Genomic DNA, 135,773 nt, shown 5'->3' with positions numbered 1-135,773 from the left:
TTTTACATGGAACCCTAAACGGTTCTAGCTGGAACCAAAAAGGGTTCTTCAAATGGTTCTCCCATGGGGACAGACAAAGAACCCGTATTGGTTCTAGATAGCACCTTTTTTCTAAGTGTACGAGTCTGGGAGGATATGACTTCACACTGGTATAGGAAATACTGTCCCTGAAAACCATATAAAATCAAAAACATAGAGAATTGTGTCACAAAACCACTAATTAGAAAAACAGCCTGGGCCCTAAACCACAAGGCCATCTCTCTTCCTCGTGTTTAGAGCCTAGTCCTCTATCTCTAACTCCCTTTTTTCACTTTCCTCCACAACATCAAACTAAAATAATTTGCCACACGAATGGTTGTCATTAACCTTATAGGCTAGGCTCTCTTTCAGAAGAGAGAAAAGTGAGAAGGCATAACCTCAGGGTAGAGCGAGTGCCTCTTCACACCCACGTTAAGGTCACAGATGATGTTGTGGCTTGATATTCTGCATGCTCCTGCAATGGATATAAGGACAGCAAAGGTGTGAAACTACCTTCAATACAGCCTCATAACAGCTTTGCACTTTTAAACAGGAAATGTTGATCTATAGAAGGTAATTAGCACGATAAAGAGAGAGTTCAGTGAGTTAAGACTTATAGCAGTGTACCTCAATGCTGCCATCCACTGTTCAAAACAGTGCCTGTGTACTGGGGAAGCACATCTGTTTGATCATGCTGTTGATATACATTCATGAATGTAACACACATTGTTATTCATTATTTCTCTATATCCAGTGGCACACAGTGTGGCAATTCACATCCAGTAACCATTACATGAATAAATATATACTTTAGGTATTATTAGGCTCAAAATAACAATAGGATAATCAGGCGATGGTAGAGGGCACTAGTGCTCTCCTAAAGGCTTTGTCTGGATACATCCCTGATGGAAAGAGAAAGTATTGTTCTTGACTCATAGTTAGTGATCTAGATCACAGTTCATATGTCCGCAAGGCAATCAAACAAGCTAAGCGTCAGTATAGAGACAAAGTAGAGTCGCAATTCAAAGGCTCAGACACAAGACATATGTGGCAGGGTCTACAGACAATCACGGACTACAAAAGGAAAACCAGCCCCGTCACGGACCACGACGTCTTGCTCCCAGATAAACTAAACAACTTCTTTGCTCGCTTTGAGGACAACACAGCGCCACTGACACGGCCCGCTAACAAAACCTGCGGGCTCTCCTTCACTGCAGCCAACGTGAGTAAAACATTTAAACATGTTAACCCTCGCAAAGGCTGCCGGCCCAGACGGCATCCCCAGCCGCATCCTCAGAGTATGCGCAGACCAGCTGGTTGGTGTGTTTACGGACATATTCAATCAATCCTTATCCCAGTCTGCTGTTCCCACATGCTTCAAGAGGGCCACCATTGTTCCTGTTCTCAAGAAAGCAAAGGTAACTGAGCTAAATGACTATCGCCCTGGGTCTCGACCATGCCTTGTGCAACTGGGTCCTGGACTTTCTGACGGGCCGCCCCCAGGTGGTGAGGGTAGGGAACAACATCTCCACCCCGCTGATCCTCGACACTGGGGCCCCACAAGGGTGCGTTCTCAGCCCTTTCCTGTACTCCCTGTTCAACCATGACTGCGTGGCCATGCACACCTACAACTCAATCATCAAGTTTGCAGACGACACTACAGTGGTAGGCTTGATTACTAACAACGGCCTACAAGGAGGAGGTGAGGGCCCTCGGAGTGTGGTGTCAGGAAAATAACCTCACACTCAATGTCAACAAAACAAAGGAGATGATCGTGGACTTCAGGAAACAGCAGAAGGAGCAGCCCACTATCCACATCGACGGGACAGTAGTGGAGAAGGTAGAAAGTTTTAAGTTCCTCGGTGTACACATCACGGACAAACTGAAATGGTCCACCCACACAGACAGTGTGGTGAAGAAGGCGCAGCAGCGCCTCTTCAACCTCAGGAGGCTGAAGAAATACGGCATGTCACCGAAAACACTCACAAACTTTTACAGATGCACAATCGAGAGCATCCTGTCGGGCTGCATCACCGCCTGGCACGGCAACTGCTCCGCCCACAACCGCAAGGCTCTCCAGAGGGTAGTGAGGTCTGCACAACGCATCACCGGGGGCAAACTACCTGCCCTCCAGGACACCTACACCACCTGATGTCACAGGAAGGCCAAAAAGATCATCAAGGACAACAACCACCCGAGCCAATGCCTGTTCACCCCGCTACCATCCAGAAGGCGAGGTCAGTACAGGTGCATCAAAGCAGGGACGAGAGACTGAAAAATAGCTTCTATCTCAAGGCTATCAGACTGTTAAACAGCCATCACTAACATTGAGTGGCTGCTGCCAACATACTGACTCATCTCTAGCCACATTAATCATTACAAATTGATGTAATAAATGTATCACTAGCCACTTTAAACAATGCCACACATAATGTTTACATACCCTACATTACTCATCTCATATGTACATACTGTACTCTACACCATCTACTGCATCTTGCCTATGCCGTTCGGACAACGCTCATTCATATATTTTTATGTACATTTTCTTATTCATTACTTTACACTTGTGTGTATAAGGTAGTTGTTGTGAAATTGTTAGGTTAGATTACTTGTTCGATATTACTGCATGGTCGGAACTAGAAGCACAAGCATTTCACTACGCTCGCATTAAAATCTGCTAACCATGTGAATGTGAACAAATACAATTTGATTTGATTTGATTTGATAAGGATTATGATGACCATAACAGCCATACATCCATGAAATAAATATTTATTTTCAGCACCCTCAGTATCAAATGGTACCCCATTCCCTATATAGTTTGCTACTTTCATCTATAGCCCTTAGGGTCCACTGTAAAGGGAATAGGGTGCCATTTAGGACTCAGGCACAGACTTGGATGTGAAGGATGAATATCATCAGCTCCACTGAGGTTGGAGAGACTTGCTCTTCATGCATTGTGATAAGAATACCCTGGTCTTACTGCAAGCTCATCGGTGCAGAGATGGGTGTGTAGAGTAGAGAGAGAGGAAGAGAGAAAGAGAGAAAGAAGAGAAAGGAATGGAGCTAGATGAAGAGAGAGAGAGGCAAGGTGAGAGAGCGAGAGAGAGAGGGAGGGGGGGGTGGTCTGAGAGTTATTAGAGTAGGCCCGGGTGAAAGTCTGCGCCACGGCAGCATATCTTACACAGACAGCGGAGGGGATTGCATCGTATTTCACAACCAGGCGGCTATCGAGGGAGAGCAGCATGCCATGTAAACCTAACATAAGTTCGTCAAATGGAACATCCTCTTCCCCGCTGGGCACACACTGGTTGACTTAACGTTGTTTCCAAGTCATTTCAACTAAATTACATTGAACCAGCGTGGAATAGATATTGAATTGACGTCTGTGCCCAGTTGAACTCTTCTTGTCATGAAAACTGTTTTGACATGCTTTCAAAGCTGACTGTAAATTCATTTTGTAGAAACTTTCATTTCTAGACAACATGGCATCCTGATACTGGTATCTTTGTTGTAGTTGCGCTCTAGTCTCATTCAAGTCATCCTGACACACTCTGCAGTGTACATCCCCTGTGAGACAACACCTCAGATCAAACCATAAGTCTCTCTCACCAATCTGTATATGATTGTTTTTTACCCAATGTATGGGCAGAACAGGGTTGGGTAGGTCACTTTCGAAATGTAATCCATTACAGTTACTTGTCACCTGTCCCAAATTTTCATCAGTAACGTAACGTAATTACCCAAACTCAGTAACGTAATGTGATTATTTTCAATTACTTTTGGAACACTTTCCCCTTAAGAGGCATTAGAAGAAGACTAAAAGGATCCACCAATCATATTTGTGGTGTCATCATAGTTGTCTCTAAGTTGTGGGAATACTCAAAGAACAAATTTAAACTTGTGTCTTTTTTCAATGTCACGCCCTGACCTTTGTTTTCTTTATCATTTTGGTTAGGTCAGGGTGTGACGAGGGTGGTTTGTGTAGTTTTTGTATTGTCTAGGTTTTGTTTGTATGTCTAGCGGTTGTTGTATATCTAGGTGTTTATATGTCTATGGTTGCCTGGATTGGTTCCCAATCAGAGGCAGCTTTTTATCGTTGTCTCTGATTGGGCACCATATTTAGGTAGCCATGTTCCTTGGGTATTTCGTGGGTTATTGTCTATGTGTATTTGCCTGTCAGTACTCGTGTCGCATAGCTTGTTCAGGGTTAATTCTTCATTAAAAGAAGTATGTATTCTTATCACGCTGCGCCTTGGTCTCCTCGTTATGACGAACGTGACATTCAATGCAAAATCAAATGTTACTGAGAAAACAGAAAGGTGTCAAGGTATATATTTTTTCTCTCTCAAACATCCTTTCTACAATTAAAAGTAATCTAAGTAATCATCCAGTTTTTAAAAAAAGTATATGGAATCTGATTACAATATTGTTGCAGGTCATGTAAATTATTACAATTAATAATCAGATTACAAGTAATCAGTTACTCCCCAACCCTGGGGTAGAAGATAGTGCCGTCTGACAAATGTTCTCATGTTAGTATCTGAAGATTCACAGAAACCTATCCGTGATCCACTTTGATAAGTTATTTGTGAGATGCACATTTGCTATTTGCAAGATATTGAACATGTTGGCTTGATCTATGTTGTAAATTCCTAGTCAGTTGCATAACTGAATGGATTCAACCGCAATGTGTCTTCCACATTTAACCCAACCCCTCTGAATCAGAGAGGTGCGGGGGGGCTGCCTTAATCGACATCATTGGTGCCCAGGGAGAAGTTGTTGTAGGGGTTAACTGGTCTCAACTTGCTCAAAAGCAGAACAGCACTTGCCGGCTTGGGGATTCATTCAAGCAACCTTTTGGTTACTGTCCCAACACTCAAACTGCTAGGCTACCTGGGTTGGCTGACTGAATGGTCCCATTTACCTGAATCCCAATACACACACACACACACACACGCTGATCTCTGCGCTGTCTGATCCACTCAGGCTTGTCTAACACACACTGTGGAGCCACAGCGAATCACAGCATGTCACTCAAAGCCTGACTGGGTTTCCTTTCAAATATATTTCTGAGAAACGAGACGAAACAAGATATCAATAGAATGTCCAACAGAGCAGGAACACACTATGGGCCCTGGTCAAAAGTAGTGCACTATGTTGGGCAGGGGTCTCCAACCCTGTTACTGGAGAGCTATCCTCCTGTAGGTTTTTGCTCCAAACCCAGTGGTAACTAACCTGATTCAGTTTATCAACCAACCAATTACTAGAATTAGGTGAACTAGATTAAGGTTGGAGCGAAAACCTACAGGACGGTAGCTCACCAGGAAGAGGGTTGATGAGCGCTGATGTAGGGAATAGGTACTAATTGGGAAGCAGTCATAGCCGCGGGAAGTAGTCAAGGCCGCACCCCCCTGAAAAATCGTTATAAAAAATGAAAACAAAAGTAGTGCACTGGGCCTTTAATAGTCCCGTATTAGCGGGACTGTAACGCTCGTCGTCGGTGGAAGGAAGAGTGGACCAAAGCGCAGCGTGGAAAGTGTTCATGATATTTATTTACAAGAAACACTCAAACAAAAATAACAAATTCAAAAAACGAAAGCGAACAGTTCCGTCAGGCACAGACACTAAACAGAAAATAACACCCCACACAACCCAAACGGAAAATCACAATTTATAGCTGATCCCCCCCTATTTGATCCCCCCCCGTTCCTCTGATTGGGAACCACACTCGGCCAAACAACAAAATAGAAAACAGCTTTCCCCACCCTAACCAAACATAGAGAATAAATAAGGATCTCTAAGGTCAGGGCGTGACAGGGACTATTAAAAGTAATCAAAATAATCATCTAGTTTTTCAAAAGTATACTCAATCTGATTACAATATTCTTAGCAGGTAATGTAACTGATTACAATTAATAACCAGATTACCAGTAATCAGTTACTCCCCAATCCTGGAGCAAAAGTGCTGTCTGACAAAGGTTCCCATGTAAGTATCTGAAGATTCACAGAAACCTATCCGTGATCCACTTTGATAAGTTATTTGTGAGATGTACATTTGCTGTTTGAAAGATATTGAACATGTTGGCTTGATCTATGTTGTAAATGCCTTTAACAGTCCCGTATTAGTAGACCGATATTTCCGTCTGCAGCGCAGGCAAAAAAAAACATCTACCACCCCCCACCCCTCCACCCCCCAAACGACTTCCCTCGGCTCGGGAAGCAGTCAATGACAACTCCAACTAAATTCTATTTTTACCAACATACTGCATCTTTATTATGATAGAGATTTGTGTTCCTTATTATATCTGATTTAGCTGGAGTTAGATAACCAACCGGTCAGGCTTTTAACCCTGAAGTAAACACATTAGTCGTCTTCTATTGCAGCGGGTCAGCAGTATGTCCAATGATCGGGTTCATTAATTATTAATAGAAAAAACCTGCAGCTAAAGATAAAGCTTTGTTACTAGCATCTGACATTCAGTAGAGCTGGAGAGAGCTCTTGTTGTTTTCAAGTAATTTATCATTTAAACGTAATAAGCTTCTTACGATAGAGTTAATCTATGTCTGCTCTTTCCAAAGCTGGTTCAAAATACTTTATTACAATTGGTTTATAACTTAGTTCAAAGTTGGTAACATTTGGTTCATTTTCATTTAGTTAAAGTGATTTTCAGATATGCAGACAAAGAGAGTGTCATTCCCTGGCCTATAGGCTTTTATTCTCTATTTAGGCCATGGTGTGACTAGGGTGGGCATTCTAGTTTCTTTATTTCTATGTTTTCTATTTCTTTGTGTTTGGCCGAGTGTGGTTCTCAATCAGAGGCAGCTGTCTATCGCTGTCTCTGATTGAGAATCATACTTAGCAAGCCTTTTTCCCACCTGGGTTTGTGGGTAGTTGTTTTCTGTCTGCACTAGACAGAACTGTTTCGTTTTGTTCCACTTTGTTATTTTGTGTCAGTGTTCAGTTTGAATAAATGATCATGAACACGTACCACGCTGCACTTTGGTCCTCTTCTTCAGATGAGCGTTACAGAGAAACCCATGACTGTTTAATTCATTCTCATTTGTGTCTAAAGACATTGGGCTGTGAAATTGCGGAACAGCATTTTAAGAAAATAAAGAGATTATAAACAATCAGACATTCATTTCTCCACCCACACAGAGCAAAGACAAAGTCTCTGTCTCTTCCTAACAAGAACCTCCCTGTCATTTGTGTGTGTATTCGCACATGTCCATGGGTGTGTTTGTGTGTATGCGCGTCTGTGAGTGTCTACATTCTGTCTAGTAAAGTAAACCCCAATCCACCATTCCTGACCTTGGTCACTAACATTGAACAGATTATTGAGAGAAATGTTGCATAGACAACATGACATATCGTCTCATTTTGTACTACATCACAGTGCAATCACAGAGCAGCACTGCCATCGCTCCAACCAATCATTTCCTTCATTCTCTATGGTTCTTTGATGTCTTCTGTTAACTGATGTTTAGATAATCATTCCTATATGTGATGTGTCCTGTGAGGGCTGTGAAAACATAGATGTATTCAGAAAGCAAACTAACTAAGGCAGGGTCACAAATACACTATACAAAGTATGTGGACACACCTTCAAATTAGTGGATTTGGTTATTTCAGCCACACCTGTTGCTGATAGGCGTAGAAAATCGAGCACACAGCCATGCAATCTCCATAGACAAGCATTGACAGTAGAATGACCTTACTGAAGAGCTCAGTGACTTTCAACGTGGCACAGTCATAGGATGTCACCTTTCCAACAAGTCAGTTCGTCAAATGTCTGCCCTGCTACAGCTGCACGGTCACCTGTGCTGTTATTATGAAGTGGAAACATTTAAGATCAACAACGGCTCAGCCGTGAAGTGGTAGGTAACTTAAAGTCACCAAACAGGACAGGCGAGTGCCAAAGTATGCAGCGCGTAAAAATTGATGCTAGGCCCCTTAGTTCCAGTGAAGAAAAATCTTCATGCTACAGCATACAATGACATTCAAGACAATGGTGTGCTTCCAACTTTGTGGCAACAGAAATGGTTTGTCGGGATCAGTGTGGAATAACTTGACTGGCCTGCACAGAGCCCTGACCTCAACCCCATCAAACACCTTTGGGATGATTTGGAATGCCGACTGCGTTCTAGGCTAATCAGTCACCCGACCTCACTAACGATCTTGTGGCTGAATGGAAGTCCCCTAAGCAATGTTCCAACATATAGTGGACAGCCTTCCCAGAACAGTGGAGGTTGATATAGCAGCAAAGGGGGGACAAACTCCATATTATGGGTTTTGGAATGAGATGTTTGATGAGGTGGTGTACACATACTTTTGGTCAAGTAGTTTAACACCGTATTCCTTATATAATGTACTACTTTTGACCAGAGTCTTATCGGCCCTGGTCAAAAGTAGTGAACTATGTCAGCTTGGGGAAAGGCTGATATTTGGGATGCAGATCAAATCACCATGTGTCTGAGATATTTTGTCTGACTAAATTTAGTCTTCCTATAAAGTCGTTCATTGAAAACAGGAGACATAACTTTCTCTCTCTGGCTGTCCCTCTGGCCTCCAGGGCTTAAGTAACCATAAAATAAACATGGTCAAGTGCTTCAATCAATACTGGAAAAGAAGAGACACTGTCAGTGGTTTGTACCTTCACATTTGTTGTAATGACTGTTTTCAAACTGCATGTAACCCATGAGGCTCAGTCCTGGTGGACTAGCTCATCGTGTGTGTGTGTGTGTGTGTGTGTGTGTGTGTGTGTGTGTGTGCATGCCACAAAGGTTTTGAAGTTTGGTAATGGTGGACTAGCTCATCTCATCACCTCCGTGTCCAGTGTGTTTGGGTGTCTGGTAGCAGCAGTGTAGCTCCTACAGAGCTGTTCATTTGACCATCCTCTAGATCTATTTCTAGGTGACTGGGTGGCCATTTTGTTTTGGTTGTGTTGATCACTAGTTGTTTCACTTCAGGGAGTTGGGGTTAGGGGTGTGATTGCTCTTGAGCCTGCAAAATCACAGGGGATCAACTCAACTGTATTGCTTTCCACTGATGGCTATCTATATTTATAGGAAACTGGAACTGCTGTCTGTTACAATGCCACAATTCAAGGAAATCGGAAAACAGTAAGCGAATGATTGAGACTTTTGGGATGTTACAGTATATGTTTACTGTAATTAAAACAATATCAAGGAAACAAACAGCAGATCTTAATTTAGGTAAATGCAAAGTGAAACTGCATTTGCAGAGTTCTGAATGAAATCCCATTTGCTATGCCAAGCTGACAATAAAAGCAAACCAGTTCCAAGGACATTGGATGAACTATGCATAGCCAATCATATTGGTCACAGCTTGTGTGTTGTAAAGTGACTTCAACATTCTCTACATGCTTATACTAGGTAGGAGGACATCAATCCATTCTCCTCTATAGCCTTAGAGAGAATAGCTGGCATAACTCTATTGGACATGCTAGGAAGGTTTTTATCATAGGGGTATTTTGTTGTCACGACAACCAGTGGAACATTTCTAGTTGTTACATATTCTGTTTTTCATGTTGACCAGATGTGTCATACTTACTCTTTCCTTTCTGAACTCTGGGTGAAGTTTAGTTGGGTATGAAAGAACAGTTTGTAGCCAGCTTACTGGAAATACTCAAAACAAGATGGACAAAGGTCTATGAATGCAAATCTTTTCAGAGAAGCCAACAGAATTATAGTAACTTTGGTTCTTAGTGGGTGAGCCACAATATATCTCCAGTGGTCTCTACCTACAGTAGCATGGATACTACAGTAACATGGAGACTGTGGGCTGGGTAGACTGTTTAGTGGTTTGGGATTGAGTCATCTGCCTCCTACACACTCTCTGAGTAAGTCTGGCTTAAACTCTCTCAACCTGGAGTAATTCCATTTTACTGCAATCCATTCACTGTTACACAGCTGCACGTAGTAATTTTGATTTACGTAAACATGGGTTGCAGTAATTCTGAAAGATGTTTTATTTTTATTAAATAAATCATCTGTCAAATAAAGTAAATTGTCTGGAATTGTATGGCTCCATAAAGCCCCAACATTTATTTGCTGTAGAGACAACATTTAATAGGTTCATGATTGTGTGAAGGAGTTAAAATGGAATATGTGTTGGCTTTGAGGTAGAAAGACAGTCACATAAAAGCATTTGGTCGAAAGATGTTAGAGGAAAGTGTTGGTTGAGGTTACCAGGTAAAGTGACTTGCGAAATTATTCACCCCCTTGGCATTTTTCCTATTTTGTTGCCTTACAACCTGTAATTAATATTTATTTTGAGGGGGTTTGTATCATTTGATGTATATAACATGCCTACCACGTTGAAGATGCAAAATATGTTTTATTGTGAAACAAACAAGAAATAAGACTAAAAAAACGGAAAACTTGAACATGCATAACTATTCACCCCCCCCCCCAAAGTCAATACTTTGTAGAGCCACCTTTTGCAGCAATTACAGCTGCAAGTCTCTTGGGGTATGTCTTTATAAGCTTGGCACATCTAGCCACTGATTTTTGCCCATTCTTCAAGGCAAAACTGCTCCAGCTCCTTCAAGTTGGATGGGTTCCGCTGGTGTACAGCAATCTTTAAGTCATACCACAGATTCTCAATTGGATTGAGGTCTGGGCTTTGACTAGGCCATTCCAAGACATTTAAATGTTTCCCCTTAAACCACTTGAGTGTTGCTTTAGCAGTATGCTTAGGGTCTTTGTTCTGCCGTAAGGTGAACCTCTGTCCCAGTCTCAAATCTCTGGAAGACTGAAACCGGTTTCCCTCAAGAATTTCCCTGTATTTAGCACCATCCATCATTCCTTCAATTCTGACCAGTTTCTCAGTCCCTGCAGATGAAAAACATCACACAGCATGATGCTGCCACCATCACGCTTCACTGTGGGGATGATGTTGATGATGAGGGGTGTTGGTTTTGCACCAGACATAGCGTTTTCCTTGATGGCCAAAAAGCTACATTTTAGTCTCATCTGACCAGAGTACCTTCTTCCATATGTTTGGGGAGTCTCCCACATGCCCTTTGGACAGATACTCCAATCTCCGCTGTGGAGCTTTTCATTTTTTAATTTTTAATTTTATTTTGGTGGGCAGCCCTCTCTTGGCAGGTTTTCTGTGGTGCCATATTCTTTAAAAAAATAAATAAACGGATTCTATGGTGCTCCGTGGGATGTTCAAAGGTTTGGATATTTTTTTAGAACCCAACCCTGATCTGTACTTCTCCACAACTTGATATGGTATGCAGCTTAAAACCATTTTGTTATTGTATGCTCATTATTATGCCAGTGAGGCAGAAGCCAGGTGTGAATGTTATGATGCAGAGCCTCTAGCATAGGTAAAGGTCAATGTTTTCTGCCCACACTTTTTCCTATAACCACATCTTACAGCATCTTACTGTGTAACTGACTCCAATCAGGTGGGTGGGGGAGGATCTCTCCATCTCTCCACTGGAAACCGTTGAGTTGAGGGAGGGAAGAGATCACACTAGAGAGGAAGGTATGGTGTAGCTAGCTACTAGAACCACAGAATAACTGGAGTAATATAGAGCTATGAAAAGGAAGATGCATAATATAGAGCTGAGAAGGATTATTACCACAGCAAGCAAGGTATTTGGAGTCAAACAGACAGGCCTGGATGAGATCTCTAAGGTCTGTAAGGCTCACAAAATAATTTTAGACCCAAGTCACCCTTCAAAGTACCTGGACTTTGAATTCCTCCCCTCTGGGTGCAGGTATAGGGCACCCCTCAGCAGGAAAAACAGAACGAGACAATAATTTGTGCCAGGTGTGATATCCCTCCTAAATAGCTCGGGCGAATGTTCTCATTGACTCCGTAAGGCCAGCAGGCTAGTCTTTTCTTATTTTTTATTTCATGTTTTATTGCTTATTTCTTACTATTATTATTTTCATTGCTGCGTAACTGTTATGAAAGTTGTATTGTCAATTTTGTTTTGTGTTTAAATGCCACTTTAAATGTGCACATGACACTGCAACAAAATTTCCCCATGGGGACAATAAAGTCAGTAAGTAAGTAAGAGCTATGAAAAGGAAGATGCATAAGTCCACTTAGGTCTCTGACTTTCTTCAAGTCTGAACAAGATTCATGTGAAATGCAGGATATTAACCAGCCAGTTACCCGCCACAATGACACACAGGTAGCAAAGGCAGAGAGGAAATGACATGTTTACTGTCAGGGTGGCACATTTGTGCATTCTGATGTGGTCTGCAGCGTGCACCAGCTCCAACCAGACCACCTCAGCCATTCTGAGCAGTGTAGTGTGGTACCCATAACTCTTACTGTAACTACTTTTCCTGCATATGTGTCTTCCTTCACAGGATCGAAGACTCTGATTCAATGATGAACTTACCAACCTCACCACAATATGCAAAACAGAAGCTTTTGGAAGGAAACCGCTGGGTTTGGCAGTTAGTTTGAGGAAATCGTGATAATATCGCATTCGTCTGAATTTGTGAGAGAGTGAAATGTATGGGTCTTTTATGGTTAGACTTGAATCACATGTTTTACTCAGATGCTCTGAATAAAGCACTTGGTGGATGGTGCACTTAGAGGAAGCAACTTTAAAACATGTATTGGCCTGCTGTACAGGCAATGAAAGTAGTTTTATGACGGCTCTCTTACAGCTGGGGCCACAGTACCATCTGCCGTCTGCGATCCGTTAAAACAGACAGCGGTTTGGTTTTAGGTCAGCAGTGGTGGAAAAAGTGCCCAATTGTCATACTTGAGTAAAAGTAAAGATACCCTAATAGAAAATGACTCAAGTAAAAGTGAGTAAAATACAGTAAAATACTACTTGATTAAAAGTCAAAGTATTTGGTTTAAAATATACTTAGGTATCAAAAGTAAATGTACTTGCTAAAATATACTTAAGTATGTACAATGTCAAATTCCTTACATTAAGCAAAACAGATGGCTTCATTTTCGTTTAAAACATTTTTTATGGATAGCCAGGGGCATGCACCAACCCTCAGACATCATTTACAAACAAACCATGTGTTTAGTGAGTCTGCCAGATCAGAGGCAGTAGGGATGACCAGGGATGTTCTCTTGATAAGTGTGTGAATTAGACAACTTTCCTGTCCTGCTAAGCATTCAAAATGTAACTAGTACTTTTGGTTGTTAGGAAAAATGTATGTAGTAAAAAGTACATAGTTATCTTTAGGAATGTAGTGAAGTAGAAGTTGACAAACATACAAACAGTAAAGTACAGATGCCCCCAAAAAAGACATAAGACAACCGTCTGACCATCCTGTTGAGACTAGTCGGTGACAGGTCACCTGGCAGCAGGTGTGTGTGTGTGTGTGTGCTACAGATTAAATATTTTAATTTGAGACTGTTTGCTATAGCAGGAAAATAATCCTGCATTGAAAGGAAGTGTGAATGATTATGTAGTCAACATTTTTGCAGTGGTTTTGTCTCCCGAACTTTCCTGTCTCAGCCTCCAGTATTTATGCTGCAGTAGTTTATGTGTCGGGGGGCTAGGGTCAGTCTGTTATATCTGGAGTATTTCTCCTGTCTTATCCGGTGTCCTGTGTGAATTTAAATATGCTCTCTCTCTCTCTCTCTCTCTCGACCACCTGGTGACTCCTTGCTGTCCACCTGGCGACTCCTTGCTGTCCACCTGGCTGTGCTGCTGCTCCAGTTTCAACTGTTCTGCCTACGGCTATGGAACCCTGACCTGTTCACTGGACGGACGTGCTACCTGTCCCAAACCTGCTGTTTTCAACTCTCTAGAGACAGCAGGAGTGGTAGAGATGCTCTGAATGATCGGCTATGAAAAGCCAACTGACATTTACTCCTGAGGTGTTGACCTGTTGCACCCTCGATAACCACTGTGAACATTTGAACATCTTGGCCATGTTCTGTTATAATCTCCACCCGGCAAAGCCAGATGAGGACTGGCCACCCCTCATAGCCTGGTTCCTCTCTAGGTTTCTTCCTAGGTTCTGGCCTTTCTATGGAGTTTTTCCTAGCCACCGTGCTTCTACACCTGCATTTCTTGCTGTTTGAGGTTTTAGGCTGGATTTCTGTACAGCACTTTGTGACATCAGCTGATGTATGAAGTTCTTTATAAATACATTTGATTGATTGACACATGTTGTATAATGGAAAATCACATCTGAAATTTCAATATGGAAATGACAAACTTCAGATACCTTTTTAAACCTAAAAACCACTACAAGTTTTACATTTCCTGCATTGAGGGAAAGTTCTCCTGCAACTGGGTGATCAAATGAAGATCCTATATCTGTATCTACAGATGATCTTCACCTGGGCCAGATGGGGATGACGGGGGACACAGGGCTCAGCATTGTTTAATCATTTACATTCAGCCTACAGCTTCTATCCCCTTAACCCTGATTCATCAAATCATCTTTGAGAATAATAGAAATAATACAAAATTACTTATAGCCTATGTTTTATTTTGATTACCACCATAGCAACACCTCAATGATCTAGTAAATAGTATAAAACACTTATACACTTTCTGGAAAGCTATCGTGAAAGCTATTGAGAATAATGAGGCCAATCCTTGAGTTTTCTATCCACCTTTTTGTTTGGATGGATACCTCCTCTCCTCTGGTGATCACGTTGCTATCTGCATTGTAGAAGGAGGAAGTTGAATAATTACTTATAGGTGAATCTGGCATGGAACCTAGTCTGGGTAGAAAGAAAGGCCAATATTCATGTGGTGAATGCTAATGAGTGCATTTGTAAGCAGAGCGACGTTCCTGAAAAATTGCTTTAATATGGAAGATGCAAAATTTTTGCGCTGGTTCACCTCTCCAATCGGAATGAATGAATATGCTCAATGAGTTCCCCTCGTTCTGTCTGAACATTAGGTTCGCGTCCCAAATGGCACCCTATTCCCTTTATAGTGCACTACTCTTGATGAGGGCCCATAGGGCTCTATGTAGGGAATATGGTGCCAATTGGAACGCAACAGCAGGCCCTATTACCGTAAGGACTGACTGACTGGAGTTCATTATGTCTCTGAATTAGCAGTAGATTTAGTATCTGTAGGTCAGTGTGAGAGCAGTCTTGCATCTGCTCATTTCAATGGACGCATTTGAGAGGATCATTTTCGATGGTCGCCGCCTTTCAAAGTGTTTTGCTTTTATGGAGATAAAAATTGTCCGACATGCGACTGACTGTATGTTGACTGCATAAACTTTACAAAAATAATGATGTCATCAATTTCTGACAGCAGTCAACTGCAACTGTTCTTCATTACCTTTGTCTTGAAGCCTTCGCCTGCATTATGGGAGGCTGTATTATCAACCAGTCATTAGGGTGTTATTGTTTGACCAATTTGCTGTGATTTATGAAATATTATATTTTTGGCTCTGTCACTAAGTGATTGTACAATGTGTATATGCAACAATTGGGATATGAACCCGGGTGTACCGTGGGAGAAACCATCGTCTTGACCATTAGACCAAAAGGAAATTCCCTTTCGGCCCGAAGGCCAACACTGACTTTGTAGTCGCAGGCAGGGCTACCCATCACATGACCATGACGACTCATGTCTGCTACATACAGTACACACATAACATTATATTATGATTTCAGTTTGTGAGTGTGTGATATGGGGGTTAGATACATGTTTATTTCAACATTTTAAAGAAAACCTTTTATTAACCTCTTAGAGCTCTAGGGGCGCTATTTCATTTTTGGATAAAAAACGTTCCCGTTTTAAGCGCGATATTTTGTCACGAAAAGATGCTCGACTATGCATATTCTTGACAGTTTTGGAAAGAAAACACTCTGAAGTTTCAGAATCTGCAAAGATTTTGTCTGTAAGTGCCCCAGAACTCATTCTACAGGCGAAACCAAGATGATGCATCACCCAGGAATTAGCAGAATTTCTGAAGCTCTGTTTTCCATTCTCTCCTTATATGGCTGTGATTGCGCAAGGAATGAGCCTACACTTTCTGTCGTTCGCCCAAGGTCTTAGCAGCATTGTGACGTATTTGTAGGCATATCATTGGAAGATTGGCCATAAGAGACTACATTTTCCAGAGGTCCGCCCGGTGTCCTTTGTCTAAATTTGTGCGTAATCTTCAGGTGCGGTCATTTTCTCCTGGGATTCAGGAGAGAAAGCATGTGTCCAAGAACGATGTATCAATGAAGAGATATGTGAAAAACACCTTGAGGATTGATTCTAAACAACGTTTGCCATGTTTTCAGTCGATATTATGGAGTTAATTTGGAAAAAAGTTTGCGTTTTGAGGACTGAATTTATGGATTTTTTTTGGTAGCCAAATGTGATGTATAAAACGGAGCTATTTCTAATACACAAGGAATCTTTTTGGAAAAACTGAGCATCTGCTATCTAACTGAGAGTATCCTCATTGAAAACATCAGAAGTTCTTCAAAGGTAAATGATTTTATTTGAAGGCTTTTATGTTTTTGTTAATGTTGCGTGCTGGATGCTAACGCTAATGCTAACGCTAAATGCTAACGCGAAATGCTAACTCTAGCTAGCTACTTTTACACAAATTATTGTTTTCCTATGGTTGAGAAGCATATTTTGAAAATCTGAGATGACAGTGTTGTTTACAAAAGGCTAAGCTTGAGAGATGGCATATTTATTTCATTTCATTTGCGATTTTCATAAATAGTTAACGTTGTGTTATGCTAATGAGCTTGCTGATAGATTTACACAATCCTGGATACAGGGGTTTTTTCATAGCTAAACGTGACGCAGAAAACGGAGCGATTTGTCCTAAACAAATAATCTTTCAGGAAAAACTGAACATTTGCTATCTGAGAGTCTCCTCATTGAAAACATCTGAAGTTCTTCAAAGGTAAATGATTTTTTTGAATGCTTTTCTGTTTTTTTGTGTAAATGTTGCCAGCTGAATGCTAATGCTAAATGCTACGTTAGCCATCAATACTGTTACACAAATGCTTGTTTTGCAATGGTTGAGAAGCATATTTTGAAAATCTGAGATGACAGTGTTGTTAACAAAAGGCTAAGCTTGAGAGATGGCATATTTATTTCATTTCATTTGCGATTTTCATGAATAGTTAACGTTGCGTTATGGTAATGAGCTTGAGTCTGTATTCACGAACCCGGATCCGGGATGGGGAGATCAGAAAGGTTAACAGCACTGCCATGTTTATCTGAGCCTTGCTGTTGGAAAACCACATTAGTGTCTGACTTTCGGCTGTTGCAGATGCACCTCCCCTGACTTCAATCTTTGACTTTTATCTACAGTCGATTGCTTTTGCCTTACCACTCAAACGTGCCCAATATCTGCGGTGCTGCTCTTGGCAAAGTAATCTCACTGACTCTTACAAAGTCTCACTCATTGTGACCTGCCAAATTCAGAAGCTTAAAAATACACATGAGAAAAAATGCTTCAAAACCCAATTGAAAACCCCATTCGATTTTTGCACAAAATATGTTTTTTACTTAACATAATTCATAATGGTTGTGTTTTATTTTATTTTGTTTTGGAGTCAAAGATATTCGTTTTCATTTTAGTTTCAGGTTTAGTTTACTGTACTAACCTAGGAGCTCTATGCACGGTGACATTGGTCTCCCTAATTGAACCCTCCTCTTTTCCTCTCCTCCCTGACTGGTTGACACAGATAGCATCGTCCCGTCAACTCCACCCTCCATCGCTCTTTTCCTCCCTCCTCACCTCCCCTTGCCTCCCCTCCTGTCCCCTTCTCTCCCGGTGCCTCCTCCCCCCTCTTCCCTGAGTGTCTGACACAGATAGCATCACCTCGTCACTCTCCTCCCCTACTCATATCCTTCCTTCCCCCTGTATCCTTCCTTGCCTCCTCACCCTCATATCCCTCCCCCTCCTCCTCCTCCTCCTCCTCCTACATCCCTCCCAAAGTGTGTGACACAGATAGCATTATCCCGTCTCACCTCCCCCCTCCACATCCCCTCCACTCTATTCTCCCTGCATCCCTTTTCGTCGTCTCAGGAAGACACTGAAGTTAGCCTCTGACAGGACAGGTGAAGATAAGGGTGTGGTCGGCTGCCTGGCCATCCCCAGACTGGCACACACGCACACACACACACACAATCTCAGAGGTCAGAGAGGTTAACTGGGATGTTCACGTTTGTGCACGAATAAATGTCCCTCTCCTTGCAGGTACATCAAAGATAAATGAAGAAGGATCAGGGTTCATCAGTTACAGTATACAGTATGCTTGCGTAACCTTCCTTCTACAAGTGGATTCAACTGACAAAAGACAGCAGTGTCTCCTCGCTTGCTTTGATGATTTGCTACAGAAGTAATCCTGAGTGTTGTCTGTGTCAATGTTGTAGCACGTGAACCAAATGAATTAGTTAACAGCTGCAACTGGGCGTGGAATTGGTGTGTGTGCATGTGCGTGTGTGTGCTCGTGCGCCTGAACTGAAGCCACTGGGGAGCTGCAGCTGGTAATTGCATGTGGTTGCAGCCAGTCTGTGTCCAAAATGGCACCATAATACCTTGACCAGGGCCCATAGGTCTCTGGTCAAAAATAGTGCACTAGGGAAATAGGGTGTCATTTAGGGCACAACCCTAGACTCTGGTAGGGAGACGGAGTGGAACAGAACACCACGATAGCGTCAGTAAGACTCAATTACCAGACCTGACAGTGCTGCTGGGTGCTGGGGAGAGAGGTACACTCTCAAGGGATGTCTGTACAAAATACAGGGAGATCGTTTCTAGGGGGAAAAAAGAAGAGAGGTATTGTTAGCACTGAAAGGAACTTGCTACACGTGTCACCTCACAGAAACAAGGAAAGGACTGACAGGGTAAGAAAAGAAGGAGAAAGTGTTGATGTTGTCTTAATGGTCAATTCAGGGCCTAGACAGTCTCTCTGCAACATGACTAGTCCCTTCTTAAAGTCACCCTATCTTCACCATGGTTGGACCATGCAGAGCGCTATGAGTCTCTGGTGAGAAAGAGACTACAAAGACTATCTCTCTTAACCCTAGTTCAAACAGCGCTCTATCGGCTGACCAAACAAAAAAAACATCACTTTCTCTTTGGAAGAGCGGGATAGATGTGATAAAGAGGTCAATGGAACTCGACCAAAACAATGTCAATGCCAGGGAACCGAATGGGGGAAAGATGCCATGGGGGAAAGATGCCATGGGGGAAAGATCCCAAATATTCTCATTGCCCCCCCAGCAAAATTAGCCTACACTTATGCTATTGTTTGTATGTGTATTTCACACAATGTTAAGGTAAAATGCTTGTATGGATGTCATTCCCCAGTACAGGTTAATGTCATCGTCACCAATCAACTGCATTACAGTTAAAAATGACTTTGACCCCCACTGATTTCTCTATGCTAGCTATGCTATTAGCTTATACAAACGGGAGTTAGCATTTAGCAGTCACTTCTTTGAAAACTGAAAATGGACTACATCTAAATATTATGCAGTGAAAACGTAATGTTTTTTTCAAAAGTCTCATGGAATGTAGGCCTACATTGAACACCACACATTGGCTGCTATTGCAGGCTGAATGATAGAACAGCTATTTTCATGTTCAAAAGTTATTGGATATATTTCCTCCAATGTTTTTGATGGTAGGCCCTTCTGGTAGGCCTACATTATGATCAAATAAGTAGTAGCCTACATGGCCACTGTTTAAATCTGTACAACCTCATTTTTCACAGTAAACGCTAGCTGGAAGTTTTCACAAAGTTCTAGACCTAAAATTTGTTAACTGCGGAAAACAATTTGAAGGAACATTGGTAGGAACACCTTCCTAATATTGAGTTTCTCCCCTTCCCCCTTTTGGTCTCAGGACAGCCTCAATTCGTTGGGGCATGGACTCTACAAGGTGGCGAAGCATTCCAGAGGGACGCTGGCCCATGTTGACTCCAATGCTTTGCACAGTTGTGTCAAGTTGGCTGGATTTCCTTTGAGCATGAAAAACCCACCAGCGTTGCAGTTCTTGACACAAACCGGTGCGCCCGGCACCTGCTACCATACACCGTTCAAAGGCACTTAACTCTTTAGTCTTGCTCATTCACCCTCTGAATGGCACACATGCACAATCCATTTCTCAATTGTCTCAAGGCTTAAACATCCTTCTTTAACCTGTCTCCTCTCCTTCATCTAAACTGATTGAAGTGGATTCATCCTGTTGATTTGATGTAAATATGGTTTGGGACTGACTTTAAATGTCCTGTATGTAGTATGCTTGATTACTTACTTTATTAATTAGTTCATATTTCCTTTTCTTATATCTTGAAATAGTTTTCTATTGGGTTTTGAGTTTGCAAGAAAGGTATTTCACTTTAGTTGTGCATGTGACATTAAAACTATAAACTTGACATCAATAAGGGATCATAGCTTTCACCTGGGTTCATTTGGTCAGTCTGCAGTGTGTCATGGATAAAGCAGATGTTCTTGATGTTTTGTACACTCAGTGTATGTTAATTGCATGCAAATAAAGGTTGCTTCTCTACCACACCCACAACGGAAGCACAATCATGGCCTCAGATTCGCAGGTGGAACACTTCTGTGAGAGGTTGTTGTTATGCTTGAATTCTACCCAAAGTCTGCTGCGGGGTTGAGAGCAGTTGTATGAAACCAATCAGTATATCAAGCAAAGCTCTTAACCTTGCCAGCCCCACTCTTAATTTCTACTCAGCTCTTAACCGTGCCAGCCCGCTCTTAATTTCTATTCTGTTCAACTCACCATAAATTCTGCATCTGAACTGTGTGTAAGTCAATCATGAACTTGCAGAACTACATTTCTAATGTTGAGCCAAATCACAGAGATACTGTGAGATGATTTAGAGAGAGCTAAAGTAGCGTTTTCCAGGCAGTGCTTAGGTAGTAGGGCATGTTGAATATAAATATTGTCATGAGCTTGAATCATGTCGGGCAGCCACGACTTTCTGAAAAAATTAGAAACGTATAATATCTGAAAATGTAGCTAACTAAACTCTCGTAACCGTATACATGGATGAACGCTCTCTCTGTCATGGATATCATGGTTGCCCTTAGTTTGAAGATGTAATCCGGAGGCAGGTGTTTTATATAACAGCATGTGTTCTCTTTGACTCCCTCCACATTTTTTGCAAACAAATGCCAGAATTTTCTCCTTCTTCTTAGCTATCATGCTCTGTTTCCACCGATTTCAAAACTCGGTCCTCCAGAAAGTGGAGAGCTTTAGCAACACTTTTGCAGTTCTTTCAAAAAAAATCAGCATTAGAAAGGATTATTATCTACACATACAGAGCAGTTCATGTTACAGAGAAGCGTGCTACATGGCAGACCAATCTTAACTCATCTCTTGGTATGTCCAGGCCGTCCATTATCTCAGCCAATCAATCATGGCTAGCGGGAAGGTTCCTGACTTTTTACGTGGCTTAACCAACTAGGCTTGTAATTTAACAATTGTATTTGTATTTACAGAAGGCATGCACATTTGTTGTTAAGGCACATGAAAGTTCACATTTTTCAAAAACGCATTTTGATAAAAAAAAGAAAATACGTTCAAATGCCTCTCCTATGTTTACCTCTAGTAAACATAAACCACTGACTTCCATGTGCACAAACAAACAAAGCCTTGTCCTTCCAATATACTTTTTTTTGCATAACATCCTGTTCTCTTCCCAACAGAAGAAATATGAGAAAAATATAACAATATAGAACAATTATTTGACCATGTAAATTCCTAATTCAGTCTACGCAGATATTGCACAATACATTTGCAATACAAACAGACACGCCAGCTGGTGTCGCAAAGTAGTATTGGTTGCATCACTCGGTCACGTCATTGCCATTATTTCAACGTTCCACAAACGCCACAGCCACATTGATGTCCAAAAGTCAAATGGGGGCTAATGACTTTGAACGGGAGCTAATGACTGTTTTGCCTAGTGATGTAATCGATTCACTAAACCTCAAGTCTGTATCGAGTCCCAAGTCCCCTGTGCTCGAGTCCGAGTCCAAGTCAGAGTCACCAATGCTCAAGTCACGAGTTGAGTTACGTGTCCCTATGACTGAAGTCCCCATGCTCAAGTCTCAGTCACTGGGTCCACATTAACTAAAAATAAAGATATACTGTAGTGGCAAGAGAGATTTAGTCAATAAACTGTTTGCTATCCATTTTACATTCTTTCTGTGCCACAAAATGTTTGCATATAGGCTATGAAAGCGGTGGGGAATGTGTGAGGGTTGATAGAGACTACAAATTCAAAAACGTTTCTACACTCGAGGGAGAGAAAAATAACTAGACTGTTGTTTTACTATTACACTTAATGCGGCTAGTGTTTTTAATTTTGTAAAGCAGCTCGTGTTTCTTAACCAGGCAACTGGTGACTCGTTAGCTACTGGAAGGCAAGAGCGTCGCCTTCTCGATGTGTATAATTAGAGATGGAGCCTGTCTGCTTACTCTCATCGCTTGCTCCCCCGCAGCTCACCAGCTGATGTAGGCTAGGTTGTGTGTGCCGGGTGTGGGGTGTCCTTCCCACTGCTGAACACAACTGTGTTGCTCATCTGTGCTGCTAATGTTAATTGTGCTTATAACTGAAAAGCTCTCAATCTCTCTAAAAACTCTTGTCCAGTCCACTCAGTAGTCAGATTTTAGTCTCTGAGATAATTTAGTCTCCTCCAGTTTTAGAACACTGAAAGGAAAAACAATTTCTGTTAGGTTATAGGTTTTTCTGGGCCTATTTAGTCAGTTATAGTCTTGTCAATTGCCACTGAAAAAAAATATTTTTGACAAATATTTGAGTCACTATTTTTTTTAACACTGCCCATAGACCTCGGCGTAGCCATATGACACACCATCCTCCTGGGCATGGGGCTGCCAGACAACACTGAGAGAGAAGGGAAAAAAGCACTAGTTACAAAAATAAAGGTACATGCACTGAACACATATATGGACAAACACTAGACATTTTAAACACACACAACAGCTGGAAAACTCCAGCAGAGAAGAGGTTGGGGAGAGGTAGTGGGTAGGCTTGGAGAAAGGCAAAAGAGAGAAAGATAGGTTGAAGATGGAGGAGAGGAGAAAGAGAGGGGATGAATGTGGAATAAGGGAAAGGTAGAGGGTACTGTAGGATGTGAGAGAAAGAGAGATTTAGACAGTCGAGTGGTGGAGAGGAGGGTCGATGATGGGATGGGAGTGCGGCCTCCTGTGCTATTTTGTGTTTTTTTTTTGCGTTGATTTTAACTTTTTTTGTCCGTAATGTTTCCACAATCATATCCTATGACGGAAAATAACTTCTAGACATCAGATCAGTGAGTACTCACCTTGATCTGGATGAGGATTTATTCTTCAATGAGTCGGATGTGAAGGACATAATGCTCTTCCCGGACCAGACCCAAATCCCCTTCATTTGTAGGAAGAGGCCGGCGAGTGGGATACCTGACAAGTGGATAATTCGCCTTTACCCTCCGTTCTACTGGCAAACATGTCATCACTGGAGAATATACTGGATGAGCTCCATTCAAAACTATCCTATAAACCGGACAACAAATCTAATATTCTATGTTTCAATGAGTCGTGTCTGAAAAATAACATGGATAATATATAGTTATCTGGGTTTACCGTGCATGGGTAAAACAGAATAGCAGCCTCTGGTAAGACCAGGGGGCTTGGGGTGTGTCTCTTTGTCAACAACAGCTGGTGGGTGATCTCTAATACTAAGGAAGGTTTTGCTCGCCTGAGATAGAGTACCTCATGATAAGCTGTAGACCACGCTATTTGACCGGATTTTTACCAGCGTGCGAATAAAGAAAAAAAAACTCTAGATCACCTTTACATAGAGAATCATACAAAGATCTATTTGGCACATCTGACAATATCTCTATCCTCCTAATTCCTGCTGACAAGAAAAAACTCAAACAGGAAGTACCAGTGACACACTCAATACAGAAGAGGTCAGATGAAGTGGATACTAAGCTACAGGACTGTTTTGCTAGCACAGACTGGAACACACGGGATTCACCCGATGGCATTGAGGAGTTTAACACATCAGTCACAGCTTCATTAATAAGTGCATCAACGACGTCATCCTCACAGTGACCGTACGTATGTATATATTCCAAACAGAAGTCCAGCCACACAAGCAACATCTGCACTGAGCTAAAGGCTAGAGCTACTGCTTTCAAGGAGCGGGACACTAATCAGGATGCTTAACCTAACCTATGACCTGACCCATCACCTTATGCATCACTGGCAAGAAGTGACATCCCAGAAATACAAAACCTATACAACACATGAAAGGCTCTTAGCCTTAGGCTTTTTTCAGTCTCTAACACTAAAACTGAAACGAAAATGGCATTCTGAGATAACCTTACTACACACAGACCAGAAGCATAATGTTAGCTAGCGAGCCAGCCGCCTAACGTCAGCTTGCTAGCTAACAGTAAGCTTTAACTTGGGGTCTTTTGTTTGGACATGTGGCTAGCTAACTAAACAATTCACTATATCCATAGAGTACTAGCAATACAAACTGATTGTCATATCTATCTAAATAGGTTTAATGTTTGCTAGTTAGCTAGCTAACATTAGGCTATAACTAGCAATGCAAAATGGCATTCTGAGAAAACATTACTACACACAGATCATAAATGCACTGTTAGCTAGCGAGCCAGCCATCTGCTACCCCTTAAATTAAATAAGATGTCCTGTGTCAGTTTTGTTTTGTTTGTAGAGCTTGCTTGGCCCATTGTGTCAAGTCACTCTGGTTCACACTGACCGTGTGTGTGCAATGCCATAAGAATCATCTTCAGCTCTAGCCACCACCCAAACTCTGACCATTTCACTTAACTGGCTGTTTTCATGTTATCCAGAGCGTTGATGACTGTAACTGTGCTCCTGGCAACAATTTAATTATGCTTTTTTTGCCCACGTTTACTGACACTGGCCATATTCAACAGGTGTTGAGCGTTGGTAAATTCATCAGTTATTCTGCGCTCTGGCACACTCCGACGAGAGTGCTCTGAAACAGTTGTTGCAGTGACATTCTATTGAAATGTATACTTGCATATTCGAGTCTTCGGTAAAGTTTTACTGGACATGATTACTAGACATGATTACGTTAGACATGATTACCTACACATACTGACCAGCTCAAATAGGCAAAAGCATCCTATATGGCAGACCAATCCAAACACATCACTTGGCATGTCCAGCCCACTCATTATCTCAGCCAATCATGGCTAACGGGAAGGTTGTCACTTTTACGGTGGCTAAACCAACTAGGCTTATAATTGAATTTGTATTTACAAATGGCATACACGTTTGTTATTAAGGAACATGAAAGTTCACATGTTTGATAAGACATTTCTGAAAATAAACTGAAACTAAACAGATTTTCAAATACAAAATCTTAAAATAAAAACAAATATAAAAACACAAAACTATAATAACATTGCTCCTAGACCTAGGGTTGAGGGCCGTTACAGATGAAGATTTTATCCACAATCCCCTATTTTAGGAGACAGAGAATCAAGTATGTTCAGTGTATTACATGTGTTAAATTTGTGAATGGTTAAGAATGGGGAGAGGAACAGGTAAGAGTTAAGTTTAGGTAAGGTTAGGCATGATGTTAGAGAATCACCATCCAGAACCATTGAAAATCTGCCCGCTGTATTATACACGGCATTATGCACTGTCTAATAAAAACTCTAGTCTGCCACCTCAGATTTTTCATACTGAGTGATGTCTGCTGGGAGACATGGAAGAAATGAGAAAGAGAAAATAGAGAGACTGAACGACAGAGAGAGAGAGACAGACTGGTGTCATCGGCATCTGAAAGAAAAAAACATTTTAATATTCATTCCATCGTGACAGACAGACTATGAAACATATTCAGTAAACGAAGTCATGGTGAAACTGTAATTTGATGTTTTTTCTGGATTTGATGCCCCTTCCCAAAGAAAGCCCCGCAGTACTTAGTCTTTAGAAAGGCCTATAGTCTACTCTGCTTGGGTGTTGGAGAAGAGGATTTGATTCAGTGACATTCAGTGCGGTTTCCCTGTGTGTCCTAAGTGTCCCTGTAGCCAAAGACAGACATTGCCGTGGTTCACATCTCCAACACCAGGGCTGCAGGCTTGGCTGTGCCTTACTAACCTATCCCATGTCATCCACACTAACATTTGATTTTGTCACTACATTGCAGATAGGTTGTGAGAAGGTTGGTCATGACATAATGTATGCAAGACACCTTCCTGTAAAAGGCCAAATAAATTAACTGACCTGTGGTCTGCAATGAATATGCACATATATGTAAGATGCTGACGGTCCCTCTCCCTTCTCTCTTCTTTTTACTACCATGTTACCTTGGATCAGGGGTTATTCCTTGATCATGGATGTTGTCGAGGGATGAGGGTGGCTGGGTGCTTGCCATAGATCAGGGTTCCCCAACTGGTGGCCCTTGGGCCGAATTTGGCCTGCAGGTGGTTTTATTTGGCCCCCCAAGTTTTCATTGTTGGACATAAGACTGTAAACACCAAGTGATTTTAATTTAAGAAATCTGTTCCCAAGTATTCCCATGCATAATAGAGAGACACGTGATCGTATACAAATGCAAGCAAGGTTCGAAATGAACCTAGTCAAACATTATATCTGTTTTGGCTTCTTGCAGTCAATTTGCAGTCTAAAAATTATTTGTAATTATCTTCCCCCTCAACCACACGCTCCAGAAAAAATTAAAATAAATAAATTAAAATCGCTGAATCTACTTGATGATCCCTGCCATAGATCATTATTTGAGCAGCCTTGTCAAAATGGCTTTTCCTCTGTCCATGTGTGTGTGTGTGTGTGTGTGTGTGTGTGTCAGACTTCTCTATCACAGCGTGATGATTACTGTTGTCATCTTCTCACTGGTTCCAACATGGCAAACATAGCCTACGTGTCTTCATGGCTTTGACCTATGAACAGACAGGACCGACAAACATCACCAGTCCACAGCCTTGTCATAGAGGTGGATCAAGGTGATTCCTTGATCCACCTCTGCGCAGACGACAACATTCTGTAGACATCTGGCCCTTCTTTGGACACTGTGTTAACAAACCTCCAAACGAGCTTCAATGCCATACAACACTCCTTCTGTGGCCTCCAACTGCTCTTAAATGCCAGTAAAACTAAATTCATGCTCTTCAACCAATCCCTGCCCGCACCCGCCTGCCCAACTAGCATCACTACTCTGGACGGTTCTGACTTAGAATATGTGGATAACTACAAATATCTAAGTGTCTGGCTAGACTGTAAACTCTCCTTCCAGACTCACATGAAGCATCTCCAATCCAAAATTAAATCTAGAATCGGGTTCATATTTCACAACAAAGCATCCTTCACTCACGCTGCCAAACATATCTTCGTAAAACTGACTATCCTACCGATCCTCGACTTCGGCGATGTCATTTACAAAATAGCATTCAACACTCTACTCAGCAAACTGGTTGCAGTCTATCACAGTGCCATCCATTTTTTCACCAAAGCCCCATATACCACCCACCACAGCGACCTGTATGCTCTCGTTGGCTGGCCCTCGCTTCATATTCGTCGCCCACTGGCTCCATCATCTATAAGTATTTTCTAGGTAAAGCTCTGCCTTATCTTAGCTCTCTGGTCACCATAATAACATCCACCTGTAGCACGCGCTCCTGCAGGTACAGTGGGGAGAACAAGGATTTGATACACTGCCGATTTTGCAGGTTTTCCTACTTACAAAGCATGTAGAGGTCTGTCATTTTTATCATAGGTACACTTCAACTGCGAGAGACGGAATCTAAAACAAAAATCCAGAAAATCACAATGTATGATTTTTAAGTAATTTATTTGCATTATATTGCATCACATAAGTATTTGATACATCAGAAAAGCAGAACTTAATATCTGGTACAGAAACCTTTGTTTGCAATTACAGAGATCATACGTTTTCTGTAGTTCTTGACCAGGTTTGCACACACTGTGTCGCGGTAGGGGATTTTGCTATAGTACCCCCATCGAGAGTGATACAAGTCGTCTCACTCAAGTTCTTATGTCACCCGGCTAACAGGTGACTCACAGGCCCGCCGGACTGGCCTGGTTATGTAGCCTGCCTTTTTATTCGGAGATTAGCCTTTGTGGTGCCGTTAGGCGTGTTTCGGGATCTTAGATAATATCAATCAGACTTAGAGTACCTTTACCAGACATCTTTAGTTCCCAAAGAGTAGACTCTTCAACTCGCCATTGCTCAATAGGATTCCCAAAGACTCTTGTATCTAGACATAAACCATACAATCGGTGGCCAGCCAATTCACGATTTAATGCCTATTTACCGTTTATAGAGTAGACTCTTCAACTCCCCGTTGCTCTATAGGGTTCCCAAAGAGTAGACTCTTCAACCCGCCATTGCTCTTATAGGGTTCTCACTCTAGTATCTAGACAAACGATTTACGATTTAATGCCTACACCCATCGGTTAATACTGTTTGAATATTAATACAGAGTAACTTCGCTTTTTACAATATAAATGAGTTGGCTGTCCAATCCTTTAAATTGTCTTTTGTGTAGAAACTAGACTTGTTCCCCTAGAACGGGAGTGTCAGAGGCGTTTTCTCCCCTAGGGTTTTGGGTCTAGTTTCTACTTTTTATTCAACGTTTGCAACTCACACAGTTGTACACGTTATTACAGTTTCCTCTTTGTCCTTAATCTATAACATCAACAATCATCAAAACACTTACAACTATTAATGCCTTATATTTGTAGTTGTCTCAGTATGTCTCGTTCAGAAATCAGAAGTCAAGAGATACACTTGTTCTAGAGTATGAAAGTCAGATATGACCTTTTAGGTTGATGATAGTTGAAGTATCAAGTAGCACTATCATGCCCTCTTAAGGAAGGCACTTTCCTTATATACTCTTTTCGGGGCCAGGTCAGTTTTAGCGCTGAGTCAAATTCTAACCTTGTGGCAAGCTATTTCTGTAAAGGACTAGTTTGACATGTTACTGTGAAACATTACTAATGACAGGTGCATCCTCTATCCCCAACTCTTGCATCAATTCAACCCATTCAACTTCTACTGCTAGTCTAGCTCTTCCTCGTTCCTTCGATGGCCCGCTCTCTCCCCCTTCTGGGTGCGGTGCCCGAATGCAAGGCATCTCTTCAGGCCAGCTCTCCGGCCCCCACTCAAGATGCGGAACCGGTGGTGATGGTGTGTGCTGATCCAGTGAAGGAGGTGTCCTCAGAGACCCTTTTTGTGCTACCGCATTCACTGCAGCATGGCTTTTGGCCCACTCCTCCATACAGACCTTCTCCAGATCCTTCAGGTTTCGGGGCTGTCGCTGGGCAATACGGACTTTCAGCTCCCTCCAAAGATTTTCTATTGGGTTCAGGTCTGGAGACTGGCTAGGCCACTCCAGGACCTTGAGATGCTTCTTACGGAGCCACTCCTTAGTTGCCCTGGCTGTGTGTTTCGGGTTGTTGTCATGCTGGAAGGCCCAGCCACGGCCCATCTTCAATGCTCTTACTGAGGGAAGGAGGTTGTTGGCCAAGATCTCGCGATACATGGCCCCATCCATCCTCCCCTCAATACGGTGCAGTCGTCCTGTCCCCTTTGCAGAAAAGCATCCCCAAAGAATGATGTTTCCACCTCCATGCTTCACAGTTGGGATGGTGTTCTTGGGGTTGTACTCATCCTTCTTCTTCCTCCAAACACGGCAAGTGGAGTTTAGACCAAAAAGCTATATTTTTGTCTCATCAGACCACATGACCTTCTCCCATTCCTCCTCTGGATCATCCAGATGGTCATTGGCAAACTTCAGACAGGCCTGGACATGCGCTGGCTTGAGCAGGGTGACGTTGCGTGCGCTGCAGAATTTTAATCCATGACGGCATAGTGTGTTACTAATGTTTTTTTTTAAGACTGTGGTCCCAGCTCTCTTCAGGTCATTGACCAGGTCCTGCCGTGTAGTTCTGGGCTGATCCCTCACCTTCCTCATGATCATTGATGCCCCACGAGGTGAGATCTTGCATGGAGCCCCAGACCGAGGGTGATTGACTTCTTCCATTTTCTAATAATTGCGGCAACAGTTGTTGCCTTCTCACCAAGCTGCTTGCCTATTGTCCTGTAGCCCATCCCAGCCTTGTGCAGGTCTACAATTTTAACCCTGATGTCCTTACACAGCTCTCTGGTCTTGGCCATTGTGGAGAGGTTGGAGTCTGTTTGATTGAGTGTGTGGACAGGTGTCTTTTATACAGGTAAACGAGTTCAAACAGGTGCAGTTAATACAGGTAATGAGTGGAGAACCGCAGGGCTTCTTAAAGAAAAACTATCAGGTCTGTGAGAGCCGGAATTCTTACTGGTTGGTAGGTAATCAAATACTTATGACATGCAATAAAATGCTAATGAATTACTTAAAAATCGTACAATGTGATTTTCTGAATTTTTGTTTTAGATTCCGTCTCTCACAGTTGAAGTGTACCTATGATAAAAAATTACAGACCTCTACATGCTTTGTAAGTAGGAAAACCTGCAAAATCGGCAGTGTATCAAATCCTTGTTCTCCCCACCATCTCATTGGTCATCCCCAAAGCCAACACCAACATCTGAGCAGCTTACCGATCACTGCAGCTGTACATAGCCCATCTGTAGATAGCCCATCCAACTACCTACCTCATCCCTATTTTGTTTTTATTTACTTTTTTGCTCTTTTGCACACCAGTATTTCTACTTGCACATCTATCACTCCAGTGTTAAGTTGCTAATTGTAATTACTTCGCTACTACGGCCTATTTATTGCCTTACCTCCTTACTCCATTTGCACACACTGTATATAGATTTTTCTATTGTTATTGATTGTACTTTTGTTTATCCCATGTGTAACTCCGTGTTGTTGTTTTTTGTCGCCTGCTTTGCTTTATCTTGGCCAGGTCGCAGTTGTAAATGAGAACCTGTTCTTAACTGGCCTACCTGGTTATATTAAGGTGAAATAAAAAAATAGAAAAACACTAAATGCAGAGCAATTACACACCAAGGACAAATTACACAGGAGAAAGGGTAGTAGCTTTTTCATTATGTACTGTAGGACATTCAATGGTTGGGCTATCTTGGGTTATGAACACCTGTCTATGTTATACCATATATGTATACTGTCATGGTGAATAGAATAGAAGTGGGGGAGTGAAAATTTCTTGATAGATACTAATGAAATAAAAATATATATTTTTTGCTTCAAAGGAAAAGTGCCTACTCTGTAGCCCCTCAAGAAATGTTTCAGTTCAGTTTGGAATACACACGTTTCCATGGAGATGGGGTCACACCACCTGACGACCATTAAGCCAGATAAGAACGGTTCTGCCTGACAGAGACAATGGACCATCTCTTCATGTCAGACAGATAGGGGCATAGAGGGAATAGCAGAGAGGTGGAGGAGAGTATTACTTTAGATTTGGATGTTCTTCAAGGTCATTAGCAACCAACGTATGCACCTGCAAACGGATCACATGCACGCACGCAAACACATATACACACACACACGTACACCCTTATAAACAGATATACATCAATGTAGCTTAAATGAGGATGAGTCAACATTTTACAGGGTGTGTAAGTGGTTACGTGTGACCCGGGGTTATGGTTAGAGCGAGAAGTGAGAAAGTGCATGCATGTTCTTAAAGTCACCACCAGGGGGCAGAGTTACTCCAGCATTTTACAATTGATTCTTTTGACATCATCAACCATGGTGCATCTCAGGAGGATATTACGTTGAAGTCACTCTATGACTTCATACAGTACTCTTATTGCTAGAAATTCCAAATGACTTTCCAGTCTCCACATGGCGTATTACCTGTGATGTTTATACAGACCTCATGTCAAATGATCTTGTGTTAGAGTGGGTCTTTCTTTGACTTCTGTATCTCACTCTCTGCCCAATCATTGTTTCTTTGTTGCTATGATACAACAGGGTCTGGAGAGAATGCATTCCTGGTCTCTGTACACAATAGGTTGTATCCAACATCACAGAACAGAACCAAAGAATGTATGGCCCCATGCTGTGGTCATAAATAGTGCCATCTCAACAAAGCAGTGAGCTGTCAACATCACAACAGGCTAACACAACCATTGCCATCTTCTTGGTAGACTAACAAACATACAAACTGAGTGGGGAGCCTAGAGAGAAGAAGGGAAGATGAGAGAGAAGAGTCAACTGGGAAGGGACAGGTGCCATAGTAGCCCACTCCCCAAACCTAGAGAGAGAAGGACTTGCATAAAACATGGAGTGGGGAGCCTAGAGAGAAAGGAGATGAAGAGGATAGAGTGAGAGGGATAGTGATAGGGACAGGTACAGTAGTAATATTCTTCTCTACCCTTGAAAGACAAGGACGCGTGGCAGCCTGTGGAGAGCTGACCTAAGCGCCCTGTGATTAACCTTTGCTCCTTCTATCCACAGTATAGTGTTGCGTCTGCCAGCTTCAGTATGGTGGTTTGTTTAGCCTCTGTGGGGGCCGCTTTGTGTGATTTGTTGACTGTCAGATGGAAAGACATTGTACAAACTGAAGGCACCTGCCTTGACGGGGTGTTTTTATAAAGATTCTGTCTTTGTCAGAACATAAGAGGAAATATGGATTCCCTGCTGCTCCAAAGTAATAGTTGTATCTTGTTCTTGATACCACATCTTGTTTTGACTAATGTCTATGCTAATATGGCAAAAAAATTGCTAGCTAGCTAACCAACAACTAATGATGTATTTGAGACAAGTACTCGCGCAAATGTATTCGTTTTCAACAAACATTGCCGACGAAATATACTTAAAATGTTGTCAACAATCTAAGCCAACCCCATCTGTTTTGCCCCATAGTTGTGCAAGCGGTGGTTTTGTTTCTGAACAACAAACCCGTCTATATGCAGCATGCTTCTCCCTAAGCACTAGTAATGGTTCATGCTTGGAGATGCCTCGGCGCGGCCCTTTTCCATCCTTCATGATTTGAGAAAGTGCCCTTTGAGATTATATTGAAGTAGAACTGTCACTTAATCATGTATATTATGCTGCCTGAACTTATGTTATATATTCATGCCAATCCTATACTAACACCCCTTGGTTACGTTTAGTCCTGGCAGCCTCCTTAGTTTGTAGTTATGCGTTAAACCCGTTCCCTGCAATAATCCCCTAGCACTACTTTGTCATGTCATCTTGACATGACATGTTGATTTTTTCTTAATGTTTCCTTTTTGTATCTCCCTTCCAAACCACCACATCCTTGTTATCACCAGACCACCACATCCTTGTTATCACCAGACCACCACATCCTTGTTATCACCAGACCACCACATCCTTGTTATCACCAGACCACCAGACCCTTGTTATCACCAGACCACCACATCCTTGTTATCACCAGACCACCAGACCCTTGTTATCACCAGACCACCAGACCCTTGTTATCACCATCCAATCCTAAAGCCCCCCTAAAGTTGTGTCAAGTTGGCTGGATGTCCTTTGGGTGGTGGACCATTCTTGATACACACAGGAAACTGTTGAGCGAGAAAAATCCACCAGTGATGCAGTTCTTGACACAAACCGGTGTTCCTGGCACCTACTACCATGCCCACGTTCAAAGGCACTTACATCTTTTGTCTTGCCCATTCCCCCTCTGAATGGCACACATACACAATCCATGCTCAATTGCCTCAAGGCTTAAAATTATTATTTAACATGTCTCCTCCACTTCATCTACACTGATTGAAGTGGATTTAACAAGTGACATCAATAAAGGATCATAGCTTTCCCCTGGATTCACCTGGTCAGTCTATGTCATGGAAAGAGCAGGTTAAATAATAAATACCCATAATCCTGGATTCCTTGTCTCCGTCTCCTCATTGCATTCTGATCGATCTGCCACGGTGACAGCAACAGTCCTTAACCTAGCTTACAGTCCACCCTTGCCCTTTCTTCAGTACTGTTATGAGGATGTGAGTGTCCGATCCTCATTCTATAGTTAAACACTTTGAGGCAGACCAAATCAATAGCCATCTGTCTGGGAAAACATGAAAGTAATGGATGCAGGAATCAAGATGAAATGATGCAAGATAGATCTCTGATCATTTGGAATGAATAGGCACTCAGCCCTTTTCTTATTGTTTAATTATCAGCTGTCAGAGCAGTTTACCGATCACTGTACCTGTACACAGCCAATCTGTAAATAGCACACCCCCATATTATTACTTACCCTCTTGCTCTTTTGCACCCCAGTATCTCTACTTTATCATCATCATCTGCACATCTATCACTCCAGTATTAATGTTAAATTGTAAATATTTTCACCTCTATGGCCTATTTATTGCCTACCGCCATACTCTTCTGCATTTGCACACACTGTACATACAGTGGGGCAAAAAAAGTATTTAGTCAGCCACCAATTGTGCAAGTTCTCCCACTTAAAAAGGTGAGAGAGGCCTGGAATTTCCATCATAGGTACACTTCAAATATGACAGTCAAAATAAGCAAAAACTCCAGGACCTTGAAATGCTTCTTACGAAGCCATTCCTTCTTTTGCCCGGGCGGTATGTTTGGGATCATTGTCATGCTGAAAGACCCAGCCACGTTTAATCTTCAAAGCCCTTGCTGATGGAAGGAGGTTTTCACTCAAAATCTCACGATACTTGTTCTCAACTGGCCTACATGGTTAAGTAAAGGTGAAATAAAAACATATTTTTTTAACATTTCTGAGCTTGCGACGAGTCTTCGACCACCCAGTAGGCGGACGAGAAGTGGCCAGTCGACTGTTCAATATCCGCAAAGGGGGCAGATCAGTGGCTGACTTCGCCATTGAGTTCCGCACCCTTGCCACCTAGAGTGGTTGAAATTCGGAGGCCCTGGTCATCGCTTTCCACCAGAGTTTGTCTGACTCCATCAGGGATGAAATGGCCTCTCAGTAACTGGGAGAGGACCTCGAGTCCCTGATAATGCTTGCAATCGGGATCAACAACCGCCTCCGAGAACGTGTGAGACAGCGCCTTTTTGACACCACCCCAGCACCCCAAGCCCACCAACCCAACATTGAGGATCCCATGTAGCTGGGATGCACAAGTCTGAGCCCACAGGTGCGTGAAAGGCGCAAAGGCTGCTGCCTCTACTGTGGAGGTCTCGGACTTCTCCATGCTACATGCCCAGAGCTGACTGGAAACGCCAGGGCTCGCCAGGACAGGGGAAGACCATAACGAGCTGTGCAGTTACCTCCCGGCTACTCAGTCACTGTCTGTTACTACCCACAACCCTCCACTGGGACAACCATCAGCACCAGATTCAAGCACTCGTGGACTCTGGGTCCACAAATAATTTCATTGTTCAGGACTTTGCTAGAGAATTACAAATCCCCTGCGTAAAGTGTCCCATTCCACTGCATTTTCAAGCCCCCATTGGCTCTGGTCAGGTAAAATATCAGACCAAGTCCATTCGACTGCAGGTTGGGGTGAACCACTCAGAGACTCTTAGTTGCCTTTTGATCACTGCTCCTGAGAACCACCTTATCATAGGGTACCCCTGGCTAGCGCTACATAACCCACTATTCTCCTGGTCCACGGGACACCTGCTAGACTGGGGTAAGGACTGACAGACTAAATGTCTAAGACCCACAACAAGAACCTCGCCATGTCCTCCTGCATCCATTGAACACCAACATATCTCTGCTCTCCCTCCCGAATACCTCAACCTCCGGAAAGCCTTCAGTATGAGGCAAGCCGCTACCCCTCCCCCCATAGAACTCCTACCTGGCTCCACTCCTCCCCGGGCCTGTCTCTACTCCCACTCGACTCCTGAAGCAGCAGTCATGGACAATTACTGTGGCTGGAGGCAGGTTTCAGTCGCCCCTCTACATCCCCAGCTGGTGCTGGCTTCTTCTTCCTGGGTAAGAAGAATGGAGGCCTGCGTCTTTGCATCGATTACAGAGGGCTCTACTGGATTACGATCAAGAATCGTTATGCTCTACCCTTGATGTCAGCCATCTTGTAGTTGGCCCGAGGGGCCCAATTTTTCACCAAACTGGACCTCCGCAACGCTTACAAGATGAATGGAAAACTGCCTTTAACACCCTTAGGAGTCACTATGAGTATTTAGTCATGCCCTTTGGATTATCAAGCTCACCGACAGTCTTTCAAGCATTGGTCAATGACACTTAGGGATATGTTGAATTGGTTCGTCTTTGTTACCTCGACAACATCCTGATTTTCTCCAAAACCCTTCTGGAACATATACTGCATGTCCACCAAGTCCTGAGACACCTCCTGCAAAGCCAACTGTATGTCAAGATAGAGAAGTGTGAGTTCCATGTATCCCAAGTTTCTCAGATACTCTAAAATGTAATCAAGCTATATTTCATACGGAAAGAAATATGTTCAATAGGAAAACGATATTAGCAGGTGCGTCTTGTCTTCATCGCACGCGCATACACACATTTCCAATAGTGTGTCCCAGTACTAAAACTCATTATTCTTACTAGTTTTGGAAGAAATAAGCCTGAAACCTTGAACATAGAATGCTGACACCCTGTGGAAGCCATATGAATTGCATACTGGGAGCTAGATGTAATTATTTCCCTATACTTTCCATTGTAAGAGCAAGGGCTCTCAAAAATAAAACTATTTCCGGTTGATTATTCTCCTACCATATCTATTGTGTTATAGTCTCCTACATTATTTTAACATTTCTACAAACGTCAAAGTGTCTTCTTTCCAATGGTACCAATTATATGCATATCCTGGCTTTAGGGCCTGAGCAACAGTCAGTTTCCTTTGTGCATGTCAGTCATGCGGAAATTGAGAAAAAGGGCCCTTGCCCGAAGAAGATCTATAGCATCTCAAATGACTTCATGAGGACAGAAGTGAGTGCTAATGGGTGATAGTTTCTGTACGTTTTCATAATCACACCATGAGCAGTTAATCATGAAACATTCACCACCGCATTTCTTCTTCCCGGAGAGTTCTTTATTCCTGTCTGTGCAATGTACTGAGAACCCAGCTGGCTGTATGGATGGGGACAGTATATCCTGAGAGAGCCATGATTCCGTGAAACAGAATATGTCTCTCTGGAAGGAGATCCTCGCCCTGAGCTCGTCTACTTTATTGTCCAGAGAATGAATATTAGCGAGTAATATACTCTGAAGCGGTGGATGGTGTGCACGTCTTCTGAGTCGGACTAGAAGTCCACTCCAACTACCTCTTCTCTGCCGGTGGAGTTTTGGAGTAGCCTCTGGGATAAGTTAAATTGCCCTGGGGGAGGGGGGGGGGGGGGGCACGAACAAAGAATCTAATTCGGGAAAGTCGTATTTCTGGTAGTAATGCTGGTGAGTTACCACCGCCGTATGTAATGACCCAAAAAACGTTCTGGGCTAATAATGGACCAAATAACACACAAAAAAAACAAAATACTGCAAAGTTGCTTAGGAGCTAGAAGCAGACCTGTAATGTCTGTCGGCACCAACTTGCACTCAGCAAAATAACTGGATACTAAATAAAACATTGCACAATTTTATTGTACTAGAGTAGTGTAACGTAGCTTAGCTCCATGTCAACGTTACAGTAAATATGTGCCTGCGTAAAGCCTTTTAAAAAGTTCATGAAGGCAGACATCTGGGCAGATGCCAGATACTTTGCTAATGTTGATGAGGACTGGAAACAGACCATGCTGATGAGGGCAGGAAACAGACCATGAGGAGAGGCAAGAAGTGATGGCCTTCATCAGTAAAGGCAGGTCCACAAAGGATTGTAATTCAGCCCAGACCAGATGAGAAGAGATTTAGGCAGTACTGTAACATACATAATAATTACTAGAATCAAGCTGTGAATTTGAATACCTGTGTTATTATTCGTTCTTACCAATCACAATATTCACACTGCTGAACTATTCCCCCGGTAACAACGTTAGAAAGGCTTCACAATTACCTTCAAAGCAACCCTATTAAACATGACCCACTGTGATCTTAATTGAGAAAAGGAGAAAGGGATGAAAACCACAATAGTGCAATCTCATTTTTCACTACAGACAGCTGCAAATAACTGAGACATTTTTAGACAAGTGTGTGCAAAACACTCTTGATTTCCTGCTGCCTCTGTGTGTTAAAGTTAGAGAGGGAGATATAAAACTCCAGATTTTTTTGCAATTCCTTCCAGTCATTGACAGCAGAGAACTGGAAGGAATGGCGGCAAAAGATAGTGTTGGCTTGCAATATGTGCAATATACCTGCTGGAGGCTAATTTATAGGCTAATAATGCAGGCTAATATGGAGCTGCAGGATGGTGGTTGCTGTTCCCACACCGCCGTTGCCCACGCCAGTGCCTTACCCGAGAGTAGAGAGATGTAGGAGATCATGGCCCGATCTGTGTGGAACGAGCAGGACTGTAGGTCGAACACCAGAGAACACTGAGCGAGGAACCCCTTGCATCCTCCCGGTTGGCATCCTCCCACTGCAGGCTCCCTGGAGGAACTACGGAGACGCCTGTAGCACTGGGCGATGAGACTTGGACATTGGCTCCACCTGGGTTGGACTGTGGTTGGAGGGAGTTGGTAAGTGCCCGGAGGGTCTTTGATATTTGTGAGAGTTGTTCTTGCTGCCGCCCCAGCAGTGCTCCTTAGAAGATTCTTGATCTGGGTGATAACTGCTTGGTCCATGTTTAGGCAGAAGCTTGCTGTGGCATGGTAAGGTTGGACCCAGGTGCAGAGAAGAGACCAGACTAGGAATCAGTGGTTAAGGATAAACATAATACCTTACTGAGAAAGGGTAGCTGCACAATCCCATTACAGTTGATAAAAGAACCATCACTAAGTCTCAAAAACTCACTCAGGAAACGAACTAACACTGTAAACATTCAAGCTTCTGCAAAGGACAACAGAAAACACACCTCTTAAAACAGGGAAACCATAACGAGTAAATTGGACACACCTGAGCGTCGTTAGTGTCTCTAGGACGGTCTTTGCCGTCGTCTGGTGACAGGTGGAACCATGACAAATCCTGTCGGGCTGTATCACCGCATGGTATGGCAACTGCACTGGCGCAAATGCAGGGCTCTCCAGAGGGTGGTGCGGTCTGCCCAACGCATCACCGGGGGCACACTGCCTACCCTCCAGGACACCTGTCAAAGGAAGGCCAAATAGGTTATCAAAGACATCAACCACACAAGCCATGACCTGTTCACCCCGCTACCATCCAGAAGGCGGGGTCAGTACAGGTGCATCAAAGCTGGGACTGAAAGACTGAAAAACAGCATCTCAAGGAAATTAGGCTGTTAAATAGTAAGCACTACCTGGCTACCACCCGGTTACTCAACCCTGCCCCTTAGAGGCTGCTGTCCTATATAAATAGACATGGAATCATTGGTCACTTTAATATCGGAACACTAGTCACTTGAATAATGTTTACATACTGCTTTACTCATTTCACATCTATATACTGTATTCTATTCTACTCTATTTTAGTCAATGCCACTCCGACATTGCTCGTCCTAATATTTGTATATTTCTTAATTCCATTATTTTACTTTTAGATTTGTGTGTGTTGTTGTGAATTGTTAGATACTACTTCACTGTTGGTTAGGAACCCAAGCGTTTCGCTACACCAGGCAATAACATCTGCTAAATATGTGTATGTGACCAATACAATTTGATTTGATTTGATCATCACATTAATTAATGACTGGATGTTATCTCCACCATATGTCACTAACACACTGTCATTTGTTACATGGAGCTTGGAGGTTACGTCCATATTTGTAAAGTGGTCACTGTCCAGGAAGAGAAATTAGATCTGGGTGTATTCATATGTGCTGGAATTGTCGCTGAAATATTCACTTAAACTATATTTCCCAAATACCGGAGCCTGTGAGTTCAAATAGACTTACAAATAGACTTACAAAGTAACTCAAGCCGAGTTGGTTCATGAAGCAACTCCCTTTCCAGCCTTGGCACACACTTTTTATACAGTTTTCATCCTTACATCACACACATAGTAACTCCTCTTTATTTTAATGATTCATCCCCTCTGGCATTTAGCCACCATTATCTTTTTGCCTTGCACTAATTTTAGCTCGGTTTCACATTAGGGCATAGATTCTATTGGTGGCGTAACCATAGCAATGGTAAACATTAGGCCATAGCAATGGTACAAAAATAAACAGACATGCACACTCACAAGGCAGGTGCATGTCTAATGGTGCCTAATGACCTAGACACACATAGAGTGCACTTATTCTGCTTACTACTGTAAGATGTATAATGTGCACACATGTACTGGAAAATTCCCAATATAATACATCAATTAACCCACCCCTCCCCTAAATGGAGTAAGCTTCTACTTCCAGCTTATACATATTACATATATTTTACGGACACATTATATTTACATTAGTTATCTTTTGTTTGTTTTTAGTCCCATCCTTCAGCTACCCTCAACCCCTCCCATCTATCTCTGAACACCATGCAGTTTTAATTTCTATTTGTCATATATTTTTCAACTGTGCTGTGATGTTTCACAAAAGTTATGAACATTTCTATTCTCGTAGTTTCTACTAGGGGCACAACTTTCACTGGGGACGGGGACGGGGCTCATGTTTTTGTTCTCCCCAGTTTTATCATTGCAATGTGATACAAAGAGTGTCAACAGTGTGCTTTAGGACCATCTGAGCAGTCCTGTAGGCTGTTTGGAGTGTTCAGCTGGCTTGATTTAGGATGCGATGTGAGTTTTTATTAGTCCGTATGGCAATGTAACATTATTGATCTGTTTCCCTAGGTAATTGTCTACTTCAAGTTTTTGGTCCTGAAATTAAACTGGTATGCATTTTTATTTATCAGAATTTTCTTTAACTAATTTTGGTCTTTAATGCCAGACAAGTTCCAAGTTCCTTAGTTTCTCCCCCTTCCACTTGCCTTTTTTTGTGGTAATGCTGCAATTAGTTGGTTGTAATTTTGGATAGAGTAGATATTTCCATATATTTTTGTTAGCTGCACATGTGACATAACTCTACCTGTCCTATTTATTATATCTATGGCTTGCTTTAAAAATAGTGATATTTTGGAGATTATTTATTTTTCAAATAATTGAATGTGAGAGGTTTGTAAATCTTACTAAAGGGAAAAATGCCATTCTCGAACACGGGGTGAGCCATTCTTACTAATCTGCTAGAGGACCAGTTTGGATTTAAGTATAGCTTTTTTTTTTTTACTGAAGCCTTTAGTGAGCAGTCTAACGCTTTAATATTTAATCATTTCTGCCTTCCGAATTCATACAAATTTTATAAAAAGGGCATTGTAATTTTGTCTGGCTTATCATTCCAAATAAAATTGAATATATTCGCTCATTTAATTTAAAAAAACAAGTCGTTAGGTGTAGGCAAGGCCATAAGCAAACTGGGTAAACTGGGATATGACTAAAGAGTTAATCAAGGTGGTTTTTCCACAAATAGACAGGGAATTTTTCTTTCCATAGTAGCAAGAGCTTATCTATTTTAGCTAACTTTCTTTTAAAATATATTGTAGTGAGCATTTCTTTCTTTTGGGATATGAAGACAGAAGGAAATCAGGCATCGTCAGACAATTTTAATGGTAAACTACACAGTAATGTAAAAGTTAGATTTATTAGTGATCCAATAAGTAATAAAATATGCACACTAGATCCAAATTGTGGATTTAAAAGAAAACATGAATCATCGTCGTGCAATGACACCTTTATTTGTAAGCCCTGAATTTCTAGCCCCTTGATAGTATTGTTGGATCAGATTTGAATAGCTAACATTTCGATGGTCATAATAAATACAGTGCCATGCGAAAGTATTCGGCCCCCTTGAACTTTGCGACCTTTTGCCACATTTCAGGCTTCAAACATAAAGATATAAAACTGTATTTTTTTGTGAAGAATCAACAACAAGTGGGACACAATCATGAAGTGGAACGACATTTATTGGATATTTCAAACTTTTTTAACAAATCAAAAACTGAAAAATTGGGCGTGCAAAATTATTCAGCCCCCTTAAGTTAATACTTTGTAGCGCCACCTTTTGCTGCGATTACAGCTGTAAGTCGCTTGGGGTATGTCTCTATCAGTTTTGCACATCGAGAGACTGAAATGTTTTCCCATTCCTCCTTGCAAAACAGCTCGAGCTCAGTGAGGTTGGATGGAGAGCATTTGTGAACAGCAGTTTTCAGTTCTTTCCACAGATTCTCGATTGGATTCAGGTCTGGACTTTGACTTGGCCATTCTAACACCTGGATATGTTTATTTTTGAACCATTCCATTGTAGATTTTGCTTTATGTTTTGGATCATTGTCTTGTTGGAAGACAAATCTCCGTCCCAGTCTCAGGTCTTTTGCAGACTCCATCAGGTTTTCTTCCAGAATGGTCCTGTATTTGGCTCCATCCATCTTCCCATCAATTTTAACCATCTTCCCTGTCCCTGCTGAAGAAAAGCATGCCCAAACCATGATGCTGCCACCACCATGTTTGACAGTGGGGATGGTGTGTTCAGCTGTGTTGCTTTTACGCCAAACATAACGTTTTGCATTGTTGCCAAAAAGTTCAATTTTGGTTTCATATGACCAGAGCACCTTCTTCCACATGTTTGGTGTGTCTCCCAGGTGGCTTGTGGCAAACTTTAAACAACACTTTTTATGGATATCTTTAAGAAATGGCTTTCTTCTTGCCACTCTTCCATAAAGGCCAGATTTGTGCAATATACGACTGATTGTTGTCCTATGGACAGAGTCTCCCACCTCAGCTGTAGATCTCTGCAGTTCATCCAGAGTGATCATGGGCCTCTTGGCTGCATCTCTGATCAGTCTTCTCCTTGTATGAGCTGAAAGTTTAGAGGGACGGCCAGGTCTTGGTAGATTTGCAGTGGTCTGAAACTCCTTCCATTTCAATATTATCGCTTGCACAGTGCTCCTTGGGATGTTTAAAGCTTGGGAAATCTTTTTGTATCCAAATCCGGCTTTAAACTTCTTCACAACAGTATCTCGGACCTGCCCGGTGTGTTCCTTGTTCTTCATGATGCTCTCTGCGCTTTTAACGGACCTCTGAGACTATCACAGTGCAGGTGCATTTATACGGAGACTTGATTACACACAGGTGGATTGTATTTATCATCATTAGTCATTTAGGTCAACATTGGATCATTCAGAGATCCTCACTGAACTTCTGGAGAAGGTTTTCTGCACTGAAAGTAAAGGGGCTGAATAATTTTGCACGCCCAATTTTTCAGTTTTTGATTTGTTAAAAAAGTTTGAAATATCCAATAAATGTCGTTCCACTTCATGATCGTGTCCCACTTGTTGTTGATTCTTCACAAAAAAATACAGTTTTATATCTTTATGTTTGAAGCCTGAAATGTGGCAGAAGGTCGCTAAGTTCAAGGGGGCCGAATACTTTCGCAAGGCACTGTAGATGTAACGACGTGTGGAACCCTCTTTAATGCCTCTTGACAGTTTAATACTTGCTGAGAAGTAGATCTTTTTGACAATTTTACACCTACGGTTACTCTACACTTTAACCCATTGTATAAGAGATTCTCCAAAATTGAAATATTCCAGGCATTTATATATAAATTCCAGTCATACTTTTCACAGTCAGCTATGATTACCATGCCTGTTTTTCTAGATTGTTCCCAGTGTTCTATCTCCAATGTATCATCCATGTAAAAAACCTGTCTGATTAGGATGAATAATACCTAATTTTTGCATCACAACACTGAAGTGAAAGGGGTGTCCAATTTATTTTACCACCTGGGTCCTATTTCAGTAATAGTTTAATCAGACCTTCTTGTTGAGTATCTGATAATCTACATGTTTATATAGAAGTGGTTAAAACATGCCAATAACGGCGCTCTGAGTACATCAAAAAATGTTTGATATACCCCAACTGGTATGCCATCCAGCCCTGGAGGACTTAAAGGCTTTAATTGAATCAAGAAGTTCCTCCTCTGTAATTTGGCCTTCACATGAATATTTTTGTGCAGCTGTTAATCATTTTACATTATTAACTTTGGTTAGTAGAGATGGAGGAAACTGAAATGAAAACATACGCTTAAAGTACTTAGCTTCATCTTTCAAGTTTTTTGGGGCGAATCTTGGATGACTCGGTCATTAGTGACAAGTTTCAGTAAATTATTTTTGATAGCATTTCTATGTTAAATTTTAAAACATTATTTGGTGTATTTCCCCAATATTGCATCCAGTTCGCTTTATTTTTATAATATATTACACTTGATCTTTCTTGAATAAGTTATTTTTGTTTTTCCTCTAACTTATTCTGTATCTCTATGTTACTGTTTTTATTTATATCTATCTGTACTGTTAGTCCCTCTGTTTTCTTTGTTAATATAAACTTGTTTGACCTAAATTGCTTTTGTTTTAAATTATTGAATTGCATGGCTTCTAAAGGCACATTTAAAAGTGTAAATTGTAAAATAACTGTTGTACAGTGCAGCAGAAAGAAGAGCAAGTCAATAAGGAATAAACACACATTTATTTATTCCTTATTGACCTGCTCTTCTTTCTGCTGCACTGTACAACAGTTGTTGCTTGTCACTGTATTGGCCTCCCAAATCAAGACATCAGCTGGGATTTATAGTGTTGTGCTCATCACATCAATTAAAGGTAGGTTGACATTCTTCATGCTAATGCTTGCTATTAGGCTAATGATATGGCCTGGATTCTGAACATCTGGTTGTTGCTGGTTTGACTGATAATCAATTAGAGTGTGTTAGTGGTGCACATGGCCTTCCCACGCTGCATTCTGACAGATAGAGACTACAACTTTTTGCTCATTGCTAAAACGCTGTATATAGTTGATAACATATCACTAATATAACACGCAATATTTACTTGTTAAATTCGGAAAGTTTTTGTTGATGTTTTGAGTCTTCTCACTTTTGTTTATTATTTATTTAATTTCCTATGGCAATGTAAACACCTGTTTCCCATGCCAATACAGCCCCTTTGAGAGACAGAGAGATTCATGCACAGATTCTTATTATATATTTTACAATGTTGATATTTATTACTGCACTGTTGAGTAGAGCTGGCAAGCTAAGCATTTCACTGTACTTGTGCATGTGACAATAAAACTTGAACTACGACCAAAGTGTTTGCAAGTGTTTTATTTTGTATTTCCTCATGAGTGAACAAGTGTTTGCTCACAACAAGCCCTTGCTATCATGTTTCCACACATTGGGATACAACCCCAAACAAACCAGAACTGGGGTAGGTGAAAAGCTAGAGAGGAATAGTTGTTGCATCAATTATATATAAAATGAATGTCTAGTAATCAATGACAATACGCCTCTAGCTAATTTGACCGGCACCATTACATGGCATTATGTTTTAATTGGAGAAGGTCCTGGACAGATGAATATTAACTTAGTTAAGAACATACTGTTGGATATACAGTATTTGTCTGGCTTCCAAATGGCTCCTAATATGTTTTTTCCCCGCATTATAGCACCAGTGTTTCGCCAGTGATTATGCTAATGTGGCTCTAGTGTTATTTTTGTGAAACTGTGTGTCCATATAGCTGGAGCTGATACTGAAGACTTGTGGAGAGCAGAATCAACATCCTCTGCATCATCAAGACACTTCCTTGTGAGAAGGTGTTAACCGAGGAAAGTGTTAACCCATGTTCACAGTTAGCCATTGTTATGTAAATGCTAGGTGAAAAGAGCCAGTGGCCAGGGCGTTGGCTCCAAGTCAGGGCCGGGGCCAGGCCACGGAAGGTAAAAACTGGAAACACAAAGGTCTGAGCCTTTTGGGTAAAACACTAGGGTAAGTCCTTATTTGTTAATATGCCAATAGTGCACTGCTTTTGACCACAGCACTTATGGAATAGGGTGCCATTTGGGACACAGATTCTCTGAACTGAGGTGTTGGTTTTGCCCAATGGTTTTCTAAGGTTGACTCGCTCAAGACTCACTTAAGACTTTGACTTTACAGTATTGTATAAACATTCTACATTATTTGATGGACATACCTGTGAGCTCATCTACTTTGCTGTGCAGTTCCACACTGCTCCCGCTGTTCTTTTTTGTTTGACTTTTTACTCCATTCACCATTCAGTTCCTATTGGGGAAATCATGATCTGAAACAGAACCAAAACAAATTGCAAATGTATCCAACAAGCACAGCCGCACGTTGCCCGGTGACACGAGCCTACCAGACAAGCAAAATTACTTCTATGCTTGCTTCGAGGCAAGTAACACTGAAACACGCATGAGAGCATCAGCTGTTCTGGACAACTGTGTGATCACGCTTAGCCATAGCCGATGTGAGAAAGACCTTTAAACAGGTCAGCATTCACAAGGCCGCAGGGCCGATGGATTGCCAGGACGTGTACTCCGAGCATGCGCTGACCAACTGGCAAGTGTCATCACTGATATTTTCAACCTCTCCCTGACTGAGTCTGTAATACAAACATATTTCAAACATATTTCAAGTCCCTGTGCCTAAGAACACTAAGGTAACCTGCCTAAATGGCTATTGACCCGTAGCACTCACATCTGTAGTCATAAAGTGCTTTGAAAGGCTGGTCATGGCTCACATCAACATCATTATCCCAGAAAACCTAGAACCACTCCAATTTGCATACCGCCCCAAGAGATCCACAGATGATGCAATCTCTATTGCACTCAACACTGCCCTTTCCCACCTGGACAAAAGGAACACCTATGTGAGAATGCTATTCATTGACTACAGCTCAGCATTCAACACCATAGTGCCCTCAAAGCTCATCACTAAACTAAGGACCCTGGGACTAAACACTTCCCTCTGCAACTGGATCCGGGACTTCCTGACGAGCCGTCTCCCAGGTGGTAAGGTTAGGTAACAACACATCTGCCACGCTGATCCTCAACACAGGGGCCCCACAGTCCCCTCCAGTACTCCCTGTTCACTCATGACTGCACGGCCAAGCAAGACCCCAACACCATCATCAAGTTTGCAGAGGATACAACAGTGGTAGGCCTGATCACCGACAACGATGAAACAGCCTACAGGGAGGAGGTCAGAGATCTGTCCGTGTGGTGCCAGGACAACAACCTCTCCCTCAACCTGATTAAACCAAAGGAGATGATCATGGACTACAGGAAAAGGAGAACCAAGCACTCCCCCCAACCTCATCAACGGGGCTGTAGTGGAGCAGGTTGAGAGCTTCAAATTTCTTGGTGTCCACATAACCAACAAACGATCATGGTCCAAACAGTCGTGATGAGGGCACGACAAAGTCTATTCCCCCCCAAGAGACTGAAAATAGTTGGCATGGGTCCTCAGATCCTCAAAAGGTTCTACAGCTGCACCATCGAGAGCATCCTGACGGGTTGCATCACTACCTGGTTTGGCAATTGCTCGGCCTCCGACCGCAAGGCACTACAGTGGGTAGTGTGTATGGCCCGGTACATCACTGGGGCCAAGCTACCTGCCATCCAGGACCTCTATACGAGGCGGTGTCAGAGGAAGGCCCAAAGGCTCCAGCCACCCTAGTCAAAGACTGTTCTCTCTGGTACCAGAGCACCATGTCTAGGTCCTAAAGGCTTCTTAAGTAAAACATACATAAGTAAAAAATAGAAAATACAAGTAACAAATAATTAAACAGCAGCAGTAAAATAACCATAGCGAGGCTATGTACAGGGGGTACCGGTACAGAGTCAATGTGCGCGGGTACCGGTTGGTCGAAGCATTTGGGGTAATATATATAGGTAGAGTTAAAGTGTCAATGCCTAGATAATAAACAGAGAGTAGCATTACGTAAAAGAGGGGTCTGGGTAGCTCTTTGATTAGCTGTTCAGGAGTCTTATGGCTTGGGGGTGGAAGGTGTTAACATCTTGGGACAAGGGGGCAGTGTTTTGATGTTTGGATGAAAAATGTACCCAAATGAAACTGCCTATTTCTCAGGCCCAGAAGCCAGAATATGCATATAATTGGCAGATTAGGACAGAAAATACTCGAAAGTTTCCAAAACTGTCAAAATATTGTCTGTGAGTATAACAGAACTGATATTGCAGGCGAAAACCTGAGGAAAATCCAACCAGGAAGTGCTGTTTTTCTGAAACCCCTCTTGCATTGCATGCCTTCCCTCCATTGAAAGGGATGTCAACCTATTTCCTTTCCCTATGGCTTCCACATGGTGTGAACAGTCTTTAGACATTGTTTCAGGGTTTTATTCTGAAAAATGAGTGAGAATGATCACATCGCATCAGTGGATAGCTGGGTGTCCTTAGATTTTTGCATGCGCAACAGCTTGGAGCAGACCTTTTCTCTCTCTCTCCTATTGAAAAAGCTACCGTCCGGTTGAAATATGATTTATTTTTTATTGTAAAAACAACCTGAGGATTGATTAAAAAAACTTTTGACATGTTTCTACGAACTTTACGGATACTATTTGGAATTTTCGTCTCCCCGTCGTGACCTGCATGAGCCTGTGGATTATTGAACAAAACGCGGCAACCAAATTGAGTTTTTTGGATATAAAAATAATCTTCATGGAACAAAATGAACATTTATTGTGTAACTGGGAGTCTCGTGAGTGCCAACATCCGAAGAACATAAAAGGTAAGCAATTCATTTTATTGCTTTTCTGACTTTCGTGACCAATCTACTTTGCTGCTTGCTGTTTGTAATGTTTTGTCTGCTGAGAGAGCTGTCCTAACATAAACGCTTGGATAGCTTTCGCTGTAAAGCTTTTTTGAAATCTGACACGCCAGGTGGATTAACAACAAGCTAAACTGTGTTTTTGTATATTGCACTTGTGATTTCATGAAAATTAAATATTTTTAGTAATTTAATTTGAATTTGGCTCTCTGCAATTCAGCGGATGTTGACGAAAATGATCCCGCTAAAGGGATCGGTGCGCCAAGAATTAATATAATATAAGTGAATTTGTCCAAATACTTATGACTTCTTCAAATGAGGGGAATAGATAAATTAAGTGCATTCATTTCTAAACTGTAAAACAGATATACAGTACATTTGGAAAGTATTCAGACCTTTGACTTTTTCCACATTTTGTTACTTTACAGCCTTATTCTGAAATGCATATAAAATAATAATAATCTGTAATCTACACACAATACCCAATAATGACAAAGTAAAAACAGGTTTTTCTAAATGTTTGCAAATGTATAAAAACGTATCCCAGAAACACTTGAGTTACACAAGTATTCAGACTGTTTGCTATGAGACTTGAAATTAAGCTCAGGTGCATCCTGTTTCCATTGATCATCATTGAGATGTTACTACAACTTGATTGGAGCCGACCTGTGGTAAATTCAATATATTGGACATGATTTGGAAAAGCATGCACCTGTTTATTTAAGATCCCACAGTTGACAGTGCATTTCAGAGCAAAAAGAAAGCAGAGGTTGAAGGAATTGTCCGTAGAGCTCAGAGACGGGATTGTGTCGAGGCACAGACACCAAAAAATTTCTGCAGCAGTGAAGGTCCCCAAGAACACAATGGCCTCCATCTTTCTTGAATGGAAGAAGTTTGGAACCACCAAGATTCTTCCTAGTGCTGGCCTCCCGGCCAGACTGAGCAATCGGGGGAGAAGGGCCTTAGTCAGGGAGGTGACCAAGAACCCGCTGGTCACTCTGACAAAGCTCTAGGGTTTCTCTGTGGAGATGGGAGAACCTATCAGAAGGACAACCGTCTCTGCAGCACTCCACCAATCAGGCCTATGTGGTAGAGTGGCCAGACGGCAGCCATTCCTCAGTAAAAGGCACATGAAAGCCCACTTGGAGTTTAACAAAAGGCACTTAAAGGACTTAAAAACAAGATTCGCTGGTCTGATGAAACCAAGATTGGTTTTGGCCTGAATGCCAAGCGTCTTTGGCCTGAATGCCAAGTCTTTGGCCTGAATGCCAAGCGTCACGTCTAAAAGAAACCTGGCACAATCCCTACGGTGAAGCATGTTGTTAGCAGCATCATGATGTGGCAATGTTTTTCAGCGGTAGGGACTGGGAGACTAGTCAGGATCGAGGGAAAGATGAACGGAGCAAAGTACAGAGAGGTCCTTGATGAAAACCTGCTCCAGAGCAATCAGGACCTCAGACTGAGGCAAAGTTTCACCTTCCAACAAGACAACAACCTTAAGCACACAGCCAAGACAACGCAGGAGTGGCTACGGGACGAGTCTCTGAATGTCCTTGAGTGTCCCAGCCAAAGCCGGGACTTGAAACCGATCGAACAACAGTTTTTGCTCCGTCATTATGGAGTATTGTGTGTAGATTGATGAGGGGAAAAAAATAAGCCTGTAACATAACATAATGTGGAAAAGGTTAAGGGGTCTCAATACTTTCCAAATGCACTTTATATGAAAATATCCTAAAATATCCTGTATTGTTGCCTCATTTGAAACATTTGATCTTAAATCCAAAATGCTGGAGTATAGAGCCATATTTAAAACCTCTCTAGGGTATGTGGGATGCTAGCGTCCCACCTGGCCAACATCCAGTGAGATTGCAGAGCGCCAAATTCAAATACTCATTATAAAAATTCTGAAAATAACTATTTTACATAGGTTTAAAGATTAACTTCTTGTGAATCCAACCACGGTGTCAGATTTTAAAAATTCTTTACGGCGAAAGCATACCTTACAATTATTTGAGAACTTAGCCCAGCAGACAAATGATTACAAAATGGTAACTAGCAAAGTAGAAGAGTTACACAAGTCAGAAATAGAGATAAAATTAATCACTTACCTATGATGATCTTCATATGTTTGAACTCAGAAGAGTTTTGTTCGATAAAGTTTGTCTTTATATCCGAAAACCTCCGTTTTGGTTGCACGTTTTCTTCAGTAATCCACAGGCTCAAACGCTGTCACAACAGGCAGACAAAAAAAAAATCAAAATTGTATCCGTAAAGTTCATAGAAACATGTCAAACGATGTTTATGTTCAATCCTTAGGTTGTTTTTAGCCTAAAAAATAGATAATATTTCAACCGGACAACAACATTGTCAATATAAAAGATAAACAAGAAAGGCATTCTCTCGTTCGCGCGCATGAAAAAACTCTGTGACACGTCAGGGTCCACTCAGTCAGACTGCTCTTACTCCCTCATTTTTCAGAATACAAGCCTGAAACAATTTCTAAAGACCGTTGACATCTAGTGGAAGGCATAGGAACTGCAATTTGAGTCCTAAGTCAATGGATACTGTAATGGCATTGAATAGAAAACTACAAACCAACAAAACATTCCTACTTCCTGAATGGATTTTTCTCAGGTTTTCACCTGCCAACTGATGTGCAGTAGTGGTGCTTGAGTAAAATCACCAGGGAAGCCAAGTCCCCTCTCCTCCAGAAAGCCATATTACAGCCTACAGTACCTGTCAAAAGTTTGGACACACCTACTCATTCAAGGGTTTTTCTTTACTTTTACTATTTTCTACATTGTAGAATAATAGTGAAGACATCAAAACTATGAAATAACACAGGGAATCGTGTAGGAACCAAAAATGTGTAAAACAAATCATATTTTAGATGTTAGATTCTTCAAATTAGTCACCCTTTGCTTTGATGACAGCTTTGCACTCTTGGAATTTTCTCAACCAGCTTCACCTGGAATCCTTTTCCAACAGTCTTGAAGGAATTTCCACATATGCTGAGCAGTTGTTGGCTGCTTTTGCCTTCACTCTGTGGTCCAACTCATCCCAAACCATCTCAATTGTGTTGAAAACGGGTGATTGTGGAGACCAGCTCATTTGATGCAGCACTCTATCACTCTCTTTCTTGGTCAAATAGACCTTAGACAGCCTGGAGGTGTGTTGGGTCATTGTCCTGTTGAAAAACAAATGATAGTCCCAATGAGCACAAACCAGATGGGATGGCGTATTGCTGAAGAATGCTTTGGTAGCCATGCTGGTTAAGTGTGCTTTGAATTCTAAATAAATCACAGACAGTGTCACCAGCAAAGACTCCCCACACCATCACACCTCCTCCTCCATGCTTCACAGTGGGAACTACACATGCAAAGATCATCCGTTCACATACTCTGCATCTCACAAAGACACGGCGGTTTGAACCAAAAATCTCAAATTTGGAATCATCAAAACAAAGGACAGTTTTCCACCGGTCTAATGTCACTTACTCGTGTTCCTTCTTCTTACTGGTGTCATTTAGTGGTTGTTTCTTTGCATCAATTCGACCATGAAGGCCTGATTCACGCAGAGTCCTCTGAAGAGTTGATGTTGAGATGTGTCTGTGACTTGAACTCTGTGAAACATTTATTTGGGCTGCAATTTCTGAGGCTGTTAAATCAGTTCTGTTATACTCATAGACATTATTTTAACAGTTTTGGAAACCTTAGAGTGTTTTTTTTTAATCAAAATCCACTAATTATATGCATATCCTATCTTCTGGGCCTGAGTAGAAGGCAGTTTAATTTGCGCATGCTTTTCATCCAAAATTCCAAATGCTGCCCCCTACCCAAGAGAAGTTTAAATGAATTTGCTTCTCTGTAAATAAATAAACACGGAGGGGAGTGTACATGTATATCTCTCCTCCTTGAGGTATATCCACATTATTCACAGGCAATGTCTTTTGTAGAATGTTGAATCCCAGGCGGTTAGGTTAATTCCACATGGACACACGATCCTCACAGTCTATTTGTTCAATGCCAGGATTGTGTTCCCTCTCAAGTCTCTCCATCATTTAAAGCTGCTTCATTGTCCATGAAACAATATCTACCTCTACTCTCGAGACTGCCTGTTTCCTTCCTCTCTACCCTCCCCCCTTTTCACCCCCTGTCCCTCTCCCCCTCCTCTCTCCCTCTCTCACTCTCTCTGTCTTTCTGTCTCTCAATACTCTTGTTGGATATGTATGGAATGTTATGCTAAACCTAGCAGGTCGGATGGTAACACACTGAGTTACAAAATAGGTGTTCACTAGACTATGAGATGGAATCAGATAAAGTGGCTACCCTGCAATTACTGTGTGATAATTGTACATGTTGAATCATACATGTATTACTGGTCCCAGGGGACTGGTGTTTAAAGACTGTCAAATGCGCTCTACATTGAGGGATTTAATAATTGAAGCCTTTGTTTTTGAGAAAAGTTGAAGCCTGCATCATGTTGTGCCCTTTAGACTTGTACATCTGGCATACTGTCGTAAAAAATAAACTAATTTTGTCATTTAGTTTTGAAACTATTATCTATTATCTTATCTGAAATTGATCAGGGCAAAACCAAATCGGGTCAACTGATGTGCAGTAGCGGTGCTTGGGTAAAATCACCAGGGAAGCCAAGTCCCCTCTCCTCCAGAAAGCCATATTACAGCCTACAGTACCTGTCAAAAGTTTGGACACACCTACTCATTCAAGGGTTTTTCTTTACTTTTACTATTTTCTACATTGTAGAATAATAGTGAAGACATCAAAACTATGAAATAACACATGGAATCGTGTAGGAACCAAAAATGTGTAAAACAAATAATATTTTAGATTTTAGATTCTTCAAATTAGCCACCCTTTGCCTTGATGACAGCTTTGCACTCTTGGCATTTTCTCAACCAGCTTCACCTGGAATCCTGGATTGCCTGATTCACACAGAGTCCTCTGAAGAGTTGATGTTGAGATGTGTCTGTGACTTGAACTCTGTGAAACATTTATTTGGGCTCCAATTTCTGAGGCTGTTAACTCCAATAAACTTATCCACAGTAGAAGAGGTAACTCTGTGTCTTCCTTTTCTTTGGCTGTCCTCATGAGAGCCAGTTTCATCATAGCGCTTGATGGTTTTTGCGACTGCACTTGAAGAAACTTCCAAAGTTCTTGAAATTCTCCAGATTGACTAACCTTCATGTCTTAAAGTAATGATGGACTGTCTTTTCTCTTTGCTTATTTGAATTGTTTTTGCCATAATATGGACTTGGTATTTTACCAAATAGGGCTATCTTCCGTATTTCACCCCTACCTTGTCACAACCCAACTGATTGTCTCAAATGCATTAAGAAGGAAAGAAATTCCTTACAAATGAACTTTTAACAAGGCACACCTGTTAATTGAAGTTCATTCCAGGTGACTAGCTCATGAAGCTGGTTGAGAGAATGCCAAAAGTATGCAAAGCTGTCATGAAGGCAAAGGGTGGCTACTTTGAAGAATCTTAAATATAAAGTAGATTTTGATTTGTTTAAGACTGTTGTTTCATCACAAATTAGTTTCATCACAAAACCGGAGAACATCTGTCCGGTGAAGTCCACAAAACATATTGCATGTAACAAACAATTGTTTGTCCTACAGCATGGTCAAACAAGTGAATGTGTCCGACCTTATCGGACTACTAAACAACTATTGATTTAGAACCACGGAGAGTTACCGAAAGTTACAAAGAAAACAGGAGCTGCCTCCACTATTCCAGCACCATTTCAACATCATCTAATCACCTATGCTTAGTCTAATACTGTGGTAACTCAAATATACAAAAAACGATTTAGTCCAAACATTGTAAGCTAAATATGATGTGGCTGTCCATGGCATTGATTTATGTGTGTTTGTGTGTATGGTTTGTGTGTGAAGTAGATAAAACATGTTGACTCACCCTACTTGTAGAGAAACGACAACATCCATGAATACACGTTACTTCTGATGTGAAAGTGTAGAGGTAATGAAGACTTGATGTGCGTACAGAAAGAAAAACTATCCCCTTGATATATAGCTCAGTCATTTTGACCAGATCTCCAAAGTAGTGCACTACAGTATATACTGTAAGCTGCCATTTGGAATGCAAACTTGATGTGCTTTACATCCTACCCTCTCTGAAATTAACACAAAACTCATTTCCTGTCATCATCACTTCATTATTCCAATGGTATTAGTCTCATAGAGACTACAATCTAATTAAGCAAAGAGAAAATGTAATGAAATTCAATTCGACAATCCGACCAGAAACAACCAGCTAGAGCTCAGTCTAATGATCCATCTCCTTTCCAATAAACCAACGCGGGGAATCAGGGATTAGAGAGGACCATGTACAGCCTCCTCATTGCATCAGACACCTCTTAATTCTCCACTGACACCGACCAGCCATCTCTGGGTTATTAGTCAGATCTCTTTTAATCAGATCTAACTATTCCACAGTGGTCATTACATTGTAGAGCCGCAGCAGCACAGGGCTCTATCTGTCCTCCACTATGAACCCACAAAGATCTAAATAATGTTTGTGAGTGTCTGTGTGTGTGTGCGTGTGCCTGTGCCTGTGTGTGTGCGTGTGTGTGTCCATGCGTGTGTCTGTGGAGATGTGCACCATTGTAAAATAACCTATTTATTCAAATCCTAAAGATTAATCTCCATATGCAGTATCATAGATATCAGGGAGGAATAACATCTGCAATTTACATGAGCTTCTATAGTCACAAAATCAACAATTCCATCATGCACAGTGTTCGAGCACATACATTGCATAGCATGTCGATGAGTGAGTAATGACATGAACAAAGATAACGCCACAAAGGACATTATCTTCATTTAGTTGGTGGCTTGTGTTTTATAGTTCTTTTTAGCTGCTGTATCTATTCAAGGGTTGGCCACCCGGCCAAACTGAGCAATCGGGGGAGAAGGGCCTTGGTCAGGGAGGTGACTAAGAACCTGATGGTCTCTCTGACAGAGTTCTAGAGTTCCTCTGTGGAGATGGGAGAACCTTCCAAAAGGACAACCATGCCTGCAGCACTCCACCAATCAGGCCTTTATGGTAGAGTGCCCAGACGGAAGCCACTCCTCAGTAAAAGGCACATGACAGCCCGCTTGGAGTTTGGCAAAAGGCACCTCAAGACTCTCAGACCATGAGAAACAAGATTCTCTGGTCTGACGAAACCAAGATTGAACTCTTTGGCCTGACTGCCAGGCGTGACGTCTGGAGGAAACCCGGCACCATCCCTATGGAAAGCATGGTGGTGGCAACATTGCTGTGGGGACTGGGAGACTACTCAGGGTCGAGGCAAAGATGAACGGAGCAATGTACAGATTCCTTGATGAAAACCTGCTCCAGAGCGCTCAGGACCTCAGACGAAGATTCAACCTTCCAACATGACAATGACCCTAAGCCCACAGCCAAGACAATGCAGGAGTGGCTTCAGGACAAGTCTCTGAATGTCCTTGAGTGGCCCAGCCAGAGCCTGGGCTTGAACCCAATCAAACATCTCTGAAGAGACCTGAAAATAGCTGTGCAGCAACACTCCCCATCCAACCTGACAGAGCTTGAGAGGATCTGCAGAGAAGAATGAGAGAAACTCCCCAAATACAGGCCTGCCAAGCTTGTAGCGTCATACCCAAGACCACTCGAGGCTGTAATCGCTGTCAAAGGTGCTTCAACAAAGTACCGAGTAAAGGGTCTGAATACTTCTGTAAAAAACAGTTTTTGCTTTGTCATTATGGGGTACACAGAGACACAGACAAAGCTCTCCTTCACCCTCCATTTGGAAAATATGACCAAATTATATCCTGCTGATTCCTGCTTACAAGCAAATATTATAGCAGGAAGCACCAGTGACCCGGTCAATTAAAACGTGTTCAGATGAAGCAGTTACTAAGCTACAGGACTGTTTTGCTAGCACAGACTGGAATATATTTTGGGATTCTTCCGATGGCATTGAGGAGTTCACCACATCAGTCATTGGCTTCATCAATGCATCGATGACGTTGTCCACACAGTGACCGTACGTACATATCCCAACCAGAAGGCATACAACTCCTGAACATCTAATCAAATGGCTACCCAGACTATTTGCATTGCCCCCTCTTTGGGTGCGTCCCTTTTATGCCGCTGCTACTCTCTGTTATTATCTATGCATAGTCACTAATAACTCTACCTACATGTACATATTACCTCAATAACCTCGACTAACCGGTGTCCCCGCACATTGACTCTGTACCGGTACCCCCTTTTTATAGTCTCGCTATTGTTATTTTACTGCTGTTGTTTATTTACTTGTTTCTTTTATTTCTTATTCATATTTTTTTTAACTGCTTTGTTGGTTAGGGACCTGTAAGTAAGCATTTCACTGTAAGGTCTACCTACACCTGTTGTTTTTGGCGCATGTGACTAATACAATTTGATTTAATTTGATTTATTGTGTATAGGTTGATGACGGGAAAAACAATTTAATCACGTTTAGAATAAGGCTGTAACCTAACAAAATGTGGAGAAAGTCAAGGGGTCTTAATACTATCTGAAATCACTGTAGGCCTGACCTGCACATACTGATACTGAGTTGTGTGTCGATTTCTACTTCTTAGTATGGACTTTCAATTCTAGGATACCGTTGCAGTCAGGACACCATTCATGGTCATTGTTACACACCCAGTCAGTTAGCCATTTGTTTTGGAGCCCACTACCTAGACACATCAACCACTTATATCTATCTATTCCCCATTGCTTTAATGCACAAGGTTCAGCTGTCACTGGCAGCGTGTGTGTGTGTGCATGCGTGCAGTCTGTGTATGCAGTGTGTTCTATCACGGCCATACGTAGACCAGGCATCCTGCTGTTAGACGTATAGTAACTAATGATCCCTTGGTAGCGTCCCAAATGGCACCCTATTCCCTATGTAGTGCTCCATAGGGCTCCCGTTCAAAAGTAGTGCACTATGTAGGGAATGGGATGCCATTTGGGACACAAATCTTGCGCCTAGAGGCACTTACTTTACAAAGCAATTCCCCACCACTGTGGCAACCCTTCATTTAGAGATCTCCACCAGAGCAGCAGATCTTTTTATACTCTTTTGTTTTGTCAGAGAAACATGTTTTCACCACAATGTGCCTGCATGTCATGTTTGGGTGCAATGGAGAGTCCTACTGCTCTCTTGGCAGGCTGTTTTAAAATAGGCCAAAGGCAAAACAAGAGATCAACAAAGCAATGAGTTATATTTGAGCCTGCAGGGCCAGTGTTAAATAAATATGCATGTTGTCTTGACTTTATAGTATGCGTGTTTGTTTGTTGGATTGTTTGTTTGTGCTTTGCCTCAGGCTACTGTCGTACATGACAACACCCAACATCCTCTCTCTGTACACAGCTACAAGGAGAGGGACAGATCTGGACATACAAACTGTGTAGACGGGTTGGTTGTTTAGCAACAAAACCGGCGCATGCGCAACTATGGTGCAAAACAGACACAGTTGGCCTGGATTGTTGACAACATCTAAACTATTATTTGTCTCCAAATGTTTATTGAAAACATAAATAAATTTGCACAATGAGCACTTGTAGACTCGCAAATACATTGTTACCGTTGTTGGTTAGCTAGCTAGCAAATCTGAGCCATAGTAGTATAAACATGACATGAGACAAAACACCTCAAATCAAGAAATGGTATCAATAACAAGACACAATGAGCTGAAGCGAGCCACCTACAATTCCCCACATGGTAACTTCTTGTCATTGTTTCCATCTGTCTGGCCATCTGCCTCATCAATGTGTGCTCATCATTTTTGGTGAAGTTGTATACCTTAATTTCCTGATATATGTTTCTGTGCATCTGTCCAGGATTGTAAAATGTTGTGAAATATTTTATGAACGATTTACATTGCATGAGTGCATAGTTACAGTACACTACATAAAGTAGCATGCCGCTGTTAGCCTGCATCCCTAACAGCACCCTGTTGCCTATATACAGTTCATTCGGAAAGTGTTCAGACATTTTGTTATGTTACAGCCTTGTTCTAAAACCTCATAATGACAATGCAAAAACTGTTTTTTTATTTAATTTAAATTTTTGCTAATTTATCACAAATAAAAAACTTAAATATCACATTTACATAAGTATTCAGAACCTTTACTCAGTACTTTGTTGAAGCACCTTTGGCAGAGACTACAACCTCAAGTCTACTTGGGTATGACGCTACAAGCTTGGCACACCTGTATTTGGGGAGTTTCTCCCATTCTTCTCGGCAGATCATCTCAAGCTCTGTCAGGTTGGATGAGGAGCATCGCTGCACAGCTATTTTGGGTCTCTCCAGAGATGTTTGATCGGGTTCAAGTCCAGATTGTTTCTAGGTCACTCAATGACATTCCTTCGCCCCAGTCTGAGGTCCTGAGCGCTCTGGAGCAGGTTTTCATCAAGGATCTCTCTGTACTTTGCTCCGTTCAGCTTTCCCTCAATCCTGACTAGTCTCCCAGTCCCTGCCGCTGAAAAACATCCCCACATCATGATGCTGCCACCTCCATTCCTCACTGTAGGGATGGTGCCAGGTTTCCTCCAGTCGTAATGCTTGGCATTCATGCCAAAGAGTTCAATCTTGTTTTCATCAGACCAGAGAATCTTGTTTCTCATGATCTTAGAGTCCTTTAGGTGTATTTGGCAAACTCCAAGCGGGATGACATCTGCCTTTTACTGAGGAGTGACTTCCATCTAGCCAATCTATCATAAAGGCCTGATTGGTGGACTGTTGCCAAGATGGCTGTCCTTCTGGAAGGTTCTCCCATCTCCACAGAAGAACTCTGGAGCTCTGTCAGAGTGACCATCGGGTTCTTGGTCACCTCCCTGACCAAGGCCCTGCTCCTCTGATTGCTCAGTTTGGCCGGAAGAGTCTTGGTGGTTCCAAACTTCTTCCATTTAAGAATGATGGAGGCCACTGTGTTCTTGGGGACCTTCAATGCTGCACAAATTATTTTGGTACCCTTTCTTCAGATATGTGCCTTGACACATCCTGTCTAGGAGCTCTACGGACAATTCCTTCAACCTCATGGCTTGGTCTTTGCTCTGACATGCACTGTCAACTGTGAAACCTTATATAGACAGGTGTGTGCCTTTACAAATCATGCCCAATCAATTGAATTTACCACAGGTTTACCACAGGTGGACTCTAATCAAGTTGTAGAAACATCTCAAGGATGATCACTGGAAACAGGATGCACCGAGCTCTATTTCGATTCTCATAGCAAAGGGTTTGAACACTAATGTAAATAAGGTATTTCATTTAGTCAGTTTTAGAATAAGGCTGTAATGTAACAAAATGTGGAAAAGGGGAAGGGGTCTGAATACTTTCGGGAATGCACTGTAATGCACTACTTTCTACCCAGATCCATAGGTATGTAGGGAATAAGGTGCCATTTTGGGAAGCACCCTTAGATCATTCTACAACATTGACATTCTCTTCTGGAGCAGGATATAACACACAACTCATACGTACAAACAGTTTGGGCTACACACTGATACGGCAAGACTGTCACAAACACGTACATGTCAATTGTTTTGCTCTAGGATGCCCACAGGCCTAAGAAGACTCATCTGAAGGTCCCACTGTACCAGTTGAAAAAATGAACGTATATGGATGTATATATGGACACCTACACACATTACACACATTATGTTGATGTTATTTTTTAAACATTCACATTATGGACAACTACATTTTGTCACTACTTTTCAAATGATTAGCCAATTTGAGTTGTGTCTGTGACCTAGAAGACGTCTGTAACAGTAAGGAGGAACTTGGGTATACACTGGGATTGATGAGGTGGGCCTCAGAGAAAGTATAAATGTCTCTGACAGTACAAATGCTGTGGTTATAAATATATGTGGAGAAAGGTTGGATGGATCTGTGTGTGTCTCCCAAATGGCACCCTTTTGACTTTGGGCCCTGGTCCAAAGGAGGGCAGTAAATAGGGAATAGGAGGCCATTTGGGATGCATCCTGTCTGTCCGTGGTATGGTGGACTCAGTCCAGTGATTGGAAAGAGTCAGTATAATTTATTTACCAAGAGAGTTAGAGGTCTAGTCCTTTCTGTTATTTCATTTAACCTTCCTTTATTTACTGTACACATCTCATTGAGACATCATTTATGTTACAAGAGTTGTTATTCCTGTTATTCTGTTGGCATCCATTCCACACAGTCCTTAAAGAAGATTTCTCTGAGGGGGAGGAGAGGTGGAGCATATGGCAGGGGAAGGGGAGCAGAGGGAGAGATGAGGCAGGGGGGAACAGAGGGGAACCAGAAAGTGGAGGAGAGGGGGAAAGGGGGAGTGTTATGAGAAATGAGGGGGAGTAACCAGAACAGGTTCTGCTTCAGCCGTCCCTTAGGAGAAGAGGCAAGCACCGGCTCTAATGCTCTGCTTTGTCCGACACGCTGGCTTTTCCTGTGAGGTCTAGCTTTCCTCAGCCACACTGAACAATACACAACAGTGAGACATAATGTATACCCACCTATATGCATGAAATGCATATAGCCATGCTTTCTTTTCAAACAAAGCAGTGTCAAAATTAAATACATAAGGATAGTCACATATAGTATCAGTAATATGTCACTGCAAGTGAAATACAACTAATATGTAAGATATGGTTTATATATAACAACTGTGGTTAAATGTAACTATTTTCGACATATTCCATGTTGTCCCATTCCTGGATAGGCTGGATCAAAAAAACAAACACAGGGATTTAAAATGGCAGTCAGACTTTGGCTTTAGTGGAGGGTGACATGCCAACGTGTTTTTGTCACCTGGGAATATAATTTGTCCACAAAGGACGAACAGCAAGATTAATTTGACACGTGGTTCTACAAACTGCGGTTGATACATGTCATCTATTATATCCCCTTTAACTGTCCCCATATTGTCCACTGCTGACAAATGGGAGCGAAATGAACGCTTAGCTTCGCAACGAGATGGATGGCAAACATTCACACTTTACTAGTTGCTGCTATTATTCTATGCATCACAATCTCTACCCAGACACATTTGGTTTCTCTCTCTGTTTTATTAAGAATATTTGTTAACTCTTTCATATATTGTAGAATAGCTAGAGAATGGAATTAGTGCAATTTATAAACTGAGGTCTGGCTGGCCTCTTTCTGTATGCAAACTGAGACAGACAACTTGACAGATTGTGCGAGCGTGTTGTGTTGTCTGCTGCGGCAGCATTGCTGTGCCCTGCCCTGCCTGGGTAAGGAGATGTACCACATCCATCTTGCCTTAGTACCAACCTGGCATCATCCACTCATCCTCATTCCCTTATAAAGTGCCCTGTCATGTCTTTATGAAGGACAAACCTTAGCTTGACTGTACTTTTCTCTGAGTTGGAGTCCCAAATGGCCCCCTATTCCCTTTACAGTGCACTACTTTTGACCATGGCACATAGGGGTCTGGTTAAAAGTATTGCACTATTTAGGGAAAAGGGTGCCATTTGGGATGGACATGGGCCTCTATTATACGTATGCCTGCTCGACAACAGCAGCCGCCACCTTCACAATGCAAGATTGACAGGACTTGTCAATGACGGGAGGTGAGGGATCTAATGATGACTGATCAGCTTTTAGAGAGAAGAGCTGCTGCTGCAGTGTGAAAGGAACATTCTGAATGAGCTGACATTTTCTACCTGTGAAATTGAAACACTTTTGCAATCATTTGGGGATGAGTCATAGAAGCTAAATGACAAGCAGAAATCCACCCTTGCGTGTCATGTGTAGCCAACTTGATACAAAAATACCCAGAGAACATTCTAATAGTACCATTCTAATTGACAGATTGACCGTACAGATTTGTTAACTAATCGTTACATATTCCCCATCAAGATTACTCTCATTCAATAACCTGCCGGCGGCAGTGGGGTTATGATGACAGATATGGAAATTTGGACATCATAATCCCGATCAGGTTGTGTTCTGCCGGCTCCTCCGTTTATCATGTGCATGAGGCTCTGCGACCTCCCGGTAATTGCCTTCTGCCAATCTATTAATTCTCGTAAGACATACCGACAAATCCCCAGGTCCCTGTTGTTTTCATCAATGACCTTGGCAGAGTTTAGAAGCCTCTCTCTCTATTTTTATTTCACTCTCTGTTCTGTTCTGTTCTGCCCCACTCTGCCTGCTCTACTGCAGATGGATGAGGGAAGAAGAGGAATTAAGATTCTGGTTGCATTTTTGTGGCATTTCTTTTGCATTTTTGAGAGACCCATGAATAAAAGACTCTGCATCAAACAATGCAGTGGAACTGCAATATGTATAACAAAAGAAGGGAGGCTATTTCAGGTTGGGAACACTGACCTTAGAGGCTGTCAGTCCTTCAACATATGAGATGAAGGGAAGAGAAGGAGGAGCATTGGAACAAAGAGTACTTAAAAGTAGACTAATTACAGTAAATTACTGATAACACTCAAATCCTCCCGTTTAGTCATTACGGATGATGGCTTATGGAATGGACCATAATTATTATATTGTAAGAGATTTCACACAGAGACCATTTTTACCACTTTAATAAGATTTGTACTGTACAGTAGGTCAGTAATGTTGGAAATAAGGAAACGTGTTAATATGGAGTACTAAAAATGCATTGACATGCAAATGACCAAAGGTTCCCTAACATATACAGTGGGGTAAAAAAGTATTTAGTCAGCCACCAATTGTGCAAGTTCTCCCACTTAAAAAGATGAGAGAGTCTTCTAATTTTCATCATAGGTACACTTCAACTATGACAGACAAAATTAGAAAGAAAATCCAGAAAATCACATTGTAGGATTTTTTATGAATTTATTTGCAAAATATGTTGGAAAATAAGTATTTGGTCACCTACAAACAAGCAAGATTTCTGGCTCTCACAGACCTGTAACTTGGTCTTTAAGAGGCTCCTCTGTCCTCCACTCTTTACCTATATTAATGGCACCTGTTTGAACTTGTTATCAGTATAAAGGACACCTGTCCACAACCTCAAACAGTCACACTCCAAACTCCACTATGGCCAAGACCAAAGAGCTGTCAAAGGACACCAGAAACAAAATTGTAGACCTGCACCAGGCTGGGAAGACTGAATCTGCAATAGGTAAGCAGCTTTGTTTGAAGAAATCAACTGTGGGAGCAATTATTAGGAAATGGAAGACATACAAGACCACTGATTATCTCCCTCGATCTGGTGCTCCACGCAAGATCTCACCCTGTGGGGTCAAAACGATCACAAGAATCCCAGAACCACACGGGGAGATTTAGTGAATGACCTGCAGAGAGCTGGGACCAAAGTAACAAAGCCTACTATCACTAACACACTACGCCGCCAGGGACTCAGATACTGCAGTGCCAGACGTGTCCCCCTGCTTAAGCCAGTACATGTCCAGGCCCGTCTGAAGTTTGCTAGAGAGCATTTGGATGATCGAGAAGAAGATTGGGAGAATGTCATATGGTCAGATAAAACCAAAATATAACTTTTTGGTAAAAACTCAACTTGTTGTGTTTGGAGGACAAAGAATACTGAGTTGCATCCAAAGAACACCATACCTACTGTGAAGCATGGAAACATCATGCTTTGGGGATGTTTTTCTGCAAAGGGACCAGGATGACTGATCCGTGTAAAGGAAAGAATGAATGGGGCCATGTATCGTGAGATTTTGAGTGAAAACCTTCCATCAGCAAGGGCATTGAAGATGAAACGTGGTTGGGTCTTTCAGCATGACAGTGATCCCAAACACACCGCCCGGGCAACGAAGGATTGGCTTCGTAAGAAGCATTTCAAGGTCCTGGAGTGGCCTAGCCAGTCTCCAGATCTCAACCCCATAGAAAATCTTTGGAGGGAGTTGAAAGTCCGTGTTGCCCAGCAACAGCCCAGAAACATCACTGCTCTAGAGGAGATCTGCATGGAGGAATTGGCCAAAATACCAGCAACAGTGTGTGAAAACCTCGTGAAGACTTACAGAAAACGTTTGACCTCTGTCATTGCCAACAAAGGGTAAATAACAAAGTATTGAGATAAACTTTTGTTATTGACCAAATACGTATTTTCCAACATAATTTGTAAATAAATTCATTAAAAATCCTACAATGTGATTTTCTGGATTTTCTTTCTCATTTTGTCTGTCATAGTTTAAGTGTACCTATGATGAAAATGACAGGCCTCTCATCTTTTTGTTTAAGTTGGAGAACTTGCATAATTGGTGGCTGACTAAATACTTTTTTGCCCCACTGTAATTACACTAACAATATCTTATTCACCCACAAGACAAGAAGGTAAGAACAACCATCTTGCTACTCCAACTGTGGGCTTATGACAGTAAGAGAAGGGAGTGAGTGAGAGTGAGAGTGAGAGAGAGAGAGAGAGAGAGAGAGAGATTGAAAAGGAGGAGATAGAGGGAGAGATGAAGAAATGAAGAGAGAGAACTATTGAAGAGGGGGAATCTCATGTTTCTCCATTACGCTCAGAGGACAGTCATTTAGTCATCTGTGACTCAATTACAACAGGAAAACAATGGAACAGGGAATCTGTCTGTCTGACTAGAATCAGCATAGCGATCATATTTGCTGCTTTGTTAAATTGAATTATAGACAGGGATGAGAGCAGGTAAAAGACCGGGTAAGAGGCTCCTTGTATTGTTGAGACTAATTGTGTCTTTGATTGTCACAAAGCCAGGGGCTGCTTGCCAAATGGCACCCTATTGCTTATATAGTGCACTTATGGGCCCTGGTAAAATGTAGTGCACTGTATAGGAAATAGTGTGTAATTTGGGATGCAGGCAGAGTTCAATAGGAGAGCTGCTATAATCAGAGAGCTGTGTTCTCTGAGCTGCTCTTCAGCCCATAACCTTTCTGCACCACTGACTCATTTTACTCACTTCTCTCTATAACACAGGTCTTTGTCCCAAATGGCACTCTATTTCCTATATAGTTCACTACTTTTGACCAGGACCCATAGGGCTTTTGTCAAAAGTAGTGCATTACATAGGGAATAGGGAGCCATTTTGGGATGCAACGGGCTGAGGCTAGCTGCATGGCAGAACCGACACTACGGATGGTCATGGAATACAGTAATTGTAGACAAAGGAATCTACATATTTGGCATATGATATGACTTTCATTTGTTATATGTCATATACTGTACCGCATGACATTATCACTTCAACATATGAACAGCAACACTATTGGACTTAGATCTACTTATCCAACTTAAACCATCTCAACACAACTTCAAACCACACCATCACTACCAAAACAGGGTCATCATTTGTCATCAACATACAATAGCAGTATGAGCCCAGGTCAAAATTTGTACATTATATAGGGAATAGGGTGCCATTTGGAACACACGAAGAGAAAACAGCTTATCAGAATCAGAATCACTTTTATTGTCCTACAAGAGGAAAATCTTGGCACAGCTCACAAATGAATACATATAACAAATGTGAAAAAAAAAAGAACAAACAGCCAGACATGAATAGTCCCCTGCCCATGGGATAAATTACATGGAATTGTCCACTATGGTGATTGCCCTCAGGATGAAACATTGTCTGGTATCTCCTACCTAATGGGAGTAGTTCAAAGCAAAGGTGAAGTGGGTGGTCTGGGATGGAGATTATATGGCGTGGATCATTCAGAAGAGAGAGTTGAGTTGCGGGGAATCCAATCAGTTTAAATGCCATTTGTGTGATCTTTAAGAGTTTGTTGTGTTGTGAGCGTATGAGAGGGGATGATGCTCCGATACAGTAGCAGAACGAGTTTGGGTTTAACGGACAGGTTGCGCATACGTCTGATAACAGACAGACGCTGCTGTGATTTCTTAGTTATTCGAGTGGTATGTTGTTCAAAGGTGAGCTTGAGGTCTGTTATTCCGAGATATTTGATTGAAGGAACTATTGCGACGGCCTCTCATTTAACTTCTCTAGGGTAGGGGGCAGCATTTGGAATTTTGGATGAAAAGCATGCCCTAATTAAACTGCCTTCTACTCAGGCTCAGATAATTAGTAGAGTTGGATAGAAAACACTCTATAGTTTCCAAAACTGTTAAAATAATGTCTGTGAGTATAACAAAACTGATTTGGCAGGTGAAAACCTGAGAAAAATACATTCAGGAAGTAGGAATTTTCTGTTTGTTTGTAGTTTTCTATTCAATGCCATTACAGTATCCATTGACTTAGGACTCAAATTGCAGGTCCTATGCCTTCCACTCGATGTCACCAATCTTTAGAAATTGTTTCAGGCTTGTTTTCTGAAAAATGAGGGAGTAAGAGCAGTCTGAATGAGTGCACCCTGCCGTATCACCAGAGAGAGTGCCTTTCTTGCTTACCTTTTATATTGACAACGTTATTGTCCAGTTGAAATATTGTCGACTATTTAGGCTAAAAACAACCTGAGGATTGAATAAAAACATCGTTTGACATGCTTCTATGAACTTTACGGATACAATTTTGATTTTTTGTCTGCCTGTTGTGACAGTGTTTGAGCCTGTGGATTACTGAAGAAAACGCACGAACAAAACGGAGGTTTTCAGATGTAAAGAGAGACTTTATCGAACAAAATTGACATTTATTGAATACATTAATGTCTTCTGAGTGCAAACATATGAAGATCATCAAAGGTAAGTGATTCATTTTATCTCTATTTCTGACTTGTGTAACTCTTCTACTTGGCTGGTTACTGTTTGTAATGATTTGTCTGCTGGGCTATGTTCTCAAATAATTGTAAGGTATTCTTTCGCCGTAAAGCATTTTTAAAATCTGACACTGTGGTTGGATTGACATGAAGTTAATCTTTAAACCTTTGTAAAATAGTAGTATCTTTTCTGAATTTTTATAATGAGTATTTCTGTATTTGAATTTGGCGCTCTACAATCTCACTGGATGTTGGCCAGGTGGGACTCTAGCGTCCCAATACCCTAGAGAGGTTAATGAGGATAGGGCCATCACAGGTGTTTTTTTGCGGGAGTCAATTGTAATTTATATTGTTTTGGAGACGTTCAGATCCAGGTAGTTATTGCGACAGTATTCACTGAATTGGGTACCAGATGCTTGACATAGCTGGATGGAGGGTGGGGGGTTGATCAGGAGGGACAGGATGGCTGTGTCACCAGAGTACTTGAAAAGGAGTGTACTGCTTTGGCAGTCATTGGTATACAGGGTGTAAAGGAACGGACTAAGGACGCAACCCTGTGGCGCGCCTGTGTTGGATATGCACACAGAGGACAGGGTGTTATCTATCCTCACGGCCTGCGTTCTGCGACCTAAAAAGTTGTGGATCCAGCGGATGATGGAGGGAGATACATCCAGGTTATTGAGCTTCTGGATCATAGTGTGCCATCGGATGGTGTTGAAGACAGAGCTGAGATTCACAAACAGGATGCATGCTTAATTCCCAGTTCCCTCTACCGCGTCATCAGTTCCTCTCCACGCTTTGTAAGCAAACTGGTAGGGCTCAAGGTAGGACTGAACGGTGGGCAGTAGGATGTAGGATGTTAATCTTAAGGCTGGCGGAACCCCTCGACAACATCCGCTGACAAGGCAGAGCGCAAAATTCAAAAATATTTTGAGAAATATTTAACTTTCATACATTCAAAAGTGCAATACACCAAATAAAAGCTTAACTTCTTGTTAATCTACCCATCGTGTCTGTCACACCCTGACCATAGAGAGCTTGTATTCTCTATGTTGGTTAGGTCGGGGTGTGATTTAAGGGTGGGTTATCTAGGTGAATTATATTTCTATGTATGGTTCCCAATCAGAGGCAGCTGTTTATCGTTGTCTCTGATTGGGGATCATATTTAGGTAGCCGTTTTCCCATTGTGCTTTGTGGGATCTTGTCTATGTATAGTTGGTCGTTTTGTTCTTTTGTTCTTTAAAGTTTTCTATTAAAAAAATTAAGGATGGAAACATACCACGCTGCATCTTGGTCCACTCCTTATAACGATCGTGACAGTGTCTGATTTCAAAAAAGCTTTACAGCGAAAGCACACCATATGATTATGTTAGGTTAGAGCCTAGTCACAAAAAAGCATACAGCCATTTTCCAGCCAAAGAGAGGAGTCACAAAAAGCAGAAATAGAGAAAAAAGTATCACTAACCTTTGATGATCTTCATCAGATGGCACTCATAGGACTTCATGTTACACAATACATGTATGTTATGTTTGATAAAGTTCATATTTATATCCCAAAATCTCAGTTTACATTGGCGCGTTATGTTCAGTAATGTTGTGTCTCGAAAACCTCCAGCAAATTTGTAGAGAGCCACATCAATTTACAGAAATACCCATCATAAACTTTGATAAAAGATACAAGTGTTATGCACAGAATTAAAGATATAATTATCCTTAATGCAACCGCTGTGTCAGATTTCAAAAAAGCTTTACGGAAAAAGCACACCATGCAATAATCTGAGTACAGCAATCAGACACAAAAACAAGCCATAGAGATACCCGCCATGTTGTGGAGTCAGTAAAAGTCAGAAATAGCATTATAAATATTCACTTACCTTTGATGATCTTCATCAGAATGCACTCCCAGGAATCCCAGTTCCACAATAAATGTTTGTTTTGATGGATAATTTCCATAATTTATGTCCAAATACCTCCTTTTTGTACACGCGCTTAGTTCACAAATCCAAATTCAAGAGGCGCGGGCAAGTCCAGATGATAGTTCAGACGAAAAGTCTAAAAAGTTACATTACAGTTCGTAGAAACATGTCAAACAATGTATAGAATCAATCTTTAGGATGTTTTTATCAAAACTCTTCAATAATATTCCAACCAAACAATTCCTTTGTCTTTAGAAATGAAAAGGAACAGAGCTCGCTCTCACGGCCACGCGCATGATTTAGCTCATGGCCTTCTGCCAGACCCCTGACTCAAACAGCTCTTATTCGCTCCCCCTTCACAGTAGAAGCCTGAAACAAGGTTATAAAGACCGTTGACATCTAGTGGAAGCCTTAGGAAGTGCAATACGACTCCATTTACACTGTATCTTGGAAAGACAATGAGTTGAAAAACTACATACCTAAGATTTCCCACTTCCTGGTTCGATTTTTCTCAGGTTTTCAACTGCCATATGAGTTATGTTATACTCACAGACATCATTCAAACAGTTTTAGAAACTTCAGAGTGTTTTCTATCCAAAGCTATTAATAATATGCATATATTAGGCTTCTGGGCCTGAGTAGCAGGCAGTTTATTCTGGGCACGCTTTTCATCCGAATGTGAAAATGCTGCCCCCTATCACAAACAGGTTTTAAGGACCAGTCTTTCCAAGCATTTCATAATCTGTGACGTGAGAGCAGCATGTTGTTAACTTCTTGGCGCACCCATCCCGTTAGTGGAATCATTTTTGTCAACATCCACTGAATTGCAGAGTGCCAAATTCAAATTAAATTACTAAAAATATTTAATTTTCATGAAATCACAAGTGCAATATACCAAAACACAGCTTAGCTTGTTGTTAATCCACCTGGCATGTCCTATTTCAAAAAAGCTTTACAGCAAAAGCTATCCAAGTGTTAATGTAAGGACATCTCTCTCAGCAGACAAAACATTACCAACAGCTAGCAGCAAAGTAGATTGGTCACGAAAGCAATACAATGAATCGCTTACCTTTGATGATCTTCGGACGTTTGCACTCATGAGACTCCCAGTTACACAATAAATGTTCCTTTTGTTCCATAAAGATTATTTTATATCCAAAATACCTCCATTTGGTTGGCGCGTTTTGTTCAGAAATCCTTAGGCTCGAGTGGTCACGACGGGGCAGACGAAAATTCCAAATAGTATCCGTAAAGTTTGTAGAAACGTGTCAAAGGTTTTTTATAATCAAATCAAAATCAATCAAATCAAATTAAATGTATTTGTCACATACACATGGTTAGCAGATGTTAATGCGAGTGTAGCGAAATGCTTGTGCTTCAATACTCAGTTTGTTTTTACAATAAATAATCAATAATATTTCAACCGGACCGTAGCTTTTTTAATAGGAGAGAGAGAGAAAATGTCTGCTCCCAGCTGTTGCGCATGCAAAACTCTGCTGGCACCCAGCCATCCACTGACACAATGTGTTTGTTCTCGCAAATTTTTCAGAATAAAAGCCTGAAACTATGTCTAAAGACTGTTCACACCATGTGGAAGCCATAGAGAAAGGAATCTGGTTGATATCCCTTTAAATGGAGGGAAGGCATGCAATGGAACAAGGATATTAGTTTCTCTTAGGCACTTCCTTGTTGGATTTTCCTCAGGTTTTTGCCTGCAATATCAGTGCTGTTATACTCACAGACAATATTTTGACCGATTTGGAAACTTTAGAGTGTTTTCTATCCTAATCTGACAATTATATGCATATTCTAGATTCTGGGCCTGTGAAATAGGCAGTTTCATTTGGGTACGTTTTTCATCCAAACACCAAAAATACTGCCCCCTACACTCAGCAGGTTAATGGTTGAACCCAGTCGGGGGAGACGTTTTTGTAATGGGGGCGATGGTAGATGTTTTCCATAGGGTGAGGAATGTGCCAGTGTATAGTGATAGATCAAACAGCTTATGGAAGATGGGGCTGAGCTCAGTAGAGCAGGTTTTTAGGACTCGACCCAGTATCCCGTCTGGCCCCGGCCCAGCTGCCTTGGACAGCTTTCCGCAGCTGCAGCGTCACCTCCTCCTCAATAAAGAGTGGGCAGGGGAGTCAGTGAAGTGGATGGCATCCAGCAGGTGCTCGCAGTCCTCACTAAAATTGTGGTATTAAAATGTGAGAAGTGGGTTGAGGTCGTTGGAAAAGACAAATGGGTCATCATGGGCCAGTGGAGATAGTTTGTCAGAATAGTCTGCCAACTTCCTGACTTTTTGAAAGGCCTGCTTAGCGTTCTTGTTGCTAGCTTGCTCCTCAACCTTGTCCTTGTACCTTAGTTTGGCTCGTTGAATAGCATGTCTGAGGGAGCTGTTCAGTTGACTTAGGGACTGCATATCCCAATGGGTGAACACAATCTTCTTCATGCATAATGTTTTTTTTGATCTTGCCATTAATCCATGGTTTGTCGTTCAGAAATATCCAGGTGGTTCTCATGGGGATCACAGTGTATACAGAACTTGATATAGTCTGTTATTGTGGTAACCATTTCATCAATTTTGTTGCTGGAACCAGACATTAGTATGTCCCAGCCCGTACAGGCGAGGGACCCCTGGAGATGGGCGGTGGTGTCATCAGTCCATCGCTGGATGGTTACTGTGGTGGGCTTCAATCTTTTCAATAGCTGGGGGTATTTAGGGAAGAAATACACGTTATCATCTGCTGAGCCCAGTGGAGCCCAAGATTTTGCCGTGAAGGCAGATTCGATATTACCATAGCATAAATCCAAGGTTCTGTCGAGTCTAGTGGGGATATCAATGTATGATGGTAAGAGGGGAGAGTGCCATTCAGCCTGAAGCAGTAAAAGTCACCCATGATAAGACCAGTGCATAAGGGTAGCAGTTCATCATTGAGTGGGTTATATTGCAGCCGTATTGGCACTGCCTCTAAGCAGGACATATACACGTGATCACAATAGCTGGAAACTTTCATGGAGATAGAATGGGTGCACAGAGATAGTGAGCAGCTCAATGTTGGGACTACATAGGCGCTTAGGCACTTTAATGTAAGTACACCAGCGGGTATGGATGTTCATACACCGCCTACTATGTCTTTTCCTGACTTAGTTTTATCTGCCCGAAACACATTGAAGCCGTCAAGGTTTATATCCTGGTCAGAGACCTGCTAATCCAATCAGGTTTCACAGAGAGCGATAACACAGGCTTCCCTGAATATAGAGTCAAAGCTGTGTTTTGCGTGTAGCAATAAGCAGAGGAGTCCTGATGACAGACTTTTCTTTCTGCTACAACATGGCAAGTGGTACCGGAGTGCCAAGTCTAGAACCAAAAGGCTCCTTAACAGCTTCTACCCTCAAGCCATAAGACTGCTGAACAATTAATCAAATGGTCACCGAACTAATTACATTGACCCCCCTATGCATAGTCACTTCACCCCTACCTACATGTACAAATTACCTCGACTAACCCCTGCACATTGACCCCTGCACATTGACTCAGTACCGTTACCCCCTGTACATAGCCTCGTTCTTGTTATTTTATTGTGTTACTTTTGATAATTTTTTACTTTTGTTTATTTGGTAAATATTTTTCTTAACTCTTTCTTGAATGGCACTGTTAGTTAAGGGCTTGTAAGTAAGCATCTCACGGGAATGTCTACACCTGTTGTGTTCGGTACATGTGACATAAAGTTTGATTTGATTTATTGATGGGGATTTTCAACACAAAAGTAATCAACTAGAGGCCTGCTGCTCCTGAGGCAGATAATTGAGCTAAACTTAGATTGTCACTTTGAAGGGAACAATGGAGCCACTTTAAGTCCTTATCTAACAGCGACAGACAGGACTGGAGATGCCTAAACTCAGTGACTTTGCAGAGCTGAGCTGAGATGAATTTAGGTAAACTGAACCTCTTGGCATTGTCTCTAGATCAGTGTCAGTCCTGATGACATTGAGACTTGGCAATGATAGAGGATTCAAATGATACATTTTCTACTTATTTGTAACCACACCAGAAAGCATTAGTTAGCTGTTTTCTTTCTTCACTGCTTGTCTGAATTTGATTGTTTTGGACATGCAGTTGTTGTTGAAAATTCTAAGCTTAATTTCCATCTATTTCTATTTTTCAGTTGTATACCTGATAGTTTGAGATAAGGTGCCCACTGGGCACAGACTGGTTGAATCAACGTTGTTTCCACGTCATTTCAATGAAACTGCGTTGAACCAACATGGAATAGTGTTGAATACCTGGTTAAATTCTACAAAAGAAGACAGTCAAAGATTGATTAGAGCTTGCTTCATCTTTTCCTGGTTTTCAAGAAAGGAACCGTTCTTTTGAAATGCCGGACATGTTTTGATATTCCCGCTCTTAGATGTGCTACGTTTGATTCCGAGAATTCCGTAGACTTCAGAGTTCCGCTGGAATAAGAAAGGTTCTGAAGATTCTCATTATGTTACTGTTCACTATCTGTATTCCCAGTGGGAAGACCATAGAGTATCAATTCTTCATGCACTGTAGATATTATACATATACAGGTAACTGGCCAAAATAAAGGAAACTTCAAAATAAAGTGTCTTAATAGGGTGTTGGGGCACCACGAGCTGTCAGAACAGCTTCAATGCACCTTGGCATAGATTCTACAATTGTCTGGAACTCTATTGGAGGAAAGAGTCAACATCAACATTCTTCCATGAGAAATTCCATCATTTGGTGTTGTGTTAATCTTAGCAGAAAACTCTGTCTCGGGCTCCAGGGTTGGGTTGAGATTTGGTGACTGAGACACACGCACACACACACACACACACACACACACACACACACACACACACACACACACACACACACACACACACACACACACACACACACACACACACACACACACACACACACACACACACACACACACACGGAACACCCTATGAGCCTTTGAGAACTCTCTTTCAAAGTCACTGAGATCTCTTCTTCTAGCCATGGTAGTTATAATAATAGGCAACTAAGCATGATGGGATGTTAATTGCTTAATTAACTCAGGAACCACACCTGTGTGGAAGGACCTGCATTTCAATATACACTGAATGTACCAAACATTGTTAACTGTAACTTCATGTTATCTAAAATGTAAGCTACGTAATCCCCCAAAAGTAATTATGTATCATGAGAGGGCCATAAACAATAACTAGTAATGTTGCATATTCCAAGAATGGTTAAAATCACCTTTCTGGTAAAACATGTTATAAATTGCTGAGGTATAGTCACTTTCGAGGACACAAGCTCAAGTACACATTACAAATATGATACAAGTAAGAAATAACGAAATATTTTATACAGTTTTATACAGTACTTCCTATTCAACAAAACTGAATAAGACTTGAAATTACTTATATGCTTTCTAAATATAGTAGAATCAAATTATAAAATGACTAACTCTAAAATTTCACGTTCCTTATAATTGTTTATTGTTAGAGAAAATGTGCATCTTGATCAAAACATCTGCCCCCATCGCAATGAACACCTCACCGAGCTTTAGCTTTTCGCCTTTCATCTCATGTTAATATTGTCCATCTATGACAAACATAAAATGTTTTTTATTAAAACCTATTAAGTATTTTAGATTACTGGCTATAAATATATATCTGAATGTGCTCACTCCTGCAGCACTACGATGTAAGGATTCCAGGAATATGCGTTGTTAGGTGCTGTGAGGTAAGGTTCAGCCAGGAGTTGATGTACAGTTGGAAGAGCGAATTAAATGGTAGGAGGGATATCCCAGCTTCAAGTGGTGTCAGATTTCACATCTTGCTTCACACAGGCAAGCAAGACATACTTCTGTGTCTGTGAGAATCAGGACTACCGGTCAATACAAGCCATTTCGATCTATGGTGTCCACAGATCGATTTCTAAGTGAAAATGATGGTCAGAACAACCGCACAGGTCTCCAAAACAGTGGACTTTACATCTTTATTAAGAACACCTTTCCCCCCACACACTCTACATGTGGAGCCCATGTGGACTCCAAAGCCTCCCATAGTTGTGTCAAGTTGGCTGGATGTCCTTTTGATGGTAGAGCATTCCTGATACACATGGGAAACTGTTGAGCGGGATAATGCTAGCAGCATTGCAGTTCTTTACACAAACCGGTGCTCCTGGCACCTACTGCCCACTCACCCTCTGAATGGCATACAATCCATGTCTTAATTGTCCCAAGGCTTAAAAATCTTTCTTTAACCTGTCACAAGATGGCGCCGACAGATATGGCAGCTCTACTTCTAGCTCCTAAGCAATAACATTTTATTTGATTTAAAGGAAAAATCCACCCCAAACTGTTCATTCCTTTAATTTACAGTGTTAAATAACACTATTATGTGATAACAATATTTTTTTGTGAACAAATGTTGCATGGCAATAGTTCCAAATTCTACATTTGAAATGATCAGTACTTTATTAATCAATATGTTGACCTCTACTAAACAGAGACCCATTCTCACTCTTCTACATAACCATGGTCTTCACTCCTCATCTTACGGTTGTGACATTACCTAGTAGGAAACCTGAGTAGACAGGTGTCAATATTCTAGGCAGACCCTGGTAGATTTATTAAAGGGAGTGAAGACTAGTTGTTTGGACAGCACTGTGCTGAAAGAAGAGCACGGTTCTCTCTCTGTGGAACGAGTCAATGTCATCCAGTGTCTCTGATATCCGTACTCTGCATTCAGGCCACGTTATGGTACGCCTGATGGCTAGGGAAATAAATACATTAATAAAGTCAGTGGGAGACCGGGGATAGGTGTGTAGTGTGTAGAGAGAGGTTCTACCAGTAAAACTAGGGAGCATACAATCTACCAGCACAACAGAGCATACACGAGAGTCAGCACTGTACCATAAGCCTATAGCAGATGTCTAGCACTGTAGCTGATTACTAGTGGCACCTACCCGTGTATTAACCCTAAGCCATCTACAATGGCATTAACAGTGATTTCCCTCTCTTTTAAACAGCGGCTTGGTTTTAAATCTCATGCATGTAATTACAACACAGAGCTAGGGCCAGACGTAGGGATTTGGACTGGAAAAGTGAGGCCATTCCCCTGGCTACTTCAGTGATCACTGAACTGGCAATAATCACATCAGATGAGTCTCTACACAGTGAGGGTGGCAACAGAGAGACGATACATCTTATTCTGTATCTGGGAGGAAGGAAGCAGAGCACTGCTTGTTCCAAGTGGAGCATACAGTAGTGTGTCACTTGAGGCATAATGCAATGGCAAGGCAAACAGACCCTCAGGCGTCTCTTCTGTCTCTTCTACACGGGTACTTCTTTAAGTGTCACAGAGGCATTCCCATGATAAAGTGGAGAGCTTTCCACCCGAGTGAGTATTGCAGATCAAATGACTTAAAGGGGAACTGCACCCGCCTCATTTTTTGGCTTGCTCCTCAAGAAATGCTGGCGTCCACAACAGAAGCCAAATATGAGTTGACTTGGGGGTATGGTTTGATGTGGGTATTTATTGGGCATGTCCTTACCACCACCAAGACACACCCATCTGTCAGAACCTTGCCCGGAGCTGTTTCCCCCCCACTCAATGACAAGGTTGAGTTCAATAACCACTGCCAGATGTATGGTGAGATGCCAGTGGAAGCTTTTATTTATTTATATATTCTTTATATATCCAGGAAAACTCCACGAGACCAGGGTCTCATTCACAAGGATGCCCTGATCATAGCAACACAACAATCAAAAACAATATGAAAGCAAAGAGCAATCACATTACAGCAAATGACCTTGGAATAGGTCAGTAGCCTACAGAGTAATATGAGAAGAATTCAATTTCTGAATTTATGTAGATATTCTAAACTAAGTGTTTTTAGAACTTTTAAATGTAGTAACAGGTCTATGTAGAATAAGCAGCCCTATATATCATGTTATATAAGCAGTGTTCTGCTTATGGTCATACAGTACCTTCCTGTGTGGTGGTAATGGGGTTACCATGGTAACATGTCAGAGTGGTCATACAGTACCTTCCTGTGTGGTGGTAATGGGGTTACCATGGTAACATGTCAGAGTGGTCATACAGTACCTTCCTGTGTGGTGGCAATGGGGTTACCATGGTAACATGTCAGAGTGGTCATACAGTACCTTCCTGTGTGGTGGCAATGGGGTTACCATGGTAACATGTCAGAGTGGTCATACAGTACCTTCCTGTGTGGTGGCAATGGGGTTACCATGGTAACATGTCAGAGTGGTCATACAGTACCTTCCTGTGTGGTGGTAATGGGGTTACCATGGTAACATGTCAGAGTGGTCATACAGTACCTTCCTGTGTGGTGGTAATGGGGTTACCATGGTAACATGTCAGAGTGGTCATACAGTACCTTCCTGTGTGGTGGTAATGGGGTTACCATGGTAACATGTCAGAGTGGTCATACAGTACCTTCCTGTGTGGTGGTAATGGGGTTACCATGGTAACATGTCAGAGTGGTCATACAGTACCTTCCTGTGTGGTGGTAATGGGGTTACCATGGTAACATGTCAGTGGTCATACAGTACCTTCCTGTGTGGTGGTAATGGGGTTACCTTGGCAAACATGTCAGAGTGGTCATACAGTACCTTCCTGTGTGGTGTCCCTTATACAATAGGAGTTCCCTGATCCTGATGCAGAATACACAGGGTTGGTTTTTCCCTACCAATATTGACTGGTACCATTCAATTGAATAATAAAAACAACAATACAAGTAAAAGTTGTGTCTAGTAAATGTTTTATGCAGAGTGCCAGGTACCTCACCATTTAGAAACATCAGTATCAAGCCTGTCTGTCAGTCTGGACTTCATCACATCATCTTGCAAGTCTCCGTGTCCTGGCTCCATACATGTTTATGTGAACACATACACACAGTCACTGTTCTATTACCAATGGCAGTTAAAATATGTTATATCTGACACACAAACATGTTGAAGTTTGAACAGGTCAGATAAAACCTACCCAATGATGGTCTCCCAGTCAAACGACTGAGGCTGCCGTCTGGGAAATAATCTCCAGTAGAAATAGGAAGAGTTGAGGTAAAGTTAATCAGTGACATATGGAATGAAAAGGGTGTTGATTTCACTGAACATTTGTGCTGTACTGTTGTATTAGCAATCACCTCATTGTGGATGTGTTGAGTGGATGTGTTGAGTGCCAGTTCTCTCTGCATCTCATGAATCGGTGAACATATACACACAGTCACTGTTCTATTAGCAATGGCAGTAATGGACAAGTGATATCAGACACACAAACATATACTATGTTGAAGTTTGAACAGGTCACACTAAACCTACCTACAGTGGGAAGAACAAGTATTTGATACACTGCCGATTTTGCAGGTTTTCCTACTTACAAAGCATGTAGAGGTCTGTAATATTTTAAATCATAGGTACACTTCAACTGTGAGAGACGGAATCTAAAACATAAATCTAGAAAAACCAAATTGATGATTTTTAAGTAATTAATTTGCATTTTATTGCAGCTCCCTCCAAAGATTTTCTATTGGGTTCAGGTCTGGAGACTGGCTAGGCAACTCCAGGACCTTGAGATGCTTCTTATGGAGCCACTCCTTAGTTGCCCTGGCTGTGTGTTTCGGATCGTTGTCATGCTGGAAGACCCAGCCACAACCCATCTTCAATGCTCTTACTGAGGGAAGGAGGTTGTTGGCCAAGATCTCGCGATACATGGCCCCATCCATCCTCCCCTCAATACGGTGCAGTCGTCCTGTCCCCTTTGCAGAAAAGCATCCCCAAATAATGTTTCACAGTTGGGATGGTGTTCTTGGGGTTGTATTCATCGTTCTTCTTCCTCTAAACACGGCGAGTGGAGTTTAGACCAAAAAGCTCTATTTTTGTCTCATCAGACCACATGACCTTCTCCCATTCCTCCTCTGGATCATCCAGATGGTCATTGGCAAACATCAGACGGGCCTGGACATGCGCTGGCTTGAGCAGGGGGACCTTGCGTGTGCTGCAGGATTTTAATCCATAACGTCGTAGTATGTTACTAATGGTTTTCTTTGAGACTGTGGTCCCAGCTCTCTTCAGGTCCTTACCCAGGTCCTGCCATGTAATTCTGGGCTGATCCCTCACCTTCCTCATGATCATTGATGCCCCACGAGGTGAGATCTTGCATGGAGCCACAGACCGAGGGTGATTGACCGTCATCTTGAACTTCTTCCATTTTCTAATAATTGTGCCAACAGTTGTTGCCTTCTCACCAAGCTGCTTACCTATTGTCCTGTAGCCCATCCCAGCCTTGTGCAGGTCTACACTTTTATCCCTGATGTCCTTACACAGCTCTCTGGTCTTGGCCATTGTGGAGAGGTTGGAGTCTGTTTGATTGAGTGTGTGGACAGGTGTCTTTTATACAGGTAACGAGTTCAAACAGGTGCAGTTAATACAGGTAATGAGTGGAGAACAGGGCGGGTTCTTAAAGAAAAACTAACAGGTCTGTGAGAGCTGGAATTCTTACTGGTTGGTAGGTGATCAAATACTTATGTCTTGCAATAAAATGCAAATTAATTACTTAAAAATCATACAATGTGATTTTCTGGATTTTTGTTTTAGATTCAGTTTCTCACAGTTGAAGTGCACCTATGATACAAATTACAGACCTCTACATGCTTTGTAAGTAGGAAACACTGCCAATTTTGCAGGTTATCAAAAACTTGTTCTCCCCACTGTAATTCTGCTCTTCCCATTGATGACCGTTGGTGAGCAGGCAGGATGTGAGGCTGGAGGTAAGGCATGAAAGCGTAGATCAGATCCTGACCCCTCAAAAAAGATACTGGTCGGTCACATACACACACACAGTTTTGTGTTGCTATCCTTGCGTGGACCAAATAATTGATTCCCACCCAAAATCCTATTTCCCTAACTCTAATCCTCTAACCCTAACACTATACCTAACCCCTAACCCTAACAGTAACCCCTAACCCTAACCTTAATTCTCACTCTAATTGTAACCCTAACCCTAAACCTAACCCCTAATCCTAATACATAATTTTTCCTCATGGGGACCGGCAAAATGTCCCCACTTGTCAGAATTTTCCTTGTTAAACAAAAACACACAAACACACAGACACAGACACAGAGAGAGAGCACTGATTACATTATCAATGGATGTTATGATTCGCCTGGTGGAACCAACCTGATCGCTGTGTTCACCTTTCTATTTCACTTCAGACATCATAAAATGTGAAGTGCAATAGAATGGTGAACACAGCTGTTAGGCTGGTTATGCAGAGTTTAGGCTATGCAGAGTTTAGGCACAACCAATAACGTCAATTTACACAATTATGTCTAACAGAAAAACGATTGTCATCCTCCCTCAACTATAAACATAAATAACATAATCTCGTTTGGAAGCTAATTCAAATTCTATACTTTACATTCGACTGACTGGCTCCAGATTGGATTAGATTCAGGCCGGTGACATCATTACATTCTGCAACCAACTGTGACATATTATTTTTATTAATCTTTTACCCCTTTTTCTCCCCAATTTCACGATATCCAGAGACGAAGGTCGACTGCCCTCCGAAACACAACCCAGACAAGCCGCACTGCTTCTGACACAATGCCCACTTAACCTGGAAGCCACCCGCACCAATGTGTCGGGAGGAAACACCACAATATGCACCCAACCGTGTCAGCGTGCATTGCGCCCGGGCCGCCACAGGAGTCACTGGTGCGCGATGGGACAAGAACATCCCTGCCGGCCAAACCCTAACCAGGATGACGCTGGGCCAATTGTGCGCCGCCCCATGGGTATCCCGGTCGCAGCTGGCTGTGCAGGGAGCCTGGACTCGTACCAGGATCTCTAGTGGCACAGCTAGCACTGAGATACAGTGCCTTAGACCACTGCGCCACTCGGGAGGCCCATCACATGTTTTTCTTTGGCCATGGGTTGGTTTGAGTTTGTTGCTGCTAGTTAGTACACTGTTGTAGTCAGATATGAGTTTGCTAGTAGCACCATAGCTGCATCCAATATTTATTTGTGCCCTAGACATGGGTTGCATCTCGGAAGCTAATGTGATTGCCTTAATTACAATAACTTAGAGTGGCATGGAAATACGATGACATTGCTAAAGTAGGCAAATAATTAATAGGAAAAACTTTGCCATATTTTGATGTCGTGAAATTTGCTTTAGAGAGATGGCAATGTTGCCTTTACTGTTACTAGCGAACTCATCAAAAATATCAAACAATGCTAATGTTAGCCAGCTAAAATACGTTGGTCCCCTCAATCTTAGTTAGCTGTGCTGGAATTGACTAATTGACTCGAGCATGTTTTAGTATGTTTATAACTACACTACCATTCAAAAGTTTGGGGTCACTTAGAAATGTCCTTATTTTTTAAAGAAAAGCCACCTTTTGGTACATTACAATGACAGCAAGTTGATCAGAAATACAGTGTAGACATTGTTAATGTTGTAAATTACTATTGTAGCTGGAAACGGCTGATTTTTTTATGGAATATCTACATAGGCGTACAGAGGCCCATTACCAGCAACCATCACTCCTGTGTTCCAATGGCACATTGTGTTAGCTAATCCAAGTTTTTAATTTTAAAGGGCTAATTGATCAATAGAAAATGCTTTTGCAATTATGTTAGCACAGCTGAAAACTTTTGTCTGATTAAAGAAGCAATAAAACTGGGCTTCTTTAGACTGGTTGAGTATCTGGAGGATCAGCAATTGTGGGTTTGATTACAGGCTCAAAATGGCCAGAAAGAAAGAACTTTCTTCTGAAACCCATCAGTCTACTCTTGTTCTGAGAAAAGAAGGCTGTTCCATGCGAGTAATTGCCAAGAAACTGAAGAGCTCGTAAAACGCTGTGAAATAATCCCTTCACAGAACAGCGCAAACTGACTCTAACCAGAATATAAAGAGGAGTGGGAGGCCCCGGTGCACAACTAAGCAAGAGGACAAGTACATTAGAGTGTCTAGTTTGAGAAACAGACACCTCACAAGTCTTCAACTGGCAGCTTCATTAAATAGTACTCGCAAAACAACAGTGAAGAAGCAACTCTGGGATTCTGCCCTTCTAGGCAGAGTTGAAAGACAAAGCCACATCTCAGACTGGCCAATACAAATAAAAGATTAAGATAGGCAAAATAACACAGACACTGGACAGAGGAACTCCATACCTTTGTCACAACACAATTGATTGGCTCAAACTCATTAAGAAGGAACGAAAAACCACAAATGTAACTTTTGACAAGGCACACCTGTTAATTAAAATGCATTCCAGGTGACTACCTCATGAAGCTGGTTGTGAGAATGCCAAAAGTGTCAAAACCTGTCATCAAGACAAAGGGTGGCTACTTTGAAGAATCTCAAATATAATACTTTTTTGGTTATTTCATTGTTTTGATGCCTTCACTATTATTTTGCAATGTATAAAATAAAATAAAAAAATAATAACTTTGAACGAGTAGATGCGTCCAAACCTTTGACTGGTACTGTATAATTATGCACAGCTTAATGCATAATTAATACTTGTTATGTTTTGAGTTTCTTTTTGCTTTTCAAGTGTTGTGCTATCACTCTCTTAAGAACCTGAAGGAGGAAATGGATAAAGTCATAGCTCCAGGTGAAATGGAGGAAGTCAAAAACTCCTGCTGAAATGTCATTAGCAGTTGTCTGACGAGAGATGAAAATAAGAGTGTGCATAGTGTGATTATAGACCAGAGGCCGTACATCTCTGAGGCGTAAAATAGACAAATCAACTGTGAATGTTAAACATGTTTTTTCCTGTTTTATTTTTTGTTAATTTCCAAGTAATTTCCAAGTTTATGTGATGTTGAACAGTATGGAATTACTATTAAAAAAGGAGGGACTGTTGGGTTGTATTTTTAAATACTTGCTATATTACTGTATAAGTTAATGGGTACATGTTTATTTGGAACCTAACATCTGGCTAAAGTTATACGGCATCTAAAGTAAATCTGGTGAAATCACATTCATGACAAAAGCTTTCTTTTAATTAAAATGACATTGTGTTTCCAAGCTGCCAAATTGTAGTTGTATTGAGGAAGGCTTACGTTAGCCAACAAGGTAGATATTTAGGGTAGCTAGCTAGCTAATATCAGCTACGATAGTGATGATTGTGATAATGATTATCAAAATATACATAACTAGATACATAACCAGTAGACTATGGTCTAGCTACCGGTATACTCACAAACACTGGGGACTAGTGAACTACAACCACCTATTCCTCAAGATAGGGACCAGATTTGGTCAATCTGTATAGCTAAGGCTTTTCAGTCTCAAATGGCAGTGACCTTTGAACGTGTTGGGGACATTGAAACAACGGATCCCCATTCAATGAAGGGAAGCAAAGTGGGCGGAGGGGTGATATGCACGTGGAATTTGGCACAAGGGGGCATGATTTGTGGACATACAGTGGGGCAAAAAAGTATTTAGTCAGCCACCAATTGTGCAAGTTCTCCCACTTAAAAAGATGAGAGAGGCCTGTAATTTTCATCATAAGTACACTTCAACTATGACAGGCAAAATTAGAAAAAAATCCAGAAAATCACATTGTAGGACTTTTTATGAATTTATTTGCAAATTATGGTGGAAAATAAGTATTTGGTCACCTACAAACAAGCAAGATTTCTGGCTCTCACAGACATGTAACTTCTTCTTTAAGAGGCTCCTCTGTCCTCCACTTGCTAACTGTATTAATGGCACCTGTTTGAACTTGTTATCAGTATAAAAGACACCTGTCCACAACCTCAAACAGTCACACTCCAAACTCCACTATGGCCAAGACCAAAGAGCTGTCAAAGGACACCAGAAACAAAATTGTAGACCTGCACCAGGCTGGGAAGACTGAATCTGCAATAGGTAAGCAGCTTTGTTTGAAGAAATCAACTGTGGGAGCAATTATTAGGAAACGGAAGACATACAAGAGCACTGATAATCTCCCTCGATCTGGGGCTCCACGCAAGATCAAAATGATCACAAGAACGGTGAGCAAAAATCCAAGAACCACACAGGGGGACCTAGTGAATGACCTGCAGAGAACTGGGACCAAAGTAACAAAGCCTACCATCAGTAACACACTACGCCACCCGTCTGAAGTATGCTAGAGAGCATTTGGATGATCCAGAAGAAGATTGGGAGAATGTCATATGGTCAGATGAAACCAAAATATAACTTTTTGGTAAAAACTCAACTCGTCGTGTTTGGAGGACAAAGAATGCGGATTTGCATCCAAAGAAGACCATACCTACTGTGAAGCATGGGGGTGGAAACATCATGCTTTGGGGCTGTTTTTCTGCAAAGGGACCAGGACGACTGATCCGTGTAAAGGAAAGAATGAATGGGGCCATGTATCGTGAGATTTTGAGTGAAAACCTCCTTCCATCAGCAAGGGCATTGAAGATGAAACGTGGCTGGGTCTTTCAGCATGACAATGATCCCAAACACACCGCCCGGGCAATGAAGGAGTGGCTTCGTAAGAAGCATTTCAAGGTCCTGGAGTGGCCTAGCCAGTCTCCAGATCTCAACCCCATAGAAAATCTTTGGAGGGAGTTGAAAGTCCGTGTTGCCCAGCAACAGCCCAAAAACATTACTGCTCTAGAGGAGATCTGCATGGAGGAATGTGCCAAAATACCAGCAATAGTGTGTGAAAAACTTGTGAAGACTTACAGAAAACATTTGACCTCTGTCATTGCCAACAAAGGGTATATAACAAAGTATTGAGAAACTTTTGTTACTGACCAAATACTTCATTAAAAATCCTACAATGTGATTTTCTGGATTTTTTCCCCTAATTTGTCTGTCATAGTTGAAGTGTACCTATGAAGAAAATTGCAGGCTGCCTCCTTACACCTGCCTCTGATTGAGAACCACTCCAGGCAACCATAGACTTACCTAGAACACTCAACTGAACACAACCCCATAGACTACAAAACCCCTAGACAAAACAAGACACATAAATCACCCATGTCACACCCTGGCCACTGACACAGTCGCTCTTTAAAATAATGGTTATCATGCTGCACAACCATAGCTAAACAGGTTCTAGTGTACTGTAGGGAGCTTTGATGCATGTTGTGTATGGTACATGCATATTTAGGCCTGCAGTACATGCATCTTGGGAGGAATATGAAAAAATATATATTTTTAAAGAAATGCATGCACTGATGTTACTGAATCAGTGATATCGGTGGAAAATAACAAACCAACAGCTGAACAAACCTTAGCAATAGTATGTTTGTTTCTTTGTTTATTCATAATGCTTTCAACGGCATACATCAACTCACAACAGCATACCTCAACTCAACTCACAACTCAATTATGTTTTTGTGCTTTTTGGTCATCCATCTTAATGGATGGAGCCATCTTGGTCCTAAGTTGCCTTCATAGTGAATTCATAAGTGCACTGAAAGGCAGGGGTTTGGAGTAGGAGTATTTCTTTAGCTGAGATAAAATACAAAATATGGAGCAGCGGGGTGGAGGAATGTAGGGCTGGAGGGGGGCTCTTGGGCTCCATCCCAAATGGCACCCTATTTCTTACATAGTGCACTAGTTTTGATCAGAGCCCTGTGGGTCATGGTCTAAATGAGTGCACTATATAGAGAATAGGGTGCTATGGGACCCAGACTTAGTGTATGATGAAAACAAACAGTTTGGGCTGGTCTGGGTGACCTCGGCTGAGAATGACAGTGTGAATCCTTTGGGACTGTAGAGTCCTGATGTGCTTCTCTGTACTCTTCACAGTGTGAAAAGCCTTTTACAACCCCCCCCCTACACACACCACCACTGCTTCTGAGAATTCCCCTCAGCTCTCTGCCCACACTCAGCTCTCTCTCCAATCCGTATCTGAAGTCAATGTCTAACATTTTGATACATGACCTTCATAGTGATTTAAAATAAAGACCCGAAGATGGGAAGGTTTCTCCATGGCATTCATATATACATAGTGACTTGGAAAGGGACAAAGACTGAGGGGTTTCTCTCTGTATGGCCTCAATATAGTAACTTACAAACGAGGCCCAAAGATGGAAGCGTGCCCTAACCTTCAGAGCCTCTGTGTAACTGAGACATCAGTGTGTTCCATTCCCTTCTCTAACCAGTGAATGAACAGTTCTGTGCACTGACAACCTGAAGCTTTCCCAGGAAGCTATGAAGTAGAGAAATACTGATGTGGCTCCTCCACTTTAAGATCCAGTGAAGGAGTAATATAGAACAGTGTTAGATTACACACCTAAAATATTACCCTTAGTTATATTACAGTGTGTGTGACGCCTGATAGATGGATGGCTGGCCAAAGTGGATTGAATTGGCCTATACATCTCAAATAAAAGGAGACTAGCTGCTATGATAAATGATGACGTTTATCTGATTTTGCTGATATTACTGTGGGCTCTGTCAGGATATATAAATGGATAGAGTTCCACAATCGTATTTCAGCTCCAAGATCAATACTTCTTTGCTTTTTTGCAGAATCTAAAGTATTATATGTATTTTTTTTTGTTTGCTTTTTCTTATTTTCTGGCTAAATTCAAAAGAATACAGCATACTCCCTATCATGGGACATCAATACCAATGTTGTGATCCAGGAATTTACTGTAACCCTTCAGGGAAGCCCTTAATGTGATTCATATTGGCAAAACCCAGCTCTAAGCTAAGTCTTCTCACCATTGTTGGTGCCAAAATATGACTTTATCCATGCCTCCTCACTCTCATTTCTCTGGGGAATTGAATATGTAAGGGATAATCAACGAGGGGATATGCGTTCTATAGAAAATAATGACGTGGAATGTGTGTTCCATGATGCGCTTGTCACGCCCTGACCTTAGAGAGCTTTTCATGTCTCTATTTTGGTTTGGTCAGGCTGTGATTTGGGTGGGCATTCTATGTTCTATTTTCTATGTTTTTGTATTTCTTTGTTTTGGCCGGGTTTGGTTCTCAATCAGGGACATCTGTCTATCGTTGTCTCTGATCGTCTCTAGAATTTCTAAGCAAACAGCTGGAGGCAGGGCTTTCTCCTACAGAGCTCAATTTTTATGGAACGGTCTGCCTACCCATGTCAGAGACGCAAACTCGGTCTCAACCTTTAAGTCCTTACTGAAGACTCATCTCTTCAGTGGGTCATATGATTGAGTGTAGTCTGGCCCAGGAGTGGGAAGGTGAACGGAAAGGCTCTGGAGCAACGAACCGCCCTTGCTGTCTCTGCCTGGCCGGTTCCCCTCTTTCCACTGGGTTTCTCTGCCTCTAACCCTATTACAGGGGCTGAGTCACTGGCTTACTGGGGCTCTCTCATACCGTCCCTGGAGTGGGTGCGTCACCTGAGTGGGTTGATTCACTGATGTGGTCATCCTGTCTGGGTTGGCGCCCCCCCCCCCCCCCCCCCCCCCCCCCCCTTGGGTTGTGCCGTGGTGGAGATCTTTGTGGGCTATACTCAGCCTTGTCTCAGGATGGTAAGTTGGTGGTTGAAGATATCCCTCTAGTGGTGTGGGGGCTGTGCTTTGGCAAAGTGGGTGGGGTTATATCCTTCCTGTTTGACCCTGTCCGGGGGTGTCCTCGGATGGGGCCACAGTGTCTCCTGACCCCTCCTGTCTCAGCCTCCAGTATTTATGCTGCAGTAGTTTATGTGTCGGGGGGCTAGGGTCAGTTTGTTAAATCTGGAGTACTTCTCCTGTCCTATTCGGTGTCCTGTGTGAATTTAAGCGTGCTCTCTCTAATTCTCTCTTTCTCTCTCTCGGAGGACCTGAGCCGTAGGACCATGCCTCAGGACTACCTGACATGATGACTCCTTGCTGTCCCCAGTCCGCCTGGCCGTGCTGCTGCTCCAGTTTCAAATGTTCTGCCTTATTATTATTCGACCATGCTGGTCATTTATGAACATTTGAACATCTTGGCCATGTTCTGTTATAATCTCCACCCGGCACAGCCAGAAGAGTACTGGCCACCCCACATAGCCTGGTTCCTCTCTAGGTTTCTTCCTAGGTTTTGGCCTTTCTAGGGAGTTTTTCCTAGCCACCGTGCTTCTACACCTGCATTGCTTGCTGTTTGGGGTTTTAGGCTTGGTTTCTGTACAGCACTTTGAGATATCAGCTGATGTACGAAGGGCTATATAAATACATTTGATTTGATTTGGAATCACACTTAGGTAGCCTTTTTCCCTTTATTTTTTTGTGTGAAGTTTGCTTTGTCAGTGGCACTATAGCCCTCTTAAGCTTCACAGTTATTTTGTATTGTTTTGTTGACGACATTAGAAATAAAGTAATGTACACTCACCATGCTGCGCTTTGGTCCACTTATTCCTTCCAGGAAGACGGCCGTGACAGAACTTCCCACCACCAAAGGACCAAGCAGCGTGGCCAGGAGGGGCACACGGGACGGTCGGCGGAGCCAAGGATGGAACCAGAGCAAGTCGGGGTGAACTTGGAGTGAAGCAGAGACAGTGAAGGAGTTGATGGGGAGATTGGAGGAGAGAGCTATGAGAGAGCTGCTGTGTTGGTGCAGGAGGCACGACATTCGCCCTACGGAGCGTGTCCTCGGTTTGATGTCACCTGAGTCAGCTCTCCATACTCGTCGTGAGGTGCGTGCTAGCCGTCTGGTGAAGTCTGTGCCAAGCCCATGCACCAGGGATCCTGTGCGCCTCCCCAGCCCTGCACGTTTTGTGCCAGCTTGGCGCTCCAGACCTTCAGTGCACCTCCACAGCCCGGTGAGTCCTGCACCGGCTCTATGCACGGTTTCCCCAGTTCGCCAGGAGATCCCAGTGCGGCCTGTTCCAGCTCCCCGTACGTGCCGGGCTAAAGTGGGCATGCAGCCAAGAGGAGCAGTGCAAGTGCTAAGCTCCAGAGCTCCAGTACTCCCCCACAGCCCGTTTCGACCTGTGCCTGTGCTCTGGAGGTGCCGTGCTAGAGTGGGCATTCAGCCTGGAGGAGTGGTGCCAAGGCGGTTGTTTTTTGTGGGAAGTTGACTTTGTTAGTGGCACTATAGCCCTCTTAACTTCACGGTCGTTTTGTTGGCGACATTAGAAATAAAGTAATGTACGCTTACCACGCTGCGCTTTGGTCCACTTATTCCCTCCAGGGAGACGGCCGTGACGGCGCTAGCTAACCTTCCACGGAGTTGCATTACTTTCCAGAGAAGGCATGTTGTGTTGATAATCCCTTTAATACTATGGCTATAATTGAACACATTTGCTACATTTGCTGCTAAAAAGTTGTTCATTTACAGGTATAAATGTGTTCAACATCCACAAAAGTAGGTGGCAAGTTTACTAAATAGCTACAGTAGTTGCCTTGGTAACAAAACAAAGGGACTTGCTAGTTTATCTAACACAACCATCAGCCGTAGCTTGTTATCATGAAAATTGTATTCAACAATGCTAATATTATTTTCAATTGGACATTTGCTTTCAAAAGCAGCTCAAACATAGAACATGCAAGAAGGAATTATAGCCATCGTATTCTACTGTACATTTATAGAGAATTAAACAACAGGTTGCTGATTGCTGATTGGTTAAAACCGCATTCCAGCCAGTGTCTGTTCCACAAGTTACCACCGGCTAAATCTATGACGTTAAAATGTTTTTTACTCTGTTCCATCTGACTGCGCAATCCACTGTCTCATGAGCCCAGCCGGGCAATTTATAAACTCGATCTCCACTATTAAAAATAATCTAGACATTATCAAACATTTCTTTTAGTTTTCAACACCAAAGATTTGTATAAACCTTGCTGTCTGACTCTCCGACATTTGCAACATTGTTTCAATATTCAAATTCAATCTCTTGCTGTCCCATAACAATGAACGTGTGGGGAGTTGTGACGAGACAGGCAGGCAGCGTTTCTCAGCAAGTCAAAAACAGGAATAAGCTGGCCTCATTTTTATGGATATACACAGCTCAAAAAAATAAAGGGGACACTTAAACAACACAATGTAACTCCAAGTCAATCACACTTCTGTAAAATCAAACTGTCCACTTAGGAAGCAACACTGATTGACAATAAATTTCACATGCTGTTGTGCAAAAGGAATAGACAACAGGTGGAAATTATAGGCATTTAGCAAGACACCCCCAATAAAGGAGTGGTTCTGCAGGTGATAAGATAACCACAGACCACTTCTCAGTTCCTATGCTTCCTGGCTGATGTTTTGGTCACTTTGGAATGCTGGCGGTGCTTTCACTCTAGTGGTAGCATGAGACGGAGTCTACAACCCACACAAGTGGCTCAGGTAGTGCAGCTCATCCAGGGTGGCACATCAATGCGAGCTGTGGCAAGAAGGTTTGCTGTGTCTGTCAGCGTAGTGTCCAGAGCATGGAGGCGCTACCAGGAGACAGGGCAGTACATCAGGAGATGTGGAGGAGGCCGTAGGAGGGCAACAACCCAGCAGCAGGACCGCTAGCTCCGCCTTTGTGCAAGGAGGAGCAGGAGGAGCACTGCCAGAGCCCTGCAAAATGACCTCCAGCAGGCCACAAATGTGCATGTGTCTGCTCAAACGGTCAGAAACAGACTCCATGAGGGTGGTATGAGGGCCCGACGTCCACAGGTGGGGGTTGTGCTTACAGCCCAACACCGTGCAGGACGTTTGGCATTTGCCAGAGAACACACAGATTGGCAAATTCGCCACTGGTGCCCTGTGCTCTTCACAGATGAAAGCAGGTTCACATTGAGCACATGTGACAGACGTGACAGTCTGGAGACGCCGTGGAGAACGTTCTGCTGCCTGCAACATCCTCCAGCATGACCGGTTTGGCGGTGGGTCAGTCATGGTGTGGGGTGGCATTTCTTTGGGGGGCCGCACAGCCATCCATGTGCTCGCCAGAGGTAGCCTGACTGCCATTAGGTACCGAGATGAGATCCTCAGACCCCTTGTGAGACCATATGCTGGTGCGGTTGTCCCTGGGTTCCTCCTAATGCAAGACAATGCTAGACCTTATGTGGCTGGAGTGTGTCAGCAGTTCCTGCAAGAGGAAGGCACTGATGCTATGGACTGGCCCGCCCATTCCCCAGACCTGAATCCAATTGAGCACATCTGGGACATCATGTCTCGCTCCGTCCACCAACGCCATGTTGCACCACAGACTGTCCAGGAGTTGGCAGATGCTTTAGTCCAGGTCTGGGAAGAGATCCCTCAGGAGACCATCCACCACCTCATCAGGAGCATGCCCAGGCGTTGTAGGGAGGTCATACAGGCACGTGGAGGCCACACACACTACTGAGCCTCATTTTCACTTGTTTTAAGGACATTACATAAAAGTTGGATCAGCCTGTAGTGTTGTTTTCCACTTTAATTTTGAGTGTGACTCCAAATCCAGACCTCCATGGGTTGATCAATTTGATTTCCATTGATAATTTTTGTGTGATTTTGTTGTCAGCACATTCAACTATGTAAAAAAAACGTATTTCATAAGAATATTTCATTCATTCAGATCTAGGATGTGTTATTTTAGTGTTACTTTAGTGTTCCCTTTATTTTTTTGAGCAGTGTATATACAAAGAAATGTAAATTGAAAAAAGGTCAAACAAAATGAAGTGCAGCTAGTTTGCAGTCTCTCCAGCTTCAGTTTGAAGTGATTGTGTTAGCTGTGTTGCTGGATAGCTCCTCTGAACAACATTTTCTTGGCAAGAGAGCACATTTTGTATTGCAAGGCGAAATCACACCTCATTAGCTAATTGTTATGGAAGTGTCCAAATAAATGTCATTAGAAAACAGCTTTAACAAATATAAATGCAGCTACTGTTGTTATTCTGGCTGCACTGTTTGACGTGACTGTAAGTTGGCCGAAGTTGGCTGGCTAGCTAGCAAGCAAGGGATAAGAATGGGTCGAGTCCATAGATACAGAAGAAAAATACTGAACGACCTGGTCGCGACTCTGGCAACCAAACTGATAGAACCAACGACCAGCCGGCTTGGATAGCAACCCTAGATTTGTGTCGGGACTATATCTTGTGGAAGGATGAAATAGTATGAATAAATTCATCAAAATAATGTTTTAAATTAAAATATGTCATTCATTATTTTAATATGTTGGTAACCCGTTGAATAAAAGTGATAATGCCCTTCGTCTCGGTCCTAACAACACCCATGCCAATGTAGCATCCAAACACCGGCTTCTCATTCATTATCACTTAAATAATGCACGTTCTGGAATGCCCTTCAAGCCATTCAGAAACGAGTATACAACAATTTCATGGTATAAACTTTTTCGAGGGGGATCTGGCAAGAGGTCAGCACAAAGTAGTCAGTGTGTACATGCAACACAAGAGCACAATACTGTACAATAAATTAAAAACAACAACATTTTCTTCTAACTCAGCAAGTGATAAGTATAGTACAAAAAGGTATTTATTCGCCCTCAGCCCAAGACCACCTCTAGTCTTGTGGGAGGTGATTGAGAGTTGAAGACATAGCATAGCAGCATGTGGGGATATTCTGCATTGATAATAATGTCCATGTATCATTGTCTGGCTCATGACACTTCCCTAATACCCACTGAATCTATTATGAGTTCACTCGCTGTTTTGTCACATTTGTCCATGTAATTTGGGGGGCAAAAATGACAAATTATTCACATTCTTCACAGAATGGCATAAAAAGTCACTGTAGTTTGATATTGTTTCACCAATAAGTTTACAAAAATTAAAAACATAAAATGTTACAGCATATTTTACAGAAGTTTGCATTCCTAAGAACTACTTGTACATCTGTTATTTCCAAATTATTCACTTTCATATAAAAAGAAAGGTATAGTTTATTCATCAGTATAATAGACTGTTTTACACAGTATCATTTGAATTAACAGGAGTACTGAACCATAAACATAAAGATACTTATTCTCCTTTCTGTGAGGGTCTAACTAACAGTACTGTCTGTAAAGATACCTACCCCAGTGTGAAGCTGTGAGTCATAACTGCATCCCAAATGACACCCTTTTCCCTAAATAGTGCACTACTTTTGACCAAAGTCCCATGGGTCCTGATCAAACGTAGTGTAGTACTATATAGGGAATGTGGTGCCATTTGGGACACAGACCCAGACAGTCAACTCCTCTCAGGCGCCACTGAATAATGTAATGATCAGTTCCACAATGTTAAATCACCTGGAATAATGATCTGTCTTTCTATGAGAGTTGGTTACCATCAGCACATAGATACACGCTTGTGTGCATTAAATAGAAGGCTAATGGTGATGCTCTGTGTGTGTGTGTGTGGGGGGGGGGGGGGTATTGCTGTGTTAATCTGGCAGAGAGAGCGAGAGAAAGGGAGAGTAAAAGAGAGATAAACCTGTTTCCCGTCGGGCACACATACACACATGTAATGGGATAGAACCACCAACCTAGTTAGAACGTGCCCTTGTTTGTCTGCCTGTGACAAGGTGTATGTGATTGTTAATTAAGGGTCTGGCCTTTTGTATAAAAGCCTTCCTGTTCGTGTCATTCATAGGATCCCCTCACTATGTGCTGGTCAGCATGCTTTGGGGCAGCAGCAAACAAAGGAAGTATGAAAAAAAGAAGGAATTATTGTATATGTAGTGTTTTTAGGTGTTGGCACCCATATTCCACCTAGACCTGCTCTTCTTTTTTGAGTATGTGAATGAAACGTATAAACCTAGTGATAGTAGTTTGTCAGAAATCCGCTATTGATAGCTTTTGAAGTCTGTCTTGTGGGACATTTGTACGGAGCTCCTGGAGCTGAAAATTATGTAGGCCCAGAGATTGTGCCCTTGTGCCTTGAAAATAAATAGTTGTTGCATCCCTATTGTCTGATTCCCATACTCCACTCCTTGATGTAAAGAACATTTTATGTTTAGCTTAGTCCTGAGGACCTCAACTTATACAGTGGGGAGAACAAGTATTTGATACACTGCCGATTTTGCAGGTTTTCCTACTTACAAAGCATGTCTGTAATTTTTATCATAGGTACACTTCAACTGTGAGAGACGGAATCTAAAACAAAAATCCAGAAAATCACATTGTATGATTGTTAAGTAATTAATTTGTATTTTATTGCATGACATAAGTATTTGATACATCAGAAAAGCAGAACTTAATATTTGGTACAGAAACCTTTTTGCTATTACAGAGATCATACGTTTCCTGTAGTTCTTGACCAGGTATGCTCACACTGCAGCAGGGATTTTGGCCCACTCCTCCATACAGACCTTCTCCAGATCCTTCAGGTTTTGGGGCTGTTGCTGGGATATATGGACTTTCAGGTCCCTCCAAAGATTTTCTATAGGGTTCAGGTCTGGAGACTGGCTAGGCCACTCCAGGACCTTGAGATGCTTCTTACGGAGCCACTCCTTAGTTGCCCAGGCTGTGTGTTTTGGGTCATTGTCATGCTGGAAGACACAGCCACGACCCATCTTCAATGCTCTTACTGAGGGAAGATCTCGCGATACATGGCCCCATCCATCCTCCCCTCAATATGGTGCAGTCGTCCTGTCCCCTTTGCAGAAAAGCATCCCCAAAGAATTATGTTTCCACCGCCATGCTTCATGGTTGGGATGGTGTTCTTGGGGTTGTACTCATCGTTCTTCTTCCTCCAAACACGGTGAGTGGAGCTTAGACCAAAAAGCTCTATTTTTGCATCATCAGACCACATGACCTTCTCCCATTCCTCCTCTGGATCATCCAGATCGTCACTGGTAAACTTCAGATGGGCCTGGACATGCACTGGCTTGAGCAGGGGGACCTTGCGTGTGCTGCAGGATTTTAATCCATGACGGCATAGTGTGTTACTAATGGTTTTCTTTGAGACTGTGGTCCCAGCTCTCTTCAGATCATTGACCAGGTCCTGCCGTGTAGTTCTGGGCTGATCACTCACCTTCCTCATGATCATTGATGCCCCACGAGGTGAGATCTTGTATGGAGTCCCAGACCGAGGGTTATTGACCGTCATCTTGAACTTCTTCCATTTTCTAATAATTGCGGCAACAGTTGTTGCCTTCTCACCAAGCTGCTTGCCTATTGTCCTGTAGCCCATCCCAGCCTTGTGCAGGTCTACAATTTTAACCCTGATGTCCTTACACAGCTCTCTGGTCTTGGCCATTGTGGAAAGGTTGGTGTCTGTTTGATTGAGTGTGTGGACAGGTGTCTTTTATACAGGTAATGAGTTCAAACAGGTGCAGTTAATACAGGTAATGAGTGGAGAACAGGAGGGCTTCTTAAAGAAAAACTAACAGGTCTGTGAGAGCCGGAATTCTTACTGGTTGGTAGGTGATCAAATACTTATGTCATGCAATAAAATGCAAATTAATTACTTAAAAATCGTACAATGTGATTAACTGGATTTTTGTTTTAGATTCCGTCTCTCACAGTTGAAGTGTACCTATGATAAAAATGACAGACCTCTACATGCTTTGTAAGTAGGAAAACCTGCAAAATCGGCAGTGTATCAAATACTTGTTCTTCCCACTGTATATGTAAAAAACAAATCTGACTTAATAGGGCTACATGAATAGTATTTTGTGTATTTCCCCCATGTTACACACACGCACACGCGCACACACGCACGCACACACACACACACACACACACACACACACACACACACACACACACACATACACACACACACACACACACACACACACACACACACACACACACACACTCCATTTAGCAACCTATCAACCTAGACAAGTTAAACACTAGGCTTTACGACACTGTCATTTCCCATTCCTCATTCTCCTTGACAACACCAATCGGAGGGAGGCTTGCCATGTCATTCCCAGCAGGCTGACCCTGTAACATGTTTGTGCTGGGCTGGGCCTTGCTATACTTACTCTATGAAATACAGAGGCTCTAGGTACACCAGGTATGGCCATGTTGTTGACCCTAATGTCATGTTTTGTGTGCATGTGTGCAGCAAAGTTTTCCCTGCCATTGATTGCTTGGCCCTCTGTAAGCTTCTGGGTCCCACTTCAGTTTTGCATTAGAATTTTTTTGCAATCAAATCCTTTTAAACAATGAAACCATTGAACCATTCAATGTGGGAACACAATGACAGAACCTAGAATCATCTGGCTTTGAACATGGCTTAAATGAAGATGAACACTTTAGTAACATGCTTACATTACATGTGTGTTTAAAAATGATGGCATTGAGGAGAACTACAAGTAGTCTCGTATGCTTTACATTCAAGTGAATGCTCACAAGTCCACATTTACCTAGAAGTAGAACACTTTATTTATCCTTACGATTGAATCAATTTAGCTTTCTGGGGTGAGAAAGGAAAGTCTTTTTGAGTAACAAGGCTTTATCTCATTCATTTTGTTCTCCAAGCGAAAGTGCACTGGCAATTTGAGCTGTAATGTGCTTTCAGAAAACAATTACCCTGCACCCACTGGTGCCAAGACGATCTGAAAGTTTAGTTGGGTGGCAATGTGCCATCTTGAGGCACATTTCGGGTAGGCTACGTCTGGTGGGTGACTTACACATTTGGCAAATGGGCTTGGATGTGAAATTATATACTCTGTGTAATTGTTCAGTTTCTTTTTATATATTCAGTATATACTGTATTTAGATTTTGAGTACCATTTCACAGGGTCCAATTCCTGGTAAAAGGATTTGGCATATTGTCACGCCCTGACCATAGAAGCTTTTATTCTCTATTTTGGTTAGGCCAGGGTGTGACTAGGGTAGGCATTCTAGTTTCTTTATTTCTATGTTTTCTATTTCTTTGTGTTTGGCCAGGTGTGGTTCTCAATCAGAGGCAGCTGTCTATCGTTGTTTCTGATTGAGAATCATACTTAGGTAGACTTTTCCCCACCTGGGTTTGTGGGTAGTTATTTTCTGTTTCTGCCTCTGACAGAACTGTTCGTTGTCGTTTTGCAATGGCCAGCGAAGAGCCCTAATCTCAATCCCATTGAGCATGTCTGGGACTTGTTGGATCGGAGGGTGAGGGCTAGGGCTATTCCCCCCTGAAATGTCTGGGATTTTGCAGGTGCCTTGGTGGAAGAGTGGGGTAACATCTCACAGCAAGAACTGGCAAATCTGGTGCAGTCCACGAGGAGGAGATGCACTGCAGTACTTAATGCAGCTGGTGGCCACACCAAATACTGACTATTACTTTTGATTTTGACCCTCCCCCTTGTTCAGGAACACATTATTCAATTTCTGTTAGTCACATGTCTGTGGAACTTGTTCAGTTTCTCTCAGTTGTTGAATCTTATGTTCATACAAATATTTACACGTTAAGTTTGCTGAAAATAAAGTTGACATTGAGAGGAAGTTTCTGTTTTGCTGCGTTTTTATATATTTTCTTCTGTATTTCTTTGTCGTCTCTCTGTTGATATCACCCAGTCCGTCTATGGGAAGTAGTTCGACAGAAGACTCTGGTTTGTCCACCAGAGGTCACAGTGCCCTTTGTAGTTGCAGTTGTAGTTTTGTCTCGGAGCGTATGCCAGTATGGATCCTCCAGATGCTGCACACGTGGTAGTTTACCAGGCTACAGGTACTTAAACAGCTGCAGACTGCATATTCCGGTATAGTCTATCTTCTTCACTCGAGAGTTTGAGGGTCTTACCATTTTCTGGTCTTGTAGTTTTTAACCATTTGTCAGCCGTGTAGCCACCACTCCACGCTGTCTGGTCTGTAGAGATTTAACCATTTGTAACGTATTCAGCTTGCCCTGCACGTAGACAGGTCTGATGTGTAACTTATTCAGCGATTCCTTTTAAGCACTTGCCTTGGAGGGCAGTTCCATCACGTTGCCACAATGTTTGTGCTCACGTGGGTGTGGTTACTGACTTGGCAAAATTGTAAATGAAAAGCAATTATCTAATTTAGAAGGCTAAAATCACATTTCATGTCCACAAAAGTACTGTTATACTTTATTTATTTTGTACAACATTTAGATCTACCATCACAAAACAGCAATCTTTTGACATGATTTGTAACGATGTACGCTGAGAGTCAGGATGCAAGTTCAGGGAGTGAATACATTTAATTAATAAATGAACAAAACAAGAAAACAAACTGCGCACCGACGTGAAACAGCAACAATGACGACTGGGGACGAAACCAAATATGATTGACATATAAAGGACATGTAATCAAGGAGGTGATGAGTCCAGGTGAGTGTCATGAGGCGCGTGACGATGGTGACAGGTGTGCGCAATAATCATCAGCCTGGTGACCTAGAGGCCGGAGAAGGAGAACACGTGACAAGATTATTGTTTGGATCCCTACCAACCATTCCAAACATTTGGATTTCGAATCAAATGTTCCAATGTCCAATCTTTTGATGTTGAAGTATTGGCAAAGTCTCTCTCTCTGTTGTAACAAAGGATTTTCTTAACTTATCCATACTGCAGAGCAAGAGAGAGAAAGTTATACAACCGGCCCAACTTCCACTCTTCCTTTCTGATGGGGGGGTAACGTTGATCCTCACCCAGGAGAGCGTCATGACAGTATTATATTGCCCATGCCAGAACAGCGAATATACAATTCGTTTTTGTTTGCCTCTGGCAGTGAGTCTGATGGATCATAAGCATAGCTAAAGGTCAAATGTCAGAGAAGGGCGTCACGCTTAGGCCAAAGATGTTACTCATCCATTTATCACAAGGCATGGGCTGCATCCCAAATGTCACTCTATTCCATATGTAATGTACAACTTTTGACCAGGGCCCTGTTCAAAAAATAAATTGGGAATAGGGTGCCATTTGGGACTCAATCATGATCACCAGTCTCTTTTGTTCATATCATATTAAATGTTCACTTTGAAATTTGACATTTGGAGAAATGGAACGATAAAGAGCAGCAGGAGCAACAAAAACACTTCCAAATTTGAAGTTTGGAGAATGTGGATGAACATTCAGTGACACTGCTGCATTGTCTTCATCGTTTTCCTTTTCCGTCTCCTGCCAGCTCATCTTTTTGTTCCTCTTTCTCCACCTCCTGCTTTGCTATGTATCTGGAGGGATTTTTCACATTCCCTTCCTCCTCCACATATTCCTGTTCTTCTTCCTCCACTTCCTGCTTGGTTATCTATCTGGAGGGCTATCTCACATTCACATTCCTCCTCCTTTAACTCCATCACCCCCTCGTCCACCACCTTCTCCTCCTCCTGCTCTGTGCTATCTGTAGGAAGGACAGATTTAGAGATACATAGATATCAAGTTTTTTCATTGTCTTGGGGATGAAATGCTGAACAAAATTCCAGTTTTTATTTAGAGGGAGAGCAAGAGTTGGAGGTGGTGGGCAATGGATGGAATTATACTGCATTGTAAAACTTTAAAGAGGCTGAGTCCCAAATGGCACCCTATTATCTATTACATGTTATTGATGACCTATTACTACCCCTATGGGCCCTGGTCAAAAGTAATGCACAATATAGGGAATATTGTGCCATTTAGGACATAGTGTTAGATACAGAACTTCATATTCCAGTGGGAAAAGTGGTTGAACGAACGTAATTGGTACGTTATATCAACCACTTTTGCCCAGTTTTGCCTGCTGGATAGCAACCCACCAGTCTCCTCATTTGTTTTTCTTATGTATGACTTACAACACATCAAAGTGAGAGGGAGAGAGGATTGTTGAGCTGAATTAAAGTTCATAAAAATATCTTGACACCTTTTTAATTGCAATCAGAAAATGAAGGAGTCGATACAAGGGAAATACTGTGTACATATCAAATGTCTTTCAGCAATTGTCATAGTCAAGGCTTGTTGTCAGACTGACAACACCAAAGCCACCGTAAGTCCAATTTAGTCCTCCACAGATACTAATCCATCATCATCATCTCAGGGAGCAGTAGCCAGTGACAGTGTTGATGGTTAGGCAAGTCGTTGTTTTGCTAATTAAAAGTGTTATATTTACCCAGGCAATTGCTCTTCACACTGCACAGAACTGACAATAACTTTGAAACACTGGCTGAGTACCAAATGTAACCCTATCCCCTATATAGTGCACTACTTTTGAGCAGATCCCTGTGGTCAAATGTAATGCACTTTATGTGACAATGAGTGCCATTAGGGATGCAGACAGTCTCTAAGTTCTACAGACTGAACAGAATGGAGGTAAACCTCTGTCTTGCTATATGTAGCCCATATAATTTTGTCTGGCCAAAAAGAGTATGACATGCCATAATCGTTTTGGCCAGACAGCATCAGAAACATGGGCTACACATACAGTGCATTTGGAAAGTATTTTTCCACATTTTGTTACATTACAGCCTTATTCTAAAATTGATTAAAAAGCATTAAGTAGGAAAGAAATTCCACAAATTCACTTTTAACAGGGCACACCTGTTAATTGAAATGCATTCCAGGTGACTACCTCATGAAGCTGCTTGAGAGAAGAGTGTGCAAAGCTGTCATCAATGCAAAGGGTGGCTACTTTGAAGAATCTCAAATATTCAACATATTTTATTTTTACACTTTTTTGGTTTCTACATGATTCCATGTGTTATTTCATAGTTTTGATGTCTTCACTATTGTTCTACAATGTAGAAAATAGTAAAAATAAAAAATAAAGTTGTGTCCAAACTTTTGACTGGTACTGTTTAAGTACTGTATATGTATGGAAAGAAGTGATTGATCGATATGGATGGATTCATTTACTTTTATGGAGGCCTTTTTATCAACAATGTGGCTTCATTATCTTGGGCACAGTGGCCAGACAGTGGCCAGCCCTCGCAATTTCCTTTGCAACTTTGAAGGTTCCCGCAGATTTTGCTGCTGATGAACCAACCTGCTGAAACAAGACAGAATGAGAGTGATGAGCTGAGCAGACCATGACTGCAAGGGTTGCACCTCAAGTGAAGAAATTATATATATGTATATATATATATATATATATATATATATATATATATATATATATATATATATATATATATATTAAAAAACGAGTATTACAAGTGTTATTATTTTGTATTATGCCCAGCTCACAAGGCCCCTTGATGAATTCAGGCCGGAGGCAATTGCCTCTTCTGCCTAATAGTCCACCACTGTCACAAACGCAGTGTAGTGGATTGAAGAGCAGATAAACAGACACATGTACATCTGTTTATTTTTGTTTTGAACTTGTTTTGAAAGCATAAATTACATATTTGAAAAACAGGAGGTTAGATGTATTTTGTGTATTCTGTTGGCATAAGTGTAACCTTTTCTAACCTCTACACGAGTTGTAACATATATTAATGATCAGGCCGGTTCCAGGCATAAGCGACATAAGCGGTTGCTTCGGGCCCCGGCTGCATCAGCAGTTTTTATCGTGTTATGTCAGTCACTTTCAGCCACTCAATGCCTCATGTCAGCTAACAATTCTTTGTTTGGTAGTTAGTCTAGCCAGCTATCTAATCATAGCCGAATATTGTGCGCAGGGCACCCATTTGATTTTGTTGGTCATTTTCACTCAGATACCATATTAACATGGCATAAGTAATTAGAAAATGTATACAACACAAAAAAGTTGCTTTAAAACGACAACATTTTCTCTACATGCCAAACATAAAAAAATAAAAAAGTATAACACTTAAAACATTCTTTCCCCTGTCAAAAGTGGGGCCAGTAAATGTTTTGCTGCAAGGTGGGGGGCCCCAAACCAAATCTTGCTTAGGGCCCATCAAAAGTCTAGAACCGGCCTTGTTAATGATTACCCAGTATTTTGGAGCACAGTAGACTTTTTCATTTATCCAAACTCCCTATTACATTGCCCTACTGTGTTTGTCAGGAGGTGAAACTTTTAGAAAATAGGCATACTACTGTATATTTGGTTCTCATATCATAAATAACTTTGGCTGAAGTTCAGTCACCTGTGTTCTTGCAGCATTTTTAGCACAGTAAACATTGGTCATTTCTCTGAACTGTTCTCTGTATCCAGCTCCCTTTTCCCAAGCGAGTTTTTCTGGAAGTGAACAGCTCCTTGCTGTGTATAAGATCATCATGATTCGTCTCATGATTCGTCTCATATATATATATATATATATATATATATATATATATATATATATATATATATATATATATATATGAGACGAATCATGTAGGGTATGTAAACATTATGTTAAGTAGCATTGTTTAAAGTGACTAGTGATATATTTTACATCAATTCCCATCAATTCCCATTATTAAAGTGGCTGGAGTTGAGTCAGTGTGTTGGCAGCAGCCACTCAATGTTAGTGGTGGCTGTTTAACAGTCTGATGGCCTTGAGATAGAAGCTGTTTTTCAGTCTCTCGGTCCCTGCTTTGATGCACCTGTACTGACCTCGCCTTGTGGATGATAGCGGGGTGAACAGGCAGTGGCTCTGTGGTTGTTGTCCTTGATGATCTTTATGGCCTTCCTGTGACATCGGGTGGTGTAGGTGTCCTGGAGGGCAGGTAGTTTGCCCCCGGTGATGCGTTGTGCAGACCTCTCACTACCCTCTGGAGAGCCTTACGGTTGAGGGCGGAGCAGTTGCCGTACCAGGCGGTGATACAGCCCACCAGGATGCTCTCGATTGTGCATCTGTAGAAGTTTGTGAGTGCTTTTGGTGACAAGCCGAATTTCTTCAGCCTCCTGAGGTTGAAGAGGCGCTGCTGCGCCTTCTTCACAATGCTGTCTGTGTGAGTGGACCAATTCAGTTTGTCTGTGATGTGTATGCCGAGGAACTTAAAACCTGCTACCCTCTCCACTACTGTTCCATCGATGTGGATAGGGGGGTGTTCCCTCTGCTGTTTCCTGAAGTCCACAATCATCTCCTTAGTTTTGTTGACGTTGAGTGTGAGGTTATTTTCCTGACACCACACTCCGAGGGCCCTCACCTCCTCCCTGTATGCCGTCTCGTCATTGTTGGTAATCAAGCCTACCACTGTTGTGTCGTCCGCAAACTTGATGATTGAGTTGGAGGCGTGCGTGGCCACGCAGTCGTGGGTGAACAGGGAGTACAGGAGAGGGCTCAGAACGCACCCTTGTGGGGCCCCAGTGTTGAGGATCAGCGGGGAGGAGATGTTGTTGCCTACCCTCACCACTTGGGGGCGGCCCGTCAAGAAGTCCAGTACCCAGTTGCACAGGGCGGGGTCGAGACCCAGGGTCTCGAGCTTGATGATGAGCTTGGAGGGTACTATGGTGTTGAATGCCGAGCTGTAGTCAATGAACAGCATTCTCACATAGGTATTCCTCTTGTCCAGATGGGTTAGGGCAGTGTGCAGTGTGGTTGAGATTGCATCGTCTGTGGACCTATTTGGGCGGTAAGCAAATTGGAGTGGGTCTAGGGTGTCAGGTAGGGTGGAGGTGATATGGTCCTTGACTAGTCTCTCAAAGCACTTCATGATGACGGAAGTGAGTGCTACGGGGCGGTAGTCGTTTAGCTCAGTTACCTTAGCTTTCTTGGGAACAGGAACAATGGTGGCCCTCTTGAAGCATGTGGGAACAGCAGACTGGTATAGGGATTGATTGAATATGTCTGTAAACACACCGGCCAGCTGGTCTGCGCATGCTCCGAGGGCGCGGCTGGGGATGCTGTCTGGGCCTGCAGCCTTGCGAGGGTTAACACGTTTAAATGTCTTACTCACCTCGGCTGCAGTGAAGGAGAGACCGCATGTTTTCGTTGCAGGCCGTGTCAGTGGCACTGTATTGTCCTCAAAGCGGGCAAAAAAGTTATTTAGTCTGCCTGGGAGCAAGACATCCTGGTCCGTGACTGGGCTGGATTTCTTCCTGTAGTCCGTGATTGACTGTAGACCCTGCCACATGCCTCTTGTGTCTGAGCCGTTGAATTGAGACTCTGTGTTGTTGTATGTGTCGAACTGCTTTACTTTATCTTGGCCAGGTCGCAATTGTAAATGAGAACTTGCTCTCAACTTGCCTACCTGGTTAAATAAAGGTGAAAAAAATATATAAAAAATAAAAATTAGTAGGCTATATGTAAAGACCAGATTGAATTGAGAATAATCTGATGGGTGAGAATATTATCAAGTGCAAATTTTCAGATTGTGAATGAGAGACTGGTCATGACTTTAATGCAACTTTTTTCAAATCATCATTAGAGTCTCATCATGCAGCCTTAGAATGTAGTGTATTACAAATCAAAGTAGATTGACTGCATTTGCATTACTAAAGTTGCTGAAGTAACTGTAAATTAAGCATACAGGAGGACCTGGTCTTGTTAACCACGCATGTGCGCACTCCTTCTGAAATTATTTGGAGAAAATATCATTTTTATTTTATTCAGCTGAGTTAAATTGTATTCTTCTTACTATAAAAGATAAAATAACGCAACGGAAATTATGCTAAATTAACGAGTGTAGCCCACAGCCAGATGGCATAGCCAGATCAGGGTGTAACATAAGGAATACTCAGAATATGCTATTCTGTTCTTCTGAAATAGGCTACATTTTCTTCATATCATGTTTCCTTAGAACTGCCTAAAATAAATAATTGATTTATTGTGATGGTGTATATTAAATGTAATTGTTAGACTTTTTAAAATGTTGATGTTCCAAAGGTCTGCATCAGTGACTTGTAGGCTATATGGAAGCCAGGAGATATTACATGTATTTATGTTAAGTAATGGTAACCGGCAGTTGTTTGCATGACAATCACTGGCTTGTCATGCATGGAAATGGCATAACAGGTTGGTCGAGGTAATTTGTAAAGTGACTATGCATACAGTAGATAATAAACAAGGAGTAGCAGCAGTGTAAAAAAAACAACAAACAATTTAAATAGTTTGAGTGGCCATTTGATTAATTGTTCAGCAGTCTTTTGGCTTGGGGGTAGAAGCTGTTAAAGAGCCTTTTGGTCCTAGACTTGGCGCTCCGGTACCGCTTGCCTTGCTGTAGCAGAGAGAACAGTCTTTGACCATTTTTTGGGCCTTCCTTTGACACTGCCTAGTATGTAGGTCCTGGGTGTTAGGAAGCTTGGCCCCCAGTGATGTACTGGGCCATACACACCACCCTCTGTAGAACCTTTTCCTATAGTCCATGATCAGCTCCTTTGACTTGCTCACATTGAGGGAGAGTTTGTTGTCCTGGCACCACACTGCCAGGTCTCTGACCTCCTCCCCAAAGGCTGTCTCATTGTTGTCGGTGATCAGGCCTACCTACCACTGTTGTGTCGTCAGCAAACGTAATAACGGTGTTGGAGTCGTGCTTGGCCACGCAGTCGTGGGTGAACAGGGAGTACGGGGGGGGACTAAGCAGGCACTCCTGAGGGGCCCCAGTGTTGAGTATCATCGTGGTAGATGTGTTGTTGCCTACACTTACCACCCGGGGGCGCCCCGTCAGGATGTCCAGGATCCAGTTGCAGAGGGAGGTGTTTAGAATCCCACAACAGAGTACAGTTCTGGCATTTTACAAGAAGGGATGATAACTTCTGAAAACCTTCTATAATATGCTTTGTCATTCCATAATTTATAAGCAATATCTCATAGCTCTGCACATCCAGACTAGTTAAGTGCCATGCGATAAATTACAGAAATAGATACAGGGAATACATAATTACCATGATTACGTAACAAATGGCACTATTCCCTATGGGTCCTGGTCATAGAGAATAGAATAGAAATAAGATGTAATTTGGGACAAAGTCCATGCAGAGCTTACAGAGACAATTCTCTTTGCTGTTCAGGTTCCTCCCCTCACCGCTCCACATTATCCATATTGATTTGACTGGGTTTTATTAAGGTAGGTCTACTGCATGGAGAGGAAACCCCTAAAAGAGACCAGGAATCAGCCGCATGTTGCAGCTGCAGTGTGTGTGTCTCAGTGTGTGTCATATCACATACTGAACATATATCACATCTGTCCAAACAGTTTATTCCTAATTCATTCCATGTGCAAATGGCTGAATAACAACGTGGCTAGCTTCCAACGGTCCTAATGATACTATTAGCACACCACTAATGTATTCACAGCCGTAAAGAACTCATCTGTTGTATGGTGCATGAACGTTTTACCATGCCAGCCACGTACGTAAGTACATCTCTAAATCTCTGTCTCTCTCTGTCTCTCTCTGTCTCTCTCTGTCTCTCTCTGTCTCTCTCTCTCTCTCTCTCTCTCTCTCTCTCTCTCTCTCTCTCTCTCTCTCTCTCTCTCTCTCTCTCTCTCTCTCTCTCTCTCTCTCTCTCTCTCTCTCTCTCTCTCTCTCTCTCTCTCTCTCTCTCGTCTCTCTGTCTCTTTGTCTCTCTCTCTCTGTCTCTGTCTCTCTCTGTCTCTCTGTCTCTCTCTTTCTGTCTGTCTCTCTCGCTGTCTGTCTCTCTCTCTGTCTCTCTCTCTCTCTCTGTCTCTCTGTCTCTCTCTCTCTGTCTCTCTCTGTCTCTCTGTCTCTCTGTCTCTGTCTCTGTCTCTGTCTCTCTGTCTCTCACTCTCTGTCTGTCTCTCTCTCTGTCTGTCTCTCTCTCTCTGTCTCTCTCTCTGTCTCTCTCTCTCTGTCTCTCTGTCTCTGTCTCTCTCGCTCTCCCTCTCCCTCTCCCTCTCTCCATCAGTTCATCACTCCCTCCATCACTCCATTACTCTCTCCCTTCCTCCCTCCCTGAGTGAGCCAGTGTGGGATCGTGCCTGAGGCCATGGCACCTGTTTCTGAGGATGACAGGGGAGAAGTGCCCCAATCAGAACTGTCCATTTTCAGCTATTTATCTGGATCAAGAAGACTCTGGTCCTACCTTGCATTGCTGTGTATTCTAGCACATATTTGCCAATTTTGTATCTGTTTTCTTACTTATAATCTGTAGAACTGTAGAATGATGTCATTAAAATCATCGTAACCTAGCAGGTAGTAAGGATTCTATCAAAGAAGCAATGAGCCAACAAAGTGTCTATTTGGAACTGTGCTTCACTGCAGCTTTCTGAGTTCACTGTGTTCAATAGAAAAACAATGGGGAATGGTGAACATCCTTCTTAGACAGAAGGGGTTCAAGTTATACCGCTTGAACCCCTGTAGGGAAAGGTAATGGATACAAACTACATTAGCACAGCGGCCTTCCATAAATATATGGTGGAAAGGGTTTGTCCATTACGGGGATGATGGTCATTATTCAAACCGAAGTAACAGGAATGACAACACAAATGTGCTTTTATCTGCATTGTGACATTTGTGAAATAGAGGAGCACTTGTCTGGTCTTGCTCAATGTCTGGTCTGTGGAGGAATGGGACATCTGTCTGCCAGTGGGCACTGGCTATATGAGGATAGATAGGCAGGGAAGCATTTACACGGATGGGTCATACATATTACCAAAGGGAGCCGACATTATGTGTGGCATAATATCAGCTGTTTTCTAGATTTTAAAAGGCATTATTCACTGTCCATATCATCTGCCCTTAAAACATAATTAATAATAATGGTCTAATACATATCTTAGCGATAAATATTATTTGGTAACATTTTACCATGTCACTACTTTGACATATGCTAATGAGACATTGCTGACTATTAGTCTGAGTACCAGTCTCTTTAGCTAACATTCCACTCCTTGCCGTTCCTTGTCATTACAAAAGAGACACCCTAGACCCTAGACACACTACAATTTGCATACCGCCCAAACAGATCCATGGACTACAGAATTGCTATCGCACTGTATACTGCCCTATCCCATCTGGACAAGAGGAATACCTATGCAAGTATGCTATTCATCAACTTCTGCTCAGCCTTCAACACTATGGTGCCCTCCAACCTCATCAGTAAGCTCAGGGCCCTGGGTCTGAACTCTGCCCTGTGCAACTGGGTCCAGGACTTCCTGAGGGGCAGTGAAGGTATGCAACGATACCTCTGCCTCGCTGATCCTCAACACGGGTGCCCGTGCTCGGCCCCTTTCTGTACTCACTATTCACCCATGACCGCGTGGCTCCAACTCAAATCATCAAGTTTGCTGACAACACAACAATGGCCGGCCTGATTACAAACAACGACGAGACAGCCTACAGGGAGAAGGTGAGGGCCCTGGAAAAGTGGTGCCAGGAAAATAACTTCTCTGTTACTAGCCAGCTATCACCCGGTACTTTACCCTGCACCTTAGAGACTGTTGCCCTATGTACATAGTAATTGAACACTGGTCAATCAATCAATAACATTTATTAATGAAGTCCTTCTTACATCAGCTGATGTCACAAAGTGCTGTACAGAAACCCAGCCTAAAACCCCAAACAGCAAGCAATGCAGGAGTAGAAGCACGGTGGCTAGGAAAAACTCCCTAAAAAGGCCAGAACCTAGAAAGAAACCTAGAGAGGAACCAGGCTATGAGGGGTGGCCAGTCCTCTTTTGGCTGTGCCAGGTGGAGATTATAACAGAACATGGCCAAGATGTTCAAAGGTTCATAGATGACCAGCAGGGTCAAATAATAATAATCACAGTGGTTGTCGAGGTTGCAACAGGTCAGGAACTCAGGAGTAAATGTCAGTTGGCTTTTCATAGCCGATCATTCAGAGTATCTCTACCACTCCTGCTGTCTCTGGAGAGTTGACAACAGCAGGCCTGGGACAGGTAGCACGTCCGTCCGGTGAACAGGTCAGTGTTTAATATGCTCTGGATTTATAGTTGCTCATTGGTTGTTGGAATTAACATTCATATTTTCGATGACATTTGTAGCCTCGAAAATATAATAAAATGTACAACAAAGTTAAAAACAAAGATATAGCTGTTAGCTAGGCAAGTTGTTGTTATTTTGAGGCTTAAAATCAAAACTAAGATGTTTTGTGGTTGGAATTGCAGTATATATTTAATATGATGATTTAGATACTTTTGACAGAAGGAGAAAAATGGAGAAAAAAAGAGATTGAGTTCCAATATTTGCATAATCAAATCAAATTTCAAATCAAATGTATTTATATAGCCCTTCGTACATCAGCTGATATCTCAAAGTGCTGTACAGAAACCCAGCCTAAAACCCCAAACAGCAAGCAATGCAGGTGTAGAAGCACGGTGGCTAGGAAAAACTCCCTAGAAAGGCCAAAACCTAGGAAGAAACCTAGAGAGGAACCAGGCTATGTGGGGTGGCCAGTACTCTTCTGGCTGTGCTGGGTGGAGATTATAACAGAACATGGCCAAGATATTAAAATGTTCATAAATGACCAGCATGGTCGAATAATAATAAGGCAGAACATTTGAAACTGGAGCAGCAGCACGGTCAGGTGGACTGGGGACAGCAAGGAGTCATCATGTCAGGTATTCCTGGGACATGGTCCTAGGGCTCAGGTCCTCCGAGAGAGAGAAAGAAAGAGAGAAGGAGAGAATTAGAGAATGCACACTTAGATTCACACAGGACACCGAATAGGACAGGAGAAGTACTCCAGATATAACAAACTGACCCTAGCCCCCCGACACATAAACTACTGCAGCATAAATACTGGAGGCTGAGACAGGAGGGGTCAGGAGACACTGTGGCCCCATCCGAGGACACCCCCGGACAGGGCCAAACAGGAAGGATATAACCCCACCCACTTTGCCAAAGCACAGCCCCCACACCACCAGAGGGATATCTTCAACCACCAACTTAGCATCCTGAGACAAGGCTGAGTATAGCCCACAAAGACCTCCGCCACGGCACAACCCAAGGGGGGGGGGGGGGGGGGGGGGATGACCACATCAGACAGGATGACCACATCAGTGAATCAACCCACTCAGGTGACGGCATGAGAGAGCCCCAGTAAGCCAGTGACTCAGCCCCTGTAATAGGGTTAGAAGCAGAGAATCCCAATGGAAAGAGGGGAACCGGCCAGGCAGAGACAGCAAGGGCGGTTCGTTGCTCCAGAGCCTTTCTGTTCACCTTCCCACTCCTGGGCCAGACTACACTCAATCATATGACCCACTGAAGAGATGAGTCTTCAGTAGAGACTTAAAGGTTGAGACCGAGTTTGCGTCTCTGACATGGGTAGGCAGACCATTCCATGAAAATGGAGCTCAGCCTCCAGCTGTTTGCTTAGAAATTCTAGGGACAATTAGGAGGCCTGCGTCTTGTGACCGTAGCGTACGTGTAGGTATGTACGCCAGGACCAAATCAGAGAGATAGGTAGGAGCAAGCCCATGTAATGCTTTGTAGGTTAGCAGTAAAACCTTGAAATCAGCCCTTGCTTTGACAGGAAGCCAGTGTAGAGAGGCTAGCACTGGAGTATGATCAAACATTTTGGTTCTAGTCAGGATTCTAGCAGCCGTATTTAGCACTAACTGAAGTTTATTTAGTGCTTTATCCAGGTAGCCGGAAAGTAGAGCATTGCAGTAGTCTAACCTAGAAGTGACAAAAGCATGGATTAATTTCTCTGCATAATTTTTGGACAGAAAGTTTCTGATTTTTGCAATGTTACGTAGATGGAAAAAAGCTGTCCTTGAAATGGTCTTGATATGTTCTTCAAAATAGAGATCAGGGTCCAGAGTAATGCCGAGGTCCTTTCACAGTTTTATTTGAGACGACTGTACAACCATTAAGATTAATTGTCAGATTCAACAGAAGATCTCTTTGTTTCTTGGGACCTAGAACAAGCATCTCTGTTTTGTCCGAGTTTAAAAGTAGAATGTTTGCAGCCATCCACTTCCTTATGACTGAAACACATGCTTCTAGCAAGGGCAATTTTGGGGCTTCACCATGTTTCATTGAAATGTACAGCTGTGTGTCATCCGCATAGCAGTGAAAGTTAACATTATGTTTTCGAATAACATCCCCAAGAGGTAAAATATATAGTGAAAACAATAGTGGTCCTAAAACGGAACCTTGAGGAACACCAAAATTTACAGTTGATTTGTCAGAGGACAAACCATTCACAGAGACAAACTGATATCTTTCCGACAGATAAGATCTAAACCAGGCCAGAACTTGTCCGTGTAGAACAATTTGGGTTTCCAATCTCTCCAAAATAATGTGGTGATCGATGGTATCAAAAGCAGCACTAAGGTCTAGGAGCACGAGGACAGATGCAGAGCCTCGGTCCGATGCCATTAAAATGTAATTTACCACCTTCACAAGTGCCGTCTCAGTGCTATGATGGGGTCTAAAACCAGACTGAAGCATTTCGTATACATTGTTTGTCTTCGGGAAGGCAGTGAGTTGTTGCGCAAGAGCCTTTTCTAAAATGTTTGAGAGGAATGGAAGATTCGATATAGGCCGATAGTTTTTTATATTTTCTGGGTCAAGGTTTGGCTTTTTCCAGAGAGGCTTTATTACTGCCACTTTTAGTTTGGTACACATCCGGTGGATAGAGAGCCGTTTATCATGTTCAACATAGGAGGGCCAAGCACAGGAAGCAGCTCTTTCAGTAGTTTAGTTGGAATAGGGTCCAGTATGCAGCTTGAAGGTTTAGAGGCCATGATTATTTTCATCATTGTGTCAAGAGATATAGTACTAAAACACTTGAGCGTCTCTCTTGATCCTAGGTCCTGGCAGAGTTGTGCAGACTCAGGACAACTGAGCTTTGAAGGAATACGCAGATTTAAGGAGGAGTCCGAAATTTGCTTTCTAATAATCATAATCTTTTCCTCAAAGAAGTTCATGAATTTATCACTGCTAAAGTGAAAGTCATCCTCTCTTGGGGAATGCTGCTTTTTAGTTAGCTTTGCGACAGTATCAAAAAGGAATTTTGGATTGTTCTTATTTTCCTCAATTAAGTTAGAAAAATAGGATGATCGATCAGCAGTAAGGGCTCTTCGGTACTGTACAGTACTGTCTTTCCAAGCTAGTCGGAAGACTTCCAGTTTGGTGTGGCGCCATTTCCGTTCCAATTTTCTGGAAGCTTGCTTCAGAGCTCGGGTATTTTCTGTGTACCAGGGAGCTAGTTTCTTATGAGAAATGTTTTTAGTTTTTAGGGGTGCAACTGCATCTAGGGTATTGCGCAAGGTTAAATTGAGTTCCTCAGTTAGGAGGTTAACTGATTTTTGTCCTCTGGCGTCCTTGGGTAGACAGAGGGAATCTGGAAGGACATCAAGGAATCTTTGTGTTGTCTGTGAATTTATAGCACGACTTTTGATGATCCTTGGTTGGGGTCTGAGCAGATTATTTGTTGCAATTGCAAACGTAATAAAATGGTGGTCCGATAGTCCAGGATTATGAGGAAAAACATTAAGATCCACAACATTTATTCCATGGGACAAAACTAGGTCCAGCGTATGACTGTGACAGTGAGTGGGTCCAGAGACATGTTGGACAAAACCCACTGAGTCGATGATTGCTCCGAAAGCCTTTTGGAGTGGGTCTGTGGACTTTTCCATGTGAATATTAAAGTCACCAAAGATTAGAATATTATCTGCTATGACTACAAGGTCCGATAGGAATTCAGGGAACTCAGTGAGGAACGCTGTATATGGCCCAGGAGGCCTGTAAACAGTAGCTATAAAAAGTGATTGAGTAGGCTGCATAGATTTCATGACTAGAAGCTCAAAAGACGAAAACTTCATTTTTTTTTTGTAAATTGAAATTTGCTATCGTAAATGTTAGCAACACCTCCGCCTTTGCGGGATGCACGGGGGATATGGTCATTAGTGTAGCCAGGAGGTGAGGCCTCATTTAACACAGTAAATTCATCAGGCTTAAGCCATGTTTCAGTCAGGCCAATCACATCAAGATTATGATCAGTGATTAGTTAATTGACTATAATTGCCTTTTGAAGTAAGGGATCTAACATTAAGTAGCCCTATTTTGAGATGTGAGGTATCATGATCTCTTTCAATAATGACAGGAATGGAGGTGGTCTTTATCCTAGTGAGATTTCTAAGGCGAACACCGCCATGTTTAGTTTTGCCCAACCTAGGTCGAGGCACAGACACGGTCTCAATGGTGATAGCTGAGCTGCCTACACTGACTGTGCTAGTGGCAGACTCCACTATGCTGGCAGGCTAGCTAACAGCCTGCTGCCTGGCCTGCACCCTATTTCATTGTGGAGCTCGGTGTGATTGGAGGATAGCTGTGTGTCACGATCGTCGTAAGAAGCGGACCAAAGCGCAGTGTGGTGTGAATGCATCTTTCAATAGATAACAAAAAACACGAAGTAAACTGTACAAAAACAAAAAACAAATAACGACCGTGAAGCTATCATAAGAACTGTGCTGACACAAGCAACTAACATAGACAATCACCCACAAACAAACAGTGAAACCCAGGCTACCTAAGTATAGTTGTCTCTGATTGAGAATCAATGACACCTGCCTCTGATTGAGAACCATACCATCTTAGGCCAAAACATAGAAATCCCCAAAATCATAGAAAAACAAACATAGACTGCCCACCCCAACTCACGCCCTGACCATACTAAATAATTACAAAACAAAGGAAATAAAGGTCAGAACGTGACACTGTGAGGGTTATCGAATTAGAATGAAATCCTATATTCTCCTTGAGCTCATTGATGATAGAATGTTCATATTTGAAGAATAATGCCAGTCTCTTCAGGTAGTATGGTCAATTCAGTGCCACATATCATAATAGTGAAGTGAAGTGCCTGTCTCCAGTATGTCTTCAGTAGTACTATGTCATGATATTTAGCTGTGAAAGCTGGACAGGCAGCTCAGACAGTGGATAGCTTAACCCTGGTAATTCTCCCCAGGGACAAAGACGGTTGAGATAAGAGGAATAAGAGGAATGAGGATATGTCGGCTCCATCCTAAATGGCAGCCTATTCCATATGGGCCCTGGTCAAAAGTAGAGCACTATGGCATATGGTGCCATTTAGGTTGCAGAGAAAGTCTATGAGAAGCTTATGCTATGAAGGAACTGATGTTTTTATAAGTGCCTCCTCCTCTCCCTTGTCAAACACACTGCAAAGAGGCTTAGAGCTATTGTTAAACGTTACACTTCAAAACTCTAGTAGAAAGGATAGGGAACTGTGGCATAATCTTCAGTGAGTCTAGTAGTGTCACACAGCTTGATGTACATATCCACTGTTTGTTTGTAAGTGTGAGAGGATCGAATGGCACTGGAGGGAATAGAGGCTTTATGGGTTCCTGACCAATTGTGCTAGTTTGTGTATTTTTTGTTTAGATTTTTTTTCAGTGAGTTGGAAGCGAAAGACATATTGATTATCCCGGACGAGGCCAAAATCCCCTACCCTCAAAGAAGATGAAGATGGCGCTATAAAAGGTTGATGTGTGGGATAGCTGATAAGACCACGTCTCTACGAACATGCAATCACTGGAGAAAAAAACTGGAGACTATCCTATCAACACGATCTGAAGAACTGTAATATCCTATGTTTCTATGAGTCAAGGACATGGTAAATATAAATCTATCTGGTTTTTCACTACATCGGCAGGACAGAACGGCAGTGTTGGGGAAGCTCAGGCGAGGGTGTGTGTGTCTCTTTGTTAACAACAGCTGTGCGATCTCTAATATTAAAGCAGTCTCGAGGTTCTGCTCGCCTGAGGTACAATACCTTATGATGAGCTGTAGACCGTATTATTTACGAAGAGAGTTTGCATAGTTATTTTCAAAGCTGTCTATTTACCACCACAAACCGAAGCTGACACTAAGACTGCATTCAATGAGCTGTATAGGGCAATAAGCAAACAAGTCACTAGTGGTCGGTGACTAATGCAGGAAAACTAAAAACCATTTTACCAAATTTCTACCAGCATGTCAACTGCGCAACGAGAGGCGAAAAAAACGAAACATTTTTCCTCTACAAACAGAGAAGCATACAAGCTCTCCCTCCCCGTCCATTTGATGATGTCTTCACCAGAGTGGCTGTACATATGTACATATCCCAACCACAAGCCATGGATTACAGGCAACATCTGCCGCTTTCAAGGAGTGGGACACAAATCTGCACGTTTATAAGAAATCCACAAATAAGAGATCCACAAATAACTACTATAACTACTATTGTGCTCCACACTACCCTTCCTACCTGGAAAACAAGAACACCTACGTGAGAATGCTGTTCATTGACTACAGGTAAGTGTTGAACAACATAGTGTCCTCCAAGCTCATCACTAAAATAAGAACCCTGGGATTAAACACCTCCCTCTGCAACTGGATCCTGGTAGGCAGCAACACATCCGCCTTGCTGACAATCAACACGGGGGCCCCTCAGAGGTGTTTGCTTAGTCCCCTCCTGTACTCCCTGTTCACCCATGACTGCATAGCCACTCACGACTCCAACTCCATTATTACATTTGCAGAGTACATGATGTCAGCAAGACAAAGGAGCTGATCGTGGACAACAGGAAACAGAGAACCGAGCATGTCCCCATCCCCATGGACGGGGCTGTAGTGGAGCAGGTCGACAGCTTCAAGTTCCTCGGTGTCAACACCAGTAAGGAATTATCATGGTCCCCACACACCAACACATTCGTGAAGAGGGCATGACAATGCCTCTTCGCCCTCAGGAGGCTGAATAGATTCCGCATGGGCCCTCAGATCCTCAAAAAGATCTACAGCTGAACCATTGAGAGCATCTTGACTGGCTGCATCACAGCTTCGTATGGAAACTGCTTGTCATCCCACTGCAATGCGCTGGTGGTGTCAGTCAGAGGAAGGCCCTAAAAATTGTCAAGGACTCCAGCACCCCAGGGCTTCTACCCTTAAGCCATAAGACTGTTAAATAGTTAGTTTAATAGTTAACCATTAGCCACCTGGACTACCTGCATTGACTAACTGTTTTTACTCATCACATACGCTGCTGTTACTATTTATTATCTATCCTGTTGTCTAGTCACTTTATCCCTACCTACATGTACATATCTACCTCAATTACTTCATACCCCTGCACATCGATTCAGTACTGGTACCCATGTTTTCATGACTCATTGTTTATTTATTTCTTGTGTTATTATTTTTCCATTCTTCTATTATAATTTGTTTCTCTCTGCATTGTTTGGAAGGAGTATTTGTGTGTGTCATGATGCCTCTACTAGGGTTGCAAAATTCTGGAAACTTTCAATTAATTCCAAAATCCTGGTTGGAGGAATCCTGGAAGCAGGAAATCCGAAAACCTCCAACCAGGATTTCCGGTAAACCAAGGAGTTAAACCAGACGATGGTGGGTCAAATTAGTGCTGTCACTCTATATGTGTGGAATTAGAGGCGTCAAGGAAGGCGTCAAGTAAACAAAATACAAGAACAAAAAGCATTCCGTTACCCCCTGGGCGTGCAGAGGAAAACAAAGCAGATTCTGCTGAAATTAACTTGACAAGTCTCATCACTTATACTGCTGTGTGACATTTTGTTTTTCACTCCAAATATGAGTTAATTCTTGTTTGGGCTTCTGAATTACAAGTGCTGTGATATATTAATTTGTTTTTGTCTACTGCAGTTAAAGATGTTTTATGTGGTATACAGCTGAGGGAGAAAGTGACAGTAAGTAAATCAAACCTGCTATAGGAAACGTATAGTGCTCTCATGTGAGCGGCTAGCATTAACACACACACGTTTTGAGGAGTACACATTTTTTACCATTAAAAATACTATTTTCCCTAACTCCTAACCCTAAAAATAAACCTAACCCTAACCCTACCCCTTAACCTAATTCTAACCTCAACACTTACCCTAACCTTAACCCCCAAAACCCTATCCCTAGCCCTAACCCTAACCACACGCATGCATGCACACACACAAACACACACACAACCTATGTGTGTTAAACTCAGGTCCATCCGCAGCCCTCTGGTCATCCATCTTCTAGCTTGTTAAGCACTATTAATTGGACATACTTGTACCACTGTGCTCTGTTTATTAATTAACATCCTATCCCCATTACGTCCTATCGAGTCTCTCAAGACAAATGGTCCTCCATTAGACAGCAACACTCCCTTAATGAGAGGAGAGAGGCTAGCCTATAACTGTGGTTATGAACACCTTGCAACTGTTGTTCTGTTTCATTATTCATAGTTGTAATTGTATTTGTATTTATTATGGATCCCCATTAGCTGCTGAAAAGGCAATAGCTACTCTTCCTGGGGTCCAGCAAAAATTAAGGCAGTAATATACACTACCGTTCAAAAGTTTGGGGTCACTTAGACATGTCCTAGTTTTTGAAATATATATATTTTTTTAAATGACATCAAATTGATCAGAAATACAGTGTAGACATTGTTAATGTTGTAAATGACTATTGTAGCTGGAAACGGCAGATTTTTTTATGGAATATCTACATAGGCGTACAGAGGCCAATTATCAGCAACCATCACTCCTGTGTTCCAATGACACATTGGGTTAGCTAATCCAAGTTTATAATTTTAAAAGGCTGATTGATCAATAGAAAACCATTTTGCAATTATGTTAGCACAGCTGAAAACTGTTGTCTGATTAAAGAAGCATCAGCATTTGTGGGTTCGATTACAGGCTCAAAATAGTTTCTTCTGAAACTCATCAGTCTATTCTTGTTCTGAGAAAAGAAGGCTATTTCATGCGAGAAATTGCCAAGAAACTGAAGAGCTCGTACAACACTGTACTACTCCCTTCACAAAACAGCACAAACTGTCTCTAACCAGAATAGAAAGAGGAGTGGGAGGCCCCAGTGCACAACTGAGCAAGAGGACAAGTATATTAGTGTCTAGTTTGAGAAACAGACGCTCACAAGTCCTTAACTGGCAGCTTCATTAAATAGTCCACGCAAAACACCAGCTTCAATGTCAACAGTGAAGTGGCGACTCAGGGATGCTGGCCTGACACCTCGAGTTGGACCAGCCCCTACCACCGAGCAAATTTCGATCTGTCGTTTACTTGCAACCAGTATGTTCCATTGTTGATTAACAAAGTATTTTTTTCTAAACTCAACTTATCAAGTGAATTTTGAGTTTGTATATTTATTCACCCAAGTTTTTTATAAGTAATAAACAAATCCCCAATTTGAAAAACCAATATTACATATGGGTGAGTTTGAATTTATTGACTCTTAACCACAATTTAAAAAACTGAAGAAATGCAGAATTAAAAAAGTAGCATGAAAAAACTAATTTAGATGAATAATACATAATACAGAATATAAAAACAAACATGATGCAACTTTATGCGAACACTGTAGTACTTTTTTTTTTAACTTCAATTTTTTTGCATTTTATGGCAGAAATGCTTTCTGGAACATGTTAACTTTCATGTGCCTTAATAACAAACGTGTATGCCATCTGTAAAAACGAATCAAATTGTTAAATTACAAGCCTAGTTGGTATAGCCACAGAAAAAGCCAGCAACCTTCCCGCTAGCCATAATTGGCAGAGATAATGAGTGGGCTGGACATGCCGAGAGATGAGTTTGGATTGGTCTGCTATGTGATACATGTTTCTGTCTATAATATGAGCTGGTCAGTATGTGTAGGTAATACTTTCTAAGCTGCTTTTTTTAAAGATATCATGTAGTAGAACTGCATAAGTATTGTTCTCCACTTTCTGGAAGACCGAGTTTTGAAATCAGTGAAATTAGAGTATGATAGCTAAAGAGATGGAGAAAATTCTGATGTTTGATTGCAAATATGCAGACGGAGTCAAAAAGAGAACACGGATTACATCTTCAAATTAAGGGCATCCATGGCATCCATGAGAGAGAGGGAGAAGCGTCCATCCATGTTTACGGTTAAGTGAGTCTAGCTAACTACATTTTCAGATATTACATTTCAAATTTTGTCCGAAAATGGTTTTAATTTCAAGTTAAAGTGTACTGCTAGCTAGCTAACATTAACTGGCTAGCTAGCTAGCTAATTCATGCAGGGTAGTAACGTTACAAGTTAGGATTATGGTTAAATGTTTAGCTAGCAAAAACAGGACAGCTCAGGACAGACGAGAGACTCTGGCAGCTCAGGACAGACGAGAGACTCTGGCAGCTCAGGACAGACGGGAGACTCTGGCAGCTCAGGACAGACGGGAGACTCTGGCAGCTCAGGACAGACGGGAGACTCTGGCAGCTCAGGACAGACGGGAGACTCTGGCAGCTCAGGACAGACGGGAGACTCTGGCAGCGCTGGAGAGGAGGAAGGCTCTGACAGCACTGGACAGGCGGGAGCACCTGTAGGGAGAAGACGGAGAGACAGGCTGGTGCCGGGGGCTGCCACCGGAGGGCTGGTACGTGGAGATGGCACCGGAAGGCACACTGGAGCTCTTGAGCACCGAGCCTGCCCAACCTTACCTGGTTGAATGCTCCCCGTAGCCAGGCCAGTGCGGCGAGGTGGAATAGCCCGCACTGGGCTGTGCTGGCGAACCGGGGACACCATGCGTAAGGCTGGTGCCATGTACACTGGCCCAAGGAGACACACTGGAGACCAGATGCGCTGAGCCGGCTTCATGGCCCTGGCTCGATGCCCACTCTAGCCCGGCCGATACGAGAAGCTGGGATGTACCCACCGGGCTATGCACACGCACCGGGGACACCATGCGCCTCATGGCATAACACGGTGCCTGCCCGGTCCCTCTCTCACTCCGGTAAGCACGGGAAGTTGGCGCAGGTCTCCTACCTGCCTTCGCCACACTCCCTGTGTGCCCTCCCCAGGAAATTTTTGGGGCTGCCTCTCGGGCTTCCAGCCGCGCCGCCGTGCTGCCTCCTCATACCACCGCCTCTCGGCTTTCGCTGCCTCCAGCTCAGCCTTGGGGCGGCGATATTCTCCATCCTGTGCCCACGGTCCCTTGCCGTCCAGAATCTCCTCCCAAGTTGATGAGTCTTGCGATCGCCGCTGCTGCCCGTTACCATGCTGCTTTGGTCCTTTTGTGGTGGGTGTTTCTGTAAGGGATCTCGTCCTCCTCTCCTGAGGAGGAGAAGCGAGGAGGATCGGAGGACCAAAACACAGCGTGGTAAGTGTCCATAATGTTTATTTTAAAACATAAACTGAACACTACGAAATACAAAACAATAAACGTGAAATGAACGAAACAGTCCCGTGTGGCAACAAACACTGACACGGAAGACAATCACCCACAACCCAAAACTGAAACCCGGGCTACCTAAGTATGATTCTCAATCAGGGACAACAATTGACAGCTGCCTCTGATTGAGAACCATACAAGGCCGAACTCAAAAACCAACATAGAAAAACAAACATAGACTGCCCACCCAACTCACGCCCTGACCATACTAAAACAAAGATAAAATAACAGAACTATGGTCAGAACGTGACAGTACAGAAATGGAGAACCTGATATGCCATCCCTGTTGTGGTAGGGATATGCATGATACACCTATTATTACCATCGAAACCAGACTGCTATATTTCATTGGCTATCTTTTTGCTAGATTACAGTCTTTGAATGCTGACTGTGTAAGGTATAGTAAATGGTTGATGTCAGTTGGAAATGTGATATTTTATGTTACAAAATACTTCAACTAACACTCAGTGTGTGTTGTTATGGCTATACCTATATTTACAGATTGCCAGAAAGATACACTTCAATAACGCACAACTGACATCACAATTAATGTTCATAACTGAAATTACAATCAGTTCCTCCAGGATTTTGCGATTCTTTTTATTCAAAATCAACAAATCCCTACATATTAGGCAAGGGCTTACAAATCTTATCAATCACTGCGCTATTATCTCATAAAACTACAAAAAGAGTTCTCGCAATTTTAACCTGTCACCGCATTTTAACTGCACAAAATGGTTCTATCAAGCAACATGTCTTCACACTTTTTCACTTGTCAGTGCATTTTCGTGACAAAATGGTCATTACAAATTGTGATGCAAAATGTCATAATTGCTGCTGCAAAATCAAGCATTTTGGTCCAAAACAGTAACAAAATGTCAGCGTTCTAGGTGAATGGACAAGACGGAGTCAGGCGCAGGACACAGGTATGAGTAAAAATCTTACCTTTCCTCAATATCAACAATGTTCCAACAAGGATAAACATAAATATCCAGAGCACATAAATTAAATCACTTGACAACGACAATCACGCACAAAACAAAAGGGGAAGCCAGAGGGTTAAATAAAGAACACTGATTATGGAATGGAAACTAGGTGTGTTCAATGAAGACAAAAACAAAACGAAAATTAAACATGGATCGGTGGTGACTAGAAAGCCGGTGACATCGACCGCCGAATGCCGCCAGAACAAGGAGAGGGACCAACTTCGGCGGAAGTCGTGGCGCGAAATCCTGGAGAGACTCTTACAATTGCTACTCACTGGGTTAAAAGCAGGTCTCCTGACAAAAATAGAAAAAAAGATCTAGAAATAATTCTTAAAACATCAGCTTCATAAGTATTTAATGTCTTAAATATTTAAAGGCATCTTTGAAGCACTTTGAGGGGGGTCATGTCTACGTGTGTGTGTTGGTTTTGCTGCATCCACAAAATATCTCACACAAGCCTATTTGTCTCGCTAAAGGACACCATTACAACTCAGGATGGTGTCTTTGAGAGGAACATCAGTCTGATGTAATATTTAAAACCCTCACAGCTCTGTAAAATACTGAAGGGGCACTTCTTTCTATACAATTAGTCTCCTCAGCAAGGAACCAGACCACCACTATTTTAGAAGTCCTTCCTATAAATGTTCTTGGACAAAACATGAGTTTATGTTGCAAACCCTTTTTTTTCTTGTTTGTAGGAAGATATTATTCCCCTTAGGGCCACCGTAGTTACAGTCATGTGTCTGCGGGTATAATTGACAAAAAATAGGAATATATTTTTAAATTCTGCTTGCTGTATAAGCAGATCTTCTAAGTACAATTGTACAAGACATGTTAAAAGGGTACAATAAAACAGATACAGATACACATAAACGTATGAATGAATATGAATCTGCATAATGAAAGGGCTACACCCCATCTACCCCATGCCAGTTTCCCAGAAGAATTAAGAAGAGGACTTCTGTTTTGTTATTTTGGACATTAGAAATGACTACACTGCCTCATTGCACAAATAAGTCATTGCATCTGTGCATTTCAATGGGGGTGTAAGATAGCCCATGGCTGAATGAAAACCGCCTCCCACAACCACCCCTCCCATCCACTATTATTCTGGATTAACATCTCGGCCATGTGAAACCTAGCTCTGCCGAGAAGGCACCTTGAACTGCCTTCTCTTCCATGGCTGTCAAACCAGCCAAAAAAGAAGAGGGACTGGGCTGCATGATCATGATAGCTTTTTGTCCTAGGCAACGGCTGACCTATTTTCCTCCCACATAATTTTATTTTGGTTGAAAAGAGAGAGGACACTTTACCCTAAAACAATGTTTTCATGCTGAATGACTGAAGAGGGATCAGTTTGAAGTTTCAACTGAAGTTTTATCTGCAAACTAACTCCAAGGGAGAAATATTCCGCCCCACCATCCTGCCCCCATTATCTGCTTGTTATCCAACTGTTATGTACATAAAGTTCATTAAATCAACTATTTTCAATATTACTTTTCCATTCATGCATACTATATATACAAAAGTATGTCGACACCCCTTCCAATTAGTGGATTTGGCTATTTCAGCCACCCCTGTTGCTGACAGCTGTATAAAATCGAGCACACAGCCATGCAATCTCCATAGAAAAACATTGGAAGTAGAATGGCCTTACTGAAGAGCTCAGTGAGTTTCAACCTGGCACAGTCAGAGGATGACACCTTTCCAACAAGTCAGTTCGTCAAATTTCTGCCTTGCTAGAGTTTCCCCGGTCAACTCAAGTGCTGTTATTGTAAAGTGGAAACGTCTAGGAGCAACAACAGCTTAGCCACGAAGTGGTAGGCCATACAAGCTCACAGATGGGGACCGCTGAGTGCTGAAGCACGTAGTGAGTAAAAGTAATCTGCCCTTGGTTTCAACCCTCACTGCCGAGTACCAAACATCCTCTGGAAACAACGTCAGCACAAGAACTGTTCGTCGAGAGCTTCATGAAATGGGTTTCCAAGCCTAAGATCACCATATGGAATGCCAAGAGCCGGCTGGAGTGGTGTAAATCTCGCCACCATTGAACTCTGGAGCAGTGGAAATGCATTCTCTGGAGTGATGAATCAGTCTTCACTGTCTGGTAGTCCGCTGGACAAATCTGGGTTTGGCAGATGCCAGGAGAACGCTGCTTGCCTGAATGAATAGTGCCAACTGTAAAGTTTGGTGGAGGAGGAATAACGGTCTCGGGCAGTTTTTCATGGTTCAGGCTAGGACCCTTAGTTCCAGTGAAGGGAAATCTTAACGCTACAGCATACAATGACATTCTAGTCGATTCTGTCCTTCCAACTTTAAGGCAACTGTTTGGGGAAGACCCTTTCCTTTGTCATCAGGATGACAATGCCGCCGTACAGAAAGCGAGGTCCATACAGAAATGGTTTGTCGAGATCGGTGTGAAAGAACCTGACTGGCCTGCAAAGAGCCCTGATCTCAAACCCATCGACTACCTTTGGGATGAAATGGAACACCGACTGCAAGCCAGGCCTAATACCCAACATCAGTGCCCAACCTCACAAATGGTCTTGTGGCTGAATGGAAGCAAGTCCCCGCAGCAATGTTCACAACATCTGGTGGAAAGTCTTCCCAGAAGAGTGGAGCCTGTTATAGAAGCAAAGGGGAGGGGGGGACTCAATATTGATGCCCATGATTTTGGAATAAGAAGTTCGACAAGCAGGTATCCACATACTTTTGTAATGTATTTGTATTTCGAGCTAAAAGTACAGTTGTATAGAAAGTACTATCAAAAACATCAAACTGCTTCTGGCTCACTCAAACAAGACACAGTCATCATAGCATTTCAGAAAGACACATATCAGTGACCACACAGGGTAGTGAGGGTCTGATCATGAACAGTGCTAAAAAAATAAAAATGTAACATAGTATTTAGCATGTAATGGTGTCATATAAATCTCAGTATGTTGTCCACTGTTACACTCCACCTGAGGAGCTCAGGGAGGACAGATTGGGGACTTGGGGAGGTGAAGGGACGCAAACCCACTGTACCCACTAGAGAAAGACCCTCTCAGTTCGGTCATGCTCCACGGTCACTGTGACCCTCTTGTCTCCACAGAGCAGGTCACTGCCAGACAGCTCTCCCCAGAGGATCAGAAAGCAGCACCAGGCCCTGACCACACCAGACAGACAGAGCCCCTCTCCCCTCTCTCCAGACCTCAGGTGGTGAGTTTTCATGGATGCCAGGAGGAAAAAATGACCAAGAAATAGAAAAAACATCCAAAATAATGTAGCTTTTGTCTCTCTGTGTTTCATACATTTCCTTCAATTGGCAAGAGGCTAAATGTATCTCACCAGAGAAAGGATCCAAGTTAATGAAACAGTGCCCCTTCTGTATGTGTAGCCTATCTATGCTGTCAGGTCAAAAAGAGTATGACATTGTTGCCAGCAAGCGTTTGGCCTCCCTTGACCTATAAACAAATATAAATAATTGCCAATCAGCGTTGAGCTAAACTGAGTGAGCTGAGCTGTGAATAGTCCTGGTGCACCAAAGTCTCTAAGGAAGCCAGTTTGGATTTGGCTTCTATCAGGAAAAGGTAAGACCCAGACCGTGTCGAAGTAACAGTGAGGGAAAGCGGGGCTTGATACCCCAGGGAACACTCAGAGAGATCGGCCCGTGGCAGAGCAGGGAAGGGTGTTGAGGGTATATTTGACCAACATAAACTGCTGGCTCCAGGTGGTGTGGTTGGCAGAGACCAGGCAGCACAGGGTGGTCTCGAGGTCCTGGTTGGCTCTCTCCGACTGGCCGTTGGACTGGCGGTGGAACCTAGAGGACAGGCTTGCCAACGACCCTATGAGAGTGCAGAACACCTTCCAGAACTGGGATGAGAACTGAGGTACCCGGTCGGAGACCATGTCCATGGACAGTCCATGGATCTTGAAGACATGCTGCACTATGAGCAGGGCTGTCTCTTTGGGAGAGGGAAGTTTGGGGAGAGGAATGAAGTGGGCGGCTTTGGAGAACCGATCCACCACGGTCAGGATGACAGAGTTTCCATCAGATGGGGGAAGACCCGTGACAAAGTCCTGGGAGATGTGAGACCAGGGACGGTGGGGGACAGGCAGAGGTTGGGGGAGACCAACCGGAGCTTGCCAAGGAGTCTTGTTCTATGCACAAACTTTGCAAGCAGCGACGAATGCGGACACGTCCGGGACCATGGTAGGCCACCAAAAGTGCTATCGCACAAAGGCCAGGGTCATCCAGGCGCCCGGGTGGCAGGCCAGCCTGGAGGAGTGGGCCCACTCCAGGACCATGGAGCGGACGGTGTCGGGAACAAACATCCGGTTAGCAGGGCTCCTCCCGGGGTTTGACTGGGAACGCTGCGCCTCACGGACATGCTTCCCTATTCCCTAGCTGAGTGCCGTCGCCAGGCATGAAGTGGGAAGGATGGTCTCGGGTTCCAGGATAGCAGTCGTGAGGTTATAGCGGTGGGACAGTGCATCCGGCTTGACATTATTGGATCCCAGCTTGCCTGGAGTTGAGGCGCTTGGCGGTGTGGAGATACTCCATTTTCTTGTGGTCAGTCCACATAATGTACGGATGTTCGGCCCCCTCCAGCCAGTGCCTCAAATTCCTCCAATGCCATCTTCACCGTGAGAAGCTCCCGATTCCCCACATCGTAATTCCTTTCCGTGGCATTGAGGTGATAGGAGAATAAGGTGCAGGGATGTAGATTGAGGTCGAGAGCAGAATGCTGGGACAGGACAGCCCCCACTCTGACGTCTGAAGCATCGGCCTCCACCACGAACTGATGAGATGGGTCCGGATGAACCAGGATGGGAGCTGTATTGAAGTGATGTTTGAGGTCCCGGAACGCCCGGTTAGCAACTGGGGACCACGTGAATGGAATCTTGGGCAAGGTGAGTGCTGACAGAGAGGAAGCCCGGATGCTGTAACCCTGGATAAAGCGGTGATAGAAATTGGCAAAACCCACGAAACGTTGCAGCTGCACCCTGGATGTAGGCTGAGGCCAATCCATCACTGCTCTCACCTTCCTGGGATCCATCTGGACACTCCCATTAGAGATGATGTAACCCAGAAAGGGGATGGTGGAGCTATGGAACTCACACTTCTCTGCCTTCACAAACAGCTGATTCTCCAGAAGGCGTTGAAGGACCTGCCGGACGTGGAGCATGTGTTCTTAAGGAGAGTGGGAGAAGATAAGGATGTCATCAATGTAGACGAAGATGAACCGGAGGCCAAAAGGCATGACCAGATACTGGTAGTGGCCACTGGCTGTGTTGAAGGTGGTCTTCCACTCATCCCCCTCTCGAATCCTCCCCAGGTGGTAGGTGTTCCATAGATCTAGATTGGAAAACACAGTGGCCCGCTGGAGTGGCTCGAAGGCCGAGGAGATGAGTGGTAACGGTCATGTTTTTTTACCGTAATGTTGTTGAGTCCCCGGTAGTCAATGAAGAAGAACCCTGCACCGGCGGGAAGAGGGACGGATAAATCCAGCAGCTATGGAGTCCCCAATGTAGATATCCATAACCTTGATCTCCGGTCCCAACAGAAAGTACAGATGTCCACCGGGCGGCGTGGTGCTAGGTATAAGGTCAATCCCACAGTCGTAGGGTCGGTGCAGCGGAAGCGACGTGGCCCGGGCCTTGCTGAACACCTCCCGGGTCCTGGTATTCCGCGGGAATGGCGAAGATGTCCGGGGCACCTTCCGAGCCTGGGTTGTGCTGACTTCAGGCAATGGGTATGGCAAAACGGGCAAGTAGATGAGGGGATTGTGTCATTGGAGCCAGGGGAATCCCTATAGCATGTGTATCAGAGAGGATTTGATGAGCAGGAACTGGATGGCCTCACTGTGGTTCCCTGACACCCGTAGGTGGAGTGGGAGTGGTGTTGTGGGTGACTCGGCCTATAGAGCGCCCGTCCAGCGCTCTAACATCCATGGGAATGGAGAGGGGCTGAGTAGGGATGTTCAGCTACGACGCCAGGGTATTGTCCAAAAAACTCTCATCGACCCGAGAGTCAATGCTCTCCCCACAGCAGAATGGCATGAAAAAGGGTGTGAGCACGGGAAGCAGGAACGTTCTCCATATGCTCCACCAGAGTCCTTGCTCCTACCGGTGAGCTTGGCTTCTTTAGAGGACAATAGGACACAAAATTACCAGGAGTCCCGCAATACAGACAACTCTTTGTGTCGATCCTGTAGTGCCATTCTGCTGGTAACAGCCCAGCTCTGCCAATGGCATAGGCTCAGGAAGCTGTGACTCGGCCGTCTCGGCAGCTCTCTGGGCAGGTCGGTGAAGCCTCAGGTCCTCTCGACAACAAAACCATCGGGAGCTACTGGGTTGACTCAGAGGCCAGGTGGGATCCCTGGGTGTGCGAGCGAAATTAAATTTCCTCTCCCTCTGTTGTTCCCTTAGTCGCCCATCAATTCAGATGGTCAAAGAGATGAGAGAATCTAGTTCCGCAGGTAACTCCCGATCAGCAAGCTTGTCCTTGACCTCCTCCGAGACGGCATGCAGGAACATATCGAACAGTGCTTCCTGGTTCCTAGCACTCTCTGCTACCAACATGTGTAAATCCACCACATAGTCAGCCACACTGCAGGAGCCCTGCCGAAGATGGATTAGCCTCCGGGAAGCCTCTCTCCCAGAGTATGGTGCTTAAAAAATCTTCTTCACCTCTGCCACGAATCCCTCCAGACAAATGCATATGGCCGGCTGCTGTAGTTCAGGTGAGAGCCCTCCCGGACATCAGCGTGATGAGATAGTCTATCTTGGAGCAATCCAGGGGAAGGAGGAGGACTGAAGCTCGAAAATGAGGGCACACTGAGCTAGAAGCGCCTGACTGGTGCTGGACTCCCCAAGCATGGGGCCCAGTAAATGGGGCTCCCGAGAAGGTGGAGTGGCCGATGAGACGGCGCTGCTAGCAGCTGGGTTACAGAGAGGCTGTGGCATTACCACCGTGGTAGGCTGCCTCCCAGACAACCCGTGGAATTGCTCTAGCAAACCGTCCAATGCCCGGTCATGGCGTTCAGCCAACATTTGAACCCCCTCAATAAGGCCATGAAGAAGTTCCTCGTACTCCCGATGGTGGCTCCTTGGAAGGTGATGGCGTCGCGCAGCTGGCCGGGTCTGCTGGGTCAGTCATGGCCAGTTCATACTATCAGGAAAAAGGTAAGACCCAGATGCAGGCGTGTCGAGGTAACAATGTTTATTACAGCAACAGAGGCAAAGTTACAGGACGACAGGCAGGCTCAGGGTCAGGTAAGGCAGAGGTCGGAAATCAAGATAGGGGCTAAGGTACAGGACGGCAGGCAGGCTCAGGGTCAGGGGCAGGCAGAGTGGTCAGATGTGCGGGTTCAGTGTCAGGACAGGCAAGGGTAAAAAAAAAGGAGGGCGAGAAAAAGAGAGGCTGGGAAAATACAGGCGCTGACAGGACAAACGCTGGTAAGCTTGACAAACAAGACGGAACTGGCAACAGACAAACAGACAAAGAACACAGGTATAAATACACAAGGGATAATGGGTAAGATGGGCGACACCTGGAGGGGGGTGGAGACAATCACAAATACAGGTGAAACAGATCAGGGCGTGACAGCTTCAAACCAATTTCATCACATTGGAAGCTAAACGTCATTGACAGAAAATTTGAATTGTTACATTCCGTTGTGTTGTTTTCCTCTGTCACTTTCCGTCACTTTCCTAAGTTAGCCATGGATGGAGATAGGAACATGGGATTGTGGTGTAACTTAATTCTCCCTACTAGCCAATGATAATAACGGTGATTCTGATCCAACCATAAATTAATAAATGGTGCCCCTGGCCAGAGAGGACAGAATTTCAACATGTAGCTAGATGTAGTAATGTTAGGCTAATGTTAACTAGCTGGTCTGGGGCACCGTTTCCCATTGAAGGAAGTTAATCTAGCGAGCAAGCATTTTAGCCAGGTAGCCTAGGACAACAAAAACTAAAAGCATGTATGACAGTCATAGACCGTTTAGGCAACATGAAAGGGGAGGACGGCATTGACATTACTCTAGTAGGGTGAGTCAACATGTTTTTTCTACTTGCACGCACGCACGTACACACACACAAACACAAACATAAATCAGTTCCATGGAAAGTCACATCATATTTAGCTTACATTGATTGGACTAAATCATTCTTGGTATCTTTTAGTTGTCACTGTATTAGACTGAGCATAGGGGATTAGATGAAGTTGAAATGGTCCTGGAATAGTGGAGGCAGCGCCTGTTTTCTTTGCGACTTGCGTTAACTCTATGTGGTTTCTGGCTTTGCTTCCCCGGTGATTATACCCACACACCACTACTGAACAGAGGTAAAAGGATCCCCAGCACAGTTTGGCTATATCAATAAATTATGTTTGAATACTTAATTTGTTTTTAATTGAACAAGCTGAAAGATTGCACCTTCAAATGGGTACTGCCATATAATCATCACAGAAATAAAAACAACAACAACAACAGCAGGCAGGACACATAAACCCTCTTGGCAGCATGACAGCCCTGGCCCTGCAGAGTGATCAAAGCGGAACAACAAAATGCTGCTTGTCTGTAAAATGGGGAATTGCTGTCTTATCGTGACAGTCAGGACACTGTAATGGGTATTAGAACCACTACATTGCATACTGTAGGGTGGGAAGTATCACTCTTCCTGTCGAGGCTATGGGCAAGGAAACATTTGGCCATCTTTTGTCTCGTATAATCTTTTGTAGTTTGTGCAAATACATTTTGTTTCTGATTTCCCATAGATGCTTCAAAATAAATAAATAATTAAAAGTAGTAGCTTAAAACACCTGAAGAAGATTATGCACCTGAAGCGTATGTCTGTCACTTTCTGTCCACTGTAGAGCAGTCAGTCAATGATTCTGTACAAACGTATGTTCATATACACAACTAAATAATGTATTGGAAGGTTGTGCATCACTGCACCATGAAATTAATTTTTCCATACGCGTGCAATTCCATTGCTAAATAATTATGTTTTTTTCAGTTAAAAAGTTTACTCTACAGCAAGGAGGATGAAATCAAAACCACTGGGTGAATACACAGGGTGTATCATTTTTTTGTTTCTCCTCACACTTGAGGTATCTGAATAATAATCTGTTTTTAGAATATGTAACTGGGCTATGAGAAAGGGTTCTTCATTTTGAATTTGTAGTGGTTTACATGTTCAGCACAACTGACAGTGACAACCCCATGTCAGTCATACTAACTGAAAGAAGAAGATGATGATTTTTATTTTATTTTACCTTTATTTAACCAGGCAAGTCAGTTAAGAACAAATTCTTATTTTCAATGACGGCCTGGGAACAGTGGGTTAACTGCCTGTTCAGGGGCAGAACGACAGATTTGTACCTTGTCAGCTCGGGGGTTTGAACTCGCAACCTTCCGGTTACTAGTCCAACGCTCTAACCACTAGGCTACCCTGCCGCCCCGATGAAGGAAATCATGATGATGATGTATGACAGAATCATCATAAACATTAAAATACTGTAGGCTTGTTTCTGACTGAACCACACATATTACTCCATAAAGTTTCTGTCACATTCTGAGGATTAAACTCCTTTAATGAATAGGACAGAGTTCATTTTTGGACCACTGGCAGAGAGAGACCCAGACCGTCCATCACCACTACATGCAGCAACTCTGTGTGGAGTATTATTTTATGGACAGCAGTAAATGCATCACTGAGCTATTTTACATTTTATGACCTCCATTAGACTGCAAGGCAACTTCACTTATCCTTCTGCCCTTTGCCTGTGACACAGCCTATCAGTCACAGCGGGCTGGGAGAAACCCCGGGTCTCAACGGGCAAATTAAACTTCACCTCCCCGGAAAACTCTATTCTCCACATGTCCCAGGCTTGGAATACGGTCTCTCTCTCTCTCTCTCTCTCTCTCTTTCTCTCTCTTTCTCTCTCTCTGAAATACTGTAGTTTAAATGATTTATTTTACAAAATGAATCACACTAATGTAAACTCTGTGTGTAAAACAACGTGTTGACTGAAATTGCAGCATGGTATGTGGTAGTGTAACATTACAAGCAATAGCTAAATGCTATACAACAACATACAATACAATGTTGATTCTACAGTGGTTCCTAGTACATCCAACCAATGTGTTTACTCATCTATGATAGTTGTTGCAGCGGCCAACCCTTGACCTACAGTCTCGAGCATAGTAGTTATTAAACTATTTCCTTGGGCACCACCAGCCATTCCATGTTTTCAATCAATTCCAGAATTAGCAAACCGAATTGACAATTAATCATCAAGCCCTTGAATAGATGAATCAGGAGAGCTAGTTCAGGGCTACAACACAATTGTGAAATGTCTGGGAGTACCCGAGGAGAGGTTTGAGAACCAATCGTAACTGTGCAGAAATGAGTTTCCTCATCTGTCAACGAAAAGCCAAACCTGGGTGGCTGCCATTTAAGAGCTCTGTCACCTGACATGGCCTGGGATGCTTTGTACTATAGGTCACAGAGGCCAGAGTATGGTGGGTAATGGAAGGAAGCGGTTGGGAAATTGATTTTAACACTCAGGCCAGTCTAACCTCAATGAATAAAAGGGTCAAGTGAAATCCTGTGTGACAGAATGGGTGATTGGTCCAGAGTGAGAGAGGAAGAGAGAGGGAAGGAGGGAAAGAGAAAGGGTAGATGGGCACAAACATTGCCCAGTGTTGAGTTAAGAGAAAGGGGAGGATTTACCTCAACGCAACACTTTGGGAGATAAAATATGACATCTTGGTCACAACTACAGAAGTGTTTCAGATTTAATTGTCGCTGAATCTTGTAGAGAAAATGCATAGAAACAAAATAGCAAACTACCACAAGGAACAATCAAACAATCAAATGTGGATGTACACTATAACAGAAAAACAATAACACCATTTGTACTTACCCACTGGGCACAGACGTTAATTCAATGTATATCCACGTTGGAAACAACATTGATTCAACCAGTGTGTACCCAGTGGATAACAGTTGGCAACAGAGGAAAGCTGGTATTTTAATTTTCTCTTTGCAACAATAAGGCATATTAAAGCGTTTGCATTTAAGTCGCCAATTTATACAAACACTACATATTGATGAGCTATGGCTTGTTATGTCTCAGATAGACAGTTACATTCCCCTCAGTCTTTACCAGGAATAAGTGTTTCCAGATGAAAACTTGTCACAACAACGGAGTGCCCTGAAGACAAATGTTAGCAGCATTGAACACAGCCATTGATTTGTAGCTCAACAAATTGAAAGTGAATAGACTAGTAATTACTGCTTGCTGTGAAAGGTGAGGAGCTGTCAGATCTCATCGGATTACACCAAGGTCCCTCCTCCATCATCCATCACCTAAAGACTATAGGGGGAGAGATGGGGGGGATATACAGTATCAGGTACAGGCTGTGTGTGTGTGTGTGTGTGTGTGTGTGTGTGTGTGTGTGTGTGTGTGTGTGTGTGTGTGTGTGTGATTAACTCTTCTTGTGGGGACCAGAAGAATAAAAATTGGAGCAACTGGGGACATTTTGTTAGTCCCCATAAGGTGAAATGCTATTTCTCTGGGGTTTAGGGGTAAGGTTAAAATTAGTGTTCGGGTTAGAATTACGGGTTAGGTTTAGGAACTAGGGTTAGTTTTAGGGTTAGGGTTAGGAGCTAGGGTTAGGTTTAGGGTTGGGTTAAGGTTAGAGTTAGGGTAAGAGTGCGGATTAGGGTTAGAGCTAAGGTTAGGGGGTGGGACTGAATTGTGTGTTCCCACAAGGTTAGCTGTTCAAGACTGTGTGTGCGTGTGTGTGTGCTTGTAAGTGTGTGTATGTGTGTGTCGGTGCGTGCATGCCTGCATGTGGATGTACAGTATGTGTGCGAATGTATTTATGCGGGCTCAAAACAAACCTACAGGGCTTAGGTAACTTTTCATAAAATGTTTTACTCCCATGAAACAAAGAAAAATAACCTATTTATATTTTATTTATATATTTATATAGACCTAATAACCTTCAGGCTTTGACCTGAATGACAAAACGTCAGATGTCTACTTATCATGATGTTGAGTGCCAGTCTCTCCAGAGCAAAAATATTGTAAACATTATTTTAATTTGGCATGTGTGTTGAAATGAACTTCGGTGCAATATTCATGATCTCTTTCTGGTAATCTGTTCAGTTTACCACCTGAACACATCAACCAGGAAATGACTGAACAATGTTATGGCACCACTGCTATTACCAACCAACACCATTAGGGACACACTCCTGTCTGTCTTCACATATCAACAAACTAGTTCAGTTCTATACATGTTAAAGTCCCTCCATCTATAAACATCGAAAGCATCATAAATACATGTTGTGGATTAATGGTGTTGGCCTGTCATTTTGCAGAACATGGTACCTGGCGCTACTGATACCACTGGGAAATCATAGCTCTTGTTTGTAACAATGACCTGAGTGACAGTTCCATAGAAAGAGGATGATCATTCTAGTTCTATTGACAGTCCTTTCAGTGATTCCCCTAGTGTTCCAATCAGACATTGGAGAAGAAGCCTGAGTGAGCATCAGAATAGAGTAACACAGACAGACAACATGATGCTATAGTCTGCTGTTAAACCTGCAGGGATGTGTGTGTGTGTGTGTGTGTGTGTGTGTGTGTGTGTGTGTGTGTGTGTGTGTGTGTGTGTGTGTGTGTGTGTGTGTGTGTGTGTGTACGTGTACATGTCTGCAGGGTCTGTAACACCAATTAACTAACCTGTACTTGGCATGTGCAGCACAGAAACATTTACAGCACAGAAACATTTACAGCACAGAAACATGTGCAGCACAGAAACATGTGCAGCACAGAAACATGTGCAGCACAGAAACATGTGCAGCACAGAAACATGTACAGCACAGAAACATGTACAGCACAGAAACATGTACAGCACAGAAGCATTTACAGAACATAAACATGTGCAGCACAGAAACATTTACAGCACAGAAACATTTACAGCACAGAAACATTTACAGCACAGAAACATTTACAGCACAGAAACATGTGCAGCACAGAAACATGTACAGCACAGAAACATGTACAGCACAGAAACATGTACAGCACAGAAACATGTACAGCACAGAAACATTTACAGCACAGAAACATGTGCAGCACAGAAACATGTACAGCACATAAACATTTACAGCACAGAAACATGTGCAGCACAGAAACATTTACAGCACAGAAACACGCTGATATAATCTTCAGGATTTGCATCACATTTTATTCAGGTTTATAATTTAAAACAAATATTTTGGCATGCAAAATCGTATTATCAAGATGCTCCTCCAGACAAATATGCCTTTAAAAATGACTCAAGATATCTTGTGGCAGTTTGGGGGCAATGTAAAAAAAACTTTCACATAACAAATTTAAACGTTGGAAATTGGACAAAAACAATGTTGATTGGAAAAGCTAAAGAAACAAACCTTCTCTTCAATAAGTGGTTTCATCCCTTTACTCTGGGCTTTTCACCATTATGTAAATAGTATCTTTATTTACCCAGCTATGATGACTAAATGTCAACTGGAATGTTCATGTTTTGTTACTGCGAAGGCCTTTCTGACAGTATGCCAGACCGCTGTGCTACGCTTCAACTTATGAACCTAAGCATAGTGTGTCGTAGAAGGAGGGAATGCGCAGAAGTAATAGTTGTGTGTTTGTTGTATGATTGGTAAAGAAAGAGTATTAGTATCTTGTTAACTCTCTCCCCCTCTCTCTCTCTGCATCATTGGGAAGGGCTTGTAAGCAAGCATTTCATGGTAAGGTATCTATCTATCTGTTGTCCATTCATTTGTATCCTGGGTGACTAGGAATACGTTATGGTGACTAAGCTTCTCAGTACTGAAGAGAAATACATATAATCAGATTTTTGTCCCTGCCATCATTCTGTGTAGGGAACATAATGAAATAAGGTACATGTAGGGATATCCAAACGTAACCATAGCACCACAAAACCAAAAAACATATCACAATACCATAGATGACATTTAACTAAGATGGTTAAGCTGCCCTTACCCCTTTGTAACTACACAGTAAACTGTAGCAACAACATATTAACATGTGGTGTTACAGACAAATTGACTCTGAGAATTCTTTGTCTCTAGGGTTATGTCCCAAATGGCATCTTATTCCCTATATGACTATGTGACTACTATCATATAGCTGACTGATGCATGCGTAGTGTTTCTCCACAACACTTCCAGTAGTTTGTGCCATACTCTGGTAAATTCTAGCTACGTACAAATGGTCCTGTGTTGCCATTATAAAGGAGCCACAGAGGCTATTCGTATTCAGAGGGGATAGATAGATGGTGATTCAAAAGTGTCTGACAAAACTTGGGCCCCATTCTCAGTCGTGGTGATTCAGCATTGGTGTGTCACTATCGGTTTGGATGACAGAATCATATTGATGGTCCATGTCCTTGATAAGGCTTCTACTGTACAACAAACGCAGGGCTGGTGACGCTCAGTCCGCAGCACCACAGTCCCCTGGGCTCACCCTGAGATCTACGGTGAACAGGAAAGTGACAGACAGTGTGTGTGTGTATGTGTGTGTGTGTGCGCACGCACGCACTCGGGGGGGGGGGGGGGGGGGGGGGGGGACAGAGAACCATTTCAGGTGCATAATCCTCCCAGGAGAAGACTGAAATCGGTAATGAGAATCTGAAGGTGAGAGAGAATATGACTGTTCTTTTCAAGGCAATGAATTGGATGGGAAGCACATTTTTCAATTATTGACAAAATGTCTGGTCCCTGATATGGTGCAAACACAATGCTGCCTTTGTGAGAAGTGACGTTAACTAAATATGGAAAACAGTCCTTGTGACAT

The 135,773-nt window shown here is 42.5% G+C and overlaps 2 long non-coding RNA genes across 2 annotated transcripts; both read right to left on the bottom strand.

Moving 5' to 3' along the window:
• Positions 1-15,330: 15,330 nt before the first annotated feature.
• On the bottom strand, positions 15,331-23,650 carry LOC149984669 (uncharacterized). The gene is made up of 2 exons (XR_016494972.1): positions 17,181-23,650; positions 15,331-15,710 (listed from the first exon to the last, which is right to left on the bottom strand). It is a non-coding gene; the product is annotated as an uncharacterized LOC149984669 (long non-coding RNA).
• A 13,783-nt stretch (positions 23,651-37,433) lies between these two features.
• Positions 37,434-54,915, bottom strand: LOC110505376 (uncharacterized). Its single transcript, XR_002470749.3, has 4 exons — positions 54,543-54,915; positions 38,920-39,109; positions 38,321-38,665; positions 37,434-37,785 (listed from the first exon to the last, which is right to left on the bottom strand). It is a non-coding gene; the product is annotated as an uncharacterized LOC110505376 (long non-coding RNA).
• Positions 54,916-135,773: the final 80,858 nt, after the last annotated feature.

Source organism: Oncorhynchus mykiss, chromosome 3 (assembly GCF_057628025.1).
Source record: "Oncorhynchus mykiss isolate SJ-2025 chromosome 3, ASM5762802v1, whole genome shotgun sequence".
In the NCBI taxonomy this organism is placed as follows: Eukaryota; Metazoa; Chordata; class Actinopteri; order Salmoniformes; family Salmonidae; genus Oncorhynchus; species Oncorhynchus mykiss.
This window is presented reverse-complemented; position numbering and strand designations above follow the sequence as displayed.